The sequence below is a fragment of the Phyllobates terribilis genome, unplaced genomic scaffold (assembly GCF_046119375.1).
Source record: "Phyllobates terribilis strain yellow unplaced genomic scaffold, ASM4611937v1 Scaffold_7__3_contigs__length_470593459, whole genome shotgun sequence".
Lineage (NCBI taxonomy): Eukaryota > Metazoa > Chordata > Amphibia > Anura > Dendrobatidae > Phyllobates > Phyllobates terribilis.
Window position 1 is genome coordinate 13671906 of NW_027362767.1, and position 143081 is coordinate 13814986.

The 143081-nt window shown below is 50.1% G+C and overlaps 3 protein-coding genes across 3 annotated transcripts in view; 1 reads left to right on the forward strand and 2 right to left on the reverse strand.

Moving 5' to 3' along the window:
* Positions 1 to 30740: 30740 nt before the first annotated feature.
* On the forward strand, positions 30741 to 69773 carry RPS6KL1 (ribosomal protein S6 kinase like 1). The gene is made up of 11 exons (XM_073638168.1): positions 30741 to 30894; positions 60243 to 60492; positions 60563 to 60687; positions 60820 to 60912; positions 61009 to 61056; positions 68122 to 68254; positions 68334 to 68579; positions 68660 to 68749; positions 68832 to 68914; positions 68988 to 69083; positions 69251 to 69773. The coding sequence occupies exons 2-11, from the start codon at positions 60276 to 60278 to the stop codon at positions 69356 to 69358; spliced, it is 1239 nt and encodes a 412-aa protein (XP_073494269.1). The 5' UTR covers positions 30741 to 30894; positions 60243 to 60275; the 3' UTR covers positions 69359 to 69773.
* Positions 69774 to 70201: 428 nt separating this feature from the next.
* DLST (dihydrolipoamide S-succinyltransferase) lies at positions 70202 to 106558 on the reverse strand. Its single transcript, XM_073638164.1, has 15 exons — positions 106397 to 106558; positions 100746 to 100773; positions 100624 to 100672; positions 100387 to 100442; positions 100242 to 100316; positions 89685 to 89740; positions 89496 to 89607; positions 75052 to 75186; positions 74882 to 74961; positions 74711 to 74808; positions 74507 to 74637; positions 74367 to 74440; positions 74134 to 74217; positions 73590 to 73757; positions 70202 to 70890 (listed from the first exon to the last, which is right to left on the reverse strand). The coding sequence occupies exons 1-15, from the start codon at positions 106451 to 106453 to the stop codon at positions 70756 to 70758; spliced, it is 1338 nt and encodes a 445-aa protein (XP_073494265.1). The 5' UTR covers positions 106454 to 106558; the 3' UTR covers positions 70202 to 70755.
* A 30047-nt stretch (positions 106559 to 136605) lies between these two features.
* The window catches only part of YLPM1 (YLP motif containing 1), a 65413-nt gene continuing 58937 nt past the window's right edge, over positions 136606 to 143081 (reverse strand). The window contains 3 exon segments of the mRNA XM_073638169.1: positions 136606 to 136762; positions 136917 to 137077; positions 137172 to 137293. Coding sequence (XP_073494270.1) covers positions 136931 to 137077; positions 137172 to 137293 — 269 coding nt within the window. The 3' untranslated portion in view covers positions 136606 to 136762; positions 136917 to 136930.

A 143081-nucleotide genomic window follows, 5' to 3' on the forward strand; every position in this document is an offset into this window, starting at 1 on the left:
CCCTTACCCTTCTTAAAGCATTTTGATGCTCCGTGCAAACTTCCGTTACAATGGGAGAACACATGTTTAAATTTACAGGAGGTCCCGAACTTGCATTGGCCGTCATTAAATTGCCAGCAAGTTCCCGCTTCCTTTTTTTGTGCTGTGTGCCCCTTGACTACTTCCCCCGTGTCCTGCTGACTGATTCCCGCTACTGTTGCTCCCGTGAAAGGACTGCCCATACCTCAGTGGGGCCATAACCTTCAACCACAACCCAATGTCCTTTTGATCCCATCTCATCTCCGGGCGGACAGCTTTCCTCTGCCTAAATTGCTCGTCATATCGTAACCACACCTGACCCCCATAAGTACGATGAGCCTCCCCAATAGAATCAAGGTAGCAAAATAAACCTGAGCAATTATCCGGAGCTTTTTCCCCAATAACGCTAGCCAATATTGCAAAAGCCTGTAACCAATTAACAAACGTCTGAGGAATCAACCTCCACCTACGTTTCTCTTCTTCCTCTTTTTTACTATCGTCCTTTTTACCCTTATTCAGATTAAACTTTTCCAGCGGAAGAAGGGAAAAAATTTCAACTTAGTCATCCCGCCAAACTTTTCCTTTACCTCTCTTTTTTTTTTTTTTTTTTTTTTAAGTGTGCCCCCAACGGCCCCTCAAAGCACACATATACCTCCCCTTTTGCCCTATCATCCAGCTTTACGGTATCCGCTTTGTCCTTCTCTGTCTGTACGCAAACCAATGCCCCAGAAGGTGTCCCGGCTGCATTCACGCCGACCTGGCCGACTCGCTCCCCACCTGCGACAACACCGGTTGACTAGGTACCCACGCCGCCGCAGGTAACAAACCTCCTTGATTAACTCCACCACCGTCTATTCTAGCCAAAATTTGCGACATGCTAAACAAAATGTCCCTAAGACCCACTACATCTGACCCACGACCTCCCCTAGTATTTTCCCCGCTGGGCCCAGCCAACTGCCTATCACCTCCCCCATCCACTAATGACCCAGCGGGCGACAAACAATACATGGACGCATGCTCACCAAGCTGCGCAGGTGCTGTGTCCCTGCCAGCCGAACGTCCCGAGTCCTGATGAATCCTGGATTCGCTTTGATCCTCGCCACACTCCGATTCGCCAGACTCCTGCTGCTGCTCAAGGTCCATGCCCCTGGCCTCCTTGTCACCAGGGGGGACCTGAGCGCGTGCCGATGTCCCCGCCGATCGTCCCCCGTCAGTCCCGGCTCCGGTCCTCCCCGCCATCCGTGGCACTCCGCGACTTCCAGACCCGGACTCCCTAACCTAATCCGTGGTGGTCCGTGGGTGACTGCCAGGCAGCCCCATGCTGCTTCCCGCCGCTCCACCGCCCTGGATGTGCCGACTCGAGCCTGGCAGCAGGTCCTCGAATTACTGCTGCCTGCCCGTGCACCTGCGCTGCTGTATCCCTCGGCTGAGGTTTCTGGCAGGCACCCCGACTGGTACATCGCCAGGTGCACCTGCTGTGCTGGTGGTCCCTCTGGTCCCCTCATCCGCTCTGGCACTCCGTTTTCTTATGGGCAAGCGGCGTCGTGAATCGCCGACTCCTGCTGCGGGGGGTGTGTCCATGCGCCCACCGTTCACTTCCTGAACGCCCCTGTCACATGATGACGGGGCCGGAAGTGACGTAGGCCGCACTTCCGGTGAAGCCCCGCCCCCTGGATGATGACGCGGCTGCAGCGCGGCCCGGGCTCTGGTATTGCGGCGCGCCGCCGGAGCAGGCCGCACTACAGCTGAGCGGGGCACTTCAGTCACGGACCGCGACCCGATGCTGGAGGAGCCCGCAGGCAGGCTGGGCGGATTCCTGCCGCGGCGGGCGCGCTGGCGGGGGGTTCCGCCAGCATGCTCACCGGACGCAGGGTCCCATGAGGGGCTCCGCAGCCTGCGCCTGCTGCCCGTACTAACCATCTCCGGGGAAAGCCTCTCGGGGGGGGGGGGGCTGCGTCCTCCTGCCGCTTCTTCCGGATCCCAATGGAGAATCTTCTGCTCCGGCATTCCCCAGCAATCCAGACAGCTGGGACTCAAGCCACCCTCCACGCCTGGATCTGGCAGCCTCCCTCAGCTTGGTGATCAGGGAATCAACGGTTTCCATAAGATTGGTAAGTGTACTCAAACAATGGGAAAGTTGTAGTTTTTTTTTTTTTTTTTTTGAGTTCTGCAACTTTCCCTGCTGACTTCCTTCCTGGACTGACCGTTTTCCCGCACTTTTCCTTATTATATCTCCCCAGCCCCTTCCAATGCCCGCCCCTCCAGGCTTATAACCAATCCAGATATTGGGATTAAAATTACACCCTCCTGGCACATCCCGGTCATGTGGGGCTTCCTTCTAGTTACACTTGCTTCCAGCCCCCTTCTGTCTATGTATCAGTGTGTGTATCAGTGTGTGTAGTGTATGTATCAGTGTGTGCAGTGTATGTATCAGTGTGTGCAGTGTATGTATCAGTGTGTGTAGTGTATGTATCAGTGTGTGCAGTGTATGTATCAGTGTGTGTAGTGTGTGTATCAGTGTGTGTAGTGTGTGTATCAGTGTGTGCAGTGTATGTATCAGTGTGTGTAGTGTGTGTATCAGTGTGTGTAGTGTATGTATCAGTGTGTGCAGTGTATGTATCAGTGTGTGTAGTGTGTGTATCAGTGTGTGTAGTGTGTGTATCAGTGTGTGCAGTGTATGTATCAGTGTGTGCAGTGTGTGTATCAGTGTGTGCAGTGTATGTATCAGTGTGTGTAGTGTATGTATCAGTGTGTGCAGTCTATGTATCAGTGTGTGTAGTGTTTGTATCAGTGTGTGCAGTCTATGTATCAGTGTGTGTAATGTATGTATCAGTGTGTGCAGTCTATGTATCAGTGTGTGTAGTGTATGTATCAGTGTGTGTAGTGTATGTATCAGTGTGTGCAGTGTATGTATCAGTGTGTGCAGTCTATGTATCAGTGTGTGTAGTGTATGTATCAGTGTGTGTAGTGTATGTATCAGTGTGTGCAGTGTATGTATCAGTGTGTAGTCTATGTATCAGTGTGTGCAGTGTATGTATCAGTGTGTGCAGTGTATGTATCAGTGTGTGCAGTGTATGTATCAGTGTGTGTAGTGTATGTATCAGTGTGTGTAGTGTATGTATCAGTGTGTGTAGTCTATGTATCAGTGTGTGCAGTGTATGTATCAGTGTGTGCAGTGTATGTATCAGTGTGTGTAGTGTATGTATCAGTGTGTGCAGTGTATGTATCAGTGTGTGCAGTGTGTGTATCAGTGTGTGTAGTCTATGTATCAGTGTGTGTAGTCTATGTATCAGTGTGTGCAGTGTATGTATCAGTGTGTGCAGTGTATGTATCAGTGTGTGTAGTCTATGTATCAGTGTGTGTAGTCTATGTATCAGTGTGTGTAGTGTATGTATCAGTGTGTGTAGTCTATGTATCAGTGTGTGCAGTGTATGTATCAGTGTGTGTAGTCTATGTATCAGTGTGTGCAGTGTATGTATCAGTGTGTGCAGTGTATGTATCAGTGTGTGTAGTGTATGTATCAGTGTGTGTAGTCTATGTATCAGTGTGTGCAGTGTATGTATCAGTGTGTGTAGTCTATGTATCAGTGTGTGCAGTGTATGTATCAGTGTGTGTAGTGTGTGTATCAGTGTGTGCAGTGTATGTATCAGTGTGTGCAGTGTATGTATCAGTGTGTGCAGTGTATGTATCAGTGTGTGTAGTGTGTGTATCAGTGTGTGCAGTGTATGTATCAGTGTGTGCAGTGTATGTATCAGTGTGTGCAGTGTGTGTATCAGTGTGTGTAGTGTGTGTATCAGTGTGTGCAGTGTATGTATCAGTGTGTGCAGTGTGGGTATCAGCGTGTGTAGTGTATGTATCAGTGTGTGCAGTGTGTGCAGTGTGTGTATCAGTGTGTGTAGTCTATGTATCAGTGTGTGTAGTCTGTGTATCAGTGTGTGTAGTGTATGTATCAGTGTGTGCAGTGTATGTATCAGTGTGTGCAGTGTGTGTATCAGTGTGTGTATCAGTGTGTGTAGTGTATGTATCAGTGTGTGCAGTGTGTGTATCAGTGTGTGTAGTCTATGTATCAGTGTGTGTAGTCTGTGTATCAGTGTGTGTAGAGTATGTATCAGTGTGTGCAGTGTATGTATCAGTGTGTGCAGTGTGTGTATCAGTGTGTGTAGTGTATGTATCAGTGTGTGCAGTGTGTGTATCAGTGTGTGTAGTCTATGTATCAGTGTGTGTAGTCTGTGTATCAGTGTGTGCAGTCTATGTATCAGTGTGTGCAGTGTATGTATCAGTGTGTTTAGTCTATGTATCAGTGTGTGCAGTGTATGTATCACTGTGTGTAGTGTATGTATCAGTGTGTGTAGTGTATGTATCAGTGTGTGCAGTGTATGTATCAGTGTGTGTAGATTATGTATCAGTGTGTGCAGTGTGTGTATCAGTGTGTGTAGTGTATGTATCAGTGTGTGCAGTGTATGTATCAGTGTGTGTAGTGTGTGTGTAGTGTATGTATCAGTGTGTGTAGATTATGTATCAGTGTGTGCAGTGTATGTATCAGTCTGTGTAGTGTGTGTGTAGTGTATGTATCAGTGTGTGTAGTGTGTGTATCAGTGTGTGCAGTGTATGTATCAGTGTGTGTAGTGTATGTATCAGTGTGTGTATTGTGTTCATCAGTGTGTGTAGTGTATGTATCAGTGTGTGTAGTGTATGTATCAGTGTGTGCAGTCTGTGTATCAGTGTGTGCAGTGTATGTATCAGTGTGTGCAGTCTATGTATCAGTGTGTGTAGTCTATGTATCAGTGTGTGCAGTGCATGTATCAGTGTGTGTAGTGTATGTATCAGTGCGTGTAGTGTATGTATCAGTGTGTGCAGTGTATGTATCAGTGTGTGCAGTGTATGTATCAGTGTGTGCAGTCTATGTATCAGTGTGTGCAGTGTATGTATCAGTGTGTGTAGTGTATGTATCAGTGTGGGCAGTGTGTGTATCAGTGTGTGTAGTCTATGTATCAGTGTGTGTAGTGTATTTATCAGTGTGTGCAGTGTATGTATCAGTGTGTGCAGTCTATGTATCAGTGTGTGCAGTGTATGTATCAGTGTGTGTAGTCTATGTATCAGTGTGTGCAGTGTATGTATCAGTGTGTGTAGTGTATGTATCAGTGTGGGCAGTGTGTGTATCAGTGTGGGCAGTGTGTGTATCAGTGTGTGTAGTCTATGTATCAGTGTGTGCAGTGTATGTATCAGTGTGTGCAGTGTATGTATCAGTGTGTGCAGTGTGTGTATCAGTGTGTGCAGTGTGTGTATCAGTGTGTGCAGTGTGTGTATCAGTGTGTGCAGTGTGTGTATCAGTGTGTGCAGTATGTGTATCAGTGTGTGCAGTATGTGTATCAGTGTGTGCAGTGTATGTATCAGTGTGTGCAGTCTATGTATCAGTGTGTGTAGTGTATGTATCAGTGTGTGCAGTCTATGTATCAGTGTGTGTAGTGTGTGTATCAGTGTGTGTAGTGTATGTATCAGTGTGTGCAGTGTATGTATCAGTGTGTGCAGTGTGTGTATCAGTGTGTGTAGTGTATGTATCAGTGTGTGTAGTGTATGTATCAGTGTGTGCAGTGTATGTATCAGTGTGTGCAGTGTATGTATCAGTGTGTGCAGTGTATGTATCAGTGTGTGTAGTGTATGTATCAGTGTGTGCAGTGTATGTATCAGTGTGTGCAGTGTATGTGTCAGTGTGTGCAGTGTGTGTATCAGTGTGTGTAGTGTATGTATCAGTGTGTGCAGTGTATGTATCAGTGTGTGCAGTGTATGTATCAGTGTGTGCAGTGTGTGTATCAGTGAGTGCAGTGTATGTATCAGTGTGTGCAGTGTATGTATCAGTGTGTGTAGTGTATGTATCAGTGTGTGCAGTGTATGTATCAGTGTGTGCAGTGTATGTATCAGTGTGTGCAGTGTGTGTATCAGTGTGTGCAGTGTATGTATCAGTGTGTGCAGTGTATGTATCAGTGTGTGCAGTGTATGTATCAGTGTGTGCAGTCTATGTATCAGTGTGTGTAGTGTATGTATCAGTGTGTGCAGTGTGTATCAGTGTGTGCAGTGTGTATCAGTGTGTGTAGTGTATGTATCAGTGTGTGCAGTGTATGTATCAGTGTGTGTAGTGTATGTATCAGTGTGTGCAGTGTATGTATCAGTGTGTGTAGTGTATGTATCAGTGTGTGCAGTGTGTGTATCAGTGTGTGCAGTGTATGTATCAGTGTGTATCAGTGTGTGTAGTGTATGTATCAGTGTGTGCAGTGTATGTATCAGTGTGTGCAGTGTGTGTATCAGTGTGTGCAGTGTGTGTATCAGTGTGTGTAGTCTATGTATCAGTGTGTGCAGTGTGTGTATCAGTGTGTGTAGTGTGTGTATCAGTGTGTGCAGTGTGTGTATCAGTGTGTGTATCAGTGTGTGCAGTGTATGTATCAGTGTGTGTAGTGTATGTATCAGTGTGTGCAGTGTATGTATCAGTGTGTGCAGTGTGTGTATCAGTGTGTGCAGTGTATGTATCAGTGTGTGTAGTGTATGTATCAGTGTGTGTAGTGTGTGTATCAGTGTGTGCAGTGTATGTATCAGTGTGTGCAGTGTGTGTATCAGTGTGTGTAGTGTATGTATCAGTGTGTGCAGTGTGTGTATCAGTGTGTGCAGTGTATGTATCAGTGTGTGCATTGTGTGTATCAGTGTGTGTAGTGTATGTATCCGTGTGTGCAGTGTATGTATCAGTGTGTGTAGTGTATGCATCAGTGTGTGTAGTGTATGTATCAGTGTGTGCAGTGTATGTATCAGTGTGTGTAGTGTATCAGTGTGTGCAGTGTGTGTATCAGTGTGTGCAGTGTATGTATCAGTGTGTGTAGTGTATGTATCCGAGTGTGCAGTGTATGTATCAGTGTGTGTAGTGTATGTATCAGTGTGTGTAGTGTGTGTATCAGTGTGTGCAGTGTATGTATCAGTGTGTGCAGTGTATGTATCAGTGTGTGCAGTGTATGTATCAGTGTGTGTAGTCTATGTATCAGTGTGTGCAGTGTATGTATCAGTGTGTGCAGTGTATGTATCAGTGTGTGTAGTTTATCAGTGTGTGCAGTGTGTGTATCAGTGTGTGTAGTGTGTGTATCAGTGTGTGCAGTGTGTGTATCAGTGTGTGCAGTGTATGTATCAGTGTGTGTAGTGTATGTATCAGTGTGTGTAGTGTATGTATCAGTGTGTGCAGTGTATGTATCAGTGTGTGTAGTGTGTGTATCAGTGTGTGCAGTGTATGTATCAGTGTGTGCAGTGTGTGTATCAGTGTGTGCAGTGTGTGTATCAGTGTGTGCAGTGTGTCTATCAGTGTGTGTATCAGTGTGTGTAGTGTATGTATCAGTGTGTGCAGTGTATGTATCAATGTGTGCAGTGTAAGTATCAGTGTGTGCAGTGTATGTATCAGTGTGTGTAGTGTATGTATCAGTGTGTGCAGTCTATGTATCAGTGTGTGCAGTGTATGTATCAGTGTGTGTAGTGTATGTATCAGTGTGGGCAGTGTATGTATCAGTGTGTGCAGTGTATGTATCAGTGTGTGCAGTGTATGTATCGGTGTGTGTAGTGTATGTATCAGTGTGGGCAGTGTATGTATCAGTGTGTGTAGTGTATGTATCAGTGTGTGTAGTGTATGTATCAGTGTGTGTAGTGTATGTATCAGTGTGGGCAGTGTATGTATCAGTGTGTGCAGTGTATGTATCAGTGTGTGCAGTGTATGTATCGGTGTGTGTAGTGTGTGTATCAGTGTGTGTAGTCTATGTATCAGTGTGTGCAGTGTATGTATCAGTGTGTGTAGTGTATGTATCAGTGTGGGCAGTGTATGTATCAGTGTGTGCAGTGTATGTATCAGTGTGTGCAGTGTATGTATCAGTGTGTGCAGTGTATGTATCAGTGTGTGCAGTGTATGTATCAGTGTGTGCAGTCTATGTATCAGTGTGTGTAGTCTATGTATCAGTGTGTGCAGTGTATGTATCAGTGTGTGTATCAGTGAGTGCAGTGTATGTATCAGTGTGTGCAGTGTGTGTATCAGTGTGTGCAGTGTGTGTATCAGTGTGTGCAGTGTATGTATCAGTGTGTGCAGTGTGTGTATCAGTGTGTGCAGTGTGTGTATCAGTGTGTGCAGTATGTGTATCAGTGTGTGCAGTGTGTGTATCAGTGTGTGCAGTGTATGTATCAGTGTGTGCAGTGTATGTATCAGTGTGTGCAGTGTATGTATCAGTGTGTGTAGTGTGTGTATCAGTGTGTGCAGTGTGTGTATCAGTGTGTGCAGTGTATGTATCAGTGTGTGCAGTGTATGTATCAGTGTGTGCAGTGTATGTATCAGTGTGTGCAGTGTATGTATCAGTGTGTGTAGTGTGTATCAGTGTGTGTAGTGTATGTATCAGTGTGTGCAGTCTATGTATCAGTGTGTGCAGTCTATGTATCAGTGTGTGTAGTGTATGTATCAGTGTGTGTAGTGTATGTATCAGTGTGTGTAGTGTGTGTATCAGTGTGTGTAGTGTATGTATCAGTGTATGTAGTGTATGTATCAGTGTGTGTAGTGTGTGTATCAGTGTGTGTAGTGTATGTATCAGTGTATGTAGTGTATGTATCAGTGTGTGTAGTGTGTGTAGTGTATGTATCAGTGTGTGCAGTGTATGTATCAGTGTGTGTAGTGTATGTATCAGTGTGTGCAGTGTATGTATCAGTGTGTGTAGTGTATGTATCAGTGTGTGTAGTGTATGTATCAGTGTGTGCAGTGTATGTATCAGTGTGTGCAGTGTATGTATCAGTGTGTGCAGTGTATGTATCAGTGTGAGTAGTCTATGTATCAGTGTGTGCAGTGTGTGTATCAGTGTGTGCAGTGTATGTATCAGTGTGTGCAGTGTGTGTATCAGTGTGTGTAGTGTGTGTAGTGTGTGTATCAGTGTGTGTAGTGTATGTATCAGTGTGTGCAGTGTATGTATCAGTGTGTGTAGTGTGTGTATCAGTGTGTGCAGTGTATGCAGTGTATGTATCAGTGTGTGTAGTGTATGTATCAGTGTGTGCAGTGTGTGTATCAGTGTGTGCAGTCTATGTATCAGTGTGTGCAGTGTGTGTATCAGTGTGTGTAGTGTATGTATCAGTGTGTGCAGTGTGTGTATCAGTGTGTGCAGTGTGTGTATCAGTGTGTGTAGTGTATGTATCAGTGTGTGCAGTGTATGTATCAGTGTGTGTAGTGTGTGTATCAGTGTGTGTAGTGTATGTATCAGTGTGTGTAGTGTATGTATCAGTGTGTGCAGTGTATGTATCAGTGTGTGTAGTGTGTGTATCAGTGTGTGCAGTGTATGTATCAGTGTGTGCAGTGTGTGTATCAGTGTGTGCAGTGTGTGTATCAGTGTGTGTATCAGTGTGTGTAGTGTATGTATCAGTGTGTGCAGTGTATGTATCAATGTGTGCAGTGTAAGTATCAGTGTGTGCAGTGTATGTATCAGTGTGTGCAGTGTAAGTATCAGTGTGTGCAGTGTATGTATCAGTGTGTGCAGTGTATGTATCAGTGTGTGCAGTGTGTGTATCAGTGTGTGTAGTGTGTGTATCAGTGTGTGCAGTGTGTGTATCAGTGTGTGCAGTGTATGTATCAGTGTGTGTAGTGTATGTATCAGTGTGTGTAGTGTATGTATCAGTGTGTGCAGTGTATGTATCAGTGTGTGCAGTGTATGTATCAGTGTGTGCAGTGTATGTATCAGTGTGTCTAGTATGTGTATCAGTGTGTGCAGTGTGTGTATCAGTGTGTGCAGTGTGTGTATCAGTGTGTGTATCAGTGTGTGCAGTGTGTGTATCAGTGTGTGTAGTGTGTGTATCAGTGTGTGCAGTGTATGTATCAGTGTGTGTAGTGTATGTATCAGTGTGTGCAGTGTATGTATCAGTGTGTGCAGTGTATGTATCAGTGTGTGTAGTGTATGTATCAGTGTGTGCAGTGTATGTATCAGTGTGTGCAGTGTATGTATCAGTGTGTGCAGTGTATGTATCAGTGTGTCTAGTATGTGTATCAGTGTGTGCAGTGTGTGTATCAGTGTGTGTATCAGTGTGTGTAGTGTATGTATCAATGTGTGCAGTGTAAGTATCAGTGTGTGCAGTGTATGTATCAGTGTGTGCAGTGTATGTATCAGTGTGTGTAGTGTGTGTATCAGTGTGTGCAATGTGTGTATCAGTGTGTGCAGTGTATGTATCAGTGTGTGCAGTGTGTGTATCAGTGTGTGCAGTGTATGTATCAGTGTGTGCAGTGTATGTATCAGTGTGTGCAGTGTGTGTATCAGTGTGTGCAGTGTGTGTATCAGTGTGTGCAGTGTATGTATCAGTGTGTGTAGTGTATGTATCAGTGTGTGTAGTGTGTGTATCAGTGTGTGCAGTGTGTGTATCAGTGTGTGTAGTGTATGTATCAGTGTGTGTAGTGTATGTATCAGTGTGTGCAGTGTATGTATCAGTGTGTGTAGTGTATGTATCAGTGTGTGCAATCTATGTATCAGTGTGTGTAGCGTATGTATCAGTGTGTGTAGTGTATGTATCAGTGTGTGTAGTGTATGTATCAGTGTGTGCAGTGTGTGTAGTGTGTGCAGTGTATGTATCAGTGTGTGCAGTGTGTGTATCAGTGTGTGCAGTGTGTGCAGTGTATGGATCAGTGTGTGCAGTGTATGGATCAGTGTGTGCAGTGTATGTATCAGTGTGTGTAGTGTGTGTTTCAGTGTGTGTAGTGTATGTATCAGTGTGTGCAGTGTATGTATCAGTGTGTGCAGTGTATGTATCAGTGTGTGCAGTGTGTGTATCAGTGTGTGCAGTCTATGTATCAGTGTGTGCAGTCATAGAATCATAGAATCATAGAATGGTTGAGTTGGAAGGGACCTCCTGGGTCATCTGGTCCAACCCCCTGCTCAAAGCAGGATTCACTAGATCATCTCAGACAGATGTCTGTCCAGCCTCTGTTTGAAGACGTCCATTGAAGGGGAACTCACCACCTCTCGTGGCAGCCTGTTCCACTCATTAATCACCCTAACTGTCAAAAAGTTTTTTCTAATATCTAATCTGTGTCTCCTCCCATTTAGTTTCATCCCATTGCTTCTAGTCTTTCCTTCTGCAAATGAGAATAAAGATGATCCTTCTACAATGTGACAGCCCTTGACATATTTGTAGACAGCTATTAAGTCTCCTCTCAGTCTTCTTTTTTGCAAGCTAAACATTCCCAAATCCTGCAACCGTTCCTCATAGGACATGGTTTGCAGACCAGTCACCATTCTGGTCGCTCTTCTCTGAACTTGCTCCAGTTTGTCTATGTCTTTTTTAAAATGTGGTGCCCAAAACTGTACACAGTATTCCAGATGAGGTCTGACCAAAGAGGAGTAAAGACCGATAATGACTTCACGTGATCTAGACTGTATGCTTCTGTTAATACATCCCAGAATTGTATTTGCCTTTTTTGCTGCTGCATCACACTGTTGACTCATGTTCAGTCTATGATCTATTAGTATACCTAAGTCTTTTTCACATGTACTGTTGCTTAGCTCTATTCCTCCCATTCTGTATATGCTTTTTTCATTTTTATTGCCCAGATGTAGTACTTTGCATTTTTCCCTGTTAAAAACCATTCTGTTGGTTGCTGCCCACTGCTCCAGTTTATTTAGGTCTTTTTGAATCCTCTCTCTCTCTTCTCTAGTATTAGCTATCCCTCCTAGCTTTGTGTCATCAGCAAATTTAATCAGTTTACCCTCAATTCCTTCATCTAAATCATTGATAAAGATGTTGAACAATACAGGTCCCAGGACGGAGCCCTGTGGTACCCCACTTGAGACATTCATCCAGCTGGATGTGAAGCCATTTACAACCACCCTTTGAGTCCGATCACTAAGCCAGTTATGAATCCACCTAACAGTTGCCTGGTCCATTGCATACTTGGTCATTTTTTCAATAAGGATGGTGTGAGATACTTTGTCAAATGCTTTGCTGAAGTCAAGATATACTATATCTACAGCATTTCCCTGATCCACCCAGTCAGTGATTCTGTCATAGAAGGAAATTAAGTTAGTCTGACATGACTTGTTAGTTACAAACCCATGCTGACTCTGGTTAATCACTTCATTCTTATCCATGTACTTACATACATGTTGTTTAATAATTTGTTCAAAGATCTTTCCTGGTATAGAAGTCAGACTCACCGGCCTATAGTTCCCTGGGTCCACCTTCTTCCCCTTTTTGAAGATAGGAACAACATTTGCTCTTCTCCAGTCTTCTGGGACTTCTCCTGTTCTCCAAGAATTTTCAAAGATTATGTATCAGTGTGTGTAGTGTATGTATCAGTGTGTGCAGTGTATGTATCAGTGTGTGTAGTGTATGTATCAGTGTGTAGTGTCTGTATCAGTGTGTGTAGTGTATGTATCAGTGTATGTATCAGTGTGTGTAGTGTGTGTATCAGTGTGTGCAATGTGTGTATCAGTGTGTGCAGTGTATGTATCAGTGTGTGCAGTGTATGTATCAGTGTGTGCAGTGTATGTATCAGTGTGTGCAGTGTGTGTATCAGTGTGTGCAGTGTATGTATCAGTGTGTGTAGTGTATGTATCAGTGTGTGCAGTGTATGTATCAGTGTGTGTAGTGTGTGTATCAGTGTGTGTAGTGTGTGTATCAGTGTGTGTAGTGTATGTATCAGTGTGTGCAGTGTATGTATCAGTGTGTGCAGTGTATGTATCAGTGTGTGCAGTCTATTTATCAGTGTGTGCAGTGTGTGTATCAGTGTGTGCAGTTTATGTATCAGTGTGTGCAGTGTATGTATCAGTGTGTGCAGTGTATGTATCAGTGTGTGTAGTGTATGTATCAGTGTGTGCAGTGTATGTATCAGTGTGTGCAGTGTGTGTATCAATGTGTGCAGTGTATGTATCAGTGTGTGCAGTGTATGTATCAGTGTGTGCAGTGTATGTATCAGTGTGTGCAGTGTGTGTATCAGTGTGTGTAGTGTATGTATCAGTGTGTGTAGTGTATGTATCTGTGTGAGCAGTGTATGTATCAGTGTGTGTAGTGTGTGTATCAGTGTGTGTAGTGTATGTATCAGTGTGTGCAGTGTATGTATCACTGTGTGTAGTGTATGTATCAGTGTGTGCAGTGTATGTATCAGTGTGTGAAGTGTATGTATCAGTGTGTGTAGTGTATGTATCAGTGTGTGCAGTGTATGTATCAGTGTGTGCAGTGTATGTATCAGTGTGTGCAGTGTATGTATCAGTGTGTGTAGTGTATGTATCAGTGTGTGCAGTGTATGTATCAGTGTGTGCAGTGTATGTATCAGTGTGTGCAGTGTATGTATCAGTGTGTGTAGTGTATGTATCAGTGTGTGCAGTGTATGTATCAGTGTGTGCAGTGTATGTATGAGTGTGTGCAGTCTATTTATCAGTGTGTGCAGTGTGTGTATCAGTGTGTGCAGTTTATGTATCAGTGTGTGCAGTGTATGTATCAGTGTGTGTAGTGTATGTATCAGTGTGTGTAGTGTATGTATCAGTGTGTGTAGTGTAAGTATCAGTGTGTGCAGTGTATGTATCAGTGTGTGTAGTGTGTGTATCAGTGTGTGCAGTTTATGTATCAGTGTGTGCAGTGTATGTATCAGTGTGTGCAGTGTGTGCAGTGTATGTATCAGTGTGTGCAGTGTGTGTATCAGTGTGTGCAGTTTATGTATCAGTGTGTGCAGTGTATGTATCAGTGTGTGTAGTGTATGTATCAGTGTGTGCAGTCTATTTATCAGTGTGTGCAGTGTGTGTATCAGTGTGTGCAGTTTATGTATCAGTGTGTGCAGTCTATGTATCAGTGTGTGTAGTCTGTGTATCAGTGTGTGCAGTGTGTGTATCAGTGTGTGTAGTGTATGTATCAGTGTGTGTAGTGTATGTATCAGTGTGTGTAGTGTATGTATCAGTGTGTGTAGTCTATGTATCAGTGTGTGCAGTCTATGTATCAGTGTGTGCAGTGTATGTATCAGTGTGTGTAGTGTATGTATCAGTGTGTGCAGTGTATGTATCAGTGTGTGCAGTGTATGTATCAGTGTGTGTATCAGTGTGTGCAGTGTATGTATCAGTGTGTGTAGTGTATGTATCAGTGTGTGCAGTGTATGTATCAGTGTGTGCAGTGTATGTATCAGTGTGTGTAGTGTGTGTATCAGTGTGTGTAGTGTGTGTATCAGTGTGTGTAGTGTATGTATCAGTGTGTGTAGTGTGTGTATCAGTGTGTGTAGTGTGTGCAGTGTATGTATCAGTGTGTGTAGTGTATGTATCAGTGTGTGCAGTGTATGTATCAGTGTTCGAAGTGTGTGTATCAGTGTGTGTAGTGTATGTATCAGTGTGTGTAGTGTATGTATCAGTGTGTGCAGTGTATGTATCAGTGTGTGCAGTGTATGTATCAGTGTGTGCAGTGAATGTATCAGTGTGTGCAGTGTGTGTATCAGTGTGTGCAGTGTATGTATCAGTGTGTGTAGTGTATGTATCAGTGTGTGCAGTGTGTGTATCAGTGTGTGTAGTCTGTGTATCAGTGTGTGCAGTGTATGTATCAGTGTGTGCAGTGTATGTATCAGTGTGTGTAGTGTGTGTATCAGTGTGTGTAGTGTATGTATCAGTGTGTGCAGTGTATCAGTGTGTGCATTGTATGTATCAGTGTGTGCAGTGTATGTATCAGTGTGTGTAGTGTATGTATCAGTGTGTGTAGTGTGTGTATCAGTGTGTGCAGTGTGTGTATCAGTGTGTGTATCAGTGTGTGCAGTGTATGTATCAGTGTGTGCAGTGTATGTATCAGTGTGTGCAGTGTATGTATCAGTGTGTGTAGTCTATGTATCAGTGTGTGCAGTGTGTGTATCAGTGTGTGTATCAGTGTGTGCAGTGTGTGTATCAGTGTGTGTAGTTTATGTATCAGTGTGTGCAGTGTATGTATCAGTGTGTGCAGTGTGTGTATCAGTGTGTGTAGTGTATGTATCAGTGTGTGCAGTGTATGTATCAGTGTGTGTAGTGTGTGTATCAGTGTGTGTAGTGTGTGTATCAGTGTGTAGTGTATGTATCAGTGTGTGCAGTCTATGTATCAGTGTGTGTAGTGTATGTATCAGTGTGTCCAGTTTATGTATCAGTGTGTGCAGTGTATGTATCAGTGTGTGCAGTGTATGTATCAGTGTGTGTAGTGTGTGTATCAGTGTGTGCAGTGTGTGTATCAGTGTGTGTATCAGTGTGTGCAGTGTGTGTATCAGTGTGTGTAGTGTGTGTATCAGTGTGTGCAGTCTATGTATCAGTGTGTGTAGTCTGTGTATCAGTGTGTGCAGTCTGTGTATCAGTGTGTGTAGTGTATGTATCAGTGTGTGCAGTTTATGTATCAGTGTGTGTAGTGTATGTATCAGTGTGTGCAGTGTATGTATCAGTGTGTGCAGTGTATGTATCAGTGTGTGTAGTGTGTGTATCAGTGTGTGCAGTCTATGTATCAGTGTGTGTAGTCTGTGTATCAGTGTGTGCAGTCTGTGTATCAGTGTGTGTAGTGTATGTATCAGTGTGTGCAGTTTATGTATCAGTGTGTGCAGTGTATGTATCAGTGTGTGCAGTGTGTGTATCAGTGTGTGCAGTGTATGTATCAGTGTGTAGTGTGTGTATCAGTGTGTGCAGTGTGTGTATCAGTGTGTGTAGTGTATGTATCAGTGTGTGCAGTGTATGTATCAGTGTGTGCAGTGTATGTATCAGTGTGTGTAGTGTGTATCAGTGTGTGCAGTGTGTGTATCAGTGTGTGTAGTGTGTGTATCAGTGTGTGCAGTGTGTGTATCAGTGTGTGTAGTGTATGTATCAGTGTGTGCAGTGTATGTATCAGTGTGTGCAGTGTATGTATCAGTGTGTGCAGTGTATGTATCAGTGTGTGTAGTGTGTGTATCAGTGTGTGCAGTGTGTGTATCAGTGTGTGTAGTGTGTGTATCAGTGTGTGCAGTGTGTGTATCAGTGTGTGTAGTGTATGTATCAGTGTGTGCAGTGTATATATCAGCGTGTGCAGTGTATATATCAGTGTGTGCAGTGTGTGTATCAGTGTGTGCAGTGTGTGTATCAGTGTGTGTAGTGTATGTATCAGTGTGTGCAGTGTGTGTATCAGTGTGTGCAGTGTATGTATCAGTGTGTGCAGTGTATGTATCAGTGTGTGTAGTGTGTGTATCAGTGTGTGCAGTGTGTGTATCAGTGTGTGCAGTGTATGTATCAGTGTGTGTAGTGTATGTATCAGTGTGTGCAGTGTATGTATCAGTGTGTGCAGTGTATGTATCAGTGTATGCAGTGTATGTATCAGTGTGTGTAGTGTATGTATCAGTGTGTGCAGTGTATGTATCAGTGTGTGCAGTGTGTGTATCAGTGTGTGCATTGTGTGTATCAGTGTGTGTAGTGTATCAGTGTGTGCAGTGTATGTATCAGTGTGTGTAGTGTGTGTATCAGTGTGTGTAGTGTATGTATCAGTGTGTGTAGTGTATGTATCAGTGTGTGTAGTGTATGTATCAGTGTGTGTAGTGTATGTATCAGTGTGTGCAGTGTATGTATCAGTGTGTGCAGTGTGTGTATCAGTGTGTGCAGTGTGTGTATCAGTGTGTGTAGTGTATCAGTGTGTGCAGTGTATGTATCAGTGTGTGCAGTGTATGTATCAGTGTGTGCAGTCTATGTATCAGTGTGTGTAGTGTATGTATCAGTGTGTGCAGTGTATGTATCAGTGTGTGCAGTCTATGTATCAGTGTGTGCAGTGTATGTATCAGTGTGTGTAGTGTGTGTATCAGTGTGTGTAGTGTATGAATCAGTGTGTGCAGTGTATGTATCAGTGTGTGCAGTGTATGTATCAGTGTGTGTAGTGTATGTATCAGTGTGTGTAGTGTATGTATCAGTGTGTGTAGTGTGTGTATCAGTGTGTGTAGTGTGTGTATCAGTGTGTGTAGTGTATATATCAGTGTGTGTAGTGTGTGTATCAGTGTGTGCACTCTATGTATCAGTGTGTGCAGTCTATGTATCAGTGTGTGCAGTGTGTGTATCAGTGTGTGCAGTGTGTGTATCAGTGTGTGCAGTGTATGTATCAGTGTGTGCAGTGTGTGTATCAGTGTGTGCAGTGTATGTATCAGTGTGTGCAGTGTGTGTATCAGTGTGTGCAGTGTATGTATCAGTGTGTGTAGTGTGTGTATCAGTGTGTGCAGTCTATGTATCAGTGTGTGCAGTGTATGTATCAGTGTGTGTAGTGTGTGTATCAGTGTGTGCAGTGTATGTATCAGTGTGTGTAGTGTGTGTATCAGTGTGTGCAGTGTATGTATCAGTGTGTGCAGTGTATGTATCAGTGTGTGCAGTGTATGTATCAGTGTGTGCAGTGTGTGTATCAGTGTGTGTAGTGTATGTATCAGTGTGTGCAGTGTATGTATCAGTGTGTGCAGTCTATGTATCAGTGTGTGTAGTGTATGTATCAGTGTGTGCAGTGTGTGTATCAGTGTGTGCAGTGTATGTATCAGTGTGTGCAGTGTGTGTATCAGTGTGTGCAGTGTATGTATCAGTGTGTGCAGTCTGTGTATCAGTGTGTGCAGTGTGTGTATCAGTGTGTGCAGTGTATGTATCAGTGTGTGTAGTCTGTGTATCAGTGTGTGCAGTGTGTGTATCAGTGTGTGCAGTGTATCAGTGTGTGCAGTGTATGTATCAGTGTGTGTAGTCTGTGTATCAGCGTGTGCAGTGTATGTATCAGTGTGTGTAGTGTATGTATCAGTGTGTGCAGTCTATGTCTCAGTGTGTGCAGTGTGTGTATCAGTGTGTGCAGTGTATGTATCAGTGTGTGCAGTGTGTGTATCAGTGTGTGCAGTGTATATAGTCTTTGTATCAGTGTGTGCAGTGTATGTATCAGTGTGTGCAGTGTATGTATCAGTGTGTGTAGTGTGTGTATCAGTGTGCAGTGTGTGTATCAGTGTATGTAGTGTATGTATCAGTGTGTGCAGTGTGTGTATCAGTGTGTGCAGTTTATGTATCAGTGTGTGTAGTGTATGCATCAGTGTGTGTAGTGTGTGTATCAGTGTGTGCAGTGTATGTATCAGTGTGTGTAGTGTGTGTATCAGTGTGTGCAGTGTGTGTATCAGTGTGTGCAGTGTATGTATCAGTGTGTGTAGTGTGTGTATCAGTGTGTGTAGTGTATGTATCAGTGTGTGTAGTGTGTGTATCAGTGTGTGTAGTGTGTGTATCAGTGTGTGCAGTGTATGTATCAGTGTGTGTAGTGTGTGTATCAGTGTGTGTAGTGTGTGTATCAGTGTGTGCAGTGTATGTATCAGTGTGTGTAGTTTATGTATCAGTGTGTGTAGTGTGTGTATCAGTGTGTGCAGTGTATGTATCAGTGTGTGTAGTGTATGTATCAGTGTGTGTAGTGTGTGTATCAGTGTGTGCAGTGCATGTATCAGTGTGTGTAGTGTATGTATCAGTGTGTGCAGTGTATGTATCAGTGTGTGCAGTCTATGTATCAGTGTGTGTAGTGTATGTATCAGTGTGTGCAGTGTATGTATCAGTGTGTGCAGTCTATGTATCAGTGTGTGCAGTCTATGTATCAGTGTGTGCAGTGTGTGTATCAGTGTGTGTAGTGTGTGTCTCAGTGTGTGCAGTGTATGTATCAGTTTGTGCAGTGTATGTATCAGTGTGTGCAGTGTGTGTATCAGTGTGTGTAGTGTATGTATCAGTGTGTGCAGTGTATGTATCAGTGTGTGCAGTGTATGTATCAGTATGTGCAGTGTATGTATCAGTGTGTGCAGTGTGTGTATCAGTGTGTGCAGTGTATGTATCAGTGTGTGTATCAGTGTGTGCAGTGTATGTATCAGTGTGTGCAGTCTATGTATCAGTGTGTGTAGTGTATGTATCAGTGTGTGCAGTGTGTGTATCAGTGTGTGCAGTGTATGTATCAGTGTGTGCAATGTGTGTATCAGTGTGTGCAGTGTATGTATCAGTGTGTGTAGTCTGTGTATCAGTGTGTGCATCAGTGTGTGCAGTGTATTAGTGTGTGCAGTGTATCAGTGTGTGCAGTGTGTGTATCAGTGTGTGCAGTGTATCAGTGTGTGCAGTGTGTGTATCAGTGTGTGCAGTGTGTGTATCAGTGTGTGTAGTCTGTGTATCAGTGTGTGCAGTGTATGTATCAGTGTGTGTAGTCTGTGTATCAGTGTGTGCAGTGTGTGTATCAGTGTGTGCAGTGTATGTATCAGTGTGTGTAGTCTGTGTATCAGTGTGTGCAGTGTGTGTATCAGTGTGTGCAGTGTATCAGTGTGTGCAGTGTATGTATCAGTGTGTGCAGTGTGTGTATCAGTGTGTGCAGTGTATGCATCAGTGTGTGCAGTGTATGTATCAGTGTGTGAAGTGTGTGTATCAGTGTGTGCAGTGTATGTATCAGTGTGTGCAGTCTATGTATCAGTGTGTGTAGTGTACGTATAAGTGTGTGCAGTGTGTGTATCAGTGTGTGCAGTGTGTGTATCAGTGTGTGCAGTGTGTGTATCAGTGTGTGCAGTGTATGTATCAGTGTGTGTAGTCTGTGTATCAGTGTGTGCAGTGTGTGTATCAGTGTGTGCAGTGTATCAGTGTGTGCAGTGTATCAGTGTGTGCAGTGTGTGTATCAGTGTGTGCAGTGTATCAGTGTGTGCAGTGTGTGTATCAGTGTGTGCAGTGTATGTATCAGTGTGTGTAGTCTGTGTATCAGTGTGTGCAGTGTGTGTATCAGTGTGTGCAGTGTATCAGTGTGTGCAGTGTATCAGTGTGTGCAGTGTATGTATCAGTGTGTGCAGTGTGTGTATCAGTGTGTGCAGTGTATGTATCAGTGTGTGCAGTGTGTGTATCAGTGTGTGCAGTGTGTGTATCAGTGTGTGTAGTCTGTGTATCAGCGTGTGCAGTGTATGTATCAGTGTGTGCAGTGTATGTATCAGTGTGTGTAGTGTATGTATCAGTGTGTGCAGTGTGTGTATCAGTGTGTGCAGTGTATGTAGTCTTTGTATCAGTGTGTGCAGTGTATGTATCAGTGTGTGCAGTGTATGTATCAGTGTGTGTAGTGTGTGTATCAGTGTGTGCAGTGTGTGTATCAGTGTGTGCAGTGTATGTATCAGTGTGTGTAGTGTATGCATCAGTGTGTGCAGTGTGTGTATCAGTGTGTGCAGTGTGTGTATCAGTGTGTGCAGTTTATGTATCAGTGTGTGCAGTGTGTGTATAAGTGTGTGCAGTGTATCAGTGTGTGCAGTGTGTGTATCAGTGTGTGCAGTGTATGTATCAGTGTGTGTAGTCTGTGTATCAGTGTGTGCAGTGTGTGTATCAGTGTGTGCAGTGTATCAGTGTGTGCAGTGTATGTATCAGTGTGTGTAGTCTGTGTATCAGCGTGTGCAGTGTATGTATCAGTGTGTGCAGTCTATGTATCAGTGTGTGCAGTGTGTGTATCAGTGTGTGTAGTGTATGTATCAGTTTGTGCAGTCTATGTATCAGTGTGTGCAGTGTGTGTATCAGTGTGTGCAGTGTATGTATCAGTGTGTGCAGTGTGTGTATCAGTGTGTGCAGTGTATGTAGTCTTTGTATCAGTGTGTGCAGTGTATGTATCAGTGTGTGCAGTGTATGTATCAGTGTGTGTAGTGTGTGTATCAGTGTGCAGTGTGTGTATCAGTGTATGTAGTGTATGTATCAGTGTGTGCAGTGTGTGTATCAGTGTGTGCAGTTTATGTATCAGTGTGTGTAGTGTATGTATCAGTGTGTGTATCAGTGTGTGCAGTGTATGTATCAGTGTGTTTAGTGTGTGTATCAGTGTGTGCAGTGTGTGTATCAGTGTGCGCAGTGTATCAGTGTGTGCAGTGTATGTATCAGTGTGTGTAGTGTATGTATCAGTGTGTGTAGTGTGTGTATCAGTGTGTGCAGTGTATGTATCAGTGTGTGTAGTGTATGTATCAGTGTGTGCAGTGTATGTATCAGTGTGTGTAGTGTATGTATCAGTGTGTGCAGTCTATGTATCAGTGTGTGCAGTCTATGTATCAGTGTGTGCAGTGTATGTATCAGTGTGTGTAGTGTGTGTATCAGTGTGTGCAGTGTATGTATCAGTGTGTGCAGTGTATGTATCAGTGTGTGCAGTGTATGTATCAGTGTGTGCAGTGTGTGTATCAGTGTGTGTAGTGTATGTATCAGTGTGTGCAGTGTATGTATCAGTGTGTGCAGTGTATGTATCAGTGTGTGCAGTGTATGTATCAGTGTGTGCAGTGTATGTATCAGTGTGTGTAGTGTATGTATCAGTGTGTGCAGTGTATGTATCAGTGTGTGCAGTGTATGTATCAGTGTGTGCAGTGTATGTATCAGTGTGTGCAGTGTGTGTATCAGTGTGTGCAGTGTATGTATCAGTGTGTGCAGTGTGTGTATCAGTGTGTGCAGTGTATGTATCAGTGTGTGCAGTCTATGTATCAGTGTGTGTAGTGTATGTATCAGTGTGTGCAGTGTGTGTATCAGTGTGTGCAGTGTATGTATCAGTGTGTGCAGTGTGTGTATCAGTGTGTGCAGTGTATGTATCAGTGTGTGTAGTCTGTGTATCAGTGTGTGCATCAGTGTGTGCAGTGTATCAGTGTGTGCAGTGTATCAGTGTGTGCAGTGTGTGTATCAGTGTGTGCAGTGTATCAGTGTGTGCAGTGTGTGTATCAGTGTGTGCAGTGTATGTATCAGTGTGTGTAGTCTGTGTATCAGTGTGTGCAGTGTATGTATCAGTGTGTGTAGTCTGTGTATCAGTGTGTGCAGTGTGTGTATCAGTGTGTGCAGTGTATAAGTGTGTGCAGTGTATCAGTGTGTGCAGTGTGTGTATCAGTGTGTGCAGTGTATCAGTGTGTGCAGTGTGTGTATCAGTGTGTGCAGTGTATGTATCAGTGTGTGCAGTGTGTGTATCAGTGTGTGCAGTGTATGTATCAGTGTGTGTAGTCTGTGTATCAGTGTGTGCAGTGTGTGTATCAGTGTGTGCAGTGTATCAGTGTGTGCAGTGTATCAGTGTGTGCAGTGTATGTATCAGTGTGTGCAGTGTGTGTATCAGTGTGTGCAGTGTATGTATCAGTGTGTGCAGTGTATGTATCAGTGTGTGCAGTGTGTGTATCAGTGTGTGCAGTGTATGTATCAGTGTGTGCAGTCTATGTATCAGTGTGTGTAGTGTATGTATCAGTGTGTGCAGTGTGTGTATCAGTGTGTGCAGTGTATGTATCAGTGTGTGCAGTGTGTGTATCAGTGTGTGCAGTGTATGTATCAGTGTGTGTAGTCTGTGTATCAGTGTGTGCAGTGTGTGTATCAGTGTGTGCAGTGTATCAGTGTGTGCAGTGTATCAGTGTGTGCAGTGTGTGTATCAGTGTGTGCAGTGTATCAGTGTGTGCAGTGTATGTATCAGTGTGTGTAGTGTATGTATCAGTGTGTGTAGTGTGTGTATCAGTGTGTGCAGTGTATGTATCAGTGTGTGTAGTGTATGTATCAGTGTGTGTAGTGTATGTATCAGTGTGTGTAGTGTGTGTATCAGTGTGTGCAGTGTATGTATCAGTGTGTGTAGTGTATGTATCAGTGTGTGTAGTGTGTGTATCAGTGTGTGCAGTGTATGTATCAGTGTGTGTAGTGTATGTATCAGTGTGTGTAGTGTGTGTATCAGTGTGTGCAGTGTATGTATCAGTGTGTGTAGTGTATGTATCAGTGTGTGCAGTGTATGTATCAGTGTGTGCAGTCTATGTATCAGTGTGTGTAGTGTATGTATCAGTGTGTGCAGTGTATGTATCAGTGTGTGCAGTGTATGTATCAGTGTGTGCAGTCTATGTATCAGTGTGTGCAGTCTATGTATCAGTGTGTGCAGTGTATGTATCAGTGTGTGTAGTGTGTGTATCAGTGTGTGCAGTGTATGTATCAGTGTGTGCAGTGTATGTATCAGTGTGTGCAGTGTATGTATCAGTGTGTGCAGTGTGTGTATCAGTGTGTGTAGTGTATGTATCAGTGTGTGCAGTGTATGTATCAGTGTGTGCAGTGTATGTATCAGTGTGTGCAGTGTATGTATCAGTGTGTGCAGTGTGTGTATCAGTGTGTGCAGTGTATGTATCAGTGTGTGCAGTGTGTGTATCAGTGTGTGCAGTGTATGTATCAGTGTGTGCAGTCTATGTATCAGTGTGTGTAGTGTATGTATCAGTGTGTGCAGTGTGTGTATCAGTGTGTGCAGTGTATGTATCAGTGTGTGCAGTGTGTGTATCAGTGTGTGCAGTGTATGTATCAGTGTGTGTAGTCTGTGTATCAGTGTGTGCATCAGTGTGTGCAGTGTATCAGTGTGTGCAGTGTATCAGTGTGTGCAGTGTGTGTATCAGTGTGTGCAGTGTATCAGTGTGTGCAGTGTGTGTATCAGTGTGTGCAGTGTATGTATCAGTGTGTGTAGTCTGTGTATCAGTGTGTGCAGTGTATGTATCAGTGTGTGTAGTCTGTGTATCAGTGTGTGCAGTGTGTGTATCAGTGTGTGCAGTGTATCAGTGTGTGCAGTGTATCAGTGTGTGCAGTGTGTGTATCAGTGTGTGCAGTGTGTGTATCAGTGTGTGCAGTGTGTGTATCAGTGTGTGCAGTGTATGTATCAGTGTGTGCAGTGTGTGTATCAGTGTGTGCAGTGTATGTATCAGTGTGTGTAGTCTGTGTATCAGTGTGTGCAGTGTGTGTATCAGTGTGTGCAGTGTATCAGTGTGTGCAGTGTATCAGTGTGTGCAGTGTATGTATCAGTGTGTGCAGTGTGTGTATCAGTGTGTGCAGTGTATGTATCAGTGTGTGCAGTGTATGTATCAGTGTGTGCAGTGTGTGTATCAGTGTGTGCAGTGTATGTATCAGTGTGTGCAGTCTATGTATCAGTGTGTGTAGTGTATGTATCAGTGTGTGCAGTGTGTGTATCAGTGTGTGCAGTGTATGTATCAGTGTGTGCAGTGTGTGTATCAGTGTGTGCAGTGTATGTATCAGTGTGTGTAGTCTGTGTATCAGTGTGTGCAGTGTGTGTATCAGTGTGTGCAGTGTATGTATCAGTGTGTGTAGTCTGTGTATCAGTGTGTGCAGTGTGTGTATCAGTGTGTGCAGTGTATCAGTGTGTGCAGTGTATCAGTGTGTGCAGTGTATGTATCAGTGTGTGCAGTGTGTGTATCAGTGTGTGCAGTGTATGTATCAGTGTGTGCAGTGTGTGTATCAGTGTGTGCAGTGTATGTATCAGTGTGTGTAGTCTGTGTATCAGCATGTGCAGTGTATGTATCAGTGTGTGCAGTGTATGTATCAGTGTGTGTAGTGTATGTATCAGTGTGTGCAGTCTATGTATCAGTGTGTGCAGTGTGTGTATCAGTGTGTGCAGTGTATGTATCAGTGTGTGCAGTGTGTGTATCAGTGTGTGCAGTGTATGTAGTCTTTGTATCAGTGTGTGCAGTGTATGTATCAGTGTGTGCAGTGTATGTATCAGTGTGTGTAGTGTGTGTATCAGTGTGTGCAGTGTATGTATCAGTGTGTGCAGTGTATGTATCAGTGTGTGTAGTGTATGTATCAGTGTGTGTAGTGTGTGTATCAGTGTGTGTAGTGTATGTATCAGTGTGTGCAGTGTGTGTATCAGTGTGTGCAGTGTATGTATCAGTGTGTGCAGTGTGTGTATCAGTGTGTGCAGTGTGTGTATCAGTGTGTGCAGTTTATGTATCAGTGTGTGTAGTGTATGTATCAGTGTGTGTAGTGTATGTATCAGTGTGTGTAGTGTGTGTATCAGTGTGTGTAGTGTATGTATCAGTGTGTGCAGTGTGTGTATCAGTGTGTGCAGTGTGTGTATCAGTGTGTGCAGTTTATGTATCAGTGTGTGTAGTGTATGTATCAGTGTGTGCAGTGTATGTATCAGTGTGTGTATCAGTGTGTGCAGTGTGTGTATCAGTGTGTGTATCAGTGTGTGTAGTGTGTGTATCAGTGTGTGCAGTGTATGTATCAGTGTGTGTATCAGTGTGTGCAGTGTGTGTATCAGTGTGTGCAGTGTGTGTATCAGTGTGTGCAGTGTGTGTATCAGTGTGTGCAGTTTATGTATCAGTGTGTGTAGTGTGTGTATCAGTGTGTGCAGTGTATGTATCAGTGTGTGTATCAGTGTGTGCAGTGTGTGTATCAGTGTGTGCAGTGTGTGTATCAGTGTGTGTAGTGTGTGTATCAGTGTGTGCAGTGTATGTATCAGTGTGTGTAGTGTATGTATCAGTGTGTGTAGTGTGTGTATCAGTGTGTGCAGTGTATGTATCAGTGTGTGTAGTGTGTGTATCAGTGTGTGCAGTGTATGTATCAGTGTGTGATCTATGTATCAGTGTGTGTAGTGTGTGTATCAGTGTGTGCAGTCTATGTATCAGTGTGTGCAGTTTATGTATCAGTGTGTGCAGTGTGTGTATCAGTGTGTGCAGTGTGTGTATCAGTGTGTGTAGTGTATGTATCAGTGTGTGTAGTGTATGTATCAGTGTGTGTAGTGTGTGTATCAGTGTGTGCAGTGTATGTATCAGTGTGTGTAGTGTGTGTATCAGTGTGTGTAGTGTATGTATCAGTGTGTGTAGTGTGTGTATCAGTGTGTGCAGTCTATGTATCAGTGTGTGCAGTGTATGTATCAGTGTGTGATCTATGTATCAGTGTGTGTAGTGTATGTATCAGTGTGTGCAGTTTATGTATCAGTGTGTGCAGTTTATGTATCAGTGTGTGCAGTGTATGTATCAGCGTGTGTATAAGTGTGTGTAGTGTATGTATCAGTGTGTGCAGTGTGTATCAGTGTGTGCAGTGTATGTATCAGTGTGTGCAGTGTATGTATCAGTGTGTGCAGTGTATGTATCAGTGTGTATCAGTGTATGTATCAGTGTGTGCAGTGTGTGTATCAGTGTGTGCAGTGTGTGTATCAGTGTGTGATCTATGTATCAGTGTGTGCAGTGTGTGTATCAGTGTGTGCAGTGTGTGTAGTGTATGTATCAGTGTGTGCAGTGTATGTATCAGTGTGTGCAGTGTGTATCAGTGTGTGTAGTGTATGTATCAGTGTGTGCAGTGTGTGTATCAGTGTGTGCAGTGTATGTATCAGTGTGTGTAGTGTATGTAGTGTGTGTAGTGTATGTATCAGTGTGTGTAGTGTATGTATCAGTGTGTGAAGTGTATGTATCAGTGTGTGTAGTGTATGTATCAGTGTGTGCAGTGTATGTATCAGTGTGTGCAGTGTGTGTATCAGTGTGTGTAGTGTATGTATCAGTGTGTGTAGTGTATGTATCAGTGTGTGCAGTGTATGTATCAGTGTGTGTAGTGTATGTATCAGTGTGTGTAGTGTATGTATCAGTGTGTGTAGTGTATGTATCAGTGTGTGCAGTCTGTGTATCAGTGTGTGCAGTGTGTGTATCAGTGTGTGTATCAGTGTGTGTAGTGTATGTATCAGTGTGTGTAGTGTATGTATCAGTGTGTGTAGTGTATGTATCAGTGTGTGCAGTCTGTGTATCAGTGTGTGCAGTGTGTGTATCAGTGTGTGCAGTGTATGTATCAGTGTGTGCAGTGTGTGTATCAGTGTGTGTAGTGTGTGTATCAGTGTGTGTAGTGTGTGTATCAGTGTGTGTAGTGTATGTATCAGTGTGTGTAGTGTATGTATCAGTGTGTGTAGTGTATGTATTAGTGTGTGCAGTCTGTGTATCAGTGTGTGCAGTGTGTGTATCAGTGTGTGCAGTGTATGTATCAGTGTGTGTAGTGTGTGTATCAGTGTGTGTAGTGTATGTATCAGTGTGTGTAGTGTATGTATCAGTGTGTGCAGTCTGTGTATCAGTGTGTGTAGTGTATGTATCAGTGTGTGCAGTCTGTGTATCAGTGTGTGCAGTGTATGTATCAGTGTGTGCAGTCTATGTATCAGTGTGTGCAGTGTATGTATCAGTGTGTGCAGTGAATGTATCAGTGTGTGCAGTGTATGTAGTGTGTGTAGTGTATGTATCAGTGTGTGTATCAGTGTGTGTATCAGTGTGTGCAGTCTGTGTATCAGTGTGTGCAGTGTATGTATCAGTGTGTGCAGTGTATGTATCAGTGTGTGCAGTCTGTGTATCAGTGTGTGCAGTGTATGTATCAGTGTGTGTAGCGTATGTTTCAGTGTGTGCAGTGTATGTATCAGTGTGTGCAGTCTGTGTATCAGTGTGTGCAGTGTATGTATCAGTGTGTGCAGTGTATGTATCAGTGTGTGCAGTGTATGTATCAGTGTGTGTAGTGTATGTATCAGTGTGTGCAGTGTATGTATCAGTGTGTGCAGTCTGTGTATCAGTGTGTGCAGTGTGTGTATCAGTGTGTGCAGTGTATGTATCAGTGTGTGCAGTGTGTGTATCAGTGTGTGCAGTGTGTGTATCAGTGTGTGCAGTGTATGTATCAGTGTGTGCAGTGTATGTATCAGTGTGTGCAGTCTGTGTATCAGTGTGTGCAGTGTATGTATCAGTGTGTGCAGTCTGTGTATCAGTGTGTGTGGTGTATCAGTGTGTGTAGTGTATGTATCAGTGTGTGCAGTGTATGTATCAGTGTGTGCAGTCTGTGTATCAGTGTGTGCAGTGTATGTATCAGTGTGTGCAGTGTATGTATCAGTGTGTGCAGTCTGTGTATCAGTGTGTGCAGTGTATGTATCAGTGTGTGCAGTGTATGTATCAGTGTGTGCAGTCTGTGTATCAGTGTGTGCAGTGTGTGTATCAGTGTGTGCAGTGTATGTATCAGTGTGTGAAGTGTATGTATCAGTGTGTGTAATGTATGTATCAGTGTGTGCAGTGTATGTATCAGTGTGTGTAATGTATGTATCAGTGTGTGCAGTGTGTGTATCAGTGTGTGCAGTGTATGTATCAGTGTGTGCAGTGTGTGTATCAGTGTGTGCAGTGTGTGTATCAGTGTGTGTAGTGTATGTATCAGTGTGTGCAGTGTGTGTATCAGTGTGTGCAGTGGATGTATCAGTGTGTGCAGTGTATGTATCAGTGTGTGTAGTGTATGTATCAGTGTGTGTAATGTATGTATCAGTGTGTAGTGTATGTATCAGTGTGTGCAGTGTATGTATCAGTGTGTGCAGTGTATGTATCAGTGTGTGTAATGTATGTATCAGTGTGTGCAGTGTATGTATCAGTGTGTGCAGTCTGTGTATCAGTGTGTGCAGTGTGTGTATCAGTGTGTGCAGTGTATGTATCAGTGTGTGCAGTGTGTGTATCAGTGTGTGCAGTGTGTGTATCAGTGTGTGTAGTGTATGTATCAGTGTGTGCAGTGTGTGTATCAGTGTGTGCAGTGGATGTATCAGTGTGTGTAGTGTATGTATCAGTGTGTGTAGTGTATGTATCAGTGTGTGCAGTCTGTGTATCAGTGTGTGCAGTGTATGTATCAGTGTGTGCAGTGTATGTATCAGTGTGTGTAGTGTGTGTATCAGTGTGTGTAGTGTGTGTATCAGTGTGTGTAGTGTATGTATCAGTGTGTGCAGTGTATGTATCAGTGTGTGTAGTGTATGTATCAGTGTGTGCAGTGTGTGTATCAGTGTGTGTATCAGTGTGTGTAGTGTATGTATCAGTGTGTGCAGTGTGTGTATCAGTGTGTGTAGTCTGTGTATCAGTGTGTGCAGTGTATGTATCAGTGTGTGCAGTGTATGTATCAGTGTGTGTAGTGTATCAGTGTGTGTAGTGTGTGTATCAGTGTGTGTAGTGTATGTATCAGTGTGTGCAGTGTGTGTATCAGTGTGTGTATCAGTGTGTGTAGTGTATGTATCAGTGTGTGCAGTGTGTGTATCAGTGTGTGCAGTGTGTGTATCAGTGTGTGTAGTGTATGTATCAGTGTGTGCAGTGTGTGTATCAGTGTGTGCAGTGTGTGTATCAGTGTGTGCAGTGTATGTATCAGTGTGTGTAGTGTATGTATCAGTGTGTGCAGTGTGTGTATCAGTGTGTGCAGTGTGTGTATCAGTGTGTGTAGTGTATGTATCAGTGTGTGCAGTTTGTGTATCAGTGTGTGCAGTGTGTGTATCAGTGTGTGCAGTTTATGTATCAGTGTGTGTAGTGTATGTATCAGTGTGTGCAGTGTGTGTATCAGTGTGTGCAGTGTGTGTATCAATGTGTGTAGTGTATGTATCAGTGTGTGTAGTGTATGTATCAGTGTGTGCAGTCTATGTATCAGTGTGTGCAGTGTATGTATCAGTGTGTGTAGTGTATCAGTGTGTATCAGTGTATGTATCAGTGTGTGCAGTGTATGTATCAGTGTGTGCAGTGTATGTATCAGTGTGTGCAGTGTATGTATCAGTGTGTGCAGTGTATCAGTGTGTGTAGTGTATGTATCAGTGTGTGCAGTGTATGTATTAGTGTGTGTAGTGTATGTATCAGTGTGTGTAGTCTATGTATCAGTGTGTGCAGTGTATGTATCAGTGTGTGTAGTGTGTGTATCAGTGTGTGCAGTGTATGTATCAGTGTGTGCAGTGTATGTATCAGTGTGTGCAGTGTATCAGTGTGTGTAGTGTATGTATCAGTGTGTGCAGTGTATGTATCAGTGTGTGCAGTGTATGTATCAGTGTGTGTAGTCTATGTATCAGTGTGTGCAGTGTGTGTATCAGTGTGTGCAGTGTATGTATCAGTGTGTGTAGTGTGTGTATCAGTGTGTGCAGTGTATGTATCAGTGTGTGCAGTGTATGTATCAGTGTGTGCAGTGTATCAGTGTGTGTAGTGTATGTATCAGTGTGTGCAGTGTATGTATCAGTGTGTGCAGTGTATGTATCAGTGTGTGTAGTCTATGTATCAGTGTGTGCAGTGTGTGTATCAGTGTGTGTAGTGTATGTATCAGTGTGTGTAGTGTATGTATCAGTGTGTGTAGTCTATGTATCAGTGTGTGCAGTGTATCAGTGTGTGCAGTCTATGTATCAGTGTGTGTAGTGTATGTATCAGTGTGTGCAGTCTATGTATCAGTGTGTGCAGTGTATGTATCAGTGTGTGCAGTGTATGTATCAGTGTGTGTAGTGTATGTATCAGTGTGTGTAGTCTATGTATCAGTGTGTGCAGTCTATGTATCAGTGTGTGTAGTGTGTGTATCAGTGTGTGCAGTGTATGTATCAGTGTGTGCAGTGTATGTATCAGTGTGTGTAGTGTATCAGTGAGTGCAGTGTATGTATCAGTGTGTGCAGTGTATGTATCAGTGTGTGTAGTGTGTGCATCAGTGTGTGTAGTTTATGTATCAGTGTGTGCAGTGTGTGTATCAGTGTGTGCAGTCTATGTATCAGTGTGTGTAGTGTGTGTATCAGTGTGTGCAGTGTATGTATCAGTGTGTGCAGTGTATGTATCAGTGTGTGTAGTCTATGTATCAGTGTGTGCAGTGTGTGTATCAGTGTGTGATCTATGTATCAGTGTGTGCAGTGTGTGTATCAGTGTGTGCAGTGTATGTATCAGTGTGTGCAGTGTGTGTATCAGTGTGTGATCTATGTATCAGTGTGTGCAGTGTATGTATCAGTGTGTAGTGTATGTATCAGTGTGTGCAGTCTATGTATCAGTGTGTGTATCAGTGTATGTATCAGTGTGTGCAGTGTATGTATCAGTGTGTGCAGTGTGTGTATCAGTGTGTGATCTATGTATCAGTGTGTGCAGTGTATGTATCAGTGTGTGCAGTGTGTGTATCAGTGTGTGATCTATGTATCAGTGTATATATCAGTGTGTTTTGTGGCCATGTGTAGTACAGGATGTCGTCTGTATGATTCGCTGCTCCTCTTCCCTTGTCTTGGATTCCGCTGCTGCTGATGGGAGTTGTAGGCAGAGGAGATGAGGATCTCAGGATGTGAGGAGGTGGGAGCTCGCTGATTGGATGACGTCTGACCTCATTCATCTGATGAGCAGAGAGAGCAAGGAGCGGCCACTGCTACACGCTGGATCCATCCTGAGAGGCCGAGGTATGTGTACCTATAATGTGCAAGCGCTTAGTCATGTGTGAGCGCAGCGTGCGATGTGTGAGCGGTACGTCATGTGTGAGCGGTAAGTCATGTGTGAGCGGTAAGTCATGTGTGAGCGCAGCGTGCGATGTGTGAGCGGTAAGTCATGTGTGAGCTCAGTGTGCGACGTGCGAGCGGTAAGTCATGTGTGAGCGCAGCGTGCGATGTGTGAGCGGTAAGTCATGTGTGAGCGCAGCGGGCGATGTGTGAGCGGTAAGTCATGTGTGAACGCAACGTGCGTTGTGTGAGCGGTAAGTCGTGTGAGCGCAGCGTGCGATGTGTGAGCGGTAAGTCATGTGTGAGCGCAGCGTGCGATGTGTGAGCGGTAAGTCATGTGTGAGCGCAGCGGGTCATGTGTGAGCGGTAAGTCATGTGTGAGCGGTAAGTCATGTGTGAGCGCAGCGTGCGATGTGTGAGCGGTAAGTCATGTGTGAGCGGTAAGTGATGTGTGAGCGCAGCGTGCGTTGTGTGAGGGTTAAGTCATGTGTGAGCGCAGCGGGCGATGTGTGAGCGGTAAGTCATGTGTGAGCGGTAAGTGATGTGTGAGCGCAGCGTGCGATGTGTGAGCGGTAAGTCATGTGTGAGCGCAGCGTGCGATGTGTGAGTGGTAAGTCATGTGTGAGCGGTAAGTCATGTGTGAGTGCAGCGGGCGATGTGTGAGCGGTAAGTCATGTGTGAGCCCAGCGTGCGATGTGTGAGCCTTTAAGTCATGTGTGAGCGCAGCGTGCGATGTGTGAGCCTTTAAGTCATGTGTGAGCGCAGCGTGCAATATGCGAGCGGTAAGTCATGTGTGAGCGCAGCGCACGATGTGTGAGCGGTAAGTCATGTGTGAGCGGTACGTCATGTGTGAGCGCAGCGTGCGATGTGTGAGCGGTAAGTCATGTGTGAGCGCAGCGTGTGATGTGTGAGCGGTAAGTCATGTGTGAGCGCAGCGTACGATGTGTGAGCGGTAAGTCATGTGTGAGCGCAGCGTGCGATGTGTGAGCGGTAAGTCATGTGTGAGCGCAGCGTGCGATGTGTGAGCGGTAAGTCATGTGTGAGCGCAGCGGGCGATGTGTGAGCGGTAAGTCATGTGTGAACGCAACGTGCGTTGTGTGAGCGGTAAGTCGTGTGAGCGCAGCGTGCGATGTGTGAGCGGTAAGTCATGTGTGAGCGCAGCGTGCGATGTGTGAGCGGTAAGTCATGTGTGAGCGCAGCGGGTCATGTGTGAGCGGTAAGTCATGTGTGAGCGGTAAGTCATGTGTGAGCGCAGCGTGCGATGTGTGAGCGGTAAGTCATGTGTGAGCGGTAAGTGATGTGTGAGCGCAGCGTGCGTTGTGTGAGGGTTAAGTCATGTGTGAGCGCAGCGGGCGATGTGTGAGCGGTAAGTCATGTGTGAGCGGTAAGTGATGTGTGAGCGCAGCGTGCGATGTGTGAGCGGTAAGTCATGTGTGAGCGCAGCGTGCGATGTGTGAGTGGTAAGTCATGTGTGAGCGGTAAGTCATGTGTGAGTGCAGCGGGCGATGTGTGAGCGGTAAGTCATGTGTGAGCCCAGCGTGCGATGTGTGAGCCTTTAAGTCATGTGTGAGCGCAGCGTGCGATGTGTGAGCCTTTAAGTCATGTGTGAGCGCAGCGTGCAATATGCGAGCGGTAAGTCATGTGTGAGCGCAGCGCACGATGTGTGAGCGGTAAGTCATGTGTGAGCGGTACGTCATGTGTGAGCGCAGCGTGCGATGTGTGAGCGGTAAGTCATGTGTGAGCGGTAAGTCATGTGTGAGCGGTAAGTCATGTGTGAGCGGTAAGTCATGTGTGAGCGCAGCGTGCGTTGTGTGAGCGGTAAGTCATGTGTGAGCGCAGCGTGCGATGTGTGAGCGGTAAGTCATGTGTGAGCGCAGCGTGCGATGTGTGAGCGGTAAGTCATGTGTGAGCGCAGTGTGCGATGTGTGAGCGGTAAGTCATGTGTGAGCTCAGTGTGCGACGTGCGAGCGGTAAGTCATGTGTGAGCGCAGCGGGTCATGTGTGAGCGGTAAGTCATGTGTGAGCGGTAAGTCATGTGTGAGCGCAGCGTGCGATGTGTGAGCGGTAAGTCATGTGTGAGCGGTAAGTGATGTGTGAGCGGTAAGTCATGTGTGAGCGGTAAGTCATGTGTGAGCGCAGCGTGCGTTGTGTGAGGGTTAAGTCATGTGTGAGCGCAGCGGGCGATGTGTGAGCGGTAAGTCATGTGTGAGCGGTAAGTGATGTGTGAGCGCAGCGTGCGATGTGTGAGCGGTAAGTCATGTGTGAGCGCAGCGTGCGATGTGTGAGTGGTAAGTCATGTGTGAGCGGTAAGTCATGTGTGAGCGCAGCGTGCGATGTGTGAGTGGTAAGTCATGTGTGAGCGCAGCGTGCGATGTGTGAGCGGTAAGTCATGTGTGAGCGCAGCGTGCGATGTGTGAGTGGTAAGTCATGTGTGAGCGGTAAGTCATGTGTGAGCCCAGCGTGCGATGTGTGAGCCTTTAAGTCATGTGTGAGCGCAGCGTGCGATGTGTGAGCCTTTAAGTCATGTGTGAGCGCAGCGTGCAATATGCGAGCGGTAAGTCATGTGTGAGCGCAGCGCACGATGTGTGAGCGGTAAGTCATGTGTGAGCGGTACGTCATGTGTGAGCGCAGCGTGCGATGTGTGAGCGGTAAGTCATGTGTGAGCGGTAAGTCATGTGTGAGCGGTAAGTCATGTGTGAGCGGTAAGTCATGTGTGAGCGCAGCGTGCGTTGTGTGAGCGGTAAGTCATGTGTGAGCGCAGCGTGCGATGTGTGAGCGGTAAGTCATGTGTGAGCGCAGCGTGCGATGTGTGAGCGGTAAGTCATGTGTGAGCGCAGCGTGCGATGTGTGAGCGGTAAGTCATGTGTGAGCGCAGTGTGCGATGTGTGAGCGGTAAGTCATGTGTGAGCGGTACGTCATGTGTGAGCTCAGTGTGCGACGTGCGAGCGGTAAGTCATGTGTGAGCGCAGCGGGAGATGTGCGAGCGGTAAGTCATGTGCAAGCGGTAAGTGATGTGTGAGCGCAGCGTGCGATGTGTGAGCGGTAACTCATGTGTGAGCGCAGTGTGCCATGTGTGAGCGGTAAGTCATGTGTGAGCGCAGCATGCGTTGTGTGAACGTTAAGTCATGTGTGAGCGTTAAGTCATGTGTGAGCGTTAAGTCATGTGTGAGCGTTAAGTCATGTGTGAGCGCAGCGTGCGATGTGTGAGCGGTAAGTCATGTGTGAGCGCAGTGTGCGTTGTGTGAACGTTAAGTCATGTGTGAGCGTTAAGTCATGTGTGAGCGTTAAGTCATGTGTGAGCGCAGCGTGCGATGTGCGAGGACAGCAAGACCTGGACGGCGACCCAAAGGGTCTAAAAGGGAGGGACACATGACTGGGATGTACAGTACAGACCAAATGTTTGGACACACCTTCTCATTTAAAAATTTTTCTGTATTTTCATGACTATGAAAATTGTACATTCACACTGAAGGCATCAAAACCATGAATTATCACATGTGGAATTATATACTTAACAAAAAAGTGTGAAACAACTGAAAATATGTCTTATATTCTAGGTTCTTCAAAGTAGCCACCTTTTGCTTTGATGACTGCTTTGCACACTCTTGGCATTCTCTTGATGAGCTTCAAGAGGTAGTCACCGGAAATGGTCTTCACTTCACAGGTGTGCCCTGTCAGGTTTAATAAGTTGGATTTCTTGCCTTATAAATGGGGTTGGGACCATCAGTTGTGTTGTGCAGAAGTCTGGTGGATACACAGCTGATAGTCCTACTGAATAGACTGTTAGAATTTGTATTCTGGCAAGAAAAAAGCAGCTAAGTAAAGAAAAACGAGTGGCCATCATTACTTTAAGAAATGAAGGTCAGTCAGTCCGAAAAATTGGGAAAACTTTGAAAGTGTCCCCAAGTGCAGTTGCAAAAACCATCAAGAGCTACAAAGAAACTGGCTCACATGAGGACCGCCCCAGGAAAGGAAGACCAAGAGTCACCTCTGCTTCTGAGGATAAGTTTATCCGAGTCACCAGCCTCAGAAATTGCAGGTTAACAGCAGCTCAGATTAGAGATCAGGTCAATGCCACACAGAGTTCTAGCAGCAGACACATCTCTACAACAACTGTTAAGAGGAGACTTTGTGCAGCAGGCCTTCATGGTAAAATAGCTGCTAGGAAACCACTGCTAAAGACAGGCAACAAGCAGAAGAGACTTGTTTGGGCTAAAGAACACAAGGAATGGACATTAGACCAGTGGAAATCGGTGCTTTGGTCTGACGAGTCCAAATTTGAGATCTTTGGTTCCAACCACCGTGTCTTTGTGCGACGCAGAAAAGGTGAACGGATGGACTCTACATGCCTGGTTCCCACCGTGAAGCATGGAGGAGGAGGTGTGATAGTGTGGGGGTGCTTTGCTGGTGATACTGTTGGGGATTTATTCAAAATTGAAGGCATACTGAACCAGCATGGCTACCACAGCATCTTGCAGCGGCATGCTATTCCATCCGGTTTGCGTTTAGTTGGACCATCATTTATTTTTCAACAGGACAATGACCCAAAACACCTCCAGGCTGTGTAAGGGCTATTTGACCAAGAGGGAGAGTGATGGGGTGCTACGCCAGATGACCTGGCCTCCACAGTCACCAGACCTGAACCCAATCGAGATGGTTTGGGGTGAGCTGGACCGCAGAGTGAAGGCAAAAGGGCCAACAAGTGCTAAGCATCTCTGGGAACTCCTTCAAGATTGTTGGAAGACCATTTCCGATGACTACCTCTAGATGCTCATCAAGAGAATGCCAAGAGTGTGCAAAGCAGTCATCAAAGCAAAAGGTGGCTACTTTGAAGAACCGAGAATATAAGACATATTTTCAGTTGTTTCACACTTTTTTGTTAAGTATATAATTCCACATGTGGTAATTCATAGTTTTGATGTCTTCAGTGTGAATATACAATTTTCAGTCAAGAAAATACAGAAAAATCTTTAAATGAGGTGTGTCCAAACTTTTGGTCTGTACTGTATGCCAGGGCACTCAGATAGTGGTCAGTTTTTTATGTCAAAGGGAAATTGTCAAAGATGACGTTTCTTCAGTGGTCTAGGGGTAGGGACTGGTTTAAACTGGGGAAGGGTCACACATTAGGGGTGTAGTTTTAGGGGACATGGTCACACCTGATTGGGCACTGTATTACTGGTATATGGGGTCCAAGAGGCGGTCCTGGGTCAGTCAGTTGCAGCGTAACTGTCACATACCTATCAGATTTAGATGGAGTCCCTCCTGGAAACTGTGAAGGTTTTAGCCCAGGAAAGGGGCTCAAGCTGCTTTCAGGAGCAGCTACGGGCATTAAGTGATGGGGTCGAGGAGACGGCTGCGTCACCAGCGCCTCCCAAATGGTCTAGGAGGTCTCGGCCTCCTGAGAAGTTGAGTCCGGATGTGACCCTGACGGCGTGGCGGAAGCAGAGAAGCCCCACAAGGGACCCTTTAGGGGCTGAAGTGAGCCGTCCATCCAGTCGGCGACTGGGAGGAATCCGCATTGTCGGGGAGTAGACACAGAGGTGCGTGAACCTCATCGCGCACTCACCCAGCTGCATCCTAGCGAGAAGAGGCGATTACGTCATCAGGCGGGAACGTCATCGGTGCGAGCGGCCGGATCTCCTGGCCGCATTTCAGCGCGGGAGATTCCTAATGTACTGGAGACTGGGCACAGTGGGGACGGACAGACAGCAAGAGCCAGGGCGTCTGCACCGGTGGCCGGCAGGGACTTAACAGACGGGGACAACATGAAGAAGGAGAGAAGCATGGCTACAGAGCAATTGCTGGCTGCAGGCATGCAGCTGAAGAGCCATCCACATCCACAAGGCAACCATCTACATCCACAGGACACATCAGTGACGGTGCGACGACAGCTGGTGGGATCCAGGCTGCTGGTGATGGAGATGACAGCGAGGATGAAGGTGCAGAGTCATCTGATGAAGAGACAGACGTGGACCATCGGGGGACACACATAACGGCTGTTCCGAGTGTACCCCGCAGTCAGCTTGGTAAAAAAACGTGGTCACTGTACTGGGTGTTGTAGCGGGAATGTGGAAGGGAGGCGTCATGCTGCAGCTGATGATGACGGGAATGAAGGTCATGTGAGAGAGTGCGCAGTGTCGCAGCTGTTGCAGATTATGAGGCAGCTTATTGTTCTGGCTGCGGCGAGCCCGGCGTCTGTACCTCAGGGCAGTGGGTCTGGGGGTGCTACAGAGCCAGTACCGGTTGTGGTAGGGGGCCAGAGTGCTGCCCAGGCAGCTGTGGTGCCAGCAGGGAGTACTCCTGCAGCATCGACGACTGTGGATATAGTATGGGTGGACGATAGAGCGCGAGGGAATATATGTGTCTGCTTTGATGGTCCATTGCGGGCCCATTTGAAACAAGAGACGAAAGAAAAGATCTGGAAGGATGAGTATATAGACATTTTTGCATTACTGCCTCTTGAAAAGTTTAATTTAGATTGTGTGAAGCCAGACAAGAGTAAGAAGGATGAGGAGGAACAACGGAGGTATCGTTTGATCCCTCGTACTTTTGCCAGTTGATTGCAGGCCTTCACCATCCTGGCTAGTGTAATTGGGGAGAAGGCGCCTGAGAATTGCTCGGGCCTGTTCTGTTGTATTGATGGGATTGGTGAAGCTTATCGCACGTACGGAGTTTTGGGTTGGTTACATTACGATGAGCAATTCAGACAGAGAAAAGCAGTCAGGCCTTCTTTGTGATGGGAGTGTAAAGAAATAGGTTTATGGATGCGGCTGATGACATCGCTGAGAGCCCGGTCACAGTCCTTTCCCGGGGTTGCCGGAGGTGCCGCTAACACAGGGGGATCTTCGGCAAACACCCGAAAAGGGCTGTGTTGGCGCTTTAATAAAAGAGTGTAATTTTTGAACATCATGCTGGTTTAAGAACGAGTGTTCAGGATGCGGGGGATCCCATAGTTAGTACAAGTGTTTCAAAAAAGGAAAAGGAAAGCTTGGAGAAACTGTGAGTAAGAGGGAAGACGTCGGTGAGAGTAAAGCGGATGGAACCATTAGAGATGAGCGTTGTTCTACTCGAACTGTTCGCCAATCTCAAATTCGAGCTGTTTTGGGCGGTGTTCGAGCCGTTCGGCGAACACGAACAATTTGAGAAAAATTCGGCTGTTCGAGGTTATGTTCGATAACTGTTCGTGCACCAAAATCATAACTGGATTTTTTCTCAGTAATGATGAAAATTAATGTTAATACGCAGTTTGAGTGTACAGCGGGGTGGGGGGAGGGGCAGGGGATGGATCTCTGCAGGAACAATGAAGATCTCCATTTTTTTTTCTCTTTCCCGCATTTGCAGTGGGGAGGTGCAATCTGTCAGCCTATCAGCAGCGCACACACGGAGCGAAGTGCTGTTTTTCACACAAGCAAGGGCATGTGTCATTGGCAGTGTATGTCACATGTCCTTGCCCTATAAGACCAAGCCATTTTCCCCGTCGCCACCATTTTCTCACTGCTGCAGCTGCGTGTTAGACGGCACCGCTGTTGCTGTGTGCGCTATACCTTGTTAATTTCAAGCCAATTTTCGCACAAATCTACAGATAGCTTGGGAGTAGGGAATAGTTGTGATTGCAGTCCTTTTAAGGACTAGGTTACAGCATTTCCTACGACTTTTATCAGGCAGGTCTGTGCTCTTAAATAGATAGATTGTGGGAGTAAAGACTAATTGTAATTGCAGTCCTTTTCAGGACTAGGTTACATCAGTTCCTATCAGTTTTTGCCAGGCAGGTCTGTGCCAGTGCTGTGCAAGTTTTTTTCACAGCATTTGGCTGAATCTAGCAAAGCTAATCCTTTTTGGCCTATTGCAGAGTGTGTTAGTCAGTGGAGTAGCCTATCTGTGTTGCAAGATATACCACCTGTGTATAGAATACCAATTTTTTTACTGCACCTAGTGAAGTAAAATCTTTTGGGCATAGCATCATTCTATTAGTCCATCTATACTGACCTCCATCAGGTTGCAAATTGAATATATTTTTTTCTGCATCTAGCTCTGAAAAAATATTGGGCTTCTAGCTGTGTGTGGGACTTGTTGTATTAGTCCATCTATACTGACCTCCATCAGGTTGCAAACTGCATATATTTTTTTCTTCATCTACCTCTGAAAAAATATTGGGCTTCTAGCTGTGTGTGGGACTTGTTCTATTAATCCATCTATACAGACCTCCATCAGGTTGCAAACTGAATATATTTTTTTCTGCATCTACCTCTGAAAAAATATTGGGCTTCTAGCAGTGTGTGGGACTTGTGCTATTAATCCATCTATACAGACCTCCATCAGGTTGCAAACTGAATATATTTTTTTCTGCATCTACCTCTGAAAAAATATTGGGCTTCTAGCTGTGTGTGGGACTTGTTCTATTAATCCATCTATACAGACCTCCATCAGGTTGCAAACTGAATATATTTTTTTCTGCATCTACCTCTGAAAAAATATTGGGCTTCTAGCTGTGTGTGGGACTTGTTCTATTAATCCATCTATACAGACCTCCATCAGGTTGCAAACTGAATATATTTTTTTCTGCATCTAGCTCTGAAAAAAATATTGGGCTTCTAGCTGTGTGTGGGACTTGTTCTATTAATCCATCTATACTGACCTCTATCAGGTTGCAAACTGAATATATTTTTTTCTGCATCTACCTCTGAAAAAATATTGGGCTTCTAGCTGTGTGTGGGACTTGTTCTATTAATCCATCTATACAGACCTCCATCAGGTTGCAAACTGAATATATTTTTTTCTGCATCTACCTCTGAAAAAATATTGGGCTTCTAGCTGTGTGTGGGACTTGTTCTATTAATCCATCTATACAGACCTCCATCAGGTTGCAAACTGAATATATTTTTTTCTGCATCTACCTCTGAAAAAATATTGGGCTTCTAGCTGTGTGTGGGACTTGTTCTATTAATCCATCTATACTGACCTCCATCAGGTTGCAAACTGAATATATTTTTTCTGCATCTAGCTCTGAAAAAATATTGGGCTTCTAGCTGTGTGTGGGACTTGTTGTATTAGTCCATCTATACTGACCTCCATCAGGTTGCAAACTGCATATATTTTTTTCTTCATCTACCTCAGAAAAAATATTGGGCTTCTAGCTGTGTGTGGGACTTGTTCTATTAATCCATCTATACAGACCTCCATCAGGTTGCAAACTGCATATATTTTTTTCTTCATCTACCTCTGAAAAAATATTGGGCTTCTAGCTGTGTGTGGGACTTGTTCTATTAATCCATCTATACAGACCTCCATCAGGTTGCAAACTGAATATATTTTTTTCTGCATCTACCTCTGAAAAAATATTGGGCTTCTAGCTGTGTGTGGGACTTGTTCTATTAATCCATCTATACTGACCTCCATCAGGTTGCAAACTGAATATATTTTTTCTGCATCTACCTCTGAAAAAATATTGGGCTTCTAGCTGTGTGTGGGACTTGTTGTATTAGTCCATCTATACTGACCTCCATCAGGTTGCAAACTGCATATATTTTTTTCTTCATCTACCTCTGAAAAAATATTGGGCTTCTAGCTGTGTGTGGGACTTGTTCTATTAATCCATCTATACAGACCTCCATCAGGTTGCAAACTGAATATATTTTTTTCTGCATCTACCTCTGAAAAAATATTGGGCTTCTAGCTGTGTGTGGGACTTGTTGTATTAGTCCATCTATACTGACCTCCATCAGGTTGCAAACTGAATATATTTTTTTCTGCATCTACCTCTGAAAAAATATTGGGCTTCTAGCTGTGTGTGGGACTTGTTCTATTAATCCATCTATACAGACCTCCATCAGGTTGCAAACTGAATATATTTTTTTCTGCATCTACCTCTGAAAAAAATATTGGGCTTCTAGCTGTGTGTGGGACTTGTTGTATTAGTCCATCTATACTGACCTCCATCAGGTTGCAAACTGAATATATTTTTTTCTGCATCTACCTCTGAAAAAATATTGGGCTTCTAGCTGTGTGTGGGACTTGTTCTATTAATCCATCTATACTGACCTCCATCAGGTTGCAAACTGAATATATTTTTTTCTGCATCTACCTCTGAAAAAATATTGGGCTTCTAGCTGTGTGTGGGACTTGTTCTATTAATCCATCTATACAGACCTCCATCAGGTTGCAAACTGAATATATTTTTTTCTGCATCTACCTCTGAAAAAATATTGGGCTTCTAGCTGTGTGTGGGACTTGTTCTATTAGTCCATCTATACTGACCTCCATCAGGTTGCAAACTGAATATATTTTTTTCTGCATCTACCTCTGAAAAAATATTTGGCCTTCTAGCAGTGTGTGGGACTTTCTCTATTAGTCCATCTATACTGACCTCCATCAGGTTGCAAATTAAAAATAATTTTTATCTGCATCTAGCTCTGAAAAAATATTTGGGCTTCTAGCGGTGTGTGGGACTTGGTCTATTAGTCCATCTATACTGACCTCCATCAGGTTGCAAATTAAAAATAATTTTTTTCTGCATCTAACCCAGCCAATAGTTTTGGCCTAATACCACAGTTTGGCCACTCAGCTCTGCTCGGTTACCATCCATTGTTTTTTTGTGCAAACAACTCCAGAGTTGTGAATTAGTTAACCACCAAAATGAGTGGAAAAAGGCCTGCTGCTGGTGGAAAGGGGAATAGGCGTGTTGGGAAGGGGAAAAAAGGTTGTGTCCGTGGGGTAGGTGTTAAAGCAACAGTAACATCTGCAGAAGAAAGACCATCTTCCAGCCAAACTAAAATGTCTACTTCTTTTAGCGGACAATGTGATAAGATCCCTTTCTTACGGCCACGCCAATCGCTACAAATTCCAGATGAGGCACAAAAACAGCAGGTGCTTCAACGGATATCAAGTGCTCCTTTAAGTGGGCTCTCCTCCACATCAACTTCAACATCACAAATACTCCAGTCCTCAAAGGTGTCACCCAAATCGCACTTGCTTCCTCACAGCTCCCAAATCTCCAGCTGCCCGTCTGAGTATGAGGTAGAACAGATGGTTGAGTCTGCAGAGCTGTTTACTCATACTATAGCCTGGGAATCAGAAGTCGACTCCAGCACTTCTGTGAATCCAGACGAGGAAATGATCTGCACTGATGCCCAGAATCTTTATGAGTCGGATCCAGGACCAGACGCAGAAGGTTCTGACCATAATGTAGACCCTCATTCCCAAACTGTAACTCCTGTTGGTGGAGACAATGAGGAAGACGATGATAAGACTCAAATACCTGATTGGAGCGACAACTTTAGTTTTTTGTCAGGGCAGGAACAGGTTGGCTCTGAGGACGACGGGTGTGATAACGCACAGGGTGATGATGATGAGGTTGGAGATCCCACTTACTGTCAACCCACAGTCAGCCAAGAGATGAGGTCAGCAGAGGAGGTGGAGGAAGATGCTAGTGACGACGAGGTCAGGTTGCGCCTTCCTGGACAGAGACGTAGTACTGGAAGCACGTCAACAACTGCATCCTCAAACACAACTCTGCCTCTCACCACAAGTCATGGTGGCTCTTCAGGTCGCATGGGTGCTAAGCCTTGCATAGCCTGGGCATTTTTTCAGATCGATAAAGATGACCCAACTCGTGTTATCTGTAACATTTGTCAGCAAAAGCTAAGTAGAGGCCAAAAAATACATAGTTTGAGTACTTCATGCATGAACCGGCACATGGACATGAAGCATAAGTTGCAGTGGGAAGCTCAGTGTGCTACAATGCGGCCTAGCCGGCCGGGCCAACCACCGTCTGCCATATCTTGTGCATCCGCGGCCTCTTCATCCTCTGTGACTGGGGGGACAGCAGTCACACCTGTTTTGGGGCGCAGACCTGCCACCTCTTTACCCGCAACAGCCAGCGTGATTGGCAGGTCATCATTTTCTTTGGAGGTGGTAACACCAGCTGGTGTTGAGCGCTGTCCGACATCGATAGCACCACCTTTGGATCAAGGCAACCTAACATGTCCGCCTGCATCTTCCTCAAAGACCGGCAGTTTGCCGGGGACACCCTTATCAACCCCGTCTAAGCACAATAGCCAGCCCTCGGTCCCTCAGATGTGGACAAGTAAAAGACCATTTCCTCCTAGCCATGAGAAAGCTAAGAGGTTGAATTTCACCATCTGCAAGTTCTTGGCTACAGAAATGCTGCCTTTCCGCCTGGTGGACACAGAGGATTTTCGAGACCTTATGTCCGTCGCAGTGCCCCAGTACCAGATGCCCAGTCGGCACTACTTCTCAAAGAAAGGTGTGCCTGCGCTCCACCAGCATGTCACACACAACATCACCGCTTCTTTGAGAAACTCTGTGTGTGACAGGGTGCATTTCATCACAGACACTTGGACGAGTAGGCATGGACAGGGGCGTTACATGTCGCTGACTGGGCACTGGGTAACTATGGTGACAGCAGGACAAGGGGCTGCTGTCCAAGTCTTGCCGTCCCCACGAGTTGTGCGTCAATCCTCTTTATGTCAAAGTTCCTCCACTGCTTCTGCCTCCTCAACCTCCTCTCGGTCTTCCACCTGCACCCAAAGCCTGTCTGGTCATGCCACAAGCTTTCTAACTGCGCAGAAGGGATCCTGCACACCTCCTTACTATGCTGGCAGTAGGGCTCAACGTCATTAGGCGGTTTTTACATTGAAATGTCTGGGAAATGTGAGTCACACAGCTGAGGAGTTGTGGTCAGCTCTGGAGAACCAATTTCATGAATGGTTGTCTCCACTGGACCTGAAACCAGGGAAGGCCGTGTGCGACAATGCTGCAAACCTGGGTGTGGCCCTTCGCCGGGGCAATGTCACACACGTGCCTTGTATGGCTCACGTGTTGAACCTGGTTGTCCAGCAATTTTTAGCCCACTATCCCAGACTAGATGGCCTTCTGCAGAGGGCACGGTCGCTGTGTGCTCACTTCCGCCGTTCGCATCCCGCAGCTCAGCGACTTACATCTCTACAGAAGTCGTTGGGCCTGCCACTTCACCGGCTAAAATGCGATGTGCCTACCCGGTGGAATTCAACTCTGCACATGTTGCAGCGACTGTGGCAGCACCGACAAGCCCTGGTGCAATACGTTCTGACGTATAGCCTGGGCCAACGAGATTCAGAGGTGGGGCAAATCACGCTGGAGGAGTGGTCTCAGATCAGGGACCTATGCACCCTTCTGCACAGTTTTGAAATGGCGACGAAGATGTTTAGTGCTGACGATGCCATTATCAGCATGACTATTCCGGTGATTTACATGCTGGAGCACATGTTAAACAGAATTCGGAGTCAGGTGGTGGCACAAGAGGAGGTGGAGGAAGTAGAGGAGGAGGAGTTGTATGCGGAAGGGCTAACATCTGCAAGGTCCAGACGGTCGGCAGCACCAAGGCGGCAGGCATGTGAGGGTGGGGGAGATGGTTTTACCAGGGCGCATGGTAGCAGCCAAACTAGTGAGGAAGGTGCAGGAGCCCAGGAAGAAGTGGAGGACGAACTGATGGAAGACTCATCAGATGAGGGAGACCTTGATCACATTTCTGTTGTGCGAGGTTGGGGGGAGAGGACAGAGGAAGGAAGCATGATTGTTACCTCGCCACCAACACAACAGGGACTTGGTGCTCCTGGATGCGCAACACACATGAGTGCCTTCTTGCTGCACTACCTGCAACATGACCCTCGAATTGTGAGAATTAGAAATAATCCTGACTACTGGGTTGCCACACTGTTAGATCCCCGGTACAAAAGTAAATTTGCAGAAATTATTCCTGCCATAGAAAGGGATGCACGCATGCAGGAGTATCAGCAGAGACTGTTGCAGAATCTTACATGTGCTTTTCCACAAAACACCAGTGGTGCACGTAGTGAATCTCACAGTTCCAACTTGCCAACCGTGGGACCGTCAAGTGTTCAGCACTCAAACCGTAACAGAACCACAGTATCTGCTGGTAACATCAATTTTGCGGAATCATTTCACCACTTTTTTTAGACCATCCTTTGCAAGGCCACAGGAGACAAGAAGTCTGACACATAGTCAACGCCTAGAGACGATGGTACAGGAGTATCTCCAAGTAAACATTGAAGCCACGACTGTGTCACTGGACCCTTGCTCTTTTTGGGCTTCCAATCTGGATAAATGGCCGGAGCTAGCCACTTACGCCTTGGAGATCTTGTCATGCCCCGCAGCCAGCGTTCTGTCTGAACGTGTGTTCAGCGCTGCTGGTGGTGTGCTGACAGATAAGCGCACGCGGCTCTCCACTGATAATGTAGACAGACTCACGTTCATAAAGATGAACAAATCATGGATCCGAAACGACTTTTCTACCCCTGTGTCATCCTGGGGAGAGTAAAAGCTTGATGATTGGTTAAAATCACCCTACCAACCGTTTTAAGCTTTCAAATTACTAATCATGTTTATCTGTATCTTGGCTGGAAAATAATTTGGGCTTTGTAGCAGTGTGCAGCACTGATCCTATTAGGCCATCTATAATAAGCTCCACCAGATTTAAAATTAAAAATAATTTTTAGCTGCATCTAGCCCGGAAAATAATTTTGGGGCTCCGAGATGCGCAAGACACATAAGTGCCTTCTTGCTGCACTACCTGCAGCATGACCCTCATATTGTCAGAATTCGAAGTAATCATGACTACTGGGTTGCCACACTCTTAGATCCCCCAAACTTTTCGATCAACCTTTTCATTTTAATAAAGACCAAAAAAATGGTCATTTTTGAAATTATAAGCATTAGCAGGTTGTTAGAAACTGAAATCAAACAGTTTTCAACTCAAAACTTTATTCTAGGTGATGTTACATTTTCACATAGGACCCCTTGTTCGAAAGGAGCTTCTGAACTCTCTCGTCCATTGAATTTGTCAGGTTTTGGATGGTTTCTGCTTCAATTGTTTTGCATGAGGACAGAATACCCTCCCAGAGCTGTTGCTTAGATGTGAACTGCCTCCTGCCATCATAGACACTCCTTTTAATGATGCTCCAAAGGTTCTGAATGGGGTAGAGGTCAGGGGAGCATGGGGGTCACACCATAAGTTTGTCCCCTTTTATGCCCATATCAGCCAGAGATGCAGATGTTTTATGTGCAGCATGAGATGGTGCATTATCATGCAGAAAAATGATCTTGCTGTGAAATACACGGTTCTTCTTCTTGAACCATGGCAGGAAGTGCTGTTTGAGAAAATCCACATACATTATGGAGTTCATCTTTAGCACCTTCAGGGATCCTAAAGGGGCCGACAATCTCTCTCCCCATGATTCCAGCCCAAAACATTACTCCACATCCTCCTTGTTGGTGCTGTAGCCGTGTTTGCGTGGGGTGTCCATCAACCAGCCATCCTCCACTCCATCCATCTGGACCATCGAGCGCTGCACGGCACTCATCCGTGAACAAAACAGTTTTGAAATCAGTCTTCATGTAATGTTTGGCCCACTGGAGCCGTTTCTGCTTGTGTGAAGTGGATAGAGGAGGTCGACAGGATGGCGTATGCACAGCTGCAAACCTCTGAAGGACCCTGCATCTTGTTGTTCGGGGGACGTTGGAGGCACAAGCAGCTTCAAAAACTTGTCTGCTGCTATGACAAGGCTTTTTTGCCGCTGCTCTTTCAACCTGACATAATTGCCTGTAGGAAAGAGTCCTCAATTTGCCCTTATCAGCACGCACACGTGTGTACTGTGAATCAGCTACATACTTCTTGATTGCCAAGACACTTCATCCTGATCATCGCACAATGTTGATTGTAGTCATGCCTTGACCTAAACACTCCACAATTTGTTGCTTCTCAGCAGCCGACACATCCTTTTTCTTTCCCATTTTGGCAGAAAATGTAGGCTGCTTAATAATGTGAGAGAGCCTTCTTAAGTAGTCTTGCCTTTCATTGGACACACCTGCCAAACTAATTAGCACAGGTGTCTGCAATTGCTTACAGTGATATAAAGAGCCCTGACACACATCACCATCAATGAGTTTAACTGACAAACAAACAAATTCTTCCCTTATCACTCCTAAACACTTTTTGCATAATAATTTGGAACGCGGTGTACATGTGCTTTTCCACAAAACACCAGCGGTTCACGTAGTGAATCTTACAGTTCTAACTTGCCAACCGTGGTCTGTATGGAGTTGTTCAATAAAGGGCCCAAAATTAAGATAACATAGATGGGAGAGGTCTCTATGAATAGGAATTCCTAAGTATTTGATACCCTGTGAGGGCCAGGCAAAGGGAAAGTTGGACTGGATGGAATCCTATATGGATTTGGGGAGGGAGACATCGAGGGCCTCAGACTTCGCTGCATTGATTTTAAAATTTGACCATGTAACAAAGTGATCTATTTCAGCCATAACAGCAGGGATGGATATATGTGATTGAGTGATATATACTAGGACATCATCAGCAAATAGAGAGCACTTGTACTCGGTGCCTCCCACCTCAATCCACCTAATATTGGGGTTATGGCGAATTGATGAGAGCAGGTGCTCCGTCACTAGGATGTATAAGAGAGGGGACAGAGGACATCCCTGCCTTGTCCCATTGGTGATTGTGAAAGGTGATGAAAATGTTCTGACGCACCCCCTGGGCCTTGGGACACCCGGAGCCGGACCCTTTTTGGTGGATGCTGGTGGTTGTAGTCTTCGTGGCGGCGACCCGGTTCCGTGGCTCAGGGCGGTCAAACCAGTGGCGGAACTATTTATGTGGTTTTGATGTTTAAATGTCCGACTACGCCACCCGTGGATTGCGGTCAGAGTGAACCGCCGCTGCAGGGCAGACCGCTGAGGCTGGTGTTGTGGGTGCAGCAGAGCGTAGCATAACTCCCCACGGGAGGAGTATAGCCTCAGGGCAGTGTATGCGGAGGATGGGGGTGATGGTGCAGGGCAGCAGCAGTAACGACACGGAGTCAGTGATGCAGTTCAGGGCCTTTACTCACAGTTCTTATTATCCAGACCACGTCTGCAGGTAACGGCTGCCCACGTCGTACTGTGCTCACCAGGTGAGGGGCTCAGACAACTCCCAGATAACTTTGGAGCGCTTCACAGGACCCCCTTTGTGTGTCCTTTGTCTGGCCTTTCTTACCAACCCTTCTGTCCGGCTGCCTCGGGCCTCCTCTTGGTAAACTTGGCGCCAGTTTCCCTGACCCTATGTGGTGCCTTCCTAGCGGGTGTAGCGAGGGGCTGCGCCACATAAAATGTCACAGCCTCCTGTTTCTAGCTGAGGGTCGTTTCCTGCCTCCACTAGTTTCGGGGACCGGTCTCCCCCTTTGGCCTGACCCCTCCACGCAGGTGGATTCGGGCGTGCGGTGGCGACTCGCCCGTCCGCACCCCTGGGATCCCTTCATTCCTCGTTCCTGGAGCCTTCTCCGCTCCTCTTCCTTCCTTCTCCCTCTTCCAGGCCTGGGCCTCTGTTACTAGGCCCGCCTCCGGAGCAGAGCTCATGCAGAGCCCCTGCTCCCTGCCACTTCTGCTCAGACTTCTCTGCACTGAACTAAGATGGTGCCCACCTTTTATACTCCCTTCTCAATGCACCCAGGAACTGCTTCCTCCCTGCTCCTGCACTACAGGGTTCCCCTTCCTCAGTGTTCCCTCCCCCCACTCCAGCCAGGGACAGGGACTGTCGTGCCCATCTCAGAGGCATATTGGTCGCCCTGCCCCACGGCAATGTGGTGTAATGCATGCAGGTGTCGGGTCCTGATCCACACTCCATCCTTATCTGAGAGTGAGATATCACACCTCTGGGTGAGGTGCAATACCTCTGTAGCAACCGAGCCTTCAGGGTGCTACAGTTCCATTTATCTTCAGCCTAGGTGACGTATTGTGATACAGGGCCGTGATTTTGGCTATAAAAGGGTCCCCTAGACCCCTACCCCAAGCTTTTTAAGAGAATCATATATGGCGTGCCAGGAGACTCTATGGAATGCTTTCTCAGCATCCAACGAGAGTATCTACTTACAAATTTTTAACTGCATCTAGCCCAGGAAATACTTTGTGCCTAGTAGCAGTGTCTGCTAGTCAGCGGATTATCCCGGCTGTTAAGCAAGCTACACCACCTGTAGTTTGGACACTTAATTTTTTCAAAGGAAATGCTTCGGGACCACGGGATACTTAGTGAAGAGCATCAGGAGGCACCCCAAGGCATAGGGGCTGGGACTGGCACTAGGATGCCTTGCGGTGGACAGCCGAGCTCGATCCTTATAAAAGCTTTTTAACTGCAGCAGCTTTAGTGGACGCTACTGGAGCTGGAATTACGCGGCTGCTGGCATGAGACTTGCCCTCCAATAGATCCTTGTAAATGGATTTAAAGTGTATTCATTCAAATTAGAGGGACAATTTAAATAAAAAGCTTAGAGCTGCCTCCACCACAGGGGGGCTCTCTCGACCCACCAGCGGACAGGCACCAGTATTGGGAGAGGGGGGCTGGCCGTCAGGGTTCACCGCGGCTCTGGCACAAACCCGGCGACACGGAGGTGGCACGGGCAGGAGCGGACTGAACGTGTCGGCTTCTCACTTTTTGGATTTTAGAAGGGCATGACATGCCTATATCTGTGTCTCCCCCTCCTTTTACTCCTCCACCTCTTTTCTTTTCGCATGACTATATGTACTTGTCACTTTTCCATGTGTTAGTTGTGTCTTCTGAGCAGTTTGTCAGCTTTTGGACACCTTTGAAGGTGTTTTCTATGTGTTTCTATGTGTTTTTGTTTGCCTGCCATTGGTTTTAACGGTGTTCGAAGGTGTTCGACGAACACACGGGTGTTCGACGAACCGAACCGAACTCGAACACTACGGGGGTGGCTCAACACTAGGAACCATATCTAATTAGGTATTTTGATAAAGAGGTTGCCGTTTTCTTGATGGACAGTTATCGTTACGGTTTCAAAATCCCTTCCATTGTTCAGTATATTTCCTCTCTGTCCATAATTTGAAATCTGCTTTACTTCGTCCGGATGTTGTTTGTGAAAAGTTGAGGAAGGAAGTAGAATTGGGTAGGGTGGCGGGGCCATTCACGTATTACCCATTATTTCATTTGAGGATTTCTCCGTTAGGTTTGGTACCCAAAAAGGAGCCCAATACATTCCGCTTAATCCATCACTTGTCATACACGGAGGGGTCATCTGTGAATGATAGAATTAACCCGGATTTGGTTTTGGTGTCATACATTTCTTTCAACAGGGTGATTGAGTGGGTCAGACAGTTTGGGAAAGGGGCCTTTTTGGCCAAAAAGGATATTGAAGCCGCATTTAGTTTATTACCAGTTCACTCGGAGTGTTTTTGCTTGTTGGGTTGGGTTGGGTTTTTGCTCCTGGGCTAGAAAAAATGTTGTTGACTGTTTGCTTATGGGATGTTCTCTCATGTTCGTATTTTGAGAAATTTAGTTTGTTCCCAGAATGGGTGGTGAAACCGGAGTCTGGTTTGGAATCGGTCATTATTTGGATGACTTTCTATGAATTGGTCCACCCCAGTCTCCGGTTTGTGCAGTACTGCTGCAAACAGTGGAATAGATTGCTAGGGATTTTGGTATTCCTCTGGCTTCGGACAAAACGGTTGGCCCAATGGCAGTTTTACGTTTTTTAGGAATTGAGTTGGACTCCATGTTGATGGAGTCCCGTCTCCCGAGGGACAAGCTGGATGGAGTTGTATCCAGGAGGCTCTTCGGTCTAAAAAAATCAGCATACGTCAACTTCAATCATTGTTAGGCAAGGTGAACTTTGCCTTCAGGGTGTTGCCGATGGGACTAATTTTTTCCAAGAGATTGGCGTGGGCTACCGCTTCATTTACCAACCTAATGCATTTTATCTGCTTGAATGTTGGCCAGAAAGCTGATTTATGCATGTGGGCGCAATTCTTATCGAATTACAATGGTCGTTTGCTGTTGATGGACATGATTTAAAATGTGGATTTGGAGTTGGTTACAGATCCGGCGGGTTCACACGATTTTGGAGCATATTTCGGTGGGAAATGGTGTACAGGAGAATGGTCCGAGGCTTGGAGATTGAATGGATTGACGAGGAATTTGACTGTGTTAGAATTTGTTTCCTATAGTGGTTGCAGTCGAGATTTGGGGATAGTGTTTGAAGAATAAGAAAGTCAGGTTTCTATGTGATAATACTCTGCACCACAGCCATGTTAACAATCTGTCAGCCCAATCTCCTCCATGGTGAGCCTGATGCGGAATTTGGTGTTACGCTGTCTGGAGCTGAACGTGTGGTTGCGTGCAGTTCATGTACCTGGGGTCACTTATTCCATAGCGGACGCTCTCTCTCGTTTTCATTGGGGGCGGTTCCGGGAGCTGGCACCTAGCGCGGAGCAGCACGGAGCCTCCTGGCCTCTGGAACTATTGGATCTGGTCTTGGATCAGAACTGAGATTGGTCAGGTAGTTGGTGGCTCTGGGCACAAGGGCGAAGAATACAGCAGTGTGGGAATGGTGGCAGCGTTTGGAGATGGAGAAAGGTGTGCGTCTTTCAAATGAAGAGAGAGTGGCCTTGCTGTTGCATATGATAAGTCAGGCGAGGGAGGACAGAATATCGGTGTATGTGTTGAATGGTCGCATGTCTGCCTTAGCATTCTTGTTTAAACTAACCAGAAAGAAGGATGCTACAGCGGATTTTATGGACAGGCAGGCAGGGTTATAGGAAAGGCCGAGTGTTAGGGACTGGAGGAAGCCGGTCTGCTTTGAATTACTAGGTAAACTTTTAATGGTACTGGGGAGCGTTTGTCCTTCGGGATGCAAAGTTGTATTATTTCGATTAGCTTTTAAATTGGCTTTTTCGGGGTCTTCAGAATTAATGAGTAAGAGCGGGCGTAGTCCGGGTGGACGGCAATACGGGGACGTGCTTTGGGAGGAGGGGACAGTTTGTTGTTGTTGAAGAAAGTCAAAGACGGATTCTGGGGTTTATATCCTGCCATGGTGACGAGAATCGGATAATGGGAGCCAGAGCAATTCCATTTGTATGTGTGTCCAAACATGTTATGTAAAAAAAGAGAAGGAATGCAGATTTTAGTTTATGGAAAAGTATTGTGGGGCAGCATTTTGTACTAATTCTCCTCTATTTTCAGATTGTCCATTGCTGGTTTGGGTCCTAGGCCCTTCTTTTGCGGTATGGGGAGGGTTAAGGGCTGATGTCAGGCTAGATAGCTGTTAGCTCAGACTTCATAGAGAAGAAGTGACTGTTCGGTGGATTGGCGTCAGTGGTATACTATGAACCAGACTTAAGCCAGAGTTTTATTTCCACGCCGGTTTAGACAGGCCTCCAGATATTCCGCTGATCCACGCGGGTGGAAACTATTTGGGCATTCGAACCTCTAGAGACTTGATCCGTGACATCAAGTCTGATTGCTTGCGTACATGTCTTCCCACCCGAGTTTTGGTATAGTTGGACATTGTTGCCCGGCTGACATGGAAACATGGCCACTCTACTGAGTGTTTGAATAAAGCTCGGGCAAAAGTTAATAGAGAGGTATCACGTTTTCTTTCAAGGAATTGGGCCATTGTGGTAAGGTACTAAGATTTAGAGGTCCTTTCCCGCGAACATTTGTGTCGGGATGGGGTACACTTGTCGCCTATAGGTATTGATATATGGGCCCTGGGTGGTGGTATGGTAAAAGGTAGGGGGTGGGTCCCTGTTTTGGGAGGGTCACCTCCCTCCTTTTGGCAGATAGTAAGGAATAATCAGGGTGCCTACTGGGCTAAGTTCTCATAGTGAAATGTATGGGGCACCATTGAGCAGGAGGGCCCCCAAATCGGGGCGTTGGGGTTGGGGGCAAAAGAGGAGTAACTGATGGTGACAGGTCTTTATGAGGTGGTTTGCTTCCTCATATTCAGGTTAATATGTTAATTAATATGTTATTGAAATGTTAATTGTCAGGTATTCCCACAGCGACGACACCGGGGAGATCACGCAATATCTCACCGTGCCGTCACTATGTCACGGATTTCGTCCGGAATCGCGAGCACATGATCCAGACTACTCACTTCTTAGGTATCGGCAAGCGACCAGTGAGCATATGGCGTCACACCTCTGGATTCCAACGCATGGAATCCGTGTTTACGCCCTCCGTACAGTCACTGTCAGCTTCATGATAGCCCAATTATTATTTTCTGCCACCACCGGCCGAGTTTGAAATATAATACAGGCCTGGCCGGACGCCTGCATTGTGGTAGCGTATATGGCTTCGGGGAAGGGAACGATTACAGGACAAAAGAAACAGGACTATTAAATTTTATGTTTAATCCAAAAAGAAGGCAGCGTTAGGAAAAATATACAAGGATTTTACAAAAGGGAACATTTACAGTACATAAGCAGTTACACAAAATAATAAGGATTAAAGAAGAAACTTATACTATAAAGATCGCTGAGACGATTCAATATAGGTGGAGGGGAGACGCTCTGCTTGAACTGTTATCGAACAGGGTCCTCCGCTATGGTAGACATATACGCCCGGACAAAGAACACAGCTCCAGCCTCAGCAAACTATCTTATGTTGAAGGGAGAGACCCCCTTATGATGACATCATGTGTGTTCGGCTCCACCATTCATGTTTGCATTAAAAATCTGTTTTTTGGGATAACTAATCGCTGGTTGATCCCAGAATCCCAAAGGTGGTACCATATTTTCTATTACGATTTTACCTTCGTTTAGAGACCACACGTCGCACGGTTGAAATTTGCTATTTTGTTACTTTTGCGCCACAGCCCCCCAGAGGGGCCTACGGCTACGAAAAACTGAGCATCTTGTTTCTTGGCTGTCCCTGCCCAAAAATATGGGTCCCGTTATCAGAATTATGGAACTTCAGTTATTCCATATTTCATATCGGCTCCGATCGGACTGGAGCTGGTGGCTGGGAATTGTTTGTGCGTGCCTTTGATCTTAACGAGCTTCGTCCACCTCTCTGTGTCTAATCACCCCAGGGTGATCTGCCAGGGAGAAGGATGCTCGCATGTTAAGGCCTCATTCATGACTGTGTTAATTGGGGCTTTGTGCTGAGATTTTTATGGAGACAGTTCTTGTACTGACAAGTGGTGAGGGGGGCTTCGGGGGGGGGGGGGGGGAATGGTTAATATTTTGCTGACATTAATATCTCCCTGACAATGTTATTGAATAAAGGCCGCTGTGGCCATTTCATCCAAGTCACAGTGTGTTGTTATTGTGGAATAGGGGATAGGGGATTTAAGGACGGGGGATGTGAAGGATGGGGGGGGGGGGATGTAATGGCAGCTTACAATCATCCTGTAAGCATGTGTAGCTGTAACAAGACACCTGTCCAGCTTCAAACAAAGGATTTACACTCCCAACAGCTAACTAGTAAGCTCCTACAGAAAGACCCCCTGTGAATCCAAACCATGCAGTCTCCTTTGGTCAGACCCAGACAGCTATGATTTCATAAGGAATTATGGAAGTAATATAAGTCCTAGCCGTACATCGTGTATATTTCCAAGATCCCCAGAATAGGGTGAGTGCCCGTCTGGATCTTAACCAGTTCTAGCACATAGGGATAGGGAGATACATATAAACCTCCCAGAGGGGACTTAAGTCCAGCCCAGGGGGCAGGAGGAGAGTGACACCAAAGGGGTTAAATGCTTGTGTAAAGCAGGGCCTACTGCTTTTTCTCTGTGAGGTCGCGACGTCAGGCGGGTGGCGAGGTGCGTACTTGTCACATGCAGTGGTAGCGGTGGGATTAAGAGAATAGTCTGAGAGTGTGCAACGCACACTCCTCGAAACTAAAGACTGCCAGCTAGAAACTAAAGACTGCCAGCAGTAGCTTTTGCTGCTGGGGACTTAAGATCAGCTCAGCACCAGACAGTCCGAGTGCAAATACTGTAAGGTCTGTGGGTGCATCAGGTTGCAGCTCTGTGTAAGTGACCAAAGAATACAAGGATGGCCAGTGGCACCAGGAAGCTGGCCAATGCTACAGCCGGTGGGGAGGAGGTAGAAGACGATGTTGCTCAATGAGAGGGGGAGTCCAGCACTGGCTCCTCAAGGAGTCAGTCGTTGGCAGTCAGTCCTTCAGTGGGTCACTCACCACCTGCCCGCCCCCCCAACCAGGCAGGCTTGGGTGCCCTCATGCAAGTTGCCGTGGCCAGTCTCAATTCTGGGGACAAGGCCACCTGAGACCCTCATTGCAGAACTTTTTCAGGTAGCTGCAGAAAGTCAACGTGAGCACCAGCGACATATGCTTCAGCTTCATGTGTAGACCCCAGCCAGTTGCGAGTCTCCTAAGATCTGGGTCCCGAAGTAGCGGACAGTGGACTTCACTCTGCGGGATAAAGGAGGGGATTTGAACACTGTCTTGCTGGCATTTGAAAAAACTTGCCATCAGAACCATCTACCGGCAGACCAGTGGGTCCGATTCTTAACTTCTTGCCTCAGGGGTAAGGCCCTAGAAATATTTGGGTACCTGCCCAGTGAGACCACCCTGAGCTATGAGGACATCAAGCAGGCTCTTGTCCAGGAGTATAACTTGACCCCGAGACGTACAGGAAGAAGTTCCGGAGTATACAGCGGGGTCCTGCTGAAAGCTGGGCCAATCACATGCAGGCCCTACTGAGAGCAGTTATCAATTGACCACAGAATTGGAGCTCACCATTGTCCAGCAACTGAAGGAGTTCATCGCAACAGAGTCATTTTTGTGGAACTGCCTGGAGAACCTCCAGCAGTACCTCCATGACCGTAAGCCAAAGGGAGCCTCTGCACCAGCGACACTTGCCGACGAGTACTCCAACAACAGGACTCTAGATGCCAAGAAACTTGCCGGCTGGAGAGGAAGTAAGACGAATGGGGTGCCTGCTGTCCCTGCCCCCAAGAGGGCCCCTGCCCATGTTTCCCTTTTCACATCGGTGGGGGAACCCCAACTGCATTATCTCTTCAGACAGCCGGGACACTTCAAAGCCATGTGTCCACAGCGCCAGAAGGGCACAGCCCCGACCCAGAAACTGTCCACTGTTTTGTGTGTGGGGGGTGATGGGAGGTCCCTTGACAACTTTCAGACTGTCACCATAGGGCAGGCTATGGGACTGAGAGACACCAGCGCTGAGATGACTCTTGTGCAGCCTGAGCTGGTGTCACCACAGGATTTGGTACCCGGGAAAACCCTCGCCATCTCCGGGATTGGAGTCGTCGAACCGGCGCTGCCTGTCGCCAAGGTGTATTTGGACTGGGGCACCGGGATGGGAGGGTAACCTCGAATATTCCCATGACTGTTTTGCTTGGGACAGACTTGGGGCAGCTAGTATGTTGCCGCTGAACCCCCCCCCAAGGCCTGATCCACCAGACAACAACGTAATGTCCACCCCTGTTGATGTCAATGTGATTAACATGCCTACTGATGGGGATGTGGGGGTAGGTGATGTACTCTCTCTCCCCCCTCAGGTGGGAAGGGCGGAGTTCAATCAAGCCAGCTGTGATATAAGGCCTTAGAGTATGGCCAGCAGGCATGCTGGAACAGTTTGTCCTATGAGGGGACAGACCGGATGCAGACAGCTGCAGAGGGGGAGCATGCATTTTAGGTTGGGGTGGTCCCAGGAAAGGAAGGGCTCCCAGGTAAGGCCTCATTGGGTAATGACCCAGCAAGGTTCCCGGAGGTGTAGCATAGGGACCGACAGTTAGTGGTACCCCATCTGTTCAAGGCTGAGTTGTTGTGGATTGCACACGAGATTCCAATGGCCGGACATCTAGGGATCTCTAAGACTAAGGCCAGGCCAGCCCAGCATTTCTACTGGCCAAGGATAGGGGCCGATGTGACGGCCTACTGACGTTCGTGCGACATTTGTCAGAGGGTGGGGAAGGAGGGGCGGTTCCTCAAAGCCCTAGATGGGCTCAGCGACCAGGGGACCCAGTTCATGTCACAGCTGATGGAGTCCAACTGTAAGCAAATACAGGTGCAACATCTGGTGACCAGCCCGTACCACCCACAGACCAATGGCCTGTGCGAACGGTTCAATGGCACCCTGAAGCAGATGCTTAAGATGTTAGTCGACTCCCACGGGCGCGACTGGGAGCGGTACCTCCCACACCTGCTATTTGCCTACCGGGAGGTTCCACAGGCCTCAACGGGTTTCTCCCCTTTTGAGCTCCTGTACGGCCAACATGTGCAGGGACCCCTGGCTCTGGTGAAAGAGGTCTGGGAAGGAGACTTAGCCATCCCTGGAGTGTCGGTCGTCGAGTATGTCGTGCGCTTCCGTGACAAGATGCAGGCCTTGACGCAGTTGATGTACAATAATATGACGTGACCCTAGGCCGACCAGAATTCTTGTGAGGACCTACCAGGTGGGTCAAAAGGTGTGGGTACTGGTCCCTGTACCCCAGGACAAGCTTTCGGCGGTATGGGAAGGCTCATAACTTGTGCACCAGCGTCTCAATGCTTTAACGTACCTGGTCACCCTTAACCACGCCTGGGGAAGGCGGGAGACCTTCAAAGTGAACATGATGAAGGCACATCATGAACAGGAGGGCCCTCCCGGTATGCAACCGGCCAGAGGAAGGAGAGGCGGAGACCCTCCCGGACATGCTCGCCCAGGCTAGGGCAAGTGGGACCAGAGAACGTGGAAGTTTGCAACCAGCTGTTGTCAGACCAACGGTCCCAGCTGTGGGCAACCCTACACCCTTTCCGGGATTTATTCAGCAACAAGCCAGAAAGGACAGAGTCAGCCGTCCATCATGTGGACAACCGGGATCACCCCCCAATCTGGCATTCAGCAAATAGAGTCTCCCTGGAGGCACAGCAGCACATGCACCAGCAGATTGATGAGATGCTGAAGCTGGGGGTTGTCCAACCATCCGGCAGGGCTTTGGCCTCCCTCGCCTATAGTCAACGTCCCAAAAAAAGGACCAGACAACCCGGTTCTGCATGGACTACAGGGGGCTCAACGCTGTCACGGTCACTGATGCATACCTAATGCCGTGCATCGATGACCTGCTCGATCAGTTGGCCGGGGCCAAGTACCTTAACCATCATGGATCAGAGCCAGGGATATTGGCAGATTCCCCTGACTCTCGAGGCACGAGAACGCTCTGCCTTTATCACCCTATTCGGACTGTACAAGTCCACAGTGATGCCATTTGGCATGAAGAACGCACCTGCCACTTTTCAGCAGATGGCCAACATGCTGCTCAAGGGACTTGAAGGGTACGCGGCCACGTAACTGGACGACATTGCATCTTCAGTCCCACTTGGGAGGATCGCCTAGAGCAATGGTTCTCAACTCCAGTCCTCAAGACCCGCCAACAGATCATGTTTTCAGGATTTCCCTAGTATTGCAAAGGTGATGCAATTATTACCTGTGTAATACTAAGGAAATCCTGAAAACATGATCTGTTGGTGGGTCTTGAAGACTGGAGTTGAGAACCACTGGCCTAGAGCATCTGGCGCAGGTGCTCAGGCAGATCCGCCCGTCAGGCTTGACAATTTAGCCAGAAAAGTACCAGCTGGGTATAAGTGAGCCCCATTACCTGGGACACCGAATGGATAGGCATGGGAGTTCTAAAGATGTAGCCCAGTAAGGTGGATTCCATCGCATCCTGGCACACCCTCAGGACCAAGAAGCAGGTGACATCCTTCCTGGGCACCACCGGGTACTATAGGAGGTTCCCTATACTCACTATAGTAGCCTTGCAAAGCCCCTGACAATTCTCACCAAGCAGAAGCTGCCCTCCGTAGTCGATTGGACAAACGACTGTAGACAGCCTTCCGGGCACTGAAGACCGCCCTTTCTAGCTTCCCGATACTACAAGCAGCCGACTTTACACAGCAGCTTGTGGTACAAACAGACGCCAATCACTTTGATCTCGGTGCTGTGCTCAGCCAGGTCGACCCTTCGGGCCTAGAACACTCCGTTTGGTACCTGAGCCGGAAGCTCCTGCCGAGGGAGGTGGCCTACTCCACAATGTAGAAGTAATACAACCTAACCTTGGAATAAATCCAAATACCACTTGCAAATATTATAACATTCTTTATTGAAATATTTTTAAAAAATTCATTTTACAAAACCACAAATGATTAAAAGATTTCAAGAGGAAAGGATGAGTCAAAAGAATGTGGACCAGGATACATCCCCGATGTTGAGATCTCATACATATAAATTAGTAGTCATAGGAGGGGTTTTCTTTCCAAGCCCCACCTCTCCGCCCAGTAAACAACATAGGGTGTAAGTATACAAAAAAAAAGTCCCTACATAGGGCTCAGCTCGATATAAACCTTACTGTTGGATATACCAATATAACTCCTAAAATTATATGAGTCTATGCGAAAGAGTTATAAGCTAATGCCCTCCCAAATAGGAGCACCGGTTTAAGTTATCGAACTTACCCATCAGGAATGTAAAAGTGCCCGATCCCGCACCACAAGAAGCGCCGTGACCACGGTAACGTCGACAAGCTATCCCAACGAGGGGAGGTTGCGGACGAGCGTGGGGGAACACCAGAAAGTGCTGCCCCCTAGCACTCTCTAAAAGGGGGAGGTGTGAAGGATGGGGGATGTAATGGCAGCTTACAATCATCCTGTAAGCATGTGTAGCTTTAACTAGACACCTGTCCAGCTTCAAACAAAGGATTTAAACCCCCACCAGCTAGCTAGTAAGCTCCTACAGGAAGACCCCCTGTAGATCCAAATCATGCGGTCTCCTTTGTTCAGAAAGCTATGATTTCATAAGGAGTTATGGAAATATTATATGTCTTAGCCGTACATCGTGTATATTTCCGAGATCCCCAGGAAATGGCGAGCGTTCGCCTGGATCTCGACCAGTTCTAGCACATAGTGATAGGGAGATACAAAGAACAGTAGAAACCAGAGAGCAGAGCTGTGCTTTGTCTCAACACGTAGCAGGGGCCCGGCCATATCCGATGGCACAAGAACCGCTGCCCTAGGACTGTTGTTGGAGTACTCGTCGGCAAGTGTCGCTGGTGCAGAGGCTCCCTTTGGCTTACGGTCATGGAGGTACTGCTGGAGGTCCTCCAGGCAGCGTGCGAGGCGAGCTGGGTGTGCGAGCACAGCGTGCTGGGTGTGAGCGCAGCGTGCGAGGCGAGGTGGGTGTGCGAGCGCAGCGTGCGAGGCGTGCTGGGTGTGCGAGCGCAGCGTGCGAGGCGTGCTGGGTGTGCGAGCGCAGCGTGCGAGGCGTGCTGGGTGTGCGAGCGCAGCGTGCGAGGCGTGCTGGGTGTGCGAGCGCAGCGTGCGAGGCGTGCTGGGTGTGTGAGCGCAGCGTGCGAGGCGTGCTGGGTGTGCCTACGCTGTGAGATGGGTGTGTGAGAGAGCAGTGTGTAATATGCGCCTAGTGTGACAGGCTGAAGTGTCCACTACATCTGTGCACAGTCACACTCCCTTTGTTTGCCCTTTGCAGGACCCTTCTTCGGTCGTCACGCTCAGAGGGGCAATGTGCAGCGACCAGGATCTGTGTTCGCAGTATCGCATTGGGTCCATGGGAATCACTGAGCACAACCCAAGTTCCAAGGCGACATTGAAGCGGGATTACCTGGTGGATGCGGCCAGGCAGCTGCATGTGGCGCAGGAACGAGATGCCAACGAGGAGTATGAAGCGGCGTTCAGTCACTACAAGCACGGGGTGGAGCTGCTCCTGAGCGGGGTCACAGGTCAGAGCTGGTTTCTGCTCTTTTCCCCAGTCTGACGGCCCCCTCATCCTTGTCATTTCCTCCTTTCTAGTGGACCCCAGCAGAGAGCGGCGCGATGCCGTGAAACGCAAAATCTCACAGTACCTAAAACGAGCTGAAGAAATTTTCAACTGCCACCTACAAAGGCCTCTAGGAAATAATGGTGGGGCAGCAGAGGTGAGAGGCACCAATACGCACAGCAGGGGCGGGGGAGAGCGTAAACCCTAAGAATGAGACCCCAGAAGCTGCTGCCCCTGGGAACGTGCTGCCATTCCTCTGGGGTCAGCCTCAGTCTCTTCTCTGTTGCAGGGTTACAGCAGCCTCAGGTTCCGACCCATCCGCATCCTCAGCGCTGCAGTGGAGAACCTGAAGAGCTGCCAGGTCCTACAGGTTATCGATAAGGTGCGCTTATTGGGGACAAACTTCGCTGGGTGATCATGCTCACTCCTTCAGCCCTGTCCACCTCTCACGCTGCTCCATTCTCTTACCACGGTTTAGGTGCAGCTGGTGTATGACCCGACCTCAGGAACAAAGTTTATCCTAAAGGTAACAACTCTCATCATCCATCAGGGCCAGACATGGGGAACGCTCTCTGCTACTGGGACCTCCACTAAAAACAAAATGTCTTGTGTTTCTGTTACACACTGCAGCCGATTGCCCCTGCCACACAAGTGGGTACCCCCAACCATCCTCGCCACACAGGGGGTCTTACTGCCCGTTCCTACCCCACAGAGCCTATAGGCAGGGGCCCCTGCCCAGCACAGCCCCTTGCCCACAAGCAGGACCCTTCACCCATCCATAACCCTGCCACACGAAAGGTCCGCAGATCACTCAGAACAAAATTAGGTCCCGCTGCCCATCACAGTCTCTGCCATACAGGTCCCACTGCCCATCCGTGACCCTGCCACACTGAGCCTATCACCTATCCCTGTTCCTTCCCGACAAGCGCACCCATCTCTGTAACACAAGCGGATACTGCCACCCATAACGTCTCTGCCCCGCAGGTCCCACAAACAGATCCTGCCATCCAGGTCACACAGCTCATACCCGCCCCACAAGCAGGGCCCCCGCCACCCATCACTGCTCCTTGTCTACAAGTGGGTTCCGCTGCCCATCGCACTGGTCCCACCACCCATTCCCCGTTTCTGAAACAAAAGATCCACTGTCTGTGCCATACAGGTCGTACCACCAATCCCTGGCACATGGGTCCCAACATCCATTCCTGCTCTTTACACAAGCAGGTACCACCACCCATCCCTGCCTTTCAAATGCTACCGCTCATCCGTGACCCTGCCAAACAGAGTCCATGACCAATACCTGCCCTACAAGCGGGCCTTGATGCCCATTCCTGTCCCTTTTTCTATCAACGACTCCCACCACCCATCCCTGTCCCTTCCCTACAAGCAGGTCCTACCGCCCCTGCCACACAGAACCCACCATCTATTCCCTGCCCCACAAGGGGCCCCAATGGGCATCCATGGTCCTTCCCTACAAGCAGGTCCCGCAGCCCATCCTGCAGTCAGCCCCACGATTCTCAGTCTATCCCTGCTACACAAGCAGGTCCTGCAGCCCATCCTGCAGTCAGCCCCACGATTCTCAGTCTATCCCTGCTACACAAGCAGGTCCCGCAGCCCATCCTGCAGTCAACCCCACGATTCTCAGTCTATCCCTGCTACACAAGCAGGTCCCGCAGCCCATCCTGCAGTCAGCCCCACGATTCTCAGTCTATCCCTGCTACACAAGCAGGTCCCGCAGCCCATCCTGCAGTCAACCCCACGATTCTCAGTCTATCCCTGCTACACAAGCAGGTCCCGCAGCCCATCCTGCAGTCAGCCCCACGATTCTCAGTCTATCCCTGCTACACAAGCAGGTCCCGCAGCCCATCCTGCAGTCAACCCCACGATTCTCAGTCTATCCCTGCTACACAAGCAGGTCCCGCAGCCCATCCTGCAGTCAGCCCCACGATTCTCAGTCTATCCCTGCTACACAAGCAGGTCCCGCAGCCCATCCTGCAGTCAGCCCCACGATTCTCAGTCTATCCCTGCTACACAAGCAGGTCCCGCAGCCCATCCTGCAGTCAACCCCACGATTCTCAGTCTATCCCTGCTACACAAGCAGGTCCTGCAGCCCATCCTGCAGTCAGCCCCACGATTCTCAGTCTATCCCTGCTACACAAGCAGGTCCCGCAGCCCATCCTGCAGTCAGCCCCACGATTCTCAGTCTATCCCTGCTACACAAGCAGGTCCCGCAGCCCATCCTGCAGTCAACCCCACGATTCTCAGTCTATCCCTGCTACACAAGCAGGTCCCGCAGCCCATCCTGCAGTCAACCCCACGATTCTCAGTCTATCCCTGCTACACAAGCAGGTCCCGCAGCCCATCCTGCAGTCAACCCCACGATTCTCAGTCTATCCCTGCTACACAAGCAGGTCCCGCAGCCCATCCTGCAGTCAGCCCCACGATTCTCAGTCTATCCCTGCTACACAAGCAGGTCCCGCAGCCCATCCTGCAGTCAACCCCACGATTCTCAGTCTATCCCTGCTACACAAGCAGGTCCTGCAGCCCATCCTGCAGTCAACCCCACGATTCTCAGTCTCTCCCTGCTACACAAGCAGGTCCCGCAGCCCATCCTGCAGTCAGCCCCACGATTCTCAGTCTATCCCTGCTACACAAGCAGGTCCCGCAGCCCATCCTGCAGTCAGCCCCATGATTCTCAGTCTATCCCTGCTACACAAGCAGGTCCCGCAGCCCATCCTGCAGTCAACCCCACGATTCTCAGTCTATCCCTGCTACACAAGCAGGTCCCGCAGCCCATCCTGCAGTCAGCCCCACGATTCTCAGTCTATCCCTGCTACACAAGCAGGTCCTGCAGTCAGCCCCACGATTCTCAGTCTATCCCTGCTACACAAGCAGGTCCAGCAGCCCATCCTGCAGTCAGCCCTACGATTCTCAGTCTATCCTTGCTACACAAGCAGGTCCAGCAGCCCATCCTGCAGTCAGTCCCACGATTCTCAGTCTATCCCTGCTACACAAGCAGGTCCAGCAGCTCATCCTGCAGTCAGCCCCACAATTCTCAGTCTATCCCTGCTACACAAGCAGGTCCCGCAGCCCATCCTGCAGTCAGCCCCACGATTCTCAGTCTATCCCTGCTACACAAGCAGATCCCGCAGCCCATCCTGCAGTCAGCCCCACGATTCTCAGTCTATCCCTGCTACACAAGCAGGTCCAGCAGCCCATCCTGCAGTCAGCCCCACGATTCTCAGTCTATCCCTGCTACACAAGCAGGTCCAGCAGCCCATCCTGCAGTCAGCCCCACGATTCTCAGTCTATCCCTGCTACACAAGCAGGTCCCGCAGCCCATCCTGCAGTCAGCCCCACGATTCTCAGTCTATCCCTGCTACACAAGCAGGTCCCGCAGCCCATCCTGCAGTCAGCCCCACGATTCTCAGTCTATCCCTGCTACACAAGCAGGTCCCGCAGCCCATCCTGCAGTCAGCCCCACGATTCTCAGTCTATCCCTGCTACACAAGCAGGTCCCGCAGCCCATCCTGCAGTCAACCCCACGATTCTCAGTCTATCCCTGCTACACAAGCAGGTCCCGCAGCCCATCCTGCAGTCAACCCCACGATTCTCAGTCTATCCCAGGTCCAGCAGCCCATCCTGCAGTCAGCCCCACGATTCTCAGTCTATCCCTGCTACACAAGCAGGTCCAGCAGCCCATCCTGCAGTCAGCCCCACGATTCTCAGTCTATCCCTGCTACACAAGCAGGTCCAGCAGCCCATCCTGCAGTCAGCCCCACGATTCTCAGTCTATCCCTGCTACACAAGCAGGTCCCGCAGCCCATCCTGCAGACAGCCCCACGATTCTCAGTCTATCCCTGCTACACAAGCAGGTCCCGCAGCCCATCCTGCAGTCAGCCCCACGATTCTCAGTCTATCCCTGCTACACAAGCAGGTAAAGCAGCCCATCCTGCAGTCAGCCCCACGATTCTCAGTCTATCCCTGCTACACAAGCAGGTCCCGCAGCCCATCCTGCAGTCAGCCCCACGATTCTCAGTCTATCCCTGCTACACAAGCAGGTAAAGCAGCCCATCCTGCAGTCAGCCCCACGATTCTCAGTCTATCGCTGCTACACAAGCAGGTCCTGCAGCCCATCCTGCAGTCAACCCCACGATTCTCAGTCTATCCCTGCTACACAATCAGGTAACGCAGCCCATCCCGCCCCCTTCCCCACGAGTCTCATTGCCTATCCCGGCTACACAAGCAGGTCCCGCAGCCCATCCTGCAGTCAGCCCCACGATTCTCAGTCTATCCCTGCTACACAAGCAGGTCCCGCAGCCCATCCTGCAGTCAGCCCCACGATTCTCAGTCTAGCCCTGCTACACAAGCAGGTCCCGCAGCCCATCCTGCAGTCAGCCCCACGATTCTCAGTCTATCCCTGCTACACAAGCAGGTCCCGCAGCCCATTCTGCAGTCAGCCCCACGATTCTCAGTCTATCCCTGCTACACAAGCAGGTCCCGCAGCCCATCCTGCAGTCAGCCCCACGATTCTCAGTCTATCCCTGCTACACAAGCAGGTCCCGCAGCCCATTCTGCAGTCAGCCCCACGATTCTCAGTCTATCCCTGCTACACAAGCAGGTCCAGCAGCCCATCCTGCAGTCAGCCCCACGATTCTCAGTCTATCCCTGCTACACAAGCAGGTCCCGCAGCCCATCCTGCAGTCAGCCCCACGATTCTCAGTCTATCCCTGCTACACAAGCAGGTCCCGCAGCCCATCCTGCAGTCAGCCCCACGATTCTCAGTCTATCCCTGCTACACAAGCAGGTCCCGCAGCCCATCCTGCAGTCAGCCCCACGATTCTCAGTCTATCCCTGCTACACAAGCAGGTCCCGCAGCCCATCCTGCAGTCAGCCCCACGATTCTCAGTCTATCCCTGCTACACAAGCAGGTCCCGCAGCCCATCCTGCAGTCAGCCCCACGATTCTCAGTCTATCCCTGCTACACAAGCAGGTCCCGCAGCCCATCCTGCAGTCAGCCCCACGATTCTCAGTCTATCCCTGCAACACAAGCAGGTCCCGCAGCCCATCCTGCAGTCAGCCCCACGATTCTCAGTCTATCCCTGCTACACAAGCAGGTAAAGCAGCCCATCCTGCAGTCAGCCCCACAATTCTCAGTCTATCCCTGCTACACAAGCAGGTCCCGCAGCCCATCCTGCAGTCAGCCCCACGATTCTCAGTCTATACCTGCTACACAAGCAGGTCCAGCAGCCCATCCTGCAGTCAGCCCCACGATTCTCAGTCTATCCCTGCTACACAAGCAGGTCCCGCAGCCCATCCTGCAGTCAGCCCCACGATTCTCAGTCTATCCCTGCTACACAAGCAGGTCCCGCAGCCCATCCTGCAGTCAGCCCCACGATTCTGTCTATCCCTGCTACACAAGCAGGTCCCGCAGCCCATCCTGCAGTCAGCCCCACGATTCTCAGTCTATCCCTGCTACACAAGCAGGTCCCGCAGCCCATCCTGCAGTCAGCCCCACGATTCTCAGTCTAGCCCTGCTACACAAGCAGGTCCCGCAGCCCATCCTGCAGTCAGCCCCACGATTCTCAGTCTATCCCTGCTACACAAGCAGGTCCAGCAGCCCATCCTGCAGTCAGCCCCACGATTCTCAGTCTATCCCTGCTACACAAGCAGGTCCCGCAGCCCATCCTGCAGTCAGCCCCACGATTCTCAGTCTATCCCTGCTACACAAGCAGGTCCCGCAGCCCATCCTGCAGTCAGCCCCACGATTCTCAGTCTATCCCTGCTACACAAGCAGGTCCCGCAGCCCATCCTGCAGTCAGCCCCACGATTCTCAGTCTATCCCTGCTACACAAGCAGGTCCCGCAGCCCATCCTGCAGTCAGCCCCACGATTCTCAGTCTATCCCTGCTACACAAGCAGGTCCCGCAGCCCATCCTGCAGTCAGCCCCACGATTCTCAGTCTATCCCTGCTACACAAGCAGGTCCCGCAGCCCATCCTGCAGTCAGCCCCACGATTCTCAGTCTATCCCTGCTACACAAGCAGGTCCCGCAGCCCATCCTGCAGTCAGCCCCACGATTCTCAGTCTATCCCTGCTACACAAGCAGGTCCCGCAGCCCATCCTGCAGTCAGCCCCACGATTCTCAGTCTATCCCTGCTACACAAGCAGGTCCCGCAGCCCATCCTGCAGTCAGCCCCACGATTCTCAGTCTATCCCTGCTACACAAGCAGGTCCCGCAGCCCATCCTGCAGTCAGCCCCACGATTCTCAGTCTATCCCTGCTACACAAGCAGGTCCCGCAGCCCATCCTGCAGTCAGCCCCACGATTCTCAGTCTATCCCTGCTACACAAGCAGGTCCCGCAGCCCATCCTGCAGTCAGCCCCACGATTCTCAGTCTATCCCTGCTACACAAGCAGGTCCCGCAGCCCATCCTGCAGTCAGCCCCACGATTCTCAGTCTATCCCTGCTACACAAGCAGGTCCCGCAGCCCATCCTGCAGTCAGCCCCACGATTCTCAGTCTATCCCTGCTACACAAGCAGGTCCCGCAGCCCATCCTGCAGTCAGCCCCACGATTCTCAGTCTATCCCTGCTACACAAGCAGGTCCCGCAGCCCATCCTGCAGTCAGCCCCACGATTCTCAGTCTATCCCTGCTACACAAGCAGGTCCCGCAGCCCATCCTGCAGTCAGCCCCACGATTCTCAGTCTATCCCTGCTACACAAGCAGGTCCCGCAGCCCATCCTGCAGTCAGCCCCACGATTCTCAGTCTATCCCTGCTACACAAGCAGGTCCAGCAGCCCATCCTGCAGTCAGCCCCACGATTCTCAGTCTATCCCTGCTACACAAGCAGGTCCCGCAGCCCATCCTGCAGTCAGCCCCACGATTCTCAGTCTATCCCTGCTACACAAGCAGGTCCCGCAGCCCATCCTGCAGTCAGCCCCACGATTCTCAGTCTATCCCTGCTACACAAGCAGGTCCAGCAGCCCATCCTGCAGTCAGCCCCACGATTCTCAGTCTATCCCTGCTACACAAGCAGGTCCCGCAGCCCATCCTGCAGTCAGCCCCACGATTCTCAGTCTATCCCTGCTACACAAGCAGGTCCCGCAGCCCATCCTGCAGTCAGCCCCACGATTCTCAGTCTATCCCTGCTACACAAGCAGGTCCCGCAGCCCATCCTGCAGTCAGCCCCACGATTCTCAGTCTATCCCTGCTACACAAGCAGGTCCCGCAGCCCATCCTGCAGTCAGCCCCACGATTCTCAGTCTATCCGTGCTACACAAGCAGGTCCCGCAGCCCATCCTGCAGTCAGCCCCACGATTCTCAGTCTATCCCGGCTACACAAGCGGGTCCTGCAACCCATCCCGTCCCCTGAGTCTCATTGCCTATCCCTGCTACACAAGCGGGTCCTGCAACCCATCCCGAACCACGAGTCTCACGTTCTATCCCGGCCCCTGCTACACAAGTGAATCCTGCAGCCAATTTTTGCCATATAGGGTTTGATCCCACTTATTCTTGCCCTACAGGACACACCGCTCATACCAGCCCCACATGCGGGCCCAACCACTCATCGCTGCCCTTTTGCTTTCTTTGTAGTCTCTGATGAAGTCAGGTCGTTGTGGCCACGGAGCAGTCACCATTATCCCACAGAGTGTCCCTTACATGGTTGAGATCCAGAAGTTTTACGTCGGGGAAGATTCTCTGTATTTGCGGCTGCAGCATGTTCCAGGTCAGGCTCTCAGTAACATGCAAACTTTTATATTTGTCCGTGCGATCAACTTCTTCCGCTCTTTGCTCCATTCTTACAGGAGGACGTCTGTGGGGACATCTTAAGAAATTACAGACTCAAGGTGCAAACCCTGAGGAGTCCAGTGTGACCCGAACTCTCAGTCCCATCGGCCACCGACGCTCACCAGATGACTCCGTCCATGGGGTGCCAGAGTCACAGGTCAGACTTTGGGGTGCACAGCTGATATTGGCACTGGATACTCTTCACCAAGAAGGAATTCTGTGCAAAGATCTAAATCCCCGCAACCTGCTATTGAGAGACAATGGTGAGACAAGGCTCCGTCCAAGTGGCCATGTGGCAGCAGCATTGTAGAATTTAGGGCTAATGCCATTTTTGTCTGTACAGGTGATGTGCTTCTGACCTACTTTGGCCAGTGGCGAGAGGTTGACCACAGCTGTTGTCCTGATGCTGCAGAGCAGCTGTATGTGGCACCAGGTAAGCTCCTATTTTTTTTTTTGCATGCACCAGACATTGGCACCTTTGCATGGGGGTCTTTAGCTTTTACTCCGTTTTGCAGAGGTCCTTGGGGTGGGTTCAGTGGACGAGGCCTGTGACTGGTGGAGTCTGGGAGCACTACTCTACGAGATGATGTGTGGACAGGTGAGAACACGACAGCTTCTTCTCTTTAATGTTTGGTTGCCTGACAGGGATGGCTGACTCTGTGTCTCTGCAGCCTCTTTACAAGACCCTGACGCCGGGAGTCTTTAATCAGATGGCAATCCCCTACCCAGAACATGTCAGTGTAGATGCCATATCTCTGCTGAGAGCGGTGAGTACGTCTCGCTGTACGAGAGCGGAAGCCAGAACGAGGTCCACCATCACCCCAATGTCATGTTCAGCATTTTCCCTTCTGTCTCGTGTTGGGACACCTATCTTGTGGGGTCACATTCTTGCTCCTGGCCAATGTCTCAATAAGATTTTCTGTCCTAATTTCAGCTACTCGACTGTGATCCAAACAAGCGGCTCGGTGCCGGTCTGGGAGGTGCACAAAGGATTAAATCCCATCCTTTCTTCAAGGACATCGTGTGGAGCAACCTGCTATGAGGGGCGGAGGTCACAGAGCAGAGGAGCACGTGCCTGCATGTCACGCCCAATGAGCACTTTATACCAAAACCAAACTACTGTGTATAAGGGCACCGTGATGTCACAGCTAACATGGTGATGGTCAAGTACCGCTGTGATGTCATAGCCAGTTACCACTGTGATGTCACAGCCAACAAGGTCAGTCAGGCACCGCTGTGACGTCACAGCCAATGAGCAGACTGATTTCGCAGTGATGTTACAGCCAGGTACCGTAGTGACGTCACAGCCAAAGAGCAGCCTGATGTTGCTGTGATATATAAAAAGGTAAACCTTGTGTCCTGTGCGGACTTGATAGAACCTTCACTAGGTTGCAAAAACTGCAAACAATCGGCATATCCAAGGCACCAAGTATTCTTCCAAAAAAGTTTTATAGACATCAGTGTACACAAAAAAAGTAAGATATGCAAGGTTTTGGCCACACAGGGCCTTTTTCATGCCAATCACCTCTTGCTTGGCTTGAAAAAGGCTCTGTGGAGCCGAAACCTTGCATGTCATTTATTTTGTGTACACTGATATCAGAACTTTTTTGGAGATTACCCGGTGCCTTGGATTTGCGGATTGTTTGATGTCGCAACGATGCCACAGCCAACGAGCAGAGCGACGTTGCAGCCAGATACTGTCACTTGATCAATAAAGTACTAAATCCTGACTGGTCTGTGTGTTGGTGGTCCGCAGCGTCTCACGTTCCACTGAAAGTTTTTCTCCTAATAAGAGTCAAGATATCATACATCACTAGTCATCAGCCGCAGCGGCACAAGCCCTCCCCCGGCCGATGCAGCATCTGCAGGACAGTAATTCTCGTCATTTCATTGCACTGGGTTTTTATTTAAGGGCATTTATTTTATATTCCTGTAAAACCAAAAAGTCTTTAAATAATGAGCTGTGCCCGGGGGCGACGCTGCTGGTGCCAGGACCAATAGTTAGTTGTGCCTGCGGGTGAGGGTGAAAGGACCCAGCGTCAAGGTGATATCAAAACTAGAAAGATTCTGATACCGCGGACTCATCCGGCAGACAAATATAATGGTGGCATTCAGGAGCGGATTCTGAGGGTTCAGGGTCTGCAAGAATTCAAGCAGCAAAAACATCCTGCAGCAGCGGGAACCTACAATCCACCAGACAGCGTCACGTTATAACAGGGCCGGCAGCGCCTTATCGTGGCTGTTTAAGATCGTGTCACCTGGTGACAACTGAGCAATGGCCACCGGCCCCATGGTCAAGTGACGATGTCTGGTGAATCGTAAGAGTCCGCAGCTGAAGGAAGTGATGGAGGAAGGCCGAGCCTCAGTGTGCAGGAGGAAAGAGTCTGTCCACAGTGTCCCCTCCACAGATCATCCTCATCTACATGGGCCGCGAGACGCTCAGAGGTCCAGCAGCAGGACGCGCGGATCCTCCACTACTGACTTGATTTTGCGTAGGAATAGAACAGCTTCTCTCCCATCAATCAGCCGGTGATCGTAGGTCAGGGCCACGTACATCATAGGACGCACCTCAACCTGCAGGACAAGAGCAGATGGTGAAGGAAGGAACAAGGACAAAACCTTCCCTGCCAACCAAGGACGTCACAGAGCAGCGGAGATGACTCCGAGCCCATCACCCGGGATGCACCAGGTGCACCGAGCTCCTGCACTGAGCAATAGGGGTCACTCCGCGCCCATCACCCGGGATCCACCAGGTGCACCGAGCTCCTGCGCTGAGCAACAGGGGTCACTCCGCGCCCATCACACGGGATCCACCAGGTGCACCGAGCTCCTGCGCTGAGCAACAGGGGTCACTCCACGCCCATCACCCGGGATCCACCAGGTGCACCGAGCTCCTGCGCTGAGCAACAGGGGTCCCTCCGCGCCCATCACCCGGGATCCACCAGGTGCACCGAGCTCCAGCGCTGAGCAACAGGGGTCACACCGCGCCCATCACCCGGGATCCACCAGGTGCACCGAGCTCCTGCGCTGAGCAACAGGGGTCACTCCGCGCCCATCACCCGGGATCCACCAGGTGCACCGAGCTCCAGCGCTGAGCAACAGGGGTCACTCCGCGCTCATCACCCGGGATGCACCAGGTGCACTGAGCTCCTGCGCTGAGCAATAGGGGTCACTCCGCGCCCATCACCCGGGATGCACCAGGTGCACCGAGCTCCTGCGCTGAGCAACAGGGGTCCCTCCGCGCCCATCACCCGGGATGCACCAGGTGCACCGAGCTCCTGCGCTGAGCAACAGGGGTCCCTCCGCGCCCATCACCCGGGATCCACCAGGTGCACCGAGCTCCAGCGCTGAGCAACAGGGGTCACTCCGCGCCCATCACCCGGGATCCACCAGGTGCACCGAGCTCCAGCGCTGAGCAACAGGGGTCACTCCGCGCCCATCACCCGGGATGCACCAGGTGCACCGAGCTCCAGCGCTGAGCAACAGGGGTCACTCCGCGCCCATCACCCGGGATCCACCAGGTGCACCGAGCTTCTGCGCTGAGCAACAGGGGTCACTCCGCGCCCATCACCCGGGATCCACCAGGTGCACCGAGCTTCTGCGCTGAGCAACAGGTGTCACTCCGCGCCCATCACCCGGGATCCACCAGGTGCACCGAGCTCCTGCGCTGAGCAACAGGGGTCACTCCGCGTCCATCACCCGGGATCCACCAGGTGCACCGAGCTCCTGCGCTGAGCAACAGGGGTCACTCCGCGTCCATCACCCGGGATCCACCAGGTGCACAGAGCTCCTGCGCTGAGCAACAGGGGTCACTCCGCTCCCATCACCCAGGATCCACCAGGTGCACAGAGCTCCTGCGCTGAGCAACAGGGGTCACTCCGCTCCCATCACCCGGGATCCACCAGGTGCACCGAGCTCCTGCGCTGAGCAACAGGGGTCACTCCGCGCCCATCACCTGGGATGCACCAGGTGCACCGAGCTCCTGTGCTGAGCAACAGAGGTCACTCCGCGCCCATCACCCGGGATGCACCAGGTGCACCGAAGCTCCTGCGCTGAGCAATAGGGGTCACTCCGCGTCCATCACCCGGGATCCACCAGGTGCACCGAGCTCCTGCGCTGAGCAATAGGGGTCACTCTGCGTCCATCACCCGGGATCCACCAGGTGCACCGAGCTCCTGCGCTGAACAACAGGGGTCACTCCGCTCCCATCACCCGGGATCCACCAGGTGCACCGAGCTCCAGCGCTGAGCAACAGGGGTCACTCCGCTCCCATCACCCGGGATCCACCAGGTGCACCGAGCTCCTGCGCTGAGCAATAGGGGTCACTCCGCGCCCATCACCCGGGATCCACCAGGTGCACCGAGCTCCTGCGCTGAGCAACAGGGGTCACTCCGCGCCCATCACCCGGGATCCACCAGGTGCACCGAGCTCCTGCGCTGAACAACAGGGGTCACTCCGCTCCCATCACCCGGGATCCACCAGGTGCACCGAGCTCCAGCGCAGAGCAACAGGGGTCACTCCGCTCCCATCACCCGGGATCCACCAGGTGCACCGAGCTCCTGCGCTGAGCAATAGGGGTCACTCCGCGCCCATCACCCGGGATCCACCAGGTGCACCGAGCTCCTGCGCTGAGCAACAGGGGTCACTCCGCGCCCATCACCCGGGATCCACCAGGTGCACCGAGCTCCTGCGCTGAGCAACAGGGGTCACTCCGCGTCCATCACCCGGGATCCACCAGGTGCACCGAGCTCCTGCGCTGAGCAACAGGGGTCACTCCGCTCCCATCACCCGGGATCCACCAGGTGCACCGAGCTCCTGCGCTGAGCAACAGGGGTCACTCCGCTCCCATTACCCGGGATCCACCAGGTGCACCGAGCTCCTGCGCTGAGCAACAGGGGTCACTCCGCTCCCATCACCCGGGATCCACCAGGTGCACCGAGCTCCTGCGCTGAGCAACAGGGGTCACTCCGCTCCCATCACCCGGGATCCACCAGGTGCACCGAGCTCCTGCGCTGAGCAATAGGGGTCACTCCGCGGGACGCACCGGAGGGGTGGGGGGGGGGGGGGCAACTAGGCGCCCGCCTCGCAGGACGCACCGGGGGGGGATGGGAGGGGGCAACTAGGCGCTCGCCTCGCGGGACACACCAGGGGATATAGGGGGTGGGGGGGGCTAGTAGGCGCTCGCCTCAAGCACCGGGGGGGGCACTAGGAACTCACCTAACGGGACGCACTGGGGGCACACCGCTCATGCAGCGCAGTCTTCGTGCACTCACCTTTCCGGCCACAGCCACAGGGCGCTCGAAGATGCCATGCATCCCTAGTATAGCAGACTGTGGGGGGTTGATGATTGGGGTTCCGAATAACGATCCAAACACTCCTCCATTGCTGATGGTGAACGTCCCCCCATCCATGTCTTCTATGGCCAGCTCATTCTTCCGTGCCTGATGAAATAAGTATGGCCCATTATAAGACAGACATAAGGGACTGTATACAGGTCTGGCAGGCGGAGGCATGCCTGTTTTGTTATCTCCTCTTACTTCCAAAGGGAAATATACGCGGCCCCCCACCCACACATCAGTGGACGCTCGTAGTTGCAGCGGTCTTCCCCTCCGTGGAAATACACTGAACTCTGCACCACCACCCGCACCACCTGCTACCCGGCGTTCATCTGGGGTCGGGTGTGTGATTAGCAGCACAGATCTGTCCATTATTAAACCTATTATCACACGGATGAGAATCACTGGTGTGAACACGGCCTACTTCTTGTTATTTGGGGATTTTAGGCATCGGGGTAGGGTGAGGGGCGCAGCTCATCACCTTTTCTCCAAGCTCAGCAATTGTCCGTTCAATATCTGCAAAGTTCATGGACTCCACATTCCTCAGGACCGGAACCACAAGACCCTGATGAGCGAAGAGGCCAGAAAGAAAGAGGCAATCAGCACAAAACAGAGCGAGCACAAAGAAACAAAAGAGAAAAGGAAGAGAGAAAGACGATGAATAAGATGGGGCGCAAAGAGAGCGGATCAGAAGAGGGCAGAGGGGCGACGTACCCGGGGTGTGGAGACGGCCACGCTGATATCGATGTAGTCCCTGTACACAATCTCCTTGGCTGAATCATCAATCACTACAAGAGAGCAGAGGTCAGTGATGCCAGGACTGGAGGGCACCAGCGGGCACACAAGCTACTCACCTGCATTGACAGCAGGTTGGTCCTGGAGGGCAAAGGCGGCAGCTTTAACAAAGGCGGACATGAAGCCGAGCTTCAGGCTGTGCTTCTTCAGGAAGGCGTCTTTGTGCAAAGACCTCATCTGCTGGATATTACTACAAAGCAGATTGGCAGTATCAGACCGAGGGCCGGCGCACCCTCCCCCCGGCCCACACTAGGGGCACTCACCTCATGTCTACCTCGTTGAAGGTGGTGAGCATAGCACAGGTGTTCTGCGCCTCCTTCAACCTTTGTGCAATTCTCTGTCGCATTCGATTCATCTTCACCTGGTGTGGATGGGTCAGACTCAGAACAAAATCTCATTGCACACGGCATCCATCACCGGGGGCGCTCACTTACCCTGTGCTCAGCACGAGCTCCAGCAGGCATAGCACCAGGGGGCGAGGGGGGAGGAGAAGACGTCGGCTTCACTGCAGACACTGAGAGCAGAGAATAGTAAAAGTCTGGCCCAAAACCAGTACCTCCTCCACAACCAAACCTCCACCTGTGCGGGCGGAGGGGAAACTCACCAGGCTTAGCCTCCAATGGCTGCGCTGACACTGGTGGCACAGGAGGGATAACAGTGGGAATTTGTGCAGCAGGGGCCGATGGTTGGGCAGCAGCTAGAGGGGCTGCCGTCTCTGTAGGTTTAGTCTTGGGAGCAGCTGAGTGAGACAGCACATGTCAGGGCTACCCAGGGTAGAATGGGCAAGCGATTGTGAGAGCGGAGAGCCAAGGAGGACAGATGAGCAGGGAGCACAGGGGTGAGGAGCGAGTGTGACAAGGGGAAACCAGGACGGTGGAGCAGGGAGTGCAAGGATGAAGGTGAAGCAGGGAGCACAGGGAAGAGAGGAGCCAAGGATGAAGGTGAAGCAGGGAGCGCAGGGGAGAGGGGAGCCAAGGATGAAGGTGAAGCAGGGAGCGCAGGGGAGCCAAGGACGAAGGTGAAGCAGGTAGCGCAGGGGAGCCAAGGACGAAGGTGAAGCAGGGAGCGCAGGGGAGCCAAGGACGAACGTGAAGCAGGGAGAGGGGAGCCAAGGATGAAGGTGAAGCAGGGAGCGCAGGGGAGAGGGGAGCCAAGGATGAAGGTGAAGCAGGGAGCGCAGGGGAGCCAAGGACAAAGGTGAAGCAGGGAGCGCAGGGGAGCCAAGGACGAACGTGAAGCAGGGAGAGGGGAGCCAAGGATGAAGGTGAAGCAGGGAGCGCAGGGGAGAGGGGAGCCAAGGATGAAGGTGAAGCAGGGAGCACAGGGGAGAGGGGAGCCAAGGATGAAGGTGAAGCAGGGAGCACAGGGGAGAGGGGAGCCAAGGATGAAGGTGAAGCAGGGAGCACAGGGGAGAGGGGAGCCAAGGATGAAGGTGAAGCAGGGAGCGCAGGGGAGCCAAGGATGAAGGTGAAGCAGGGAGCGCAGGGGAGAGGGGAGCCAAGGATGAAGGTGAAGCAGGGAGCGCAGGGGAGCCAAGGATGAAGGTGAAGCAGGGAGAACAGGGGAGCCAAGGATGAAGGTGAAGCGGGGAGCGCAGGGGAGCCAAGGATGAAGGTGAAGCGGGGAGCACAGGGGAGCCAAGGATGAAGGTGAAGCATGGAGCGCAGGGGAGAGGGGAGCCAAGGATGAAGGTGAAGCAGGGAGCGCAGGGGAGAGGGGAGCCAAGGATGAAGGTGAAGCAGGGAGCACAGGGGAGAGGGGAGCCAAGGATGAAGGTGAAGCAGGGAGCACAGGGGAGAGGGGAGCCAAGGATGAAGGTGAAGCAGGGAGCGCAGGGGAGCCAAGAATGATGGTGAGGCAGGGAGCGCAGGGGAGCCAAGGATGAAGGTGAAGCAGGGAGCGCAGGGGAGCCAAGGATGAAGGTGAAGCAGGGAGCGCAGGAGGCGAGGGGAGCCAAGGATGAAGGTGAAGCAGGGAGCTCAGGGAAGAGGGGAGCCAAGGATGAAGGTGAAGCAGGGAGCTCAGGGGAGAGGGAAGCCAAGGATGAAGGTGAACCAGGGAGCGCAGGGAAGAGGGAAGCCAAGGATGAAGGTGAAGCAGGGAGCGCAGGGAAGAGGGGAGCCAAGGATGAAGGTGAAGCAGGGAACGCAGGGGAGAGGGGAGCCAAGGATGAAGGTGAAGCAGGGAGCGCAGGGGAGAGGGGAGCCAAGGACGAAGGTGAAGCAGAGAGCGCAGGGAAGAGGGGAGCCAGGGATGAAGGTGAAGCAGGGGGAGCAGGGGAGAGGGGAGCCAAGGATGAAGGTGAAGCAGGGAGCGCAGGGGAGCCAAGGATGAAGGTGAAGCGGGGAGAACAGGGGAGCCAAGGATGAAGGTGAAGCGGGGAGCGCAGGGGAGCCAAGGATGAAGGTGAAGCGGGGAGCGCAGGGGAGCCAAGGATGAAGGTGAAGCAGGGAGCGCAGGGGAGAGGGGAGCCAAGGATGAAGGTGAAGCAGGGAGCACAGGGGAGAGGGGAGCCAAGGATGAAGGTGAAGCAGGGAGCACAGGGGAGAGGGGAGCCAAGGATGAAGGTGAAGCAGGGAGCACAGGGGAGAGGGGAGCCAAGGATGAAGGTGAAGCAGGGAGCACAGGGGAGCCAAGAATGATGGTGAGGCAGGGAGCACAGGGGAGCCAAGGATGAAGGTGAAGCAGGGAGCACAGGGGAGAGGGGAGCCAAGGATGAAGGTGAAGCAGGGAGCACAGGGGAGCCAAGAATGATGGTGAGGCAGGGAGCACAGGGGAGCCAAGGATGAAGGTGAAGCAGGGAGCGCAGGGGAGCCAAGGATGAAGGTGAAGCAGGGAGCGCAGGAGGCGAGGGGAGCCAAGGATGAAGATGAAGCAGGGAGCTCAGGGAAGAGGGGAGCCAAGGATGAAGGTGAAGCAGGGAGCTCAGGGGAGAGGGAAGCCAAGGATGAAGGTGAACCAGGGAGCGCAGGGAAGAGGGAAGCCAAGGATGAAGGTGAAGCAGGGAACGCAGGGGAGAGGGGAGCCAAGGATGAAGGTGAAGCAGAGAGCGCAGGGAAGAGGGGAGCCAGGGATGAAGGTGAAGCAGGGGGAGCAGGGGAGAGGGGAGCCAAGGATGAAGGTGAAGCAGGGGGAGCAGGGGAGCCAAGGATGAACGTGAAGCAGGGAGCGCAGGGGAGCCAAGGATGGAGGTGAAGCAGGGAGCGCAGGGGAGCCAAGGATGGAGGTGAAGCAGGGGAGCCAAGGATGAAGGTGAAGCAGGGAGCGCAGGGGAGCCAAGGATGAAGGTGAAGCAGGGAGCGCAGGGGAGCCAAGGATGAAGGTGAAGCAGGGAGCGGAGGGGAGAGGGGAGCCAAGGATGAAGGTGAAGCAGGGAGCGGAGGGGAGAGGGGAGCCAAGGATGAAGGTGAAGCAGGGAGCGCAGGGGAGCCAAGGATGAAGGTGAAGCAGGGAGCGCAGGGGAGCCAAGGATGAAGGTGAAGCAGGGAGCGCAGGGGAGCCAAGGATGAAGGTGAAGCAGGGAGCACAGGGGAGCCAAGGATGAAGGTGAAGCAGGGAGCACAGGGGAGCCAAGGATGAAGGTGAAGCAGGAAGCACAGGGGAGCCAAGGATGAAGGTGAAGCAGGAAGCACAGGGGAGCCAAGGATGAAGGTGAAGCAGGGAGCGCAGGGGAGCCAAGGATGAAGGTGAAGCAGGGAGCGCAGGGGAGCCAAGGATGAAGGTGAAGCAGGGAGCGCAGGGGAGAGGGGAGCCAAGGATGAAGGTGAAGCAGGGAGCGCAGGGGAGAGGGGAGCCAAGGATGAAGGTGAAGCAGGGAGCGCAGGGGAGAGGGGAGCCAAGGATGAAGGTGAAGCAGGGAGCGCAGGGGAGCCAAGGATGAAGGTGAAGCAGGGAGCGCAGGGGAGCCAAGGATGAAGGTGAAGCAGGGAGCGCAGGGGAGAGGGGAGCCAAGGATGAAGGTGAAGCAGGGAGCACAGGGGAGAGGGGAGCCAAGGATGAAGGAGAAGCAGGGAGCGCAGGGGAGAGGGGAGCCAAGGATGAAGGTGAAGCAGGGAGCGCAGGGGAGAGGGGGAGCCAAGGATGAAGGTGAAGCAGGGAGCGCAGGGGAGAGTGGGAGACAAGGATGAAGGTGAAGCAGGGAGCGCAGGGGAGAGGGGGAGCCAAGGATGAAGGTGAAGCAGGGAGTGCAGGGGAGCCAAGGATTAAGGTGAAGCAGGGAGCACAGGGGAACCAAGGATGAAGGTGAAGCGGGGAGCGCAGGGGAGCCAAGGATGAAGGTGAAGCAGGGAGCGCAGGAGGCGAGGGGAGCCAAGGATGAAGGTGAAGCAGGGAACTCAGGGAAGAGGGGAGCCAAGGATGAAGGTGAAGCAGGGAGCTCAGGGGAGAGGGAAGCCAAGGATGAAGGTGAACCAGGGAGCGCAGGGAAGAGGGAAGCCAAGGATGAAGGTGAAGCAGGGAGCGCAGGGAAGAGGGGAGCCAAGGATGAAGGTGAAGCAGGGAACGCAGGGGAGAGGGGAGCCAAGGATGAAGGTGAAGCAGGGAGCGCAGGGGAGAGGGGAGCCAAGGACGAAGGTGAAGCAGAGAGCGCAGGGAAGAGGGGAGCCAGGGATGAAGGTGAAGCAGGGGGAGCAGGGGAGAGGGGAGCCAAGGATGAAGATGAAGCAGGGAGCGCAGGGGAGAGGGGAGCCAAGGATGAACGTGAAGCAGGGAGCGCAGGGGAGAGGGGAGCCAAGGATGAAGGTGAAGCAGGGAGCGCAGGGGAGCCAAGGATGAAGGTGAAGCAGGGAGCCAAGGATGGAGGTGAAGCAGGGAGCGCAGGGGAGCCAAGGATGAAGGTGAAGCAGGGGAGCCAAGGATGAAGGTGAAGCAGGGAGCGCAGGGGAGCCAAGGATGAAGGTGAAGCAGGGAGCGCAGGGGATCCAAGGATGAAGGTGAAGCAGGGAGCGGAGGGGAGCCAAGGATGAAGGTGAAGCAGGGAGCGGAGGGGAGAGGGGAGCCAAGGATGAAGGTGAAGCAGGGAGCGGAGGGGAGAGGGGAGCCAAGGATGAAGGTGAAGCAGGGAGCGGAGGGGAGAGGGGAGCCAAGGATGAAGGTGAAGCAGGGAGCGCAGGGGAGCCAAGGATGAAGGTGAAGCAGGGAGCACAGGGGAGCCAAGGATGAAGGTGAAGCAGGGAGCACAGGGGAGCCAAGGATGAAGGTGAAGCAGGGAGCACAGGGGAGCCAAGGATGAAGGTGAAGCAGGGAGCACAGGGGAGCCAAGGATGAAGGTGAAGCAGGGAGCGCAGGGGAGCCAAGGATGAAGGTGAAGCAGGGGAGAGGGGAGCCAAGGATGAAGGTGAAGCAGGGAGCGCAGGGGAGCCAGGGATGAAGGTGAAGCAGGGAGCGCAGGGGAGAGGGGAGCCAAGGATGAAGGTGAAGCAGGGAGCGCAGGGGAGAGGGGAGCCAAGGATGAAGGTGAAGCAGGGAGCGCAGGGGAGCCAAGGATGAAGGTGAAGCAGGGAGCGCAGGGGAGAGGGGAGCCAAGGATGAAGGTGAAGCAGGGAGCACAGGGGAGAGGGGAGCCAAGGATGAAGGAGAAGCAGGGAGCGCAGGGGAGAGGGGAGCCAAGGATGAAGGTGAAGCAGGGAGCGCAGGGGAGCCAAGGATGAAGGTGAAGCAGGGAGCGCAGGGGAGAGGGGGAGCCAAGGATGAAGGTGAAGCAGGGAGTGCAGGGGAGCCAAGGATGAAGGTGAAGCAGGGAGTGCAGGGGAGCCAAGGATGAAGGTGAAGCAGGGAGTGAAGGGGAGAGGGGAGCCAAGGATGAAGGTGAAGCAGGGAGCACAGGGGAGCCAAGGATGAAGGTGAAGCAGGGAGCACAGGGGAACCAAGGATGAAGGTGAAGCGGGGAGCGCAGGGGAGCCAAGGATGAAGGTGAAGCGGGGAGAGGGGAGCTAAGGATGAAGGTGAAGCAGGGAGCACAGGGGAGAGGGGAGCCAAGGATGAAGGTGAAGCAGGGAGCTCAGGGGAGAGGGGAGCCAAGGATGAAGGTGAAGCAGGGAGCTCAGGGGAGAGGGGAGCCAAGGATGAAGGTGAAGCAGGGAGCTCAGGGGAGAGGGGAGCCAAGGATGAAGGTGAAGCAGGGAGCACAGGGGAGCCAAGGATGAAGGTGAGGCAGGGAGCGCAGGGGAGCCAAGGATGAAGGTGAAGCAGGGAGCGCAGGGGAGCCAAGAATGATGGTGAGGCAGGGAGCACAGGGGAGCCAAGGATGAAGGTGAAGCAGGGAGCGCAGGGGAGCCAAGGATGAAGGTGAAGCAGGGAGCGCAGGAGGCGAGGGGAGCCAAGGATGAAGGTGAAGCAGGGAGCTCAGGGAAGAGGGGAGCCAAGGATGAAGGTGAAGCAGGGAGCTCAGGGGAGAGGGAAGCCAAGGATGAAGGTGAACCAGGGAGCGCAGGGAAGAGGGAAGCCAAGGATGAAGGTGAAGCAGGGAGCGCAGGGAAGAGGGGAGCCAAGGATGAAGGTGAAGCAGGGAACGCAGGGGAGAGGGGAGCCAAGGATGAAGGTGAAGCAGAGAGCGCAGGGAAGAGGGGAGCCAGGGATGAAGGTGAAGCAGGGGGAGCAGGGGAGAGGGGAGCCAAGGAAGAAGGTGAAGCAGGGGGAGCAGGGGAGAGGGGAGCCAAGGATGAACGTGAAGCAGGGAGCGCAGGGGAGCCAAGGATGGAGGTGAAGCAGGGAGCGCAGGGGAGCCAAGGATGAAGGTGAAGCAGGGGAGCCAAGGATGAAGGTGAAGCAGGGAGCGCAGGGGAGCCAAGGATGAAGGTGAAGCAGGGAGCGCAGGGGAGCCAAGGATGAAGGTGAAGCAGGGAGCGGAGGGGAGAGGGGAGCCAAGGATGAAGGTGAAGCAGGGAGCGGAGGGGAGAGGGGAGCCAAGGATGAAGGTGAAGCAGGGAGCGCAGGGGAGCCAAGGATGAAGGTGAAGCAGGGAGCGCAGGGGAGCCAAGGATGAAGGTGAAGCAGGGAGCGCAGGGGAGCCAAGGATGAAGGTGAAGCAGGGAGCGCAGGGGAGCCAAGGATGAATGTGAAGCAGGGAGCACAGGGGAGCCAAGGATGAAGGTGAAGCAGGAAGCACAGGGGAGCCAAGGATGAAGGTGAAGCAGGAAGCACAGGGGAGCCAAGGATGAAGGTGAAGCAGGGAGCGCAGGGGAGCCAAGGATGAAGGTGAAGCAGGGAGCGCAGGGGAGAGGGGAGCCAAGGATGAAGGTGAAGCAGGGAGCGCAGGGGAGAGGGGAGCCAAGGATGAAGGTGAAGCAGGGAGCGCAGGGGAGCCAAGGATGAAGGTGAAGCAGGGAGCGCAGGGGAGAGGGGAGCCAAGGATGAAGGTGAAGCAGGGAGCACAGGGGAGAGGGGAGCCAAGGATGAAGGAGAAGCAGGGAGCGCAGGGGAGAGGGGAGCCAAGGATGAAGGTGAAGCAGGGAGCGCAGGGGAGAGGGGGAGCCAAGGATGAAGGTGAAGCAGGGAGCGCAGGGGAGAGTGGGAGACAAGGATGAAGGTGAAGCAGGGAGCGCAGGGGAGAGGGGGAGCCAAGGATGAAGGTGAAGCAGGGAGTGCAGGGGAGCCAAGGATTAAGGTGAAGCAGGGAGCACAGGGGAACCAAGGATGAAGGTGAAGCGGGGAGCGCAGGGGAGCCAAGGATGAAGGTGAAGCAGGGAGCGCAGGAGGCGAGGGGAGCCAAGGATGAAGGTGAAGCAGGGAACTCAGGGAAGAGGGGAGCCAAGGATGAAGGTGAAGCAGGGAGCTCAGGGGAGAGGGAAGCCAAGGATGAAGGTGAACCAGGGAGCGCAGGGAAGAGGGAAGCCAAGGATGAAGGTGAAGCAGGGAGCGCAGGGAAGAGGGGAGCCAAGGATGAAGGTGAAGCAGGGAACGCAGGGGAGAGGGGAGCCAAGGATGAAGGTGAAGCAGGGAGCGCAGGGGAGAGGGGAGCCAAGGACGAAGGTGAAGCAGAGAGCGCAGGGAAGAGGGGAGCCAGGGATGAAGGTGAAGCAGGGGGAGCAGGGGAGAGGGGAGCCAAGGATGAAGATGAAGCAGGGAGCGCAGGGGAGAGGGGAGCCAAGGATGAACGTGAAGCAGGGAGCGCAGGGGAGAGGGGAGCCAAGGATGAAGGTGAAGCAGGGAGCGCAGGGGAGCCAAGGATGAAGGTGAAGCAGGGAGCCAAGGATGGAGGTGAAGCAGGGAGCGCAGGGGAGCCAAGGATGAAGGTGAAGCAGGGGAGCCAAGGATGAAGGTGAAGCAGGGAGCGCAGGGGAGCCAAGGATGAAGGTGAAGCAGGGAGCGCAGGGGATCCAAGGATGAAGGTCAAGCAGGGAGCGGAGGGGAGCCAAGGATGAAGGTGAAGCAGGGAGCGGAGGGGAGAGGGGAGCCAAGGATGAAGGTGAAGCAGGGAGCGGAGGGGAGAGGGGAGCCAAGGATGAAGGTGAAGCAGGGAGCGGAGGGGAGAGGGGAGCCAAGGATGAAGGTGAAGCAGGGAGCGCAGGGGAGCCAAGGATGAAGGTGAAGCAGGGAGCACAGGGGAGCCAAGGATGAAGGTGAAGCAGGGAGCACAGGGGAGCCAAGGATGAAGGTGAAGCAGGGAGCACAGGGGAGCCAAGGATGAAGGTGAAGCAGGGAGCACAGGGGAGCCAAGGATGAAGGTGAAGCAGGGAGCGCAGGGGAGCCAAGGATGAAGGTGAAGCAGGGGAGAGGGGAGCCAAGGATGAAGGTGAAGCAGGGAGCGCAGGGGAGCCAGGGATGAAGGTGAAGCAGGGAGCGCAGGGGAGAGGGGAGCCAAGGATGAAGGTGAAGCAGGGAGCGCAGGGGAGAGGGGAGCCAAGGATGAAGGTGAAGCAGGGAGCGCAGGGGAGCCAAGGATGAAGGTGAAGCAGGGAGCGCAGGGGAGCCAAGGATGAAGGTGAAGCAGGGAGCGCAGGGGAGAGGGGAGCCAAGGATGAAGGTGAAGCAGGGAGCACAGGGGAGAGGGGAGCCAAGGATGAAGGAGAAGCAGGGAGCGCAGGGGAGAGGGGAGCCAAGGATGAAGGTGAAGCAGGGAGCGCAGGGGAGAGGGGGAGCCAAGGATGAAGGTGAAGCAGGGAGTGCAGGGGAGCCAAGGATGAAGGTGAAGCAGGGAGTGCAGGGGAGCCAAGGATGAAGGTGAAGCAGGGAGTGAAGGGGAGAGGGGAGCCAAGGATGAAGGTGAAGCAGGGAGCACAGGGGAGCCAAGGATGAAGGTGAAGCAGGGAGCACAGGGGAACCAAGGATGAAGGTGAAGCGGGGAGCGCAGGGGAGCCAAGGATGAAGGTGAAGCGGGGAGCCAAGGATGAAGGTGAAGCGGGGAGAGGGGAGCTAAGGATGAAGGTGAAGCAGGGAGCACAGGGGAGAGGGGAGCCAAGGATGAAGGTGAAGCAGGGAGCTCAGGGGAGAGGGGAGCCAAGGATGAAGGTGAAGCAGGGAGCTCAGGGGAGAGGGGAGCCAAGGATGAAGGTGAAGCAGGGAGCTCAGGGGAGAGGGGAGCCAAGGATGAAGGTGAAGCAGGGAGCACAGGGGAGCCAAGGATGAAGGTGAGGCAGGGAGCGCAGGGGAGCCAAGGATGAAGGTGAAGCAGGGAGCGCAGGGGAGCCAAGAATGATGGTGAGGCAGGGAGCACAGGGGAGCCAAGGATGAAGGTGAAGCAGGGAGCGCAGGGGAGCCAAGGATGAAGGTGAAGCAGGGAGCGCAGGAGGCGAGGGGAGCCAAGGATGAAGGTGAAGCAGGGAGCTCAGGGAAGAGGGGAGCCAAGGATGAAGGTGAAGCAGGGAGCTCAGGGGAGAGGGAAGCCAAGGATGAAGGTGAACCAGGGAGCGCAGGGAAGAGGGAAGCCAAGGATGAAGGTGAACCAGGGAGCGCAGGGAAGAGGGAAGCCAAGGATGAAGGTGAAGCAGGGAGCGCAGGGAAGAGGGGAGCCAAGGATGAAGGTGAAGCAGGGAACGCAGGGGAGAGGGGAGCCAAGGATGAAGGTGAAGCAGAGAGCGCAGGGAAGAGGGGAGCCAGGGATGAAGGTGAAGCAGGGGGAGCAGGGGAGAGGGGAGCCAAGGAAGAAGGTGAAGCAGGGGGAGCAGGGGAGAGGGGAGCCAAGGATGAACGTGAAGCAGGGAGCGCAGGGGAGCCAAGGATGGAGGTGAAGCAGGGAGCGCAGGGGAGCCAAGGATGAAGGTGAAGCAGGGGAGCCAAGGATGAAGGTGAAGCAGGGAGCGCAGGGGAGCCAAGGATGAAGGTGAAGCAGGGAGCGCAGGGGAGCCAAGGATGAAGGTGAAGCAGGGAGCGGAGGGGAGAGGGGAGCCAAGGATGAAGGTGAAGCAGGGAGCGGAGGGGAGAGGGGAGCCAAGGATGAAGGTGAAGCAGGGAGCGCAGGGGAGCCAAGGATGAAGGTGAAGCAGGGAGCGCAGGGGAGCCAAGGATGAAGGTGAAGCAGGGAGCGCAGGGGAGCCAAGGATGAAGGTGAAGCAGGGAGCGCAGGGGAGCCAAGGATGAAGGTGAAGCAGGGAGCACAGGGGAGCCAAGGATGAATGTGAAGCAGGGAGCACAGGGGAGCCAAGGATGAATGTGAAGCAGGGAGCACAGGGGAGCCAAGGATGAAGGTGAAGCAGGAAGCACAGGGGAGCCAAGGATGAAGGTGAAGCAGGAAGCACAGGGGAGCCAAGGATGAAGGTGAAGCAGGGAGCGCAGGGGAGCCAAGGATGAAGGTGAAGCAGGGAGCGCAGGGGAGAGGGGAGCCAAGGATGAAGGTGAAGCAGGGAGCGCAGGGGAGAGGGGAGCCAAGGATGAAGGTGAAGCAGGGAGCGCAGGGGAGCCAAGGATGAAGGTGAAGCAGGGAGCGCAGGGGAGAGGGGAGCCAAGGATGAAGGTGAAGCAGGGAGCGCAGGGGAGCCAAGGATGAAGGTGAAGCAGGGAGCGCAGGGGAGCCAAGGATGAAGGTGAAGCAGGGAGCGCAGGGGAGAGGGGAGCCAAGGATGAAGGTGAAGCAGGGAGCACAGGGGAGAGGGGAGCCAAGGATGAAGGAGAAGCAGGGAGCGCAGGGGAGAGGGGAGCCAAGGATGAAGGTGAAGCAGGGAGCGCAGGGGAGAGGGGGAGCCAAGGATGAAGGTGAAGCAGGGAGCGCAGGGGAGAGTGGGAGACAAGGATGAAGGTGAAGCAGGGAGCGCAGGGGAGAGGGGGAGCCAAGGATGAAGGTGAAGCAGGGAGTGCAGGGGAGCCAAGGATTAAGGTGAAGCAGGGAGCACAGGGGAACCAAGGATGAAGGTGAAGCGGGGAGCGCAGGGGAGCCAAGGATGAAGGTGAAGCAGGGAGCGCAGGAGGCGAGGGGAGCCAAGGATGAAGGTGAAGCAGGGAACTCAGGGAAGAGGGGAGCCAAGGATGAAGGTGAAGCAGGGAGCTCAGGGGAGAGGGAAGCCAAGGATGAAGGTGAACCAGGGAGCGCAGGGAAGAGGGAAGCCAAGGATGAAGGTGAAGCAGGGAGCGCAGGGAAGAGGGGAGCCAAGGATGAAGGTGAAGCAGGGAACGCAGGGGAGAGGGGAGCCAAGGATGAAGGTGAAGCAGGGAGCGCAGGGGAGAGGGGAGCCAAGGACGAAGGTGAAGCAGAGAGCGCAGGGAAGAGGGGAGCCAGGGATGAAGGTGAAGCAGGGGGAGCAGGGGAGAGGGGAGCCAAGGATGAAGATGAAGCAGGGAGCGCAGGGGAGAGGGGAGCCAAGGATGAACGTGAAGCAGGGAGCGCAGGGGAGAGGGGAGCCAAGGATGAAGGTGAAGCAGGGAGCGCAGGGGAGCCAAGGATGAAGGTGAAGCAGGGAGCCAAGGATGGAGGTGAAGCAGGGAGCGCAGGGGAGCCAAGGATGAAGGTGAAGCAGGGGAGCCAAGGATGAAGGTGAAGCAGGGAGCGCAGGGGAGCCAAGGATGAAGGTGAAGCAGGGAGCGCAGGGGAGCCAAGGATGAAGGTGAAGCAGGGAGCGGAGGGGAGCCAAGGATGAAGGTGAAGCAGGGAGCGGAGGGGAGAGGGGAGCCAAGGATGAAGGTGAAGCAGGGAGCGGAGGGGAGAGGGGAGCCAAGGATGAAGGTGAAGCAGGGAGCGGAGGGGAGAGGGGAGCCAAGGATGAAGGTGAAGCAGGGAGCGGAGGGGAGAGGGGAGCCAAGGATGAAGGTGAAGCAGGGAGCGGAGGGGAGAGGGGAGCCAAGGATGAAGGTGAAGCAGGGAGCGCAGGGGAGCCAAGGATGAAGGTGAAGCAGGGAGCACAGGGGAGCCAAGGATGAAGGTGAAGCAGGGAGCACAGGGGAGCCAAGGATGAAGGTGAAGCAGGAAGCACAGGGGAGCCAAGGATGAAGGTGAAGCAGGAAGCACAGGGGAGCCAAGGATGAAGGTGAAGCAGGGAGCGCAGGGGAGCCAAGGATGAAGGTGAAGCAGGGAGCGCAGGGGAGAGGGGAGCCAAGGATGAAGGTGAAGCAGGGAGCGCAGGGGAGCCAGGGATGAAGGTGAAGCAGGGAGCGCAGGGGAGAGGGGAGCCAAGGATGAAGGTGAAGCAGGGAGCGCAGGGGAGAGGGGAGCCAAGGATGAAGGTGAAGCAGGGAGCGCAGGGGAGCCAAGGATGAAGGTGAAGCAGGGAGCGCAGGGGAGCCAAGGATGAAGGTGAAGCAGGGAGCGCAGGGGAGCCAAGGATGAAGGTGAAGCAGGGAGCACAGGGGAGAGGGGAGCCAAGGATGAAGGAGAAGCAGGGAGCGCAGGGGAGAGGGGAGCCAAGGATGAAGGTGAAGCAGGGAGCGCAGGGGAGCCAAGGATGAAGGTGAAGCAGGGAGCGCAGGCGAGAGTGGGAGACAAGGATGAAGGTGAAGCAGGGAGCGCAGGGGAGAGGGGGAGCCAAGGATGAAGGTGAAGCAGGGAGCGCAGGGGAGCCAAGGATGAAGGTGAAGCAGGGAGTGCAGGGGAGCCAAGGATGAAGGTGAAGCAGGGAGTGAAGGGGAGAGGGGAGCCAAGGATGAAGGTGAAGCAGGGAGCACAGGGGAGCCAAGGATGAAGGTGAAGCAGGGAGCACAGGGGAACCAAGGATGAAGGTGAAGCGGGGAGCGCAGGGGAGCCAAGGATGAAGGTGAAGCGGGGAGCCAAGGATGAAGGTGAAGCGGGGAGAGGGGAGCTAAGGATGAAGGTGAAGCAGGGAGCACAGGGGAGAGGGGAGCCAAGGATGAAGGTGAAGCAGGGAGCTCAGGGGAGAGGGGAGCCAAGGATGAAGGTGAAGCAGGGAGCTCAGGGGAGAGGGGAGCCAAGGATGAAGGTGAAGCAGGGAGCTCAGGGGAGAGGGGAGCCAAGGATGAAGGTGAAGCAGGGAGCACAGGGGAGCCAAGGATGAAGGTGAGGCAGGGAGCGCAGGGGAGCCAAGGATGAAGGTGAAGCAGGGGAGCCAAGGATGAAGGTGAAGCAGGGGAGCCAAGGATGAAGGTGAAGCAGGGAGCGCAGGGGAGCCAAGGATGAAGGTGAAGCAGGGAGCGCAGGGGAGCCAAGGATGAAGGTGAAGCAGGGAGCGCAGGGGAGCCAAGGATGAAGGTGAAGCAGGGAGCGCAGGGGAGCCAAGGATGAAGGTGAAGCAGGGAGCGCAGGGGAGAGGGGGAGCCAAGGATGAAGGTGAAGCAGGGAGCGCAGGGGAGACAAGGATGAAGGTGAAGCAGGGAGTGCAGGGGAGCCAAGGATGAAGGTGAAGCAGGGAGTGCAGGGGAGCCAAGGATGAATGTGAAGCAGGGAGTGAAGGGGAGAGGGGAGCCAAGGATGAAGGTGAAGCAGGGAGCACAGGGGAGCCAAGGATGAAGGTGAAGCAGGGAGCACAGGGGAGCCAAGGATGAAGGTGAAGCGGGGAGCGCAGGGGAGCCAAGGATGAAGGTGAAGCGGGGAGCGCAGGGGAGCCAAGGATGAAGGTGAAGCGGGGAGCGCAGGGGAGCCAAGGATGAAGGTGAAGCGGGGAGAGGGGAGCCAAGGATGAAGGTGAAGCAGGGAGCGCAGGGGAGAGGGGAGCCAAGGATGAAGGTGAAGCAGGGAGCACAGGGGAGAGGGGAGCCAAGGATGAAGGTGAAGCAGGGAGCACAGGGGAGCCAAGGATGAAGGTGAGGCAGGGAGCGCAGGGGAGCCAAGGATGAAGGTGAGGCAGGGAGCGCAGGGGAGCCAAGGATGAAGGTGAGGCAGGGGAGCCAAGGATGAAGGTGAAGCAGGGAGCGCAGGGGAGCCAAGGATGAAGGTGAAGCAGGGAGCGCAGGGGAGCCAAGGATGAAGGTGAAGCAGGGAGCGCAGGGGAGACAAGGATGAAGGTGAAGCAGGGAGCGCAGGGGAGCCAAGGATGAAGGTGAAGCAGGGAGCGCAGGGGAGCCAAGGATGAAGGTGAAGGAGGGAGCACAGGGGAGCCAAGGATGAAGGTGAAGGAGGGAGCACAGGGGAGCCAAGGAGGAAGGTGAAGCAAGGCACACAGGGGAGCCAAGGATGAATGTGAAGCAGGTAGCACAGGGGAGCCAAGGATGAAGGTGAAGGAGGGAGCACAGGGGAGCCAAGGATGAAGGTGAAGCAGGGAGCGCAGGAGGCGAGGGGAGCCAAGGATGAAGGTGAAGCAGGGAGCTCAGGGAAGAGGGGAGCCAAGGATGAAGGTGAAGCAGGGAGCACAGGGGAGAGGGGAGCCAAGGATGAAGGTGAAGCAGGGAGCGCAGGGAAGAGGGAAGCCAAGGATGAAGGTGAAGCAGGGAGCGCAGGGGAGCCAAGGATGAAGGTGAAGCAGGGAGCACAGGGGAGCCAAGGATGAAGGTGAAGCAGGGAGTACAGGGGAGCCAAGGATGAAGGTGAAGCAGGGAGCACAGGGGAGCCAAGGATGAAGGTGAAGCAGGGAGCACAGGGGAGCCAAGGATGAAGGTGAAGGAGGGAGCACAGGGGAGCCAAGGATGAAGGTGAAGCAAGGCACACAGGGGAGCCAAGGATGAATGTGAAGCAGGGAGCGCCCAAAGATGGAGGGTGGGGGTGGAGAAAGGAGTGTAGAGAAGGACTGCAGGTACCTCCAGATTTCCTGAGGACAAACAGTGGGGTTCCACCCTCCACCTTGCCTCCATCGGGCACAAGCAGAGATTCGATTACTCCTGCAGACGGGGCTGGGACTTGTACAGATGTCTACAAGTAAAATGAGAGTCAACAGCGTCATAAAGTGGCCAAAGCTTGGGAAGGGGCTGTAATTAGTGGATATTTACCTTGTCAGTCTCAATTTCACAAACAACTTCATCTTCTGCCACCGAGTCCCCAACCGCTGTGGCAGAGAAGGGCATTAGTGGGGGGTCTTAATCACTTTGTGACCGAGCCAATTTTCACAATTATGACCACTGTCACTTTATGGGGTAACTACTCTGGAACGCCTCAACGTATCTCACTGATTCTAACACTGTTTTTTGTGACATATTTTACTTTATGTTAATAGTAAATTTAGTTCGATATGTTCAATTGTTTAATTGTGAAAATATTGGGCACCATGTCTCATTTGCGGAGCCCCTGAGGCACCAAAAACAGCAGAAAACACCACAATTGACGCCAATTTGAAACTAGACCCATCAAGGAATTCATCTAGCGGGGTGTTGAGCTTGTTGAACCCATAGGTACTTCACAGAACTTTTTAAAATGTGGATGTGAAAACAAAAATTACGTTTTCTCTATTAAAATGTTGTTTAAGCCCCAAATTAGTCATTTTCATAATTTCCCTTTCCCCAGAAAGCGATGATGTCCCGTATGTGGTCACAATCCTCTGTTAAGGCACATGGCCAGGCTCGGAAAGGCAAGAGCTATTTGATATATTATTGCCTTTTCATAAAAATATAGGTGTTTTTTTTTTTTTTGACGCTTTATTCTGAGCGCTGGGACTTTAATTTTTTGGCGAACTTTTGCGTGACGAGTTCAAAACTTTAGTAACATTTTCAGGCACTATGTTTTTTGATCGCTTTTTATTGAGGTTTTTTAGGATGCAGAATGAACACGTGCAATTCAGTAATTTTTTTTTAGATTGTTCACCGTGCGGTAAAAGTGATAGGACTGGTTTATTCTTTGGGTCAGTACGATTACAGCGATTTATATATCTTTTTTTATGCTTTACTTTTACAGAATAAAAATATATTTTTCAAAAATTGATTTTTTTTTTTGCACCACCATGTTCTGCTCTATTTTTTCTGAAGGAGCCATATTAGGGCTTGTTTTTTGTGGCACAGTTTGGCGTTGTCATTAACATCAATTTTTTTTTTTTTTTTTTTTTTTACAAAGGTCTTTGATAGTTTTTTAATCAATACTCAATATTTTGTGAGTCATAGTGAAAAGCCAACGTGACGTTTTTGTTTTTTTTTTATTTTTGTTTTAACGCAAACGCTGCATTTTTAGTGGCAAAACGATTTTTCGTGATTCGTGTGCGCTTGTGTTTTTTTTTTTTTTTTTCACTTTGACCCACTGTGGGACATGTATATGTTTTACTTTGATCACTCATGTAACATGGGGCTGGAGGACTGTCAGTGACTGCTTACAGATGGATATCACAGGCCACCGTACTCTCAGGGTACCATGCAACTATCAAAACAAACGAGCAGGATGGTGGGGGGGGGTGATCCGATCCTGCCATAGGGGGTCTTTTAACCACAGACAGCTGTATTTGAGGGGTTAATTGTCCCCAATCAGTTCCAAAACTGGCCAGGGCAGAGACGGCAGAGTGATAGCTGTCATCTGTGGGAATTGCGCCAGGGGTTGGGGGCCGCCATTCATTTATTCCTGACCGTCGTTTACAGCGTATTGGCGGCAGTTATAGGCAGGAACGGGGTGAATATTGTCAGCATAACATGGACTGACCACACGGGAAGACACGCAGCTGCCACGATCAATAATCTGAGCAAACCTCCCCACAGCCGAGGACGGAGCAGACCAGCGGCGACCTTACATAATTGGGTCAGTGATCTCATGAACACTCATCAGTAAAGATTATCAAGACTATTGAAATCCAAACCCACCAGGTCCAGCGAGCTTTTCCTTAACATTTGGTTTGCAGTGTATAAATTCACCAGGAATGGCAGATACTCCAATTGCTCTGAGGAGAAGCGAGGCGGCACTGAGGTCTTGGAGGGTCTCCAACACAAACACCGACCAACACACAAATGGATTTTAACCAATAACCAACAGACCATTTAATAAACAGCGCACTGACCTTTTACGTTTTATTTTAGATAAATAAATAAAATAATCCTTCCTAGTGATGTGATTAGACAGACAGCTCAGTCCCGAACACGGACACCAACTGTGTCGCTGCCAGAGGTAACATCACTGCTGTAACAGACAGGCGATGCGCCATACATTCCCTCTGCTCCCTGGAGGCAAAAGACACCACTCATGGGCTACAGTTGGTATTAATACTGCCCGGATGGCTGGTGCGAGTGATTGTGTAGACCGGCACCATCTAGATAATGGCGTTCTGTGCCACACACCAAAAAAGTAATAAACAGGAATAGAGAAAATGGTGTAAAACACAGCAAACTAAGTACTGAAAAGCATAAAAGTTTATTAAAGGAATTAGAGTGAACATAAGACACAAAAACACATTAACACCAATTCAAAAGCAAAAATTAATAATTTTGCAAAAAACAACCAAACAGAATATCCACCATGCAATAGTTATGTGAAAATCCAAGCTATCTCCCTATAAATATATCAATTTGTATGTATGTGCAGAGAGGATAACAGCCAAAAAAAAAGGATACGAAATGAGTGAAAAGACTCCAAAGTCACACCCAAAACCCATAGATGAAAATCCTATCAGTAAAAGGGTCGCAGATAAAAAGAAGTCGCAGAAATACCAGATCCAGTGTAGTCGTGTGATCTCGTGGCACTAGCCAAATACATATATGAAGGAGGAAGGCAGCAGTGGTGAGCACCACGCGTTTCACCGACACCAGTGGCTTCTTCAGGGATACAGGTGCATATCACAAAATTAGAATATCAAAAAGTTAATTTATTTAAGTCCAATACAAAAAGTGAAACTCATTATATAGAGTCATTACAGACAGAGGGATCTATTATATAGAGTCATTACACACAGAGGGATCTATTATATAGAGTCATTACACACAGAGGGATCTATTATATAGAGTCATTACACACAGAGGGATCTATTATATAGAGTCATTACACACAGAGGGATCTATTATATAGAGTCATTACACACAGAGGGATCTATTATATAGAGTCATTACACACAGAGGGATCTATTATATAGTCATTACACACAGAGGGATCTATTATATAGAGTCATTACACACAGAGGGATCCATTATATAGAGTCATTACACACAGAGGGATCTATTATATAGAGCCATTACACGCAGAGTGATCCATTATATAGAGTCATTACACACAGAGGGATCCATTATATAGAGTCATTACACACAGAGGGATCCATTATATAGAGTCATTACACACAGAGGGATCCATTATATAGAGTCATTACACACAGAGGGATCCATTATATAGAGTCATTACACACAGAGGGATCCATTATATAGAGTCATTACACACAGAGGGATCCATTATATAGAGTCATTACACACAGAGGGATCCATTATATAGAGTCATTACACGCAGAGGGATCCATTATATAGAGTCATTACACGCAGAGGGATCTATTATATAGAGTCATTACACGCAGAGGGATCTATTATATAGTCATTACACGCAGAGGGATCTATTATATAGAGTCATTACACACAGAGGGATCTATTATATAGAGTCATTACACGCAGAGGGATCTATTATATAGAGTCATTACACGCAGAGGGATCCATTATATAGAGTCATTACACGCAGAGGGATCCATTATATAGAGTCATTACACGCAGAGGGATCCATTATATAGAGTCATTACACGCAGAGGGATCCATTATGTAGAGTCATTACACGCAGAGGGATCCATTATATAGAGTCATTACACGCAGAGGGATCTATTATATAGTCATTACACGCAGAGGGATCTATTATATAGAGTCATTACACGCAGAGGGGTCTATTATATAGAGTCATTACACGCAGAGGGGTCTATTATATAGAGTCATTACACACAGAGGGATCCATTATATAGAGTCATTACACACAGAGGGATCTATTATAGAGAGTCATTACACACAGAGGGATCTATTATATAGAGTCATTACACGCAGAGGGATCTATTATATAGTCATTACACACAGATCTATTATATAGAGTCATTACACACAGAGTGATCTATTATATAGAGTCATTACACACAGAGGCATCTATTATATAGAATCATTACACACAGAGGGATCTATTATATAGAGTCATTACACACAGAGGGATCTATTATATAGAGTCATTACACACAGAGGGATCTATTATATAAAGTCATTACACACAGAGGGATCTATTTCACATGTTTATTTCTGTTAATGTTGATGATTATGGCTTACAGCCAATGAAAACACAAAAGCCATTATCTCAGCAAATTAGAATAATTAACAAAAACACCTGCAAAGGCTTCCTAAGCGTTTATAAAGGTCACTTAGTCTGTTTCAGTAGGCTCCACAATCATAGGGAAGACTGCTGACTTGACAGATGTCCAGAAGGCAGTCATTGACACGCTCCACAAGGTCCCGGAGTCTGGAGGAAGAGTGGAGAGGCCACAATCCAAGCTGCTGGAGGTCTAGTGTGAAGTCTCCACGATCAGTGATGGTTTGGGGGGCCATGTCATCTGCTGGTGGAGGTCCACTGTGTTTTATCAAGACCAAAGTCAGCGGCGGTCTACCAGGACATTTTACAGCCCTTCATGCTTCCCTCTGCCGACAAGCTTTATGGAGATGGAAATGTCATTCTCCAGCAGGACTTGGCCCCTGTCCACACGGCAAAAAGTACCAATACCTGGTTTACACACAACAGTATCACTGTGCTTGATTGGCCGCAAACTCGCCTGACCTTAACCCCATAGAGGATCTATTATAGAGAATCTATGGGGTATTGTCAAGAGGAAGATGAGACCCCAGACCCCACAATGCAGACGAGCTGGAGGCTGATATCAAAGCAACCTGGGCTTCCATAACCCCTCAGCAGCCACAGGCTGATCCCTCCATGCCACAGGCTGATCCCCTCCATGCCACAGGCTGATCGCCTCCATGCCACATTGCCGCATTGATGCAGTAATTGATGCACAAGGAGCCCAACCAAGTATTGAGGCATTTACTGAACAGACATTTCAGATTTTAAAATCATTTTTCAAGCTGTTGTTATAAAGTATTCTAATTTACTGAGATAATGACTTCTGTGTTTTCATTGGCTGTAAGCCATAATCATCAACATTAACAGAAATAAACACGTGAAACAGACCCCTCTGCGTGTAATGACTCTATATAACAGACCCCTCTGCGTGTAATGACTCTATATAACAGATCCCTCTGCGTGTAATGACTCTATATAACAGACCCCTCTGCGTGTAATGACTCTATTTAACAGACCCCTCTGCGTGTAATGACTCTATATAACAGACCCCTCTGCGTGTAATGACTCTATATAACAGACCCCTCTGCGTGTAATGACTCTATATAACAGACCCCTCTGCGTGTAATGACTCTATATAACAGACCCCTCTGCGTGTAATGACTCTATATAACAGACCCCTCTGCGTGTAATGACTCTATATAACAGACCCCTCTGCGTGTAATGACTCTATATAACAGACCCCTCTGCGTGTAATGACTCTATATAACAGACCCCTCTGCGTGTAATGACTCTATATAACAGACCCCTCTGCGTGTAATGACTCTATATAACAGACCCCTCTGCGTGTAATGACTCTATATAACAGACCCCTCTGCGTGTAATGACTCTATATAACAGACCCCTCTGCGTGTAATGACTCTATATAACAGACCCCTCTGCGTGTAATGACTCTATATAACAGACCCCTCTGCGTGTAATGACTCTATATAACAGACCCCTCTGCGTGTAATGACTCTATATAACAGACCCCTCTGCGTGTAATGACTCTATATAATAGATCCCTCTGCGTGTAATGACTCTATATAACAGATCCCTCTGCGTGTAATGACTCTATATAATAGATCCCTCTGCGTGTAATGACTCTATATAATAGATCCCTCTGCGTGTAATGACTATATAATAGATCCCTCTGCGTGTAATGACTATATAATAGATCCCTCTGCGTGTAATGACTATAATAGATCCCTCTGCGTGTAATGACTATATAATAGATCCCTCTGCGTGTAATGACTCTATATAATAGATCCCTCTGCGTGTAATGACTCTATATAATAGATCCCTCTGCGTGTAATGACTCTATATAATAGATCCCTCTGCGTGTAATGACTCTATATAATAGATCCCTCTGCGTGTAATGACTCTATATAATAGATCCCTCTGCGTGTAATGACTCTATATAATAGATCCCTCTGCGTGTAATGACTCTATATAATAGATCCCTCTGCGTGTAATGACTCTATATAATAGATCCCTCTGCGTGTAATGACTCTATATAATAGATCCCTCTGCGTGTAATGACTCTATATAATAGATCCCTCTGCGTGTAATGACTCTATATAATAGATCCCTCTGCGTGTAATGACTCTATATAATAGATCCCTCTGCGTGTAATGACTCTATATAATAGATCCCTCTGCGTGTAATGACTCTATATAATAGATCCCTCTGCGTGTAATGACTCTATATAATAGATCCCTCTGCGTGTAATGACTCTATATAATAGATCCCTCTGCGTGTAATGACTATATAATAGATCCCTCTGCGTGTAATGACTCTATATAATAGATCCCTCTGCGTGTAATGACTCTATATAATAGATCCCTCTGCGTGTAATGACTCTATATAATAGATCCCTCTGCGTGTAATGACTCTATATAATAGATCCCTCTGCGTGTAATGACTCTATATAACAGATCCCTCTGCGTGTAATGACTCTATATAATAGATCCCTCTGTGTGTAATGACTCTATATGATAGATCCCTCTGTGTGTAATGACTCTATATGATAGATCCCTCTGTGTGTAATGACTCTATATAATAGATCCCTCTGTGTGTAATGACTCTATATAATAGATCCCTCTGTGTGTAATGACTCTATATAATAGATCCCTCTGTGTGTAATGACTCTATATAATATAGGAGCTTCACTTTTTGTATTGAAGAACTGAAATAAAGTAACTTTTTGATGATATTCTAATTTAGTGAGATGCGCCTGTATGTTTGATGCTGTTGCTCCCACGTTCTTACACGGCTATGGGTATACTGCTGCCCCCTCTTGTAACCATACATTTTATACAACACTTAACTTTTGACAATATGTTCAATCCCAATTATTCAACTTTTTCCAAAAAGGAGGCAACAAGAAATTTAAGGGATGTAGGAGCACAAGTGAAATGCAAAACGTGACAGGAGACCGCAGTATAGGCGTGGCATGTACGATGATCAAAGGGGACTAGAAAAACAGGTGTGCAAAGCCAGACAAGCAGGTATTGGTCTACATTTTGAAAAAAAAAAATACATTTCTTTTAATAAAATATAATCACCACTCAAAAATACTAAATTACTTAATGGTAATGGGATTTTCCAGAGCCCATGACAGCACCACCTAAGAGAGGGATCCACCCATCAAGGACAGGAACCTACTGAATAAAGGGGCGGCACCTCTCCTCCGCATCAGTTTGGTTACAGAGCATGAAGGAACCTCCAAGACAGTGGTGTCTAAAAACCAACACCAAAATGAACACCACCAGGCTCAAACTATGCACTTAACTCCATAGTGTACACCAGCACTACACGCCCTTTCTCCCAGGCGACCGGGCCAGGTCTGGTTAAGCTCGATCTTCTACCGTCCTGCCTTCAGCACGAGGTCTCCCATCAAGGACAGGAACCCAACTGATGTGGGGTAGAGGTGCCACCCTTTCACTTCAGTAGATTTCCTGTCCTTGATGGGCGGATCCCTCTCAGGTGGTGCTGTCACAGGTGAAAGGAAAAATTAGGTAGTGTTAAAAAAATTCTAAGTTTTATTCAAAAATCACTTTAAAAAGTGATGGCAAGGGAGAGAACGGCACATCTGAGCGACCACGGCCGTTTCATACCTGCCTGCGCTTCAACAGGTCCTGGAATTTTTCATATTATATGGAATCATGGATGGTCACACGGTTCCTGCTGTTTGGCGATCAGCTCCACACTCCGCACACATAGAAACACTTTTTTTTTTCCATGGTGTCAGTTTTTACCTTCTTGTTGTCTCCGGAAAAATAGATGGGTACAAGACCAAACAAGGAGCACCTGCAACAGAGCGCAGTGTGGCGTGTGTGGATGTATAAAAAAGATGTGCAAAAAAAATGAGGCTGACATCCAGTGTCACATGCCTGGATTTTGAGGTTTCTTTTGTATTTATTAAAAAACAATCCCCTCTGCACTTTACAAAAGGGATTGCATAAGAAATGCAAAACCTCAGCACAGTCACTTGTGACAAGCACCGCACCGTCTCTGACACCGATTTTAGGTTATTTTCTGAGCCTTGCTGCTGCTTTCTAGTGCATGAAGAAAAAAAAAAACGTGTAACTGTGATTGAAATCCAGAACAGATGCAGCTCCATCATCCCTGATCAGTCATCACCCGTCAATGATTCTCTGCATTATTCACAAACTACTACTCTCATCTTTTTCACTGTTGCAGTTGTACACATTTGCTGAGCTATGCTAAATATGCACTACCCAGACTTACTATAAAATGTCTGCTGCATTCCCTGCCTTGCTTTTATACAGGCTCAGACAGCCCCACCTGATTGGCATTGGCATACCGTGTGATGTGAATGCAGCAAGGAATTACGGGCAGGCGGTGGTGCCAGCTTTCTGTGACTGATGCAATATTGTGCAATGTGTAAATAGGCGGAGCGCATTCTTTTGACAAATAAATAAAATCACAAATGCTTCAAACTTTCCAAACATTCAAATTTCATAAAATTTGACTCAAATTCTATTCGATTGAAAGTCACCAACGACCTACTAACCGCCAAATCCAAACGACACTACTCAGTCGTCCTCCTCCTCCTGGACCTGTCATCTGCCTTCGACACAGTGGACCATTCGCTCTTACTACAGACTCTCTCATCTCTCGGCATCACAGACTTGGCCCTATCCTGGATCTCCTCATACCTAACAGACCGGACATTCAGTGTCTCCCACTCACACACCACCTCCTCATCTCGCCCCCTATCTGTCGGTGTCCCCCAAGGTTCAGTCCTAGGACCTCTGCTCTTCTCCATCTACACCCTCGGCCTGAGACAGCTCATAGAGTCCCATGGCTTTCAGTATCACCTCTATGCTGATGACACACAGATCTACCTCTCTGGACCCGATATCTCCTCCCTACTAACCAGAATCCCACAATGTCTGTCCGCCATCTCATCCTTCTTCTCTGCCAGATTTCTAAAACTTAACATGGACAAAACTGAATTCATCATCTCTCCCCCCCCCCCCAACTGACCTATCAACGTCAATGGCTGTTCACTCTCCCCAGTCCCATAAGCTCGCTGCCTTGGAGTAACCCTGGACTATGATCTCTCCTTCACACCACATATCCAAGCCCTTTCCACTTCCTGCCGACTCCAACTCAAAAAATATCTCCCGGATCCGCACATTCCTCAACCACGAATCTGCAAAAACAATAGTGCACGCCCTCATCATCTCCCGCCTTGACTACTGCTCTGTGGCCTCCCCTCTAACACTCTTGCGCCCCTCCAATCTACCCTAAACTCTGCTGCCCGACTAATCCACCTGTCCCCCCCACTATTCCCCGGCCTCTCCCCTCTGTCAATCCCTTCACTGGCTCCCCATTACCCAAAGACTGCAGTTCAAAACCCTAACCCTGGCATACAAAGCCATCCACAACCTGTCTCCTCCATATATCTGTGACCTAGTCTCTTGGTACATACCTGCACGCAACCTCCGATCCTCACAAGATCTCCTGCTCTACTCCCCTCTTATCTCCTCTTCCCACAATCGCATACAAGATTTCTCCCGTGCTTCCCCTCTACTCTGGAACTCTCTACCCCAACACATCAGACTCTCGCCTACCGTGGAAACCTTCAAAAGGAGCCTGAAGACCGACCTCTTCCGACAAGCCTACAACCTGCAGTAACCACCGCTCCACCATACCGCTGCACGACCAGCTCTACCCTCACCTACTGTATCCTCACCCATCCCCTGTAGATTGTGAGCCCTCGCGGGCGGGGTCCTCGCTCCACCATACCGCTGCACGACCAGCTATACCCCACCTACTGTATCCTCACCCATCCCTTGTAGACTGTGAGCCCTCGCGGGCAGGGTCCTCGCTCCACCATACCGCTGCACGACCAGCTCTACCCTCACCTACTGTATCCTCACCCATCCCCTGTAGATTTTGAGCCCTCCCGGGCAGGGTCCTCGCTCCTCCTGTACCCGTCGCTGACTTGTATTGTTCATAATTATTGTACTTGTTGTTTATTACATATACCACTATGACATGTAAAGTGCCATGGAATAAATGGCGCTATAATAATAATTTGCATCAAAACAATTTGATCATCTCTACTGATCAGTGATCATCATAACCTGCAGACATCACTGCCCCAGGTACCACATACAGGACTACCTAAAACTGCCTCATACTCCTCCGCCATCGCCTGTAATGCAGGTCACATCCCACAATCAGCACCCGGCAGAGATAATGTCACTCACCCTTCTCCCACCTGACATCTCCTTCTGTGACAGACTCTGCGAATGCGGGAGTGTTCACAGTCAGCACGTCCTGCCCTGCCAGGAAGAGGGGGAGAGGTTTAGTGGAAATGGACAGGAAGCTTGAGCCGCCGTATACAACACTTACTGCAGACCGCCGACGTCCGGTAAAACCTGGCAGCATGGAGGCTAGAAAGAGAGACTCTGCAGAGAGAAGAATGAGAGCAGCAATGCTGTGCCTGCAGCAGTCCTTCTATCCCACCCGTCCCACAGCACAGGTCCCCCAGCCGTCCAACACAGGTCCCCCCTGCCCCAGCCATCCAGCGCAGGTCCCCCTGCCCCAGCCGTCCATGGCAGGTCCCCCATCAGAGCACCCCACACTTACCGGAGGATCCAGAGATCGCTGGCGGATGTAACGTGGCTCGCCGCTATCTCTGAAAGACAAACATTATAGAGACTAAAAGAGAAAAAAAGGAGGAGAGCCAGAGGCAAAAGAGATCTACTCACGTGTGACAGGACGAGGCACCCTGGGGCCCTGCAAGACAGGAGCGAATGTCATGTTAAATAAACACACACAGAGTGTATGTATGGGTGTGCGGGGTACACCGCGGGAGGTGTGCGGGGGGCGGACACCACAGGAGGTGTGCGGGGGGGGGGGTACACCGTGGGAGGTGTGCGGGGGGGGGGGCGGTACACCGCGGGAGGTATATGGGGGGTGACCACCGCGGGAGGTGTGCGGGGGGGGGGGGGGGGGGGGCGGTACACCGCGGGAGGTATATGGGGGGGGGGAACACCGCGGGAGGTGTGCGGGGGGGGGGGGCGGTACACCGCGGGAGGCATATGGGGGGGGATACACGGGAGGCATATGGGGGGGGATACACGGGAGGTATATGGGGGGGGGGGATACACGGGAGGTATATGGGGGGGGGGATACACGGGAGGTATATGGGGGGGGGGGATACACGGGAGGTATATGGGGGGGGGGATACACGGGAGGTATATGGGGGGGGGATACACGGGAGGTATATGGGGGGGGGATACACGGGAGGTATATGGGGGGGGATACACGGGAGGTATATGGGGGGGGATACACGGGAGGTATATGGGGGGGATACACGGGACGTATATGGGGGGGGATACACGGGACGTATATGGGGGGGATACACGGGAGGGGGATACACGGGGGGGGATACACGGGAGGTATATGGGGGGGGATACACGGGAGGTATATGGGGGGGGATACACGGGAGGTATATGGGGGGGGATACACGGGAGGTATATGGGGGGGGATACACGGGAGGTATATGGGGGGGGATACACGGGAGGTATATGGGGGGGGATACACGGGAGGTATATGGGGGGGATACACGGGAGGTATATGGGGGGGATACACGGGAGGTATATGGGGGGGATACACGGGAGGTATATGGGGGGGATACACGGGAGGTATATGGGGGGGATACACGGGAGGTATATGGGGGGGATACACGGGAGGTATATGGGGGGGGATACACGGGAGGTATATGGGGGGGGATACACGGGAGGTATATGGGGGGGGATACACGGGAGGTATATGGGGGGGGATACACGGGAGGTATATGGGGGGGGATACACGGGAGGTATATGGGGGGGGATACACGGGAGGTATATGGGGGGGGATACACGGGAGGTATATGGGGGGGGATACACGGGAGGTATATGGGGGGGGGATACACGGGAGGTATATGGGGGGGATACACGGGAGGTATATGGGGGGGATACACGGGAGGTATATGGGGGGGATACACGGGAGGTATATGGGGGGGGGAAACACGGGAGGTATATGGGGGGGATACAAGGGAGGTATATGGGGGGGATACAAGGGAGGTATATGGGGGGGATACAAGGGAGGTATATGGGGGGGATACAAGGGAGGTATATGGGGGGGATACAAGGGAGGTATATGGGGGGGATACAAGGGAGGTATATGGGGGGGATACACGGGAGGTATATGGGGGGGATACACGGGAGGTATATGGGGGGGGATACACGGGAGGTATATGGGGGGGGATACACGGGAGGTATATGGGGGGGGATACACGGGAGGTATATGGGGGGGGATACACGGGAGGTATATGGGGGGGGATACACGGGAGGTATATGGGGGGGGATACACGGGAGGTATATGGGGGGGGATACACGGGAGGTATATGGGGGGGGATACACGGGAGGTATATGGGGGGGATACACGGGAGGTATATGGGGGGGATACACGGGAGGTATATGGGGGGGATACACGGGAGGTATATGGGGGGGATACACGGGAGGGGGATACACGGGAGGTATATGGAGGGGGATACACGGGAGGTATATGGGGGGGGATACACGGGAGGTATATGGGGGGGGATACACGGGAGGTATATGGGGGGGGATACACGGGAGGTATATGGGGGGGGATACACGGGAGGTATATGGGGGGGGATACACGGGAGGTATATGGGGGGGGATACACGGGAGGTATATGGGGGGGGATACACGGGAGGTATATGGGGGGGGATACACGGGAGGTATATGGGGGGGGATACACGGGAGGTATATGGGGGGGGATACACGGGAGGTATATGGGGGGGGATACACGGGAGGTATATGGGGGGGGATACACGGGAGGTATATGGGGGGGGATACACGGGAGGTATATGGGGGGGGATACACGGGAGGTATATGGGGGGGGATACACGGGAGGTATATGGGGGGGGATACACGGGAGGTATATGGGGGGGATACACGGGAGGTATATGGGGGGGGATACACGGGAGGTATATGGGGGGGGATACACGGGAGGTATATGGGGGGGGATACACGGGAGGTATATGGGGGGGGATACACGGGAGGTATATGGGGGGGGATACACGGGAGGTATATGGGGGGGGATACACGGGAGGTATATGGGGGGGGATACACGGGAGGTATATGGGGGGGGATACACGGGAGGTATATGGGGGGGATACACGGGAGGTATATGGGGGGGGATACACGGGAGGTATATGGGGGGGGATACACGGGAGGTATATGGGGGGGGATACACGGGAGGTATATGGGGGGGGATACACGGGAGGTATATGGGGGGGGATACACGGGAGGTATATGGGGGGGGGATACACGGGAGGTATATGGGGGGGGGATACACGGGAGGTATATGGGGGGGATACACGGGAGGTATATGGGGGGGGATACACGGGAGGTATATGGGGGGGGATACACGGGAGGTATATGGGGGGGATACACGGGAGGTATATGGGGGGGATACACGGGAGGTATATGGGGGGGATACACGGGAGGTATATGGGGGGGATACACGGGAGGTATATGGGGGGGATACACGGGAGGTATATGGGGGGGATACACGGGAGGTATATGGGGGGGGATACACGGGAGGTATATGGGGGGGATACACGGGAGGTATATGGGGGGGGATACACGGGAGGTATATGGGGGGGATACACGGGAGGTATATGGGGGGGGATACACGGGAGGTATATGGGGGGGGATACACGGGAGGTATATGGGGGGGATACACGGGAGGTATATGGGGGGATACACGGGAGGTATATGGGGGGGATACACGGGAGGTATATGGGGGGGATACACGGGAGGTATATGGGGGGGATACACGGGAGGTATATGGGGGGGGGATACACGGGAGGTATATGGGGGGGGATACACGGGAGGTATATGGGGGGGATACACGGGAGGTATATGGGGGGGGATACACGGGAGGGGGATACACGGGAGGTATATGGGGGGGATACACGGGAGGTATATGGGGGGGGATACACGGGAGGTATATGGGGGGGGATACACGGGAGGTATATGGGGGGGGATACACGGGAGGTATATGGGGGGGGATACACGGGAGGTATATGGGGGGGGATACACGGGAGGTATATGGGGGGGGATACACGGGAGGTATATGGGGGGGGATACACGGGAGGTATATGGGGGGGGATACACGGGAGGTATATGGGGGGGGAATACACGGGAGGTATATGGGGGGGGAATACACGGGAGGTATATGGGGGGGGAATACACGGGAGGTATATGGGGGGGATACACGGGAGGTATATGGGGGGGATACACGGGAGGTATATGGGGGGGATACACGGGAGGTATATGGGGGGGATACACGGGAGGTATATGGGGGGGGGATACACGGGAGGTATATGGGGGGGGGATACACGGGAGGTATATGGGGGGGGATACACGGGAGGTATATGGGGGGGGATACACGGGAGGTATATGGGGGGGGATACACGGGAGGTATATGGGGGGGATACACGGGAGGTATATGGGGGGGATACACGGGAGGTATATGGGGGGGATACACGGGAGGTATATGGGGGGGATACACGGGAGGTATATGGGGGGGATACACGGGAGGTATATGGGGGGGATACACGGGAGGGGGATACACGGGAGGTATATGGGGGGGATACACGGGAGGTATATGGGGGGGATACAAGGGAGGTATATGGGGGGGGATACACGGGAGGTATATGGGGGGGGATACACGGGAGGTATATGGGGGGGATACACGGGAGGTATATGGGGGGGGATACACGGGAGGTATATGGGGGGGGATACACGGGAGGTATATGGGGGGGATACACGGGAGGTATATGGGGGGGATACACGGGAGGTATATGGGGGGGATACACGGGAGGTATATGGGGGGGGATACACGGGAGGTATATGGGGGGGATACAAGGGAGGTATATGGGGGGGATACACGGGAGGTATATGGGGGGGGAATACACGGAAGGTATATGGGGGGGGAATACACGGGAGGTATATGGGGGGGGATACACGGGAGGTATATGGGGGGGATACACGGGAGGTATATGGGGGGGATACACGGGAGGGGATACACGGGAGGTATATGGGGGGGGATACACGGGAGGTATATGGGGGGGATACACGGGAGGTATATGGGGGGGGATACACGGGAGGTATATGGGGGGGGATACACGGGAGGTATATGGGGGGGGAATACACGGGAGGTATATGGGGGGGGAATACACGGGAGGTATATGGGGGGGGGAATACACGGGAGGTATATGGGGGGGGGAATACACGGGAGGTATATGGGGGGGGAATACACGGGAGGTATATGGGGGGGATACACGGGAGGTATATGGGGGGGGATACACGGGAGGTATATGGGGGGGGATACACGGGAGGTATATGGGGGGGGATACACGGGAGGGGATACACGGGAGGTATATGGGGGGGGATACACGGGAGGTATATGGGGGGGGATACACGGGAGGTATATGGGGGGGATACACGGGAGGTATATGGGGGGGATACACGGGAGGTATATGGGGGGGATACACGGGAGGTATATGGGGGGGATACACGGGAGGTATATGGGGGGGATACACGGGAGGTATATGGGGGGGGATACACGGGAGGTATATGGGGGGGGATACACGGGAGGTATATGGGGGGGATACACGGGAGGTATATGGGGGGGATACACGGGAGGTATATGGGGGGGGATACACGGGAGGTATATGGGGGGGGATACACGGGAGGTATATGGGGGGGGATACACGGGAGGTACATGGGGGGGGGATACACGGGAGGTACATGGGGGGGGGATACACGGGAGGTATATGGGGGGGATACACGGGAGGTATATGGGGGGGGATACACGGGAGGTATATGGGGGGGGGGATACACAGGAGGTATATGGGGGGGGGATACACAGGAGGTATATGGGGGGGGGATACACGGGAGGTATATGGGGGGGGATACACGGGAGGTATATGGGGGGGATACACGGGAGGTATATGGGGGGGATACACGGGAGGTATATGGGGGGGGATACACGGGAGGTATATGGGGGGGGATACACGGGAGGTATATGGGGGGGGATACACGGGAGGTATATGGGGGGGATACACGGGAGGTATATGGGGGGGGATACACGGGAGGCATATGGGGGGGATACACGGGAGGTAGATACACGGGAGGTATATGGGGGGGATACACGGGAGGTAGATACACCGGAGGTATATGGGGGGGGGGGATACACGGGCGGAGCTGCTCTGGCCCAGGGGACACTGACAGGACACCACCCCCAGATGCCGGACAATCTTCCTCAGCCCACAACTCACCCGCCGGACACTGGTGACGGGACACCGCAGCGCCCGGGCCAGGCAGCGAGATAACATGGTCGGGCACAGGTCAAGGACACGCCGGAAACAGGACCGGACCAATGACCCAGAGAGAGGAGGAGCGGAGCGTCACTTCCGGCACGACCAGACAGTCAGGAAGGCGCGGGCGAGAGAAGCTACGTCACTTCCGGCGCCACAACATGCAGCGCTCGTATTCTTCCTCAACCTCTAGTGAGCGGGATCACTCCGCACATACCACTGCTACAGAGAGGGGTGGCGGCCGGTACCACAACCGGAGCACGGGGAGGAGCTGGGGAAGTGGAGGACGCTGTGGTCAAAAGCAGAGGAAAGAATGGCCAGAAAACAGCGGGAGCGAGCAACCTACTAACCGAGAGAGAGAGCCGCCCACATGGACACGAATGAGAAGAAAGGATGAAACACTAATGAAAGCACAACGGTTTATTAATCATATAATCCAATACAAACAAGGAGAAAACCGAGAAAAAGCCATTCCCGGTGAAGACAATCCTGTTATAATGTGTGATCTAACAGTCCACATGGAAGATACAGTACCACAGAGCGCTGACCAAGAAGAGACAGCGCCACAGCTCACCCCAATCCACACCCATTTAACATCTCTTTCCCCCCTGGCAGGAAGAGTTGTCAGAGGGGTGCTGGTAATGAGGGGCATTCAGCCCTCACCCCCCAATCCTGGTATGCATGGCTCGCTCATCCCCAATCCTGGTATGCATGGCACCCCTCAATCCTGGTATGCATGGCTCGCTCATCCCCAATCCTGGTATGCATGGCACCCCTCAATCCTGGTATGCATGGCTCGCTCATCCCCAATCCTGGTATGCATGGCTCGCTCATCCCCAATCCTGGTATGCATGGCACCCCCCAATCCTGGTATGCGTGGCACCCCTCACCCCCCAATCCTGGTATGCGTGGCACCCCTCACCCCCCAATCCTGGTATGCGTGGTACCCTTCACCCCCCAATCCTGGTATGCATGGCACCCCTCACCCCCCAATTCTGGTATGCATGGCACCCCTCAATCCTGGTATGCATGGCTCGCTCATCCCCAATCCTGGTATGCATGGCACCCCTCACCCCCCAATCCTGGTATGCATGGCACCCCTCACCCCCCAATCCTGGTATGCATGGCACCCCTCAATCCTGGTATGCATGGCTCGCTCACCCCCAATCCTGGTATGCGTGGCACCCCTCACCCCCCAATCCTGGTATGCATGGCACCCCTCACCCCCCAATCCTGGTATGCATGGTACCCCTCACCCCCCAATCCTGGAATGCCGTGTGTGTGTGCATGTCTGCGTACCGTGTGTGTGCATGTCTGCGTGCCGTGCGTGTCTGCTTGCCGTGTGTGTGCGTGCCGTGCGTGTCTGCTTGCCGTGTGTGTGCGTGTCTGCGTACCGTGTGTGTGTGTGCATGTCTGCGTGCCGTGTGCGTGTCTGCGTACCGTGTGTGTGTGTGCATGTCTGCGTGCTGTGTGCGTGTCTGCGTACCGTGTGTGTGCGTTTCTGCATGCTGTGTGCGTTTCTGCGTACCTTGTGTGTGTGTGCGTGCATGTCTGCGTACCGTGTGTCACTGAGACTTTTGCCCGGGGCCCGCGGAAACCTGGAGCCAGCCCTGATCAGCTGTCTGGTTCACTATAAAGAGTTTGTTTGGCATTGCTTACTTCTACACAGCATTGGGAGGTGAGCAGCGTTGAGGATGTCATCAGTGTACACCTGCGTGCCAAGCATTACCTCCGCTGTTGGGAAAAAAAAGGACATGTCTGTGGGTTGTTCACATGGACACATGGTCATGGTGAAAACCTGAGATGTGTGCACCACCAGAGAAAGCAATGCGTGTGCGGGTGGCCATATTTGCGGTACTTAAAAAACAAACCGCACATGAGCCAAAAAAAATGGACGTTTGAAGAGGATCATATATAGATGACAGATAGATAAATGATAGATAGATAGATGATAAATAGATGTTAGATAATATAGATAGCAGATAGATAATAAATAGTTGATAGCAGATAATGATAGATACATAATAGATGATAGATAAGAGAGAGATAGATAATATATAATAGATATACATAGATATAATAGCTGATGGATATATAAATAGCTTTTAGTGCTTTCCGAATAAATAAAGTATTAAATGAAAGAACCACATGGGGTCTCAACTATTTTTGATAATCAGCAAAGGGAAAGCAGACAGCTGTGAGCTGCTATTATTAGGCTGAGAAGGTCTCTGGTTATTGTCCCTTCCCAGCCCAATAACAGCAGCCCGCAGCCGCCCAGAGGGGGAGCATCACCTGAGATGCTCAATATCTGGCGCTTCGCCCACTCTTCCTGATTGCTCCGGTGTGGTGGTGATCAGGGTAACTGTTTTGTGGTTGATATCAGCTGTGTAATGTCCGCTGGCATCAAGCCCTGGTGTTAGTAATGGAGAGGGGTCCATCAGACAACCACCCCACTACTGACCGAGACCCCGCGTGACTCCGTGACTGTGAAGAGCGGTGACAGCAGTAACATTACTGCTCTTCACAGCCGCTGAGCGCAGCGTGAGACCCAGAATGTCTGAAGAGCGGTGACACTACTGAGGTCACCGCTCTTCAGAGTCGCCATGACTTATAGTATGCAGTGGGACCCAAAAGGGGCTGTAGGGGAAGGTTCTGGAGCGTCACAACATGGATCCACAGCCTTTGTTCGTCTTAGTCCCTGGACTACATCAGATTCGGTAGACTATGGCTGACCTGCATGGGAATTTTTTCCATTTTGAATAAAGTGGTGAATGAGAGAATGTGTTGGGGTGTTTATCTAACTACCATTACCCCGTTTGCCAACACACCAGGGCAATCGGAAAGAGTCAAGGCGAAGCGCCAGATTTGGCGTATTTAATGTGATGCGCCACTTTCGGGATGGCTGTGGACTGATATTTTTAGGCTGGGAAGGGCCCAATAACCAGGGACCTTCCCAGCCTGATAAGATCAGCCCGCAGCTGTCTGCTTTACCTTTGCTGGTTACCATAGATTATAATGGCTGTGCGTGTACATGTGTCTCAGGTACGTGGTAAACGGACGCCACACGTGCTAGAAACATGGAGGTGTGCAGTGGGCTCAAGGCTGTGGGCCTCCTGCCCGCTGTGCTTTATTTTGTTACTCAGAGTAAACTGACCTGCAGTTCGTGTTTCAAATCCACAGCATGTCAATGTCTCTTGCGGGTACGCTGAGTTTTATGAGTCTTTCAGATGTCTGTGATTCGAGTGCGTGTGGTGTCCGTTTCTACATGTACTAGAGACATTGACACACGTAATGAATGGGTCTGTGCACATGTCAGTGTGCTTCCACGGACCGTGTGTCCGTGGGCAAAACACATTGACATGTCCATTTTTTACGCACAGCACGGGCGGCAAAATGTCCCACACACGCTCACATTGATAGCACACAGATGACATCCGTGTGTCATCAGTGTGACACGTACCGGCACCTGGGAATCAGTGCACAGTTAGCGCTGTTCCCAAGCACCGGGTGCTGAACTCTGCCCTCATCATTGTCCCCTGCAGGTGCTGCGATCAGCGTGAGCAAGGGACAATGATGAGAGTAGTAGTCTGCCCCTGCTGTGTCATGGTGTAAAAATAAGAATAAGCTAAAAAAAAATCATTATACTCACCTGTCCGAAGATGTCCCCCGCTGTAATCCATCTGACTGCTGACTGCTCAGCCGAGGAGAATGAGGCACTGCAGCCCCGGACCTCACTGAGTGACAGGACACCGCTCATGATCCCCAGGGCCATAACATAAGAGCTACATTTTCTCTGAGAAATTGTAACTTGGCAGAATATTGTGTGCTGCCTTGTGTTGGGAAAAGATTACAGGAAGATGGGAAGGCTCAGAAGTATTTTGGTTAAAGATTACCAAGAAAAATGTATTTTTTCTTTAAAGGGTGTAAGATACATATTTCAGACATTTGTTCTCTACTGGAAAAAAACATGGAAAACGAACAAAAACAAAAAGGGGGTGCAGAAAAAATCAGGGAGAAGAAAAAGAAAGGTTTAGGGACTGATGCTGCAAAATGTGGAAAAATATCCGATTTGTTCAGTCTCTATCAACCAGGCCACAATATCCCTGGTACTAGTAACCTGGAAACCTGAAGAAACTGTCTCTGATCCACAGAGCAATCGACATCCAGCAACAGCCATGTGTCCACGATCCAGCAACAGCCATGTGTCCACGATCCAGCAACAGCCATGTGTCCACGGTCCATCAACAGCCATGTGTCCACGGTCCATCAACAGCCATGTGTCCACGGTCCATCAACAGCCATGTGTCCACGGTCCATCAACAGCCATGTGTCCACGATCCATCAACAGCCATGTGTCCACGATCCATCAACAGCCATGTGTCCACGATCCATCAACAGCCATGTGTCCACGATCCATCAACAGCCATGTGTCCACGATCCATCAACAGCCATGTGTCCACGATCCATCAACAGCCATGTATCCACCATCCAGCAAGCCATGTATCCATCAACAGTCATGTATCCACCATCCAGCGACAGCCATGTATCCACCATCCAGCGACAGCCATGTATCCACCATCCAGCGACAGCCATGTATCCACCATCCAGCGACAGCCATGTATCCACCATCCAGCGACAGCCATGTGTCCGCGATCCAGCGACAGCCATGTGTCCACGATCCAGCGACAGCCATGTGTCCACGATCCAGCGACAGCCATGTGTCCACGATCCAGCGACAGCCATGTGTCCACGATCCAGCGACAGCCATGTGTCCACGATCCAGCGACAGCCATGTGTCCACGATCCAGCGACAGCCACTCCTAACAAAATACTGATAGGAGTTTGTTATAAGTCTCCAAAAATAATGGAAGTAGCGGAGAATATCCTCGTAAAGCAAATAGATGAAGCAGCGACTCAAGGAGAAGTCATTATTATGGGAGACTTCAACTACCCTGAAATACATTGGGGGACAGAAACATGTAGTTCAAGCAAAGGTAATAGGTTTTTGACAACTATGAGAGACAATTACCTTTCACAACTGGTTCAGGACCCAACAAGAAGGGGGGCACTGCTAGACCTAATATTAACCAATAGGCCATGTGTCCACGATCCAGCAACAGCCATGTGTCCACGGTCCATCAACAGGCATGTGTCCACGGTCCATCAACAGGCATGTGTCCACGGTCCATCAACAGCCATGTGTCCACGGTCCATCAACAGCCATGTGTCCACGGTCCATCAACAGCCATGTGTCCACGGTCCATCAACAGCCATGTGTCCACGGTCCATCAACAGCCATGTGTCCACGGTCCATCAACAGCCATGTGTCCACGATCCATCAACAGCCATGTGTCCACGATCCATCAACAGCCATGTGTCCACGATCCATCAACAGCCATGTGTCCACGATCCATCAACAGCCATGTATCCACCATCCAGCAAGCCATGTATCCACCAACAGTCATGTATCCACCATCCAGCGACAGCCATGTATCCGCGATCCAGCGACAGCCATGTATCCGCGATCCAGCGACAGCCATGTGTCCGCGATCCAGCGACAGCCATGTGTCCGCGATCCAGCGACAGCCATGTGTCCGCGATCCAGCGACAGCCATGTGTCCGCGATCCAGCGACAGCCACTCATAACAAACTCCTATCAGTATTTTGTTAGAAGTCTCCAAAAATAATGGAAGTAGCGGAGAATATCCTCGTAAAGCAAATAGATGAAGCAGCGACTCAAGGAGAAGTCATTATTATGGGAGACTTCAACCACCCTGAAATACATTGGGGGACAGAAACATGTAGTTCAAGCAAAGGTAATAGGTTTTTGACAACTATGAGAGACAATTACCTTTCACAACTGGTTCAGGACCCAACAAGAAGGGGGGCACTGCTAGACCTAATATTAACCAATAGGCCAGACCGCATATCAAATATACGAGTTGGGGGTCACGGGTAATAGTGATCAAAAAATAATACGTTTTCATGTAACCTTTAATAAGATGTGTAGTAGAGGGGTTACAAGGACACTAAACTTCAGGAAGGCAAATTTCCAATGGTTGAGAGATGATCTTAGTGCAATAAACTGGGACGATATCCTGAGACCTAAAGCTACACAAAGCAAATGGGAGACATTTATTAACATCCTGAATAGGACCTGTGCACAATATATACCCTATGGGAATAAACATGCTAGAAATAGGAGGAAACCACTATGGCTAAATAGAGCTGTAAGGGGTGCAATAAGTGACAAAAAGAAAGCATTTAGAGAACTAAAGCAAGTAGGTAGTGATGAGGCATTAAATAAATATAGAAAATCGAATAAATTATGTAAAAACCAAATCAAGGCAGCAAAGATTGAGGTAGAGAGAATCATTGCCAGATAAAGTAAAAATAACCCCAAAATATTCTTTAACTACATAAATAGTAAAAAAATAAAAAATGATAGTGTTGGCCCCCTTAAAAATAGTCTGGGTGAAATGGAGGATGAGGAAAAAGCCAATATGCTAAATGATTTTTTTTCAACCGTATTTACACAAGAAAATCGCATGACAGAAAACATGATCAGTGATAACAAAAATTCTCCATTAAATGTCACTTGCTTAACCCAGCAGGAAGTACGGCGGCGTCTAAAAACCACTAAAGTTGACAAATCCCCGGGCCCGGATGGGATACACCCGCGAGTACTGCAGGAATTAAGTAACGTCATAGATAGACCATTATTTTTAATCTTTAAAGATCCCATAATAACAGGGTCTGTACCACAGGACTGGCGTATAGCAAATGTGGTGCCAATATTCAAAAAGGGGACAAAAACTGAACTTGGAAATTATAGGCCGGTAAGCTTAACCTCTACTGTGGGTAAAATCCTGGAGGGTTTCCTAAGAGATGCTATACTAGAGTATCTGAAGAAGAAGAACCTCATGACCCAATATCAACATGGGTTTACGAGGGACCGTTCCTGTCAGACTAATCTGATCAGCTTTTATGAGGAGGCAAGTTCTGGACTGGACCAAGGAAATGCAGTGGATGTTGTGTATATGGACTTTTCAAAAGCTTTTGATACGGTTCCACACAAAAGGTTGATACATAAAATGAGAACATTGGGGATTGGGGAAAATATACAGTGCCTACAAGTAGTATTCAACCCCCTGCAGATTTAGCTGGTTTGATAAGATGCAAATAAGTTAGAGCCTTCAAACTGCAAACGAGAGTAGGTTTTATGAACAGAAGCATAAATCTTACAAACCAAAAAGTTATGTTGCTCAGTTGAATTTTATTAAATTTTAAACATAAAAGTGTGGGTCAATTATTATACAACCCCTATGTTTAATATTTTGTGGAATAACCCTTGTTTGCAATTACAGCTAATAATCGTCTTTTATAAGACCTGATCAGGCCGGCACAGGTCTGTGGAGTTATCTTGGCCCACTCCTCCATGCAGATCTTCTCCAAGTTATCTAGGTTCTTTGGGTGTCTCATGTGGACTTTATTCTTGAGCTCCTTCCACAAGTTTTCAATTGGGTTAAGGTCAGGAGACTGACTAGGCCACTCCAACACCTTGACTTTTTCCCTCTTGAACCAGGCCTTGGTTTTCTTGGCTGTGTGCTTTGGGTCGTTGTCTTGTTGGAAGATGAAATTACGACCCATCTTAAGATCCTTGATGGAGGAGCGGAGGTTCTTGGCCAAAATCTCCAGGTAGGCCGTGCTATCCATCTTCCCATGGATGCGGACCAGATGGCCAGGCCCCTTGGCTGAGAAACAGCCCCACAGCATGATGCTGCCACCACCATGCTTGACTGTAGGGATGGTATTCTTGGGGTCGTATGCAGTGCCATCCAGTCTCCAAACGTCACGTGTGTGGTTGGCACCACAGATCTCGATCTTGGTCTCATCAGACCATAGAACCTTGAACCAGTCTGTCTCAGAGTCCTCCAAGTGATCATGAGCAAACTGTAGACGAGCCTTGACATGACGCTTTGAAAATAAAGGTACCATACAGGCTCGTCTGGAATGGAGACCATTGCGGTGGAGTACCTTACTTATGGTATTGACAGAAACCAATGTCCCCACTGCCATGAGATCTTCCCGGAGCTCCTTCCTTGTTGTCCTTGGGTTAGCCTTGACTCTTCGGACAAGCCTGGCCTCGGCACGGGAGGAGACTTTCAAAGACTGTCCTGGCCGTGGAAGGCTAACAGTAGTTCCATAAGCCTTCCACTTACGGACGATGCTCCCAACAGTGGAGACAGGTAGGCCCAACTCCTTGGAAAGGGTTTTGTACCCCTTGCCAGCCTTGTGACCCTCCACGATCTTGTCTCTGATGGCCTTGGAATGCTCCTTTGTCTTTCCCATGTTGACCATGTCTGAGTGCTGTTCACAAGTTTGGGGAGGGTCTTAAATAGTCAGAAAAGGCTGGCAAAAGAGATCTTTAATCCACACATGTGAAGCTCATTATTCTTGGTGCCTGAACTACTTCTTAATACTTTAGGGGGACCAAACAGAATTCTTGTGGTTTGAGGGGTTGAATAATAAATGACACTCTGAATTAACTTTTAACGTTTTAAAAAAAAAAAAATAAATTTGCTGCAGTGCATTTCCCACTTCCAGGCTGATCTACAGTACAAATGTCACAATGCCAAGTTAATTCCGCATGTGTCAACCAGCTAAATCTGCAGGGGGTTGAATACTACTTGTAGGCACTGTAGGTATGTGGGTTAAGAATTGGCTCAGTGATAGGAAACAAAGGATGGTTATTAATGGAAAACACTCAGACTGGGTCTCAGTTAACAGTGGGGTACCACAGGGGTCAGTATTGGGCCCCCTTCTTTTTAACATATTTATTAATGACCTTGTAGGGGGCATACAGAGTAGTATTTCAATATTTGCAGATGACACTAAAGGGTGATCAATACAGAGGAGGACAATTTTAAATTACAGGAGGATCTATGTAAACTAGTAGCTTGGGCTGATAAATGGCAAATGAGCTTTAATGGGGATAAATGTAAGGTAATGCACTTGGGCAGAGGAAATAAAATGTATAATTATATGCTTAATTGTAAAACACTGGGCAAAACTGTAACTGAAAAAGACCTGGGTGTATTGGTGGACGACAAGCTCACGTTTAGTGGCCAGTGTCAGGCTGCTGCTGCAAAGGCAAATAAAATAATGGGATGCATTAAAAGAGGCATAGATGCTCATGAGGAGAAGATAATTTTACCTCTATACAAGTCACTAGTGCAACCACACTTAGAATACTGTGTACAGTTCTGGTCTCCGGTGTATAAGAAAGACATAGCTGAACTAGAGAGGATGCAGAGAAGAGCGACAAAGCTTATTAGAGGACTGGGGGGTCTGCAATACCAAGACAGGTTATTACACTTGGGGTTATTTACTGTGGAAAAACGAAGGCTTAGGGGTGATCTTATTACTATGTACAAGTATATGAGGGGACAGTACAAAGACCTGTCTACTGATCTTTTTACTCTGAGACTGGGACAAGGGGGCATCTTCTACGCCTGGAGGAAAGAAGGTTTAATCATAATCACAGACGGGGATTCTTTACTGTAAGAGCAGTGAGACTATGGAACTCTCTGCCGCATGATGTTGTAATGAGGGATTCACTGTTAAAATTTAAGAAGGGCATGGATTCCTTTCTTGAAAAGTATAATATTACAGGTTATATATACTAGATTCCTTGATAGGGCGCTGATCCAGGGAACTAGTCTGATTGTCGTATTGAGTCGGGAAGGAATTTTTTTCCCCAATGTGGAGCTTAGTGTTTGCCACATGGTTTTTTTTGCCTTCCTCTGGATCAACATGTTAGGCTATGGGTTGGACTAGATGGACTTAGTCTTCCTTCAACCTTAAAAACTATGTTACTATGTTACCAGGTGATCTCATCAGTGTGGACATGGAGGAATGCGGTCAACCATATCAAAGTAGTGGTTCTTCATGTAGACCAACTTTAGAGTCTCCGTCTACATTCAATTACTTTACTCGTCCTAATACAAGTCAACTTATCTTGTTTTTTAGTTATCACCCAAAGCAAAACATTAATGATCCAGTATTAAAGAAAACTGTCCTTAGGAAAGATGGATCAATCTGTAAGTGGCTGACCTACTGTGAAGAACAAAAAGCTGTATTTTGCTCAGTATGCCTTGCTTTCTCAAAGAGTTCTTCAACCAATCCGTTTATTGAAGTAATGACAGACAGGAGACATATTCACCAAATAATCGAAGAACATGAAACGTGTAATGCACAGATCCTGGGCTGAAGATTATTTTTTGCTGGCCAGCAGTTCAAATATCAGTAATTTACTGATTGCAATCAAATGTCTGTAGACCGAGAACAAGTCAGGAAGAGACATCAGATATTAGAACGTGTAATTGACATCGTAAAAGTAATAGGTAAAGGTGGAGGGGAAACAAATCTGAGGCTGCCTACACCTCAGAGGACATTTTGGTAGACTCCATACTAAATAAGGAAGGAGTCACTGACTGTGGTGGCCCCTCCCCGGGCCCTGGCGATTGGTGACCCCCCCCCTCCCTTCGCTGACCCTTACTGACCAGTGATCCTGAAACCCCCGGAAGGGTCCAATGAAGCGGAAGGGACGGCTGCTACAAGCCGTCCCATGGATACATAAACACCGGGACATCCCACGTTACGTCCTTTCTTTGCTGGTCCCGGAGTCGAGCGATTCGAACGAAGTGCCAGCTGGGTATGAGTGAGGTCCACTACCTGGGACACAGAGTAGACGGGGGAGCTCTAAAGCCAGAGCCTGAGAAGGTGGATGCCATCGCATCCTAGCCCACCCCAAGGACCAAGAAACAGGTGATGTCCTTTCTGGGCACTGCCGGGTACTACAGGAGGTTCGTCCCTCAGTATAGTAGCCTGGCGAAGCCCCTGACGAACCTCACCAAGAAGCTGCCCTCCGCAGTCTACTGGACAAACAACTGTGAGATGGCCTTCCGAGCGCTGAAGACCGCCCTTTCTAGCTCCCCGATACTACAAGCAGCAGACTTTATAAGGCCGTTTGTAGTGCAGATCAACGCCAGTGACTTTGGCCTCGGTGCTGTGCTCAGCCAGGTGGACACTACGGGCCACGAACACCCTGTTTTGTACCTGAGTCGGAAACTCCTGCCGAGGAAGGTGGCCTACTCCATGATGGAGAAGGAATGTCTGGCAATTGTGTGGGCCCTGCAGCCATACTTGTATGGATGCCAATTCACTGTGGAAACAGACCACAATCCCCTCAGCTGGCTACACACCGTATCCAGAACGAATGGGATGTTGCTATGCTGGAACCTCGTGTACCAGCAGTACCACTTTGTCATTCGCCACAAAAAGGGCCGTGACCATGGTAATGCTGATGGTTTGTCCCGACAAGGAGGGCAGGGCAGTCCCAGGAGAGGTAGGGCTCCCATGTAAGGCCACATGGCAGGGTTCCTCCACAACCGGGATGTCAGAGGGCCAAGGTAGTCCGTTTAGACCGGTGGGTTGTTATGCGCAGTGGTGGCACCCGGGCCCCAGTGGCCCCTCGGGAGTCTGACAGCTTCACCCCTTCCAAGTGGCTGCTGGGTCAAACGGAGGCCAGGAGACAGGTCCCGAGGAACTGACAGAAGATGTGGCAGTCTCGTCTATTCTGGCAACGGCCAGTCAGGGGTTTCAGGCGGTTTTGGAGACTGACGACAGCCTGAAAGCTCTTAAGGAGCAAGCGGCACAGCCTCCCTTGGACTCAGACCTCGAGCGGGTGGTCTGGGACCAAGGATGGCTGTACCGGGTAACGGTCCAGCAAGGTTCACCGTTGGTGTGGCCCAGGGACAGTTAGTGATACCCTATCCAGTCAGGGCGGAGTTTTTGCGGATGGCGCATGAGATTCCAATGGCCGGACATCTAGGGATCACTTAGACCAAGGCCAGTCTAGCCTAGCATTTCTACTGGCCAAGGATGGGAGCCGAGGTGACTGCCTACTGCCTGTCGTGACACCTGTCAGAGGGAGGGGAAGGCAGGGCGGCGCCCCAAAGTCCCACTGGTAACTCTGCCCATCATTGAAGAGCCTTTCAGGATGGTGGTTGTGGATTTGGTTGGCCCGATGGCCACTCCCAGCAACTCCGGGAAACACTTCATAATGACGGTAGTAGACTATGCCACCTGGTAGCAGTAGCCTTGTCCATTCGGGCCGACAAGGTGGCCACCGCCTTACTGGAGATCTTCTCCCGAGTGGGTTTTCCCCAGGAAATGCTCACCGACCGAGGAACCCAGTTCATGTCGCAGCTGATGGAGTCCCTCTGTAAGCAAATACAGGTGCAACATCTGGTGACCAGCCCGTACCACCCACAGACCAACGGCAGATGCTTAAGATGTTGGTTGACTCCCACGGGCGCTACTGGGAGCGGTATCTCCCACATCTGCTATTTGCCTACCGGAAGGTTCCACAGGTCTCAACGGGGTTCTCCCCCTTTGAGCTCCTGTACGGCCGGCATGTGCGGGGCCCCCTGGCTCCAGTGAAGGAGGTCTGGGAAGGGGACTTGGCCACCCCTGGAGTGTCGGTCATCGAATATGTTGTGTGCTTTAGTGACAAAATGCAGGCCTTGATTCAGCTGGTGCACGATAATGATGCGAGCCTAGGCCAACCAGAAGTGATGGTACGACTAGAATGCTTGTGAGAGGACCTACCAGGTGGGTCAAAAGGTGTGGGTACTGGTCTCCGTACCCCTGGACAAGCTTCAGGTGGCCTGTGAAGGACCGTACCTCGTACACTAGCAGCTCAACGCCATAACGTACCTGGTGACCCTGGACCATGCCCGAGGAAGGCATTCCACGTAAACATGATTAGGGCCCATCATGAGCAGGAGGCCTGTGCCCTCCCCATATGCATCCTGCCAGAGGAGGGAGAGAACCCTCCCAGACATGCTCGCCCAGGCTAGCGTGGGTGGGACCATCGAGGACTTGAAGCTTTGCAACCAGCTGTTGTTGGACCAACGGTCCCAGCTGTCGGCAACCCTACACCCCTTCCGGGATGTGTTCAGCAACAAGCCTGGAAGGACAGAGTCGGCCTTCTATCATGTGGATACCGGGGATCACCCCACAATCCGGCCTTCAGCATATCGGGTCTCCCTGGAGGTACAGCAGCACATGCGCCAGGAGATTGAAGCGATGCTGAAGCTGGGGGTCATCCAACCATCCAGCAGCGCTTGGGCCTCACCTGTGGTCCTCGTTCCAAAAAAGGACCGGACAACTCGGTTCTGCGTGGATTACAGGGGGGTTAATGCTGTCACGGTCACCGATGCATACCCAATGCCGCGTATCGATGACCTCGATCAGTTGGCCGGGGGCAAGTAACTGACCATCATGGATCGGAGCCGGGGATATTGGCAGATTCCCCTGACCCCCAAAGCATGGGAACGCTCTTCCCTTTATCACCCCTGTGAGGAGCTGCCCACTTACTAAAGACTATGATACTTTTCCAGCAACGGACCACCATTTTTGTCAATATTATTGTGTTTTATTAGTGATTTACTTGTTATGTTTTACATAGTTCTGCTTACTTGTCAGTATGTAAGATTTATTTGTAAAAATGTCCAGCATTCCACTAATCTCATCTTTATCTCAGTAGTCCATTGTTCCAACAGCCAATGGTCTCATTGTGTGTGTGTGGATTGTGGACACAGTTGAGCCGTCACCACAGGGGGTCTTACATGCAGTCTCAGATGAAGGCTTCTAGAATATTCTGCATTATTTAAGCGAACAGTGAATGTTTAAGGGGGAGGGTGTGATCACTTCTGACCTGGGAGGGGACGGATTCCAATGGAAGAAAGTGAAGACATGTTTTAGACAGTTATGTGGAAGGATTGAAGGAAGAGGATGGAGACCGTGGACTTTGAAGGATAAATATGTTACCATTATGGATTATGTCGTTTGGATTTACACTTTCTTAAAAGGACTGCTGCTACTGGATACCTGGGCTTTCATTGTTTTATCTGCCGTCTAGAGGATCATGGACTGTGGCTACAGACTATACTGGCTTGAGATACGAAATCTGTGGGCTAACCAAAAGTTGGGAGACAGTGAGTATGGCCTTATACATAGCCAGTGGACCTACTGAACCCAGATTGGGAACTCGAGGACTGAGAGAACTGTATTTTGGCCATTTACCTGGAACTGCTTTATTACCATGGCTGTGATCAATAAATTATTGTTGCATCGTTAAACTGCCTAGATGATTACTTACAACCCACAACCTCAGATCTTTACAAGTGGTGGCAAGCGGAGGGATCACCTATCTCTGGACAGCATACCAGGGAAAGTTACTGAGGTGACTTGGCAGAAGAAATGGCAGACTCCATCTACAAGAGGCTCAAGGAAGAGGAGCTGAGAGCCCTTTGCTCTGAGAGACAACTAGAGTGGTTGCCGGAGGACAATCGGATGACCCTAATGCAACGCTTAGACGATTGGGAACAGGCACAACCACATGATGAGGTCAGTTCAGACGTGGATGAGGGACAACAGCCCAGGGCTGTCATCCAGATGGTGGAGGATCGACCGACTGAGTTGAGGCGGATGTTGGACGCGCTAGGAGATCGGGCTACGGAGATAGAGCGGGCAGCCGTGTTAAGCAAATATGTGGGTGTGCATGTATCAGTATCCCAACCCGCCCCATTGCAGAGGACAGTGGATAACAGGAGAGAGGGGCCCGCATCTTTAAGGTACTGGGATATACCACAGTTCAATGAGGACACCTCAGATATTGATGAACATCTCCGGTTATTTGAGAACCTCTGTATGCTGCATGAGGTATCAGTCTGGGACTTGCCCAGATTTTTGAGTGTTGGCCTGACCGGAAAAGCAAGAGAAGCTTTTAATAACTTGTCTTCTGGGGATCAGAGATGTTACTCTACCATTCGCAGCACATTGCTAGAGAGGTATATGGACACGCCGGAAACCTACCGGAGGAAGTTTCGGGAGACTGACAAGCCCGCTGAACACACACATCGGGAGTTTGCCAACACACTACGTACGGCATGTACTCGGTGGATAGAAGGACTGAGGGCTCGGGAAGCAGAACATGTAATGGATATAATCATGCTGGAACAATTTATGTCAAAGCTCCCAGGTAATTTAAAAGAATGGGTGGCAGATAGAAAACCACTCAGCCTGGATGAGGCTGCAAGATTGGCTGATGATTGGTCTGCTAATCGACCAGGGCAACGTGAAGTACAGCCCCAGTGAGTCGGGAACAGGAGTTTACAGGGAGGCCATTGAAACCCATGAACTGGCCAGAGGAGGAACGGCAGGGAGTTCAGACTTCACAAAGAGGGGGAGGTTGCCCAAGCCCCCCAAGTACAACCCGTGTTGGGGCGAGGAAGGCTTAAGTGCCACAGCTGTGGACGCATGGGGCATTTTGCCAGGGAATGCTGGGAACGTTCTAGCCCACATCATAACCTAGGACGAGGATTGGTGTGCAACTGGGCAAATGTCGTAACCCAAAGACCGGTTCTCAATGCTTCAGCCGAGAGGGAGCGGCACTATCTCCAGACTAACCCCCCCCACCTGTGGTAATACACAAAATATGTCGGGGTAAAAGAGAATATATATATTTGTAACTTTTATACGCTTTTTTGCTAATGTACTAACCACCATTTTGTGTCATATAACAATAAGCTTTCCTTGCTACGTAGTGCTCAAATCGAAACTTAAACTAAGATATTTCTAGTGTTGCCAAGACTTATTTCAGAGAAACGAAACAAGATTATAAGCTGACGGCTGCAATATCTGCCCAGAGACTGAGATAAGGAGATGTGGACCAATCAGGAGTGGCCAGACACTGGACTTTCATGGCTTACCCCGCCCCGGACAACCCCTATCCCCTCCCCATTATGTAGTGTATTTAGATTTGTGCATGTAAAAAATAAAGGCAGAACATTGCTGAGGACGTTGACTGTAGTAGTCTTCTGAGCATGCTCTGAGCTTGAACCAGCTTGTTGTCTGACTCATTCTTTGAATGGTTGACCCATGCTCATAGTTTGAATTTGGAGTGACTGGAGGACGAGTGGAATGTCATCACGACCCCCACAAATGGCGCCCAACGTGGGGCGTGGCTAGCGGTACACCGCCCTCCCGGACCCATATTGCCGACTTCCCTGGTGGTGACCGCGGTGGCTGAATTTGAGGCCTGATCAACCTCCATCGAACACGGTAAGTTGAGATGTATTTTATATGTCTCACTTGCCTGTGTGTCAGCCGCAGCGGTTCCTGTTGGGTTGTCAGGTTGGATCTGGGTGGGTGACCGGTCGAGTGGTGAGACCTTGGGCGTCCCGCACCACGTCCTGAACCAGCAAGTGTTAAAACGAGTGACGTCGCATGCCTGCGCGTGCTCGTGTGCACACCACCTCCTCCTCCCCCGGTCACTGTACTTTTCTTAGATAGCTGCCTCCCGTAACTGATAGTCGAAGTTTCAAAGCATTCCTGAATTGTAGTGTAAAGGAGGTGTTGTGCTGTCAGAATCTGTGACGAATTGAGGTGTGCTCTTCGTCTAACACAGAGACTGCTGTAAAGTCAAGGTTAGGAAACAGTGTATTGAGGTGTCTCTACACTGTCGGGTGGTACTGTGGTAGGAAAGCAGATAGATTGAGGTGTCTCTCTATCTAAACAGTGTATCGAGGTGTCTCTACACTGTCGGGTGGTACCGTGGTAGGAAAGGAGATAGATTGAGGTGTCTCTATCTCATCAGTGTATCGAGGTGTCTCTACACTGACGGGTGGTGACCTGTAGTCAGGGTGCCGTGGTGAGTCGCACTGTAAAGTCGCCATTCAAGGCTAGGAAAGGAGTTAGATTGAGGTGTCTCTCTATCTCATCAGTGTATTGAGGTGTGCTCTACACTGAGGAATGGCGACCTGTGGACTGCACCAGTGATCTGAGTCGCGACAGATCATTGCATTCTATAAGAAAATGTTGAGTATATTCAAATTTGAAAGATCTCGCAAGTTGTGGAATGCTGCTGTGGGAGTTAAGCCAATTAGTGGAGTTACGGGAAGGCAAGAAGGCAAGAAGAATGTTAGGAATTTGTAGAATATGATAAGCTTATCCAGTACAGGCAGGCTTTAGTCTTCAGTTTGGAAAGAATGTGTTACACAGAAGTTGGGAAAGTTGGGTGATTTAGGATTTCTACACCAGGCTCAAGCACATCTTAGAGTAGATGGTGCAGGGGGGAACAGAGAATGCCGAGCCTTTGTTCGGATACATGAAAGCTGCAGAATGTGATTTGTTATGTGACCCTAAATTGGCCGTAACCCCGTTGATGCCTGTCACTACACCGAGCCCTCAGCCACCACCCTATAATGGCGCCGACGCTAAATCATCGGAAGGATGGATGTGTCGTATGTGCTGACAGCAGAACCCGAAGTTCTGCTGTGTCTGTGGGGGGGGGGCCGCCCATGGCACGATGCCCAGCCTGCCCCCAAGAACAATCCCACCCCCACTCCCCCCTCCTCCCTCCAACGGCCATCTTACTACACCTTTTCCTGCCTCCAAGAACTATCCCATTTCCACTCCAACTCCTCCCTCCCACAGCCATCTTGCTACACCTCTTACTTGTTGTGGGAGGCCCGGAAAGCCCCAATCCAGCCTATATCCACTACTAGATCCGTCCGGTGCATATTACCAGCCACCAGCACAGGTGGAAAAGCCCGTAGTCCCAGAGTACCCATCTGAAACTAATGTGACACCCTCTGCTCCAGTCCACGATGCTGAGACGCTTCCCCTGTTTCCTATGGGAGTCACCCACAACCCTGGGGATATCCTCCTCAACCCCCCAGAATTTCAGGCCAGACTGCTCTCCCTCCGCCAACATACTGTTACTCAAGACGATATGGAGCCAGATGAGGGATGGGCTCAAGATACTCCAGCCCCCCCCTCCTTTACCCCATACGTCTCCTATGGCATCCTTCACCCCACATCCATTACCCGTACTCCGGCCCTTGCTCCAAGCAACTGCTGAAAGAGCACCACCACCCCCCAGTCTTTCAGAAGTTTAGGACCCCTGCCGCTCCCGTAATCTAGTAGACCCATTAGGACGCCCTGTCACTCTGTCAATAGGCTATGGTGACATCCTTACACATCGGGTGGGGGCCATAGTCAACCCTGCAAACACCTGTATGAGCCATGTTGGAGGATTGGCTCGTAAAATTTCCCTTGCTGCTGGTTCTACTCTGGCTGCAGAATGCCAGGCTCACTTAGCCGAAAACGGAGAGCTTTCAAAAGGCCATGGTTTCCACAAAAGCAGGACCCCTTAGTACGTATGAATCCGGCCTAGAATACATGAAACAGTTAAAGGCCTGGGCTCAGGATCGCTTGTCAGATCAAGCTGGGTCTGTACAAGATGTTCAACAAGACCCTGATGAATCTGTGGAAAGATATGCTGCAAAACTCAGCATGCATTTTGAGGATCTTGGATACAGTCCTCACGTCAAGACGCAGGCCGCCCTGTTGGTTCAGGCCCTGGTAAATGGCCTACAAGACGCCCTCAGAGATGAAGTCCTGAGAGTACGGCCCGAGATTCGTTCTTCTTCTTTCAACGACGCGGTGGATATCGTTAAAGCTTTCCAAAAATCAATGCTAAAAATGGAAAAGGATACTAAGCCAAAGAAGAAAACCGCTCCGGGAGAGCCTCCAAGATACCGGTTGGTTCAGGATCTCAGAGCCGTCAATGCAGCTACCATTTTAGAAACTCCAGTGGTACCCAACCCAAACACCCTTTTGTCTCAGGTGCCTCCAACGGCCACCTTGTTTACGGTGTTAGATCTGGCCAATGCCTTCTTCAGTATACCCTTACATGAAGATTCGTGGTTTCTTTCTGCCTTCATCTTTCAAGGAGCACAGCTTACATGGACCAGGACTCCGCAAAGAGCCCAGAACTCTCCTAACCAATTCACTCATTCTATGAAGTCTATTCTGGAGCCATGGGTTCAAGAGAACCCTCAGGTCACCCTTCTACAGTATGTGGATGATCTTTTACTCTGTGGCACTGAAGAAAATTTGCCAGAGATGTCAGCATCCCTATTCTGGTTTCTTCACTCAGCTAACTGTAAAGTCTCGAAAGGCAAAGTCCAATGGTGTCTGCCCAAGGTCATTTTCCTCGGACATTGTATATCACAAGGTGCTAGACATCTGACTGAAGAAAGAAAACAAGCCATCATGGATATCACTTTCCCAACCACCTATTCCACTATGCAGACTTCCCTTGGCCTCATCACTTACTGCAGGCAATGGATCCCTGATGCCTCAAAGCTCATGCAATCTCTGTACGACTGTCTCAAGAATGAAGGCTCAGTTTGGCTTCATGCTGAAGATCCACGTGTTTCTCATCAACACAGACCGTTTTGACCGCCTTAAACAGGCTGTTGTCTCTGCCCCGGCCTTGGGCTTACTAGACTATACTCAGCCATTTCACCTTTTTGTTTCGGAATCGGAAGGTCATGCCTCTGGAGTTCTAGCACAACGCTATGATCATAAGTATCGGCCTTTGGGCTACTACTCAGCCCGCCTGAACCCTGTCGCCCGAACTGCCCCCACGTGCCTTAAGGCGGTCCACGCTGCTCACATCCTCCTTGACAAGTCAGCTGATATCGTCCTTGGACATGATCTAGTTATACAGGCCGGCCATGATCTCTCAGCTGTTCTGCAACAAACATCTCCGAAACATCTAACCAACCAAAGACACCTGCGGCTGCAGTGTTCCCTATTGTTGCCCTCCAATATAACATTTACCAGATGTCTGACTATTAATCCTGCCACTTTGCTTCCACCTTCTAGGGGGGAAGGTGAAGAGGGTGAAGGTCCATTGGTGGAACCTCATGATTGTATAAAAATTTTGCAGGAAGAGACTTCTGCTCCAGAGAATATGGTGGCACATCCGCTCGCACACCCTGCAATGCACCTATGGACTGATGGATCCCGTCTCGCAGACCCTCAAGGGAAGTTCCACACGGGATATGCTGTTACAACAGACCTAACAGTCCTCAAGGCTGAAGCTCTACCACCATACATGTCTGCACAAGAAGCTGAACTTGTGGCTCTCACAGAGGCCTGCCACCTGGCAGCAGGAACAAAGGCGAATATGTATATACCGATTCTAGGTATGGACATGGAATTTGTAATGATTCTGGACTCTTGTGGAAGTCTAGAGGATTCATCACAGCTGCAGGTACACCAGTGAAACATGTCTCATGGATTAAGGCCCCAATGAAGGCCCTGGAACTACCCATTCAGGTTGCTGTTATCAAGGTCAAGGCTCATGGAAGACTAGATTCCAGGGAAGCCAGGGGCAACCACCTAGCTGACCAAGCAGCCAAGACTGCAGCAGTGGAGAATGTGTCATCAAAGTGGCAGGAAAAGGAAGAAGAGATGGGAGAGACTCTGCAAACCGTAGCTGTGGCGCTCACTAGAGCAAGAGCCAAGGAACAGCCGGCGGAAGACCATACAAGTCCAGCGGAGACACGAGTGGAATCCAGGGGGGTCAGGATGCCTGAAGAAAAATTGTGTGAGGAACAAAGGAAGACCCCCCACTGAAGAAGTCAAGCAATGGAAAGCGGCAGGAGCCGTGCTGGCAGGTCGCAAAGATTCAAAGGTCAACTCGACTTTTTACCAAGTGGATGGGAAGCCTTGCTTGCCTAGACGTATGTACTCAGCTGTGGCAGCATGGGCTCACGGGCCTACACACAGAGGAAAGAGTCAAGCCTTGGCATGGATCAAGAAACTGTACTTTGTACCCGGAATCTCTTCCACTGTGACTGCGTACTCAAAATCCTGCTCTGTCTGCGCTACCTGCAACCCAACGTGTACGGCACGGGTCCCTCTCCAACACCTGGCTAAACCAGACTACCCTTGGCAGAGAATACAAGTCGACCATATCCAAATGTCTAAAGCAGGAAAATAGGAGTACGTTTTGGTAGCCGTGGATATGTTCTCAGCCTGGCCCGAGGCCTACCCGGTTGTCAACATGACTGCTAAAGTCACAGCCAAGAAACTGATCACCGAAATTGCGTGCAGATTTGGAGTTCCCCAAGTCATAGAATCGGATCAAGGACCAGCTTTCACAGCAAATATCTACAAAGAACTCTGGAACATGTTGGGAACAGATTTGGGCCTCCACACTCCATACCATCCTGCCAGTTCAGGCAAAGTGGAGAGAATGAATTCCACACTCAAGACCCAGCTCTTGAAAATGACCTAAGATCATCCCCTCCCCTGGCCCGACCCACTCCCCATAGTATTGTATCATATCACACACACTCCTCAGGCCAAACATGGGCTGACTCCCTATAAAATTTTGTTTGGGACCCCACCCAAGATAGGAAAGATTAGGCCCCAAGAGTTGTCTGAAACACATGATAGAGTGGTAAAATTTGTGATTGCTTTGTCTAGAGAATTGACTAACACCCGCTCTCCAGTATCTGCTTCTCTCCCAGAATCTACAGGTGATGCAGTACATTATTTCATCCCAGGCGATCTAGTGTATGTGAAGAAGTTTGTCCGGAAAGACTGCCTCCAGCCGCGGTTCGAGGAACCGTACACTGTGCTTCTCACCACCCCGACGGCTCTGAAGCTTGAGGGCAAGAGCACCTGGATTCACGCCTCCCACTGCAAGAGAGACAGAACGAGTCTATAAAAGATGACTACCTTCTTCTATATCCTTTCCATATGCTTACTGTCTGTCCCAGGGTGGACAGCTACCACACAGGGGTAGATACCTCCTTTTTCTCAAGTTGGTTGGGAGGGCTCAAGGGATTTTTCCAACAAGTTTGTCTAGTAATGGGAGGTCTACTAGTATTGGGCCTGGTAGTCCTGTGCTGCATAGTCCCCTTATACAGGAAAGCTATAACCAATGCTGTCCCAACCTCCGGGACCTTTCTGAATCAAGAGAAAATATGGAGAAATACACTTCTTTGAACAAGTCTAACCAGACCCCCCCCATAACAAAGTTCAATTGAAAGATTCAGTTTAGGATCAGTTGGGAGAACTCCATGTGTCATCCAGGATAGGGCTCGATTATCTGGGGGCGTCCCATAAGGGGGCAGCTTCTAAGATGATTGGGTGAAGAAATCCACCTCCCCTCTCCCCACACATGGACAGTCTCAAAGGCCCCGAAGCAAAGGAAAGCTTAGTGTTTAGGGGGGAATGTCGGGGTAAAAGAGAATATATATATTTGTAACTTTTATACTTTTGTAACTTTTATACGCTTTTTTGCTAATGTACTAACCACCATTTTGTGTCATATAACAATAAGCTTTCCTTGCTACGTAGTGCTCAAATCGAAACTTAAACTAAGATATTTCTAGTGTTGCCAAGACTTATTTCAGAGAAACGAAACAAGATTATAAGCTGACGGCTGCAATATCTGCCCAGAGACTGAGATAAGGAGATGTGGACCAATCAGGAGTGGCCAGACACTGGACTTTCATGGCTTACCCCGCCCCGGACAACCCCTATCCCCTCCCCATTATGTAGTGTATTTAGATTTGTGCATGTAAAAAATAAAGGCAGAACATTGCTGAGGACGTTGACTGTAGTAGTCTTCTGAGCATGCTCTGAGCTTGAACCAGCTTGTTGTCTGACTCATTCTTTGAATGGTTGACCCATGCTCATAGTTTGAATTTGGAGTGACTGGAGGACGAGTGGAATGTCATCACGACCCCCACAAATACAATAACTGCTACCATGAAGGAATGTGACCTGAGGGAGGGAAATTACATCAGGGAGGGCCAGGGACTTCGGGACACTGGTTCTACCATCACTCTAGTCAGCCCAGGTATTGTCCCCCAGAACACTATTTAGCAGGCCGCCAATTGACCATCCCCCTAACTGGGTGTCAGCACTCTGGGGTTGGTCGCAATGGATACAAGTTTGGTTCTCATCGGGCACGTGTGGAGTTTCCCAGGACAAACTGGGGATCTGGGGGGAGGATATGGAGGACCCCGCGAACAGGACAGACCCCTGATCCAGCGAACTAAATACAGAGTCCTCGTCTCACGGCTTCCCCCATCGGGAAGTTGGCAGGATCTGAAAGATCATATGAGAGAAGTTGGCGATGTCTATTACACTGACGTATACCAGGGTGGAATGGGGACTGTGGAGTATATTCGCAAGAACGACATGGAATATGCTTTGAGGAAACTGGATGATACAAAGTTTCGTTCTCATAAAGGCGAGACCTCTTACATTCGTGTCCATGCTGAAAAAGTGGGGGAGGTATGTGAGGAGCTGCCCACTTACTAAAGACTATGATACTTTTCCAGAACCGGACCACCATTTTTGTCAATATTATTATTGTGTTTTATTAGTGATTTACTTGTTATGTTTTATATAGTTCTGCTTACTTGTCAGTATGTAAGATTCACTTGTAAAATGTCCAGCATTTCACTAATCTCATCTTTTATCTCAGTAGTCCATTGTTCCTACAGCCAATGGTCTCATTGTGTGAGTGTGGATTGTGGACACAGTTGAGCCGTCACCACAGGGGGTTTTACATGCTGTCTCAGATGAAGGCTTCTAGAATATTCTGCATTGTTTTAGCGAACAGTGAATGTTTAAGGGGGAGGGTGTGATCACTTCTGACCTGGGAGGGGACTGATTCCAGTGGAAGAAAGTAAAGACATGTTTTAGACAGTTGTGTGGAAGGATTGAAGGAAGAGGATGGAGACCGTGGACTTAGAAGGATAAATATGTTACCATTATGGATTATGTCGTTTGGATTTACACTTTCTTAAAAGGACTGCTGCTACTGGATACCTGGGCTTTCATCGTTTTATCTGCCGTCTAGAGGATCATGGACTGTGGCTACAGACTATACTGGCTTGAGATACGAAATCTGTGGGCCAACCAAAAGTTGGGAGACAGTGAGTATGGCCTTATACATAGCCAGTGGACCTACTGAACCCAGATTGGGAACTTGAGGACTGAGAACTATATTTTGGCCATTTACCTGGAACTGCTTTATTACCATGGCTGTGATCAATAAACTATTGTTACATCGTTAACCTGCATAGGTGATTATTTACAATCCACAACCTCAGATCTCTACAACCCCATTCGGACTGTACTAGTCCACTGTGATGCCATTCGTCATGAAAAATGTCCCTGCCACTTTTCAGCGGATGGTCAACACGCTGCTCAATGGGCTCGAAGGGTACACTGCCATCTTCAGTCCCACCTGGGAGGATCACCTGGCGCAGGTGCTCGGGCATATCCGCCGGGCCGGCTTGACCATTAAGCCGGAAAAGTGCCAGCTGGGTACGAGTGAGGTCCACTACCTGGGACACAGAGTAGGCGGGGGAGCTCTAAAGCCAGAGCCTGAGAAGGTGGATGCCATCGCATCCTAGCCCACCCCCAGGACCAAGAAACAGGTGATGTCCTTTCTGGGCACTGCCGGGTATACTACAGGAGGTTCGTCCCTCAGTATAGTAGCCTGGCGAAGCCCCTGACGGACCTCACCAAGAAGCTGCCCTCCGCAGTCGACTGGACAAACAACTGTGAGATGGCCTTCCGAGCGCTGAAGACCGCCCTTTCTAGCTCCCCGATACTACAAGCAGCAGACTTTATACGGCCGTTTGTAGTGCAGATCAACGCCAGTGACTTTGGCCTCGGTGCTGTGCTCAGCCAGGTGGACACTATGGGCCATGAACACCCTGTTTTGTACCCGAGTCGGAAACTCCTGCCGAGGAAGGTGGCCTACTCCATGATGGAGAAGGAAGGTCTGGCAAGTGTGTGGGCCCTGCAGCCATACTTGTATGGACGCCAATTCACTGTGGAAACAGACCACAATCCCCTCAGCTGGCTACACACCGTATCCGGAACGAATGGGAGGTTGCTATGCTGGAACCTCGTGTACCACCAGTACCACTTTGTCATTCGCCACAAAAAGGGCCGTGACCATGGTAATGCTGATGGCTTGTCCCGACAAGGGGAGGTTGCGGACGGGCGCACGGGGGAACACTGGGAGGTGCTGCCCCCTAGCGCCTTCTAAAAGGGGGAGGTGTGAAGAATATTGGAGATATAATCCCATATCAATCATTGTATCCTATTTGGCAGGGGATTATAAAGATCTACAGCATACAGTTGTAACTGGACACTTCTACAACCTAGGAGGGAGGGGACAAGAGATCGTGAGTGACAAAAATCTCACTTAGCAGCTCCAAGCGGGGGAGTTACACCCCCACCAGCTAGCTGGTGGGCTACAGCAGGAAGACCCTCTGTAGATCCAAGCCATGCGGCCTTTCCTTTGTGTCAATTATAATTTAATACCGTTTTATGGAAATACTATATGTCCTAGTTATTTATAAAATAGATTTTCCAGATCCCAAGAAAATGGGGAATGTCAGTCTGGCTCCCAGCATGCAGGGATTGGGAGATACCCGGCAGTCTTTCGGAAACCCCTAGTGCCACTGTTTCTTCTCCACGCATGACACCAGAATCGGCTCCCTAGGAGCGTCCATTAAGGAATTATAACCCATTTTAGTTTCTAGAGTTTATAGCTGATGGAAACCAGGGGGTGGAGATTTAGGCACAGCCCAGGGAACCCAGTGGGGTTAAAAGCTGCGGCAGCTCTGGCCTAGTGCTTTTTCTCTGGGAGGTCACGACGACACATCGTGTGAGGGAAGTCACCCAACAACGAGGGACCCACAAGCCTCCCATGTGGCAGCCCCTCTCCCACAAGCCAGGCCTTCTGACTCTTGATATCTGAATATATCTTTTGTACCACTACTATTGTGTTTGCATCTCTGACCATTATGCATGTATAACCCTTATGTATACAGTGTATTACCTAGTGTACCCTTAAGGCTATTAATTATGTAATTTAACCTTGGGCTGCTTTTTTGTCACAATCCACGAATCCTCATGCTACCGGGGCTGGTTCCTGACCAGATATAAATCGTACGGTCCGCTAGCGGGAATTATAATAAGAACTGGTGGCAGCTCTACCAGGCAGGCAAGGTTCTGTTTCACTGGGGTCAGTGAGGGGCCTCTCAGCCGGTCAGGGGAGTGAGCGAGTGTGGTACCACGTCAGTGACTGCTTGGGCCACCTCTTCTCATTCCAGATACCTTCCTGTACCCGTGCGGACAGGGGGTGTCTCTGTAAAAATCCGACCTTAAATGTCCCAGAGGGGGTGTGGAACATCACGTTGGTGCAAAGTGCAGATCCCTATCACATGATCTGTCTGACGTAATTGTGACGTCAGGTGGATGGGCGAGGTGTGGATCCTTCACGGGTGTTCATTTGCAACCTCAATATATCCATCCCAATGTTTCACCATGCACATGCCCTGGCACCCCGCCACATGGCACTCTTTGGCATCCTTGACCCACTAGTCCCAATGCGCTGCCATACAGTGCTTTTCTGTTTTCTTGAAGCACTTGTCCCAGCACCCCACCACATAGCGCTTGTCTGTGACACACTCCACCACTTGGCTGTATCCTTGGCGCACCCATCCTGGAGTTCTGTAACATGGTGCAGAGCTTATCTGTATTCTCGATGCACCCATCATTATGCTTTACCACATGGCGCTGCCCTGCAGCATTCGCTAGACGTCAGTGTGAAATGTCCATTCACGGACAAGGTGTGGAGCTGCAGAAAAGCAGGTAAAATGAATGTAGAATATTCACAAAGTTAATAAAAAAAATCTGCATATTTATTGTATCTCATATACAAAATAAGATAATGCTTTGTATTTTCAGTTTTACACAGTGAGTTTATTCAAATTATTTTGTCAATGACTCTTTAGCCATTTTTCAGGATACATCTCAATCCATCACAGAAGCTGCCGGTTACTCGCATGGTGTTGTTGTACAGGGATTGCGCCATGATTGTCATCACCAATTTTACAACCAGCCATAAAATCTTATAGGATTTATTCTGCGCTAGGACACTTGAAAGCTCAAGGAGGTGCGCAGTTTCACAACCATTGAGGTATAGAATAACATTGTGCATCAAGAGTCTCCTGTGCGGATAAAGCTGAGCAGAGTTGTGCCGCCAAGGGCTAAGACATTGCTCAGGTACAGATCTGTACCTTAGATGCCGCTCGATACCATTAGATATAAAATAGCAGATTGTTTCTGTATATCTTTCCGCATTGTAACACAGATTACTGCAGCAAATGGTTCCCTAATCATTAGGCCTTAGACGTGGTAACTGCGGTGCCAATATCAAGCTTACGGTGTCTTAGAGTACAAAGGCTCCTGCGCGCAAAAGAAGCTTGCAATCATAGTACAAGCGTTAGGAGGGGATAGCACGCAGAATGTCATTCAAAAGGCTCATCAGGGGAAGACGGGACCAGAGGAGACTTTGTAAGCAAATTATCAGGAAAGAACAGGTAGCTCAAGGCAGTTCTTAGGTCATAAGGTAAGATATTGCGTCTGCAGGTTGGAGGGGAAAGTCGACAGATGGGAGTAAAAAACACAGGAATAGAAGACCCAAGAGTGAGACCGGGTGAAGGAGATTTAGAGGGAGGAGAGACTTTCAGACGGGTCCTTGGAGGAGCAAGGGAGTTTGTTGGCATTGAGGGATAGGTCAGTGAGAGCTAGCCCATAAAGTGAGGGCCACACCAAGGTGGCATAACCAGGGCGGCACCAACACATGCCAGTGAGATATAGACAGACATTGAGTGGGTGAATGCTCCTTTCTGGTAATTATAACAATATAGAAAGGACCGTAAGGGTATGGAATTGATGTCTCTATAGAGATATTGCAACCATTTCATTCTGGGTATAAAATAGTTCATTTTTATACCTTTTTGTGGGTGCTCTTTTTGCAGGCCGTCCCCATAACAGCAATGCACCTATACCGCATGGTTTTTTTTGCCTTCCCCTGGAACAACGCTGCGGAATAGCTGCAGTGCACAAAAAATAGGCTGAACTGGATGGACGCTTGTCTTTTTTCGGCCTTATAAACTATGTAATGTAGGGATATTGTGAGATTCTCCCATAGTTTCATGTCGGTGCTGTCAATAATATGAATTAATGTTATGTTCAGTTTCCTTGTCATCCCATACTGACATTGCTCATGATAATGGTATTTCTAACACTGACCCGGATGAAGTGCTCACATAAGGCTATACAGCGTGTCCATCATAAACATGCTGGCGGAGCAAGATATCATGAGGTACCCCACTCAGCTCATGAGTGGGGTCCTCAACATGCAGTGGAGCCTACCCCATCATGACCATGTTATTGCGGCATACCATGATCCGAATGGGGCACTTAATGCACTGAACGATGTATGGCCTGTGTCTGTCTTAAAGATGGCAATTGATTTCCATACTATAAGCAAAATAAATTCTCTTCTATGTCTTTTGAACTCCAAATTTATAAGATTTGTTTTACGAGCGCTTAACAAAGTCAATACAGGACAGCTTGTATGGTGGACTCAAAATTTCTGGTTTATTAGCACATGTAAGGTATTTAAGTATGGTCACAAAAGAAAATTCCCACCCCCCTCATCCATCGAACTATGTAGCCAATAGGAAACTTTAAGGGCGTGAATAGAATTGTGAAGCTTCCCCGACCATCAGTGTTATTTGATCACCAAGACACAGGAGTTATAAAACAAGATTGAGATCAGATACATAATGGAATCTGTTCTCTCAACACCATGTCTCAAATCGAGGGCTCAACGCACTGGATACATAACTGGTCCATCGTGAAGATGCCGATGGTGAACAATATCATACCCAAATGGCAGGCTTAATAGGTTAAAAGCAGTTTGACACCCAACAGGTGTGCTTGAATGAGATAAAGGCTGCTGATGAGGAAGGTGCTGACGACAATACCGTGACCCGAGCCTGTTCTCCCACACGAAAACGCTGATGGCACACCATACCATGGCCCGAGTCAGCTGCTTGGCACATTGAACGATGGGTACCTGTCAAATATGCTGTTTGCGCTCCAAACCATGACTTGGGTGGGGTGCCCATACTTGCAATAGATGACTCGTTTCTGTAAAGCTCCTGGGTGGAAGGCTCGTTGAGAAAAGCTACATAGAGGAAGCCTGTAAGGAAGGTGCCGTTTGCCCTCCATACCATAAGGCGAGTGCTCGAGGTGTGATTTTGCTTTATAGTTCTCCAAGCTGGATCCATACAACACTGCATAATACTCCCAAATAAGCACAATCTTCACAAATTACCTAGGTGGTGATCCAGATGGCTTTGGCCCACAGTTCTCACAATGTCGTCCCAACTCCAGCTGTGGTCTTCTCCTATGGCAAGGGAATGGTTCAGTCTTTCCCCTATGAAAACAAAGTCATTCCAAATAGTTCTCAGCCTTTTGATGTCCAGTCTACCAGAACGTGGGGTCACTAGCCATCAGTGTTTTCTACTTACACCTTGTTTCATGGCATGAGATCAGACAATCACTGGATTTCATCTACTCCGGTCAATCATCAAATTAACGTCTAGTCACAACAAGGCAAAACACCAGCTAAAAGTGTAGTCAAGTAAAAAAAACACCAAGGTGGCGGCAGAGCAGATTTTCTTTGTTCACAATCCTGCCCGCAGCATAGAAAGTGTTTAGAGGCAGAAGGTCAGATCATATGTTGCCTGTGTTTTTACTTGCATATTTTTTGTGGTTTTTACTCCAACATATAAAAGGGTTTGCAAACAAACTAGGCAAAACATTGTCGAGCTGAGACGCACTAAAGACGCAAAATCCTACAATTACAAGTGCCCTAGGACACGCCGGCTTTTACGTCACACTGCGTCCAGCCATCAGTGCTCCGCAGCAGGGAAGAGGCCATTAAATCAAGGATTTCAACACAAAATATAAAAAGGAAAACTTTTTGTATGAAGGAAACTTTACTATTCATGGAGGCACAGACCAGAGATCGCCTGCCGAAATAGACGGATCGACGGATGCAGAAAGCTTACAATTGTATAAACTGCACAAGGCTCAATGAAATGACAGAGCCGAGCTCGGGGGGAAAAACATTTTATTGTGGGGTAGTTGGTGGGGTCCAGTACAGTGTGAACAGGCTGTATATCGGGTACTTCTTCAGGCCAGCCCTTTCTGCCACCAATGACATTGTCTTGTCGCTTCAGCAGCTTGAAAAACGTCCATCCAAAGATCGGTTGTAAAAAAAAAAAAAAAAAAAAAAAGCAAACGCCGAGACAAAGATGAGGCTGAAGATCTCAGGGCAAAGCTCATTTATTACACACTGAGCACAGATAACTTAAAAGAGAATATAAAACCGACTACGTGCACTGAACTATTACAGCATGCATCTACTACAGGGACCACGGGCACCAAATCCATCCGCGCCTCGGCCCAGCCTGGTCGACTTCCCACCTGGAATGAAGAAAGTCCTGTCAATAAATGAAGGTACAAGGCTGGAGACACAAATAGCCAGTGCTGCGCTCAGACCCGGGCGGACGGAGAGTACACTGGGCAGCCGGTGCATCCGCCGACCCATCCGGAGAAATGGCCGGCAGCTCCCACTCACCGGCACGGGAAGCATTAGATATACTTTGTGCGGTTCAGCGCTCGCTCGGCCAAGTGCCCACTTTTATCTGTGATCTTCTCCCAGTCGGTCTGACCAACAATAAATCCAATTGCCCTTTTCCTGTCTGCGTCTTTCTTCTCCTCCAGATCTGCCCATCTGACCTGGGAGGGGAAAGGACAAGTTCGTTGTGAAGCCAAGGACAGGTTAGTCCTGTAAATTAGGAACTGTCCCCGGCTACCCTGGACTGGAAATTACCCTTTTCTTTCCAGGCGCTGATTCCCGAGAGTCGTAATCATCTGGAAGTTGTAAGTAATCTTCCATACAGCCGGCCATCGACTGCCAGTCCCGCTTCCTCGTCTTTAAGCCATCTAGTTTATCTGGGAAGGCAGACACAGAATTATTGAAATAAATCAGATTTTATTACATTTTCAGAATAGAATTACAGAAAAAAAAACATTTAAGTCAAAAACATTTCTTACAATAGTAACAGTAGATACAATGTCTATGTCATCAATACGAGTCTGCATCTCAATATGTACAGAATATAATCAGAAACAATGACAGCCAGACCCCGACAGAAGGGGGTGAAGACCCTCGCTCACTATATGCCCCACGACAACTAATCGCCACCTCAGTGGTCTCTGAAGCCAAACACGTGTCCCAGAGTCCACACTGCAATGACACGCCCCACAGTCACCCGGCACGGCGGCAAGACGCCCCCCCACAGTCACCCGGCACGGCGGCAAGAAGCCCCCCCCCCCACCACAGTCACCCGGCACGGCGGCAAGACGCCCCCCCACAGTCACCCGGCACGGCGGCAAGAAGCCCCCCCCCCCACCACAGTCACCCGGCACGGCGGCAAGACGCCCCCCCACAGTCACCCGGCACGGCAGCAAGAAGCCCCCCCCCCCACCACAGTCACCCGGCACGGCGGCAAGACGCCCCCCACAGTCACCCGGCACGGCGGCAAGAAGCCCCCCCCCCACCAGTCACCCGGCAAGGCGGCAAGACGCCCCCCCACAGTCACCCGGCACGGTGGCAAGAAGCCCCCCCCCCCACCACAGTCACCCGGCACGGCGGCAAGACGCCCCCCCACAGTCACCCGGCACGGCGGCAAGACGCCCCCCCACAGTCACCCGGCACGGCGGCAAGAAGCCCCCCCCCCCACCACAGTCACCCGGCACGGCGGCAAGACGCCCCCCCACAGTCACCCGGCACGGCGGCAAGAAGCCCCCCCCCCCACCACAGTCACCCGGCACGGCGGCAAGACGCCCCCCCACAGTCACCCGGCACGGCAGCAAGAAGCCCCCCCCCCCACCACAGTCACCCGGCACGGCGGCAAGACGCCCCCCACAGTCACCCGGCACGGCGGCAAGAAGCCCCCCCCCCACCAGTCACCCGGCAAGGCGGCAAGACGCCCCCCCCCCCACAGTCACCCGGCAAGACGCCCCCCCCCCCCACAGTCACCCGGCACGGCGGCAAGACGCCCCCCCACAGTCACCCGGCACGGCGGCAAGACGCCCCCCCCACAGTCACCCGGCACGGCGGCAAGACGCCCCCCCCACAGTCACCCGGCACGGCGGCAAGACGCCCCCCCACAGTCACCCGGCACGGCGGCAAGAAGCCCCCCCCCACCACAGTCACCCGGCACGGCGGCAAGACGCCCCCCACAGTCACCCGGCACGGCGGCAAGAAGCCCCCCCCCCCACCACAGTCACCCGGCAAGGCGGCAAGACGCCCCCCCCCCACAGTCACCCGGCAAGGCGGCAAGACGCCCCCCCCCCCCCCCCGGCACGGCGGCAAGACGCCCCCCCACAGTCACCCGGCACGGCGGCAAGACGCCCCCCCACAGTCACCCGGCACGGCGGCAAGACGCCCCCCCCACAGTCACCCGGCACGGCGGCAAGACGCCCCCCCACAGTCACCCGGCACGGCGGCAAGACGCCCCCCCACAGTCACCCGGCACGGCGGCAAGACGCCCCCCCACAGTCACCCGGCACGGCGGCAAGACGCCCCCCCCACAGTCACCCGGCACAGCGGCAAGACGCCCCCCCCACAGTCACCCGGCACAGCGGCAAGACGCCCCCCCCCCACAGTCACCCGGCACAGCGGCAAGACGCCCCCCCCCCACAGTCACCCGGCACGGCGGTCAGAGATTCCACACATCAGATCTTGTGTTCAGTGATCCACGGGGATGAACCAGCTTCCACTCACAGGCAGCCGATGTTATGTGTAATAGAAGCGGATTCACTTCACAACCTCGATGAAACTGTGGTATATTGAGTAAATAACATTTTGGATCCAAGGGGATCTGGAGGCCGATAACTTTAGTTTTCTAGAAACCTTGTATATTTGGTAGATCACTTCTGCTTTCCCACATCTCCAGCAATTAGCGATGGCAGGGTGACATTTATGCAGGTGGGAAAGAGTAGGATACAGAACATTAGCAGGTTATATTGGTTTCCCTCTATATGTAACTTGTAGACGTTTTGGAGGCGTTTCTAAAAATCTCCTGCCAAACACTGGGTGGAAGAGGTTCCCCCAAAAAGCCTTCCCATTTACTCTGGCTAATTAATATCAGGTATGTGAAGAATATTGGAGATATAATTCCATGTCAATCATTGTATCCTATTTGGCATAGGATTGTAATCCCCCCTACAGTGTGCAGCAGCAGGGGTGGTCAACAGACTGAGTGACATATCACACCTCCAGCCAGTTCAACTCCAAACAAAGAAATTGCTTGCCATGTGGAGCCAAGCCATGTGGTTTCCGTTGTTCAGACAGACTCGAATTTCATATCAAGTTATGGGAATATTATAAGTTCTAGCCATGCATCGAATATATTTCCGAGATCCCTAGGACATGTTGAATGTCCGCCTGGGTCTCGACCCAGTCTAGCACATAGGAATAGGGAGATACATAGCACAGCTATTCGGAAACCGATAGTACAGCTGTGTTTAGTCTCTACGTGTAGCAGGGGTCCAACTGGATCCGATGACGCCAGAACCGCTTACCTAGGACCGTCCCTTAAGGCGTTATAACCCATCTGAGGTTTTGGAGTTATCTGTTAGGGGCACGGGGAGTAGACTCAGGTTCAGCCCAGCAGACAGGAGGGAAGGTACCCATAGGAGATATAAGCTAGAGTAAGGACATGTGGCTCTCTGATGCATGCGGCCACTTCGAACAGGAAGGGGGGGGGGGGGGCTCAAGTCCAGTAATGTGCTGCAAAAGACCGAGGAAAGAGCTGGAACCCCAGGCCCCATGCAACCCAGCGCACACTGTCAGATGTCACTGGTAATTGACATGATCCATCTGCTTATATCTTATGTCCTACCACTATTTGTATTTGCATCTCTGACCATTATATATGTATAACCCTTGTGTATATACTGTATTATCTAGTGTGCCCTTAAGGCAATTAAATATATAATTTCACCTTGGGCTGCGCTTTTATCTCGATCCATGAATCCCCATATCCTTTGTTTGGTTCAATTCCCATGCTACCGGGATTGGTTTGTGGCCCGATATAATTCTCATGAACGGAATTTATATAATCAAATTTTATTATATCGAATAGGAACTGGTGGCAGCTCTACCGAGCTGATAAGGTTCTGTTTCACTGGGGCTAGTGGAAGGAGCCTCTCAGCCTGTCAGGGGTGTAAAAGAGTGGGGTGCCACACCAGTGACTGAGTGGGCCACCTCTTCTCACTCTCGGTACCTTCCTGAACCCATACGGACAGAGGGTGGCTGTGTAAACCTGTACCAACCTGACCTAACGTGTCCCCAAGGGGGGTGCGGAACGTCACGTTGGTGCAAAGTGTGGATCTGTATCACTTGATCTGTCTTGACGTAATAGCAACGTCAGGAGGGGGGCGAGGTGCTGATCCGTCACAAGGTAGATATTAGATAGAAGGGGCTTGGTTGGGACATCTGCTCTACACAATTATTCTAAACGAGCAGAGTAAGAATGAACAAGGAAAAAAGGCAATACATCTTGTGTCTTATCTGCAAATATATACATTTATATATACTATATATACATACACATATAATATACACACACATATATATATATATATATATATATATATATATATATATATATATGCACACACACACACCAAGTTCTGTTTGTTAATAGTTAATTACAGTAGATTTCTCGCTTTTATAACATTATAAGCCACAAATTGTAATACATAATAATTCTATGGGATATTTCATTAATGTGACAAAACTGCTTATCTTAATCAGCCAGACGTCTAAATTTGTTAAGCCAAGGGAAATGCACTATTGTGTTGACTTTAGAACTTGTGTGTGTTTCTTTGGTGGGTCTAGAAGGACAGACCAGTATTTGTAGAACCCTGAATGTTGTCTTCTCCTGGTTCAAACAATGAGGTTTGTTACTATGCTAATAGCACATTGTACTAAAACCAGCTAGATGTTTATTTACAAGAGCCCCTGCTATACCAACTATGTAAATTGATTAAATGCTCAAACAAGGAGACCTGAGCCCTGTGGAATAATACCCTCCCTAATCCTTGACCTGTGGATGTGTACTTGCAAGAACAATCCTAACTAATTAAGGGACATATGCTTCTGTAGCAGTCAGAATTGAAAGAGACTTTACAAGGAGAAACAAATATCCAACAGATTATTCAGGACCGCTAGTCTTGGTAGCATGGCTCAATCCAGAGAGACACAGATTTGGATTCTACATGATTCTGGCCTAAGGGTATACGGCCCTGACTGGAAGGATACGGATCTGCTCCCTTGACCATCAGAGAACTCATGGATACATTTGAGGAGACCAGGTTGGGTGGCCCCATGGATATGTTGTTTGGAGTGGATATGTTGCTTGGAGTGGATATGTTGTTTGGGGTTGCCAGGTGGGACCCTCCGGTCGCCTGGAACCCATGGAGACATTCAGAGAAGCCAGATTGGGAACAGTCGGTCATCTGGCCCCATGGAAACTCTCGGAGAGGCCAGAGTGGGATCCTTGGTCTCCTGTCCTTGTATCTCGATGGACTGTCAGCTTTCTAAGCTTACCGCTACCTACTCTCTGTGGGGGCCTGCCAGAAGCGGGGGGCCACTGGTTGAGGTAGTCGGCCCTGGAAGTCTCCAACGTCGCAGTTGTTCTATCCCAGGCGGGCCAGCGGAAGGGTGAGACTGTGTAATGTTGCACCATCTTGGGTATTTGCTGGGACTGTTCTGTGTGTTTAGTGTCCGCTTTGTGGTTCAGTAAAATATTGCCACGCTGTGTTACCCTCACCCTGTGTTGTCTGAGTAGCGTTACGCCCACGGAAGACCCCGGGTTTTCACAATTACCTAAGACATTAAATAGTCAAATGACCAAAAGCTATTGCCTCTGTTCTCACGCACAGGTCACATTGGAGGAATACATTATTTTCATGAGTTAACTCAAACTAGAAACAATTCAGCAAAGTCATGGGATTTTTGTAAGTCAGAAAATACCCGAAAATTCATTTAAAAAAAAAACAACCTTGGCACCTGAAATTTTTTTTTTGTAGACCTGTGTTATTACTGATGTGTAATTCATTACACGGTAATAAGTTTCTGGAGTGAATATCTGCAAGGCAGAAAAGTTATTTGTTGAACCATGGCTTTGTCTGACTAGATTCAGAACATGTTCCAAAAAACTTCCTGTAATATCGGAGCATTGAACCCAAATTATTTTGATTAAAGGTTATTGGACCCAGCAAATGTGAATCTAACTTATTAGAAGAGGTTCCCCAAAGGTCCAGAAACAATTATTAACACTACAGGAGACATAGACCCCACATGTCCAGAGCCCAGCGGAGACAGACCCCCGATGTGATCTCACAGGATAACTAATGGCTCCCGGAGAGGAGACCTCCTAGACCCCACGTGTCCAGAGCCCAGCGGAGACAGACCCCCGATGTGATCTCACAGGATAACTAATGGCTCCCGGAGAGGAGACATCATAGACCCCACGTGTCCAGAGCCCAGCAGAGACAGACCCCCGATGTGATCTGACAGGATAACTAATGGCTCCCGGAGAGGAGACCTCCTAGACCCCACGTGTCCAGAGCCCAGCGGAGACAGACCACCGATGTGATCTCACAGGATAACTAATGGCTCCCGGAGAGGAGACCTCCTAGACCCCACGTGTCCAGAGCCCAGCGG

Excerpts from the sequence above, each read along its gene's own strand:
- DLST (XM_073638164.1), bottom strand. The coding sequence starts at position 106,453 with ATGTTATCTCGCTGCCTGGCCCGGGCGCTGCGGTGTCCCGTCACCAGT. Across the intron at positions 100,443-100,623 it reads AGCGATCTCTGGATCCTCCG|AGTCTCTCTTTCTAGCCTCC; the intron begins GTAAGTGTGGGG and ends TTCTCTCTGCAG. Across the intron at positions 74,809-74,881 it reads GAGCTCGTGCTGAGCACAGG|GTGAAGATGAATCGAATGCG; the intron begins GTAAGTGAGCGC and ends CATCCACACCAG.
- RPS6KL1 (XM_073638168.1), top strand. The coding sequence starts at position 60,276 with ATGTGCAGCGACCAGGATCTGTGTTCGCAGTATCGCATTGGGTCCATG. Across the intron at positions 68,255-68,333 it reads GCGGCTGCAGCATGTTCCAG|GAGGACGTCTGTGGGGACAT; the intron begins GTCAGGCTCTCA and ends CCATTCTTACAG. Across the intron at positions 68,915-68,987 it reads ACGAGATGATGTGTGGACAG|CCTCTTTACAAGACCCTGAC; the intron begins GTGAGAACACGA and ends GTGTCTCTGCAG.